Source organism: Diadema antillarum, unplaced genomic scaffold (assembly GCF_040938485.1).
Source record: "Diadema antillarum isolate AM-2024a unplaced genomic scaffold, OU_Dant_1.0 seq00001207_RagTag, whole genome shotgun sequence".
Lineage (NCBI taxonomy): Eukaryota > Metazoa > Echinodermata > Echinoidea > Diadematoida > Diadematidae > Diadema > Diadema antillarum.
This window is the reverse complement of record NW_027272000.1, coordinates 765868-871646: the sequence shown is the minus strand read 5'-3', so window position 1 is coordinate 871646 and position 105779 is coordinate 765868. Positions and strand designations below refer to the sequence as shown.

General features: G+C 39.1%; 3 protein-coding genes and 1 long non-coding RNA gene across 5 annotated transcripts; 2 read left to right on the top strand and 2 right to left on the bottom strand.

The window, feature by feature from the left end:
- The first annotated feature begins 4731 nt into the window (after positions 1-4731).
- LOC139744754 (E3 ubiquitin-protein ligase LRSAM1-like) lies at positions 4732-47714 on the top strand. The gene is made up of 20 exons (XM_071655176.1): positions 4732-4854; positions 10843-11085; positions 11871-11924; positions 13227-13271; positions 15801-15875; positions 16638-16791; positions 28972-29093; positions 30755-30845; positions 32103-32257; positions 33389-33511; positions 34074-34161; positions 36493-36544; positions 37235-37279; positions 38315-38485; positions 39517-39679; positions 42052-42228; positions 43569-43667; positions 45425-45556; positions 46189-46503; positions 47300-47714. The coding sequence occupies exons 1-20, from the start codon at positions 4825-4827 to the stop codon at positions 47429-47431; spliced, it is 2466 nt and encodes an 821-aa protein (XP_071511277.1). The 5' UTR covers positions 4732-4824; the 3' UTR covers positions 47432-47714.
- On the top strand, positions 18287-22706 carry LOC139744753 (uncharacterized). Of its 2 annotated transcripts, XR_011711841.1 has the most exons (5): positions 18287-18527; positions 20290-20433; positions 21031-21137; positions 21556-21699; positions 22645-22706. It is a non-coding gene; the product is annotated as an uncharacterized lncRNA (long non-coding RNA). The 2 variants fall into 2 exon arrangements; XR_011711840.1 differs by lacking the exon at positions 18287-18527 and having other exon boundaries at positions 20242-20433.
- A 15220-nt stretch (positions 47715-62934) lies between the features above and the next one.
- On the bottom strand, positions 62935-68544 carry LOC139744752 (probable oxidoreductase PXDNL). The gene is made up of 6 exons (XM_071655175.1): positions 68151-68544; positions 66975-67301; positions 65376-65791; positions 64582-64744; positions 63922-64065; positions 62935-63147 (listed from the first exon to the last, which is right to left on the bottom strand). The coding sequence occupies exons 1-6, from the start codon at positions 68239-68241 to the stop codon at positions 62999-63001; spliced, it is 1290 nt and encodes a 429-aa protein (XP_071511276.1). The 5' UTR covers positions 68242-68544; the 3' UTR covers positions 62935-62998.
- Positions 68545-95359: 26815 nt separating this feature from the next.
- On the bottom strand, positions 95360-101578 carry LOC139744751 (ubiquitin-ribosomal protein eL40 fusion protein). The gene is made up of 4 exons (XM_071655174.1): positions 101460-101578; positions 100586-100672; positions 99110-99212; positions 95360-95851 (listed from the first exon to the last, which is right to left on the bottom strand). Exons 1-4 carry the CDS (start codon positions 101560-101562, stop codon positions 95758-95760), a joined length of 387 nt encoding a protein of 128 aa, XP_071511275.1. The 5' UTR covers positions 101563-101578; the 3' UTR covers positions 95360-95757.
- Between the last annotated feature and the right edge of the window lie 4201 nt (positions 101579-105779).

Sequence of the window (105779 nt, the reverse complement as noted above, 5' to 3'; positions counted from 1 at the left end):
ATATATACTACTGAGTTAGTGTGTTCTGCCCAGTTGCACTGTAGCACATATCATAACAGACACATGCACACACCACACACACAATGTTATCATAGGGCATTATTTACTTTGAGTCATCCTCAATTATCAAGGTCTGTTTTTTTTATATATTGTCATATTTAAAAGCTTAGTTTGATATGCTTAACCTAATTTTCAATGTTGCTTACATCTGCAGAACTTAACGGTAAAAAAAGATGCTCAATGAATGATCAGTCTTAAGTTATTGAGTATTATGATATATGAAAGGTTTTTGGTTGCTATCAGGTCATTTATGTGACCAAATTGTACGTATTTTTTCTTTTGACAAGAATGTATAATAGTTGTAAACTTTCTCCTGTATGATCTTGACATAAAAAACCCACATTATTAATATTAGTGATGTGCTAACATAATACATTTTTTTTTCTTTGTCAATAGGAAATTAGATAATGTACATTGCCATATCACATTATGTGCCTATAGTCAGAATATTTCTGAAATTTTGCCATGTCTTGTAAACTTGCTGCTGCTTTTTATTATACATATCTCTGTACTCTTGGTTAATATGGAGACATATGTTTCCGTCCTCTAGTCATGCATGTGCTAATCTTCTCTTCCGTCCAAAATAACTACGCTCTATCGATCTGTAAAGAAATGGAAAATTACATCAAGCCATATTCTTTCTACTTTCTATGCATGAATTTTGTAATGTGCTTTCCAGAATGTGTATATGCAATTATTTAAATGATGTTCAAAGTGATGTGACATATAAATGATGGTAATTGAGCCAGTGGTTATCAAACTCATCCTGTCAGATTCAGACAGAATATATTCATTTCATCGTCAGTATCGAAGATCATGTCACTTATGTAAGGAAAAGAATTGTGGAAAATTATTCGCAATGGTTAATTTACAACGAAACATAGATAATATCCATGATTGCAGCTTACTTGTTCGCACAGTTAAATCAGGCGATTTAGATTTTATTGGCATATCGGTGTCAAGTCGAGTTATCCTGTATCATAGTAAGAAAGCATGTTGTACCAGATCCATCAATATTTACTTATCAATATTGAAATACTATCAATGATATATCAAGTGCTTTTTTTTTTTAATAGATATCGGTCACTTGTACAAATCTGAGGTTTCCTAGCTCACCATAATGTCTCGTTTCAAATTTTCACTACCACAACGAAATTGCAATACTTGTTCCTTATGTTTCTGTGCAGTGCATACTGGTGACAATAAATTCTATTGGTATGTAAAAACAAACAAACAAACCTCAAGCAAACTAAAGTGTATTTTGCATGTGTGCTATGACTGTAAGATGGTGTGAAAGGGTGAGAGTAATTTGGTGTGACTTGTTATCAACATGAAAATTAGTTTAATCATTTACAGTATGTGTTTGTGTGATATGTTTGTATGTATGTGTGCGTGACTCTGTGTGTGTGTGTGTGTGTCAGAGAAGGGGAGAGAGAGAGGGAGAGAGAGCTTGTAGGGAGTTGAAAGAGGGAAAATGGAGGAAAGAAAAGGGTTAGGGAGGAGAGAGAGAGAGAGTGAAGAAAGATTTAGATAATGACGGGAGTAATATTTTTTATTCGAATTAATGAAACTCTTTGATAATATTTTTCACTGAATTACCCATCTTAACATGAAGTGAAAAAAACCCCACAAAAAACACCAAAACGTGTCTGTCACATCAATTTCAAACTAGCAATGGCTAGAGGGGAAAGGATGCTATCGCTTCACTTTCACCAACCAAAAACAGGTTTTAATTTCTTTGTGGACAAAGCCTTTTGAAGATACGTAAAGTTGATGACACCATCACTGAAGAACGTATCATCGAAAGTGGTTGCGGCTAGTCACTGCTCAGTAAAAACATGCACACTAAGTTCAATTATTAGGTCGGATTTTGATGAAACTCTGATTGCTAGATTTTACTCCTTTTACACACTTGTCAAAGTACAACTGTACTCTGGGAGGCACAACACTTAAGTGCAGAGAGGGAGTATAAATAAGATAAAACCCGTCAATGTATGTAGTACAACGTTTGGAGCTACAGTTATAACAGAAAAATGGTAATGTATATTGGAATGTGCGATGTATTACATTGGTGTCAATCTAACGCTCAGCAAGAAATAATAATAAAATGAATAAAATAAAGTAAGTAAACGGCTTTTCAAGTTCATATTTCTCATAAATCATTTGGTTGATATGAATGTTTTATATACCGTGTTAAAAGGAAATTTGATTGGCTATCAGCCTGGTAGGTCAATAAAAAGGGAAACGGTACGCATGAGTAAACACATTCATTTTTCTCTTCCAAGGCACAAAAGTAAAAATTGCAAAAATGGACAAGTTGTCATTTCATGTGTAAGTGCTTTTCCATTTAACAATGAAAACTGAAGACAAATTTAACACGATAAGAAATGTAAATTGATATGTGCTAAAATCAAGATATGATCTTTATAATGTCTTTGTAGCCACGAAAATAAAGAAAGGTAAGAAATAGTGGAGGAAAATGAGGAATTGTCTGTCAAAATCAAATTCAAATGACAATAGAGAAGAAGTTATAGTAACATAAATGGTAGAAATCTGAAATGTTATTCCAAATTAGGAAAATTGAAAATAATTTTTCGTTCCTGAATTCAAGTCTCATGAATTCTTAAATTCCTATAAAATTAAATGAATAAAACAAAAATTTGTGTCCATTTTGCCATCTTTGCGATTTACTCCCTATGTCATTTAAAGTTTGCGTTGACAGAAAATTGTAATTTTCCCCCATTAGTTTTTCCGCTTTGTTTCAGTTTGAGGATATGAAGAGGTACAAGGAAAAACTCATTTCTACCTCCGCCAAGGGAGGAGGTTATGTTTTCGTCGGCTTTTGTTTGTTGGCAAAGTTGTCCGTGTGCAAAATAATTCATAAAATTGTGAACTGATTTGGCTGAAACTTACAGGGAAGGTTGAGAATTACACAAGTAAAACAGATAATAAAATTTTAGTAGTGATTCCGGCAATTTTTGTGGATTTTTTTTGAAACCATGTACAATTCTTGATGCGAATCAGTCTTTGTGACAAGAGTGCCTCAGTAAAATACACAATTCATTAATTTATCGTTAATGACCACACCCAAGTATAATCGATAAATAGCGCATTTCATAACGGTAGCAAATACATGTGCTGGAGAATTACTGCAACCGAAACAGTATCTTAGGGTATGGAAACACGTGCATGTCAAGCTTTCCCTTCATCAGATTCTGGAAAGCGAAAGACGTGCTGCAGGTAGGCCTAAACTCAACAAAATAAACTGTTAAAAAATCTATCGGTATCCAAGAAAGTGTTAAGTGGATAATCGAACCAATATTCACGGTGTACCATTCTATCTTCTGCTGTAAAATGCAGGTGATCGTCTAAAAGATCTTGCTGAAGATTGCAAAGTGAGTAATTGATATGCATTGTAGACCTATAAAACTTGCGTTGTTTAAATATGGAAAACGTAGACCCAGACAGTTTCAAGAATTAGTGTTGAACAAATATAAGGTAGAATCAGTTGCATCCTGCCCTGCACTCATGAAAACTTGAAATGATAATGATAATAATAATAACAATAATAATAATAATAATAATAATAATAATAATAACAATAATAATAATAATGATAATAATAATAACAATACTAATACTAATACTACTAGTAATAATAATAACAATGATAATAATAAGGAGAAGAAGAAGGAGGAGAAGGAGACAAAGAAGATTATGATGATTAAGAAGAAGATTAAGAAGAAAAACATGAAAATGTCAATGATCCATGTAGGCCTATGCTTTTCTTCCATTCATACGCACTCTCCGTCTAACTTACATAAGTACAATGTAGTAATTATTTATAGACCTACAAAAGTGATAAGAGACCGTGTCAATTCAATTCCATTGAGGCTGATCTAAAGTGAGGCTATCTTTCAGAAGGATTTCACTTTTATTTTGTTTCCAAGGGTAAACCAAATTTCGAATTCAGCAACCTCTGTAAACAGTCCAAAATATTTTTATACAGTATCCATGGGAATCTCAAATGCAAACGGGGAATCCGATCGTTTGACGATTCCGCCCTTCAAAAAAAAAAAAGAGAAAAAAAAAAAGAAGATCACACAAACGAGAAACACAAACAATTAAACAACGTGTACGAATTTGTTAACAATTTTCCTTGATGTAAGATCACAAGTGGTACGAGAAAGCAAAATACTAGTACAATATCAAAAACAATTTAGCGGATGCCAGAAGGATAAGAACATGATAATATACAGGTTGTTATACAGTGTGAAATTCGGTGTTTCGAATGAGAGTTATTTTCATCAACAACACTCATCTAGTATTACATAATGCCGTCTATGACATCATTGCCACTTTTAATCATTGCGCTATTCATGGACTCGCATCTGAGCAGAGCTGACGCCGTGGAAGGAAAACGTTCGCCTTTATTTTGTTGTTGTTCTTTTTCTTTTTACTACTGTTTTTACAGCCACTGACGATCTCAGCTCACGTAATGCTCGCGCGCCATCCGCGCGCCTCGGCTACCCTACACATAAACACTTGCACAGTGTGTGTGTACCAACGTCAAATTAGACTGTGTGTAGTGTATGGGCAAGGAGGTACTAGAACACACACACACACGGTGTGTGTGGTCGATATCATAGGATTTCGTAAACATACATTTGACATTGCTGAAGTCCAGGGAAATGAACTGAACGACGGTGGTGAAGTTTGCGCTTTACTTGTCAAACTGATTAAACATCAGAGTTGAGTATTTAGATGGCCGAGTGTCAAGTTATCAAGAATAAGGTGAGGACAGTTGATTGACGTAAAGTTGTAGAAGGTCTTGTGATTTTCATTTTACGTGACCATTTAGGTACCAAAGTAGCAATAGTCCCATACGCTTATATCTATGTTGGTCGTGATGGTAGTTCAGTTAATTGATGGCAATTTGGCAAATTTTATGCACTTCACAATTTCACATAGACTAGACTGAATTGAACAACTTTTTGATATTTATTTCAGATGAAGTAGATCAAAAGGAATTGCCATTATCAAGTTCTGACATATTATGCCTTTTATTGTCATTCAAGAAATATTTGAAACACTTTCAGTGACACTTTTGATGCATGTAATGTAGACACTATAAATTAATTGAAATTGTATGCGTTGGTGTTGCCTTTGCCTACTACTACAGTACTACTAGGCTTAGCCTTGGCTTTGCCTTTGGCATTGTTGTTTGTTGCCAGCATTGCTAATCATAAAAAAGCAGTGTATACAGCCACGCGCATGTGTCTTTGTCATCCAGCCACATGCATTTGATTGTAGCCATGGCCCAAGTCACTGGATGCACTACCGCCATCGCCACATGCGTACACGTAACCCTGGCGCGTGGGGTGCTGTAAGTGTAACTAGTAACACGGTACATGTTGGGGTCGCTGGTGCGGTTACAGCCACATATGTGTAACTACTGTACTGTGGCTGGCTATCCGCGTACAGTTTGCCACACATTAATACGCAACGCGATGTAAGAATTATACAATTGTAGGTGTGGATTTACCAGGTGTACAACTGAAATAACATTTTTTTTTCTTACATTCTAGCCAACTTCATTTTCTTTAAATGTTTTGAAATTAAATCAACTCTCGTTGTGTTTTCTCCTCGCGTCTTTTCTGTCTTGTCACAAACGTTCATCTGCAAGTTTTGTTTTGAAGAAGATCTTACTTCCTAACCAACAAATTGCATGATAAGCTACTGACAGCTCTTACTCAGAAAAAACACGTGGCACTGTGCACTCTCTTCGACAGTGATGATGTGCTCATGTTCACATTAACATGCTGTTTGTTGATGTGAAGGGTGCTAACCATCTAGTAGCCGGTATCCAAAGTCCCAATGCCACATCCGACGTAGTGTGGCGATCGATCCTTATCAATTGAAAGTCCTCCAATCAATTGAAATTTTGCCAATTGATTTTAGATTCATCTTCTAAAACAAATGCAAGTTTTATGTTGCTAATATGAGAATGGAGTGGGAAAAAAAAATGTTAGAAAATAAAGTTGTGTAGAAGGTCTGATGAATTAGTTATTTTCATCACTTGGTGAGGTGGTGGTGTGATGTACAGTAACTACATGGCATGTTGATGTGGCTAACAGCAATATCCAGCTTCTCCATGTGTATAGATATGCACAGTATACGGATGTGTGGCTGTATCCAGTGATTCAGGGTCACGGCTGTGGCTGGATGGTAAAGACACATGCTTGTGGTTGTATACATTGCCTTTTTAAAAAAAGTCATCATGGGAAGCATTGTCCCTTATACCTTACTTTTGCCATGCCACTCTACATACGTACTAGTGTACTACTCTATCCTTGCTACATTTTGTAGCTAACATGTATACACAGATGCACGCACTTCAACACATTGGGCATGTGGTGGGGTATGAGTAGCTAGAAGTAGTACTAGAGTCTACTACACCAGCACTAATTACAGCAGTGCAAGCAGGGGGACATAATAAGGAAGTCTTGCCATCATTTTATGTTACGGTACTTATTATGAATTAAAATGTTTGGACTCTTGAGACCCAGTGCTTCCTCTATACAGGAAAATCCAATCATGAGATTGATAATTTATGATTGTCGTTTTCACATGGTGACCCCTGATGGTTGTATTTTTTTATTATTATTCTTTTTTTGTTGTTGCAAAAAGTTCAGGGGCCTGCTTCATTGAGATGTTATCTAACTACATTTTAGCTATTATATGCAACATTATTTTGAGCTACATTAGTTTATTGCCATGACAGCATACAGCAGGAAACAACCAAACCAACTGTGTATTAAATCATTGCTGCTGTATACATCCGTGGGTATACTTGCATAGTACTGCATACCCCATTGTGAAATGGCCATAGAATTGATTGAAGACTGCAATAGTTTTATAGAAGATAGTAGGTGTGCATGTGGGAGGGAACTTACAAAGTGATCATTCCAAAGGATATGAAATGATATGTAGGGAGGTCATTAACATACATGTACAATGACTGTATGCCTATGTCCCAGAGATGAAGCCAAGGGCCACATGACCTCTCTGAAAATAAAATGGCAGTTCAAACCATATTAAAGGTGAGAATATTCAGTACATGCTCCTGACAACAAAGTCATCACCCATTAAATGGTTTTTCAAAGCACTACGAGAATAAATGTTCTGTGGTAGCTCATATTGTAGCATCACCAACGAGGCCACAGCTCCTGTAGCTAGCTACAATGTAGTTATCCAAATCTTTGCATCTTTCCTGTGTCTTTGCACTAATTGCGCGCAGAATGTACTCAAGACTGCCTACCCCAATTGTGTTATGCGCTACTTTTCCTTGTTTGCCTTTATATGTTTGTAAATACCCATTTTAGAACATCCCCAAGAGAGTTCTGCCCATGGAGGAGTATTGAAAATTGTCTGTTGTCCATACCTCCTTTGAAGAATCCTCAATTCTTATCGGTTTGAATTGGAGGCATAAATTCAACAATTGCCTATGTGCGCCCTCATTGTACCCAAGTTGCCCCATAGTTGTAAACCAACCCATGGTACTCAACTGCCATCTTTTTGAATGTAAGCTATCTGTACAAGGTGCACAGGTACAGTACAAGTACTGTAAGCGCTTCACTTGGACAGTGTGCTGCTTGCTAAAAGTGACCCTTGTCTGATGTGGTCGCAATACAATCGTCTACAGTATGGCAGTGCCTGATATGTGACTGGCAGTCTTGATCAACCAAGTGAAATTACATTTTCTGGTAATTCCTTTAAAAACACCATGAGCATTTCTAATGGATAGAAGTAAACACTATTATTATTATTATTATTATTATTATTGTTATATAGACTGCTTATATTGGGGGTGTTTTTTATTCATTGCTCCTCGGGATCTGAACTCCTTACTAAGACCCTCAGAGCATACCATGGAGTTAAAGTCCCTCGTGCAGCGGGGCAATGATATCAACAAAGCCCCCAAAAACAGTTCCTATCTGTATACTGTCATATGATCATTATACCAGTCACTGACTACACATTTAAGTATTTGACGAACCCATGTATGATATATGTTTGATGAAGTCAATGAAATATTTGCAATGGAATACTGTCTTTATGTTTGCATGTCTTCTTGCGTCCTAGACTCTGATTTGGGTCCTTTGATTTCATCGTCCGCTGGTCTTTCTGTTACCCTGCTTTGACCCCTGATATTGTAGCAAGGGTATTCTTTACCTGACCATTTTTGTAAGTACATCGTCTTGAATTTTTGGAAATTCGAATGATGCCTACACCAACCACCAGATCACATTGCCATGGCTTGAGTTTTAGTAAAATTAGACGATAATTTGATACACCACCAGATGATACCGTGAATGGAAACAAATACATGATATTAGTTGAAATAATCAAGTTAATTATTCTAATTCATACAGATTCCAGCCCATGGAACAGTCTTTGTAGTGGTCAAAGATTTGAGAACATCATGGCCAATCTCATTTTAAGCAATTATCATGAACAAGTAGAACATTTCAAGTCACTACTTGTATGACTGAAGGATACATAAGACTTCCACTCTCAATATAGTATGTAGATGTTTTCTTTCACTGCTTTATTGTTTTGCTCATTCCTGTGTTCAGATTCTAATCTATCAGTGATCCTAAGCCACTGACAGAATTGTCTATTAAATGCTTGAAAAAATTTTTATGATTCCTATTGCTGTTACATTTCTTTTCAACTGATATACATTGTATATTCATCACATGTAAGATCAAAAAGTGAAAATTTTTGCGGTGTAGAAATTTGTGCGCATTTCGTGCAACCAGAAGCTAGTATGAAAATAAAAGCAAGCAAATGTTTTTGCATACCGGTACCGTACTATATGTTTCAATTATTAATCCTCTGACTCCACAGAATTAAGAATATGTGAAATTCATCCTACTTCGCCAAGCACAAAAATACTTTACACAAAAATATTCACTTTTACAGTACCTGTGTGTATTATGAGTCATTATCTTTTCTGTCAAGTCATCAATGATTTGTACCTAGAGAGGAATTCCACACCATGTTCAACATGACTTTGATGTATATGTCAGAGTAAAATCAGATAGAATGACTACAGGTAGTAATTTTGTCAATATCTGACATACAGAAAAGAAAGTTACGGAGCACAACGTTTTATATGTTTTCACCAGTAGTGATGATGTCATAACCACACAACTCTCCCATTGTTTTGACACCTTCATGATAGATTTTGCCTTTTGTTTATAAATCAGTATGTACAATCCCTTTGCCCCAAAGTACATGTATGGTAAAGGAAGATTGTTTTGATTTTGTAACAAGACGTGTACAATTATTCAGTGTAAAGAAAAGCCACTAATTCCCATTGGTTTCACGTCATAAAAAAAGAAATTTGGTGAAGATGGGTGTGTAAGGTCAATGGGGATTAGTGATGTGATGACATCATCACCATCGCCAATTTGCACATCTGGGGCCTGTTTCATAAAACTCATTATCAGTGGGAAGTTGTTATAGATGTGACAAGCTACTGAATTCCTTGCATCTGATTGGCTGAGAGCAAATTTGTCATAGAAATGTGGCAGTTGTCACTGATAACGAGTTTTATGAAACGGGCACCCAGTTGCAAATGATATCATTGTTTCATGAAAACGTCCGAAATTTTTACTGTCAAAACTTGCTTGTGAGTCAGATGGTGATGACATTTATACCATTAGATGTTTATCTGATTTTACTGTGTTTATTCCAATCAACTTGAGCATGGTTTTAAAGTGCACTTCATTTTGATAATGTAGAGGTTTGATAGCCAACTGCTAAGAAAAGAAGTGTATGAAACTGGAATCTGACAATTGCCCTTGCCGTGTACTTTAATAGGTTTCCAAATACACTCAAACCATCAATTATTTGCTTGTAATGTCATCATTCAGACTTTTCACCTCCAGAAATAGTGCATTCCGATCACCCATCCATTATTATCTATCCATTTATTTATCTGCCCATTTATTTATCTATATTTATTAAATCATTCATTAATTCATTTGTTGTTGATACATTTCTTATTTCTTCATTCATTTATGGGCTTACAAATATCCATCTTCTAATTCATTAAGTCATGCAGCAGTTTTTAGCAAAGCAATGTCTAATCCTGAAAGAGTAAGACATTGCTCTTTAGGGTTTCCAAAAAATCAGTCATAACATTTCCTGCAATTGCGTACTGCAGATAGGATGGGCATGCCTAAAGAGTTTGAATACCAAAAGGAACTGAACCTAATGCTGGTTTAAACTAGGTTTTTTGTGCAAAAGTGTTCATCATTCTTGAAATCTATCAAAATGATGACATAAGAAGAGCAGCATTACATTTGTGTGTGTAGGCAGTGCGTTTTTGTGCTTTCAGTTTGCAATTCTGTATAAGCTGTAATTTTCATGAGGGTTAAATTTTCGTGAATCACTCTTGGACTGCGAATTTAACCACACTTGAAAATGCCACTAATTATATGCGCCAGGTTAATACAGGTGTAGTACACTTATGATAGCCAAGGTTTCTATTCGCGAAAACAACATCATGCAAAAATGTCTGATACCTCCTCATTCACGAAAATATATGTACACGAAAATAACAGCTTATACGGTAATGCATTTGTACAATGTGAATATTTAAATATTTGGGGAAATGTGCATTCATGAAGAATTGTTCCTATTTGGTTTTAGAGCCTCTGACCGGAGTCTTACATTCTCACAATTCCTTGTCACACTTTAATTGGCCAGAGCCCCAAGACTCGTAAGACAAAGAAGGAGAAGGCGGAGAAGGGAGGAGTGAGGGAGCCCGAAACAGAGAGGGAGGTCGAGACCGGCGGGGAGGTCGGGGACCATCCGACCAAGATGCCGTTCTTCAAGAAGAAGGACAAGGAGCAGGAGGCCAAGAGCAGCAAGGATGTGTGGGAGGTGGAGGTGATGATGCACAAGCAGAGCGATGCGGCCAAGAAGCGCATGGAGCACTGTCAGTTTATGGTACGTCCTCTGGGGGGTTGATGAAAGTCCTCTGAGGGCTTGGTGAGAGGTGCCGTCCCTCACCCCTGAACAGGCCACATCAAGATACTGTAAAACCGCACATTTTTACATGCATGAAATGTTTTCAAATTTTGCAAGGGTCACTTAGCTTTCGTAAAGAAAAATTGCATTTGTCAGCACTACAAGTATGACTTCATCTGTAGGTCTACGTATACAATGGGAATGTAATTATGTAAGGAGAGTTGAAATGAATTGAAAATCATGCATGTGAAATGACAGAGGTGAAAGGTCATAGTCATAGGTCAATGGCTTTTGTAAAAGAAAAAAAAAATTGTAATTTCCAGTCATAGCTCTTAAGTGATATAAGTTGGTGGATAAAAAAACTTTTCATCAAACAAACTTTGAATTCCTCTCAAAATTATATGGTTTCTTATATTTATAAGAGATATCTCATAATATATGTAAAAAAAAGTTGGAAACCTGAAGGCCCATCTCAACCGAAACTACTATCCCTTTAAATATGACACTATAATGCTGGCAAAACTTGAGAAACTTGAAAATTCATGAACTTGTGTATTGCAGTACAACAGATTAGCAAAATTGTGATGAAAACTACCTTATAGTTTGTCATGCTGACTTGATTTGCTTTAAATGCTTTGTCTGCTAAATCATGTAAATGAAGATTCCCCTCTTTCTGCAAGATGACAAGTAAATATGATGGGATAAGCATTGTATTTCACTATCATCACATAATGTGATTTTGTTGATTTTCTCCGTCTGAACAGGCCCAAGCATCACCAGAACCAACCTACGATCTCTCAAAGTGTGAACTTACCGAGGTATGTCACCAACACATTACACATGACACTTTTATTTGTCACTTGTTTGAAGATATTATATAGAAAGATAAATTTATTGCACTGAACATTTATCACACGTGAATTTCAAACATGGTTATGCATTGAAGCAGGAACATAATCTAGTCCATAATGTTGCAGAACAATGCGAAGTTCTATTTTTTTTTTCCAGTGAGGAAGTAGTGCCTTAAATTCAAGTACTGTAAAAGTGGTTATTTTTACAAGAGTAATTTTTCGTGCTTGGCTGTGTGAGATGAATTTCGCATGTTTTTACTTTCGCGGAATCAAGACATGTCATTAGTGGAATATATGATGTGCAAAAATATTTGCGTGTTTTAATTTCGCTCTGGTTTCTGGTCGAAAATTTCCACTTTAAAAGTATGTATTCCGGTTTTGTATATATATATTTATATAAATATATATATTTCTAAATTATATATTAAGAGAAAGTAGAAAGATAGATAGCATATGTATATATATAATATACTTATAAGATAGTGGAAGAAAGAGAGAGATGAAGGTATACACATTAGAGACTTCTATGTGTCCCTTTAATGCTGATCACTGGATGTCGTCACTTCCCAAACAAACCCACCCCATCATCCCGCGTGTGTCAAATTCCTTGGATTCTAGACAGAAGAGTACTCCAAAGGACCCCCAGGGAATGCCTGGCACCCCTCCCTCCCTGTGTGGCACATTCCATTCCCAGTTGTGGTTGTCAAGTGCAATTACGTCAAGGAGGGACCCAGTCTTGGCAATAAACCATGTCGCAAAGGATGCATTTAAAGCCTGCCTGTGAATGCATGCCTGTCTTAATTGAAACCCAAACTTCACCATGGTTACCCCCCATTTAATAGCAAATTCTGCTAGAGCAGGTAAAGAAAACCATGGCCTATTTTGTTTTATTAACTCCTCACAAATGCCCCTCATCCCGAAATGAAGCCCCCTACCCCACCTCACCCCTTCCCTCGAGACATTGACCGAGCCATGTTGACACTGTGATCGATAGGTCCAAGTGAGTACTTGGGTCGTGCGTCAATGAGAAGCTGCAGTGCAGATGTTACCAGTCTTGTGTCTCGTGTCTCAGTAGTGGAACCATTCAATCAGATAACGATGACATCACCGCCGGCGAGAAGTGGAGATTGCATCGGGTCAAGATTGGTGTGAAAACATCCTCGCTGAGAGCCGTCTGCAAGGTGCTCGATTTTGCACCTGTGAGCAATTGTGCCTCTCATCTTTTTCTCACTTTTTTTGATTCCCCCTTCTCACTTAATCTTCTATCAGGTACCTGCAGGAACGTTTTCACAGTGCAAAGTCTTCAGAAAAGAAGTGAGTACATGCTCCGCTCGAGCCAGATCTTTCTATCTCGTTCAAGTCAGCTTTTTTTTTTTTTTAAATGATGAATATTCCATTTAAAATTGAGTCATTTCAGCCTTCTGGAGATATGTACGTTTTGCTTTGGGCTTCTTAAAAGGAATAGTGTCCCAAAAATATATATTGGAACACTCAGTGAAAGTTGTTGAAAAATTTGACAGTCTGTACAAAGGTTTTTTTTAAATATTCTTTGTTAATTCCGTGTTTATGTACTACCCCCTCTAGGTTAGAAATCCACAACAATTGTGACATTTATGTAGTATGACCAAGTATAGAAATTATGAATAGAATTTCACTTCTTTTTTTTGGGGGGGGGGGGGGGGGAGGGGGGGATTTACCTGTGTCTCTGGAAAATGCTTGTTGTACCAAAATCAGCCTGTCCTCGACTGGTTAAATGCCAATTTTTCCTCAATGTTCAAATAATGTTACAGATAATAATCTCCATGTCCTCTGAAGAAACTTGGTTGAGTACGCTTTCATTTTGCTAAAGAAATTTGTTTATGTGTATTGTGTTTCTATTTTGATTGATTTCATTGTACCATTGTGACATCACAAATTGTTGTATACATGTGGTTCTTCTCTGGAAAGGGCAGCACATGACATTATCAAACAATTGAAATTTATTAACTTTGGAATGGATAAAGTGCCCTTTTTTGTGGGAATACATGTAGGCTGTTATGAAATGGAAACCATGCAAACAGCAGCATTTGCAAAGAAAACTTATTGAATTGACATGTAGTTTTGCTGGAACTGATTACAAAAAAAAATGTTTCTATTTAGACAGGAAATCCTCCATGGAGAGAATTGTGTATTCCAAATCAATCTAAATCTTACCTTTCATGCAAATTCTGTAGAAGAATTTTATGTTTGTATGATCGGTTTATGGGGTATTTAAACCTTCCAATTCTATTTCTAGCACTGAAGGCCTATTAATCTAAGTAACTGGGGAAAAAATTCACAGGGCTCTACAGTGTAACTTAAACTGAATTGCTATCAAATTAGCCATGAATAACAAGATTGAATTTAAATTCTCTCTTCCAAGACTTTGCTGTATTTTTCACCCCTGCCAGCATCAGGGACAAGGAATACCAATGAATTTTTGTGAATGTAGTTTGACGGGGTGTCATAGCTGGCAGCCCAGGTGTGAAATGTGAAAGAGAATTCAGCACCTCATTAAAGTTAACTTTATATGTGAAAGTTTAATCAGTGTAGGTGAGGATTTAGGAAAGGTTGTCATCTTAAAGTTTCACTCATTTTCAGGAAACAGTATTAGAGGGCAGTATCACATGTGCAAATTTGATGAGATGCTGATGTCATCACTGTCAAAACTTGCTGTATACCCTGAAATTTGTGCAGGCATGAAACTTTTGTAAATTTCCTCAGGAGCCAAGATTCCCGGAAGTTTATGTCTACAATGCATTGAATGCCAGTGACGATTCACAAAAGTTTTGTGTCACGAAAAAGAGAGCGGGCTCCAATTCGCGAATGTTTCTGGTTTTACAGTACTCACATCAAGTGCAAGACTGTCCCTTTAAGATGGAAGTGGTGGTCATGCCTCCTCTGACATCACTGGAAGTTCACTGAGATGTTCCACATATCATCTTTCATTCCGTGTGATCCCTACCCAAACAGTGCGCGGCAGTCTGTAAAATGAGTGAATGATAACAGGCTGAAGAGTGATAAGGGCTTTTGGCATTCCTTGCATTTCATTGTGCCATCCTCTTCATCCGGCATCAAGCTTAATCTGCTTAGCGTCTATTTGTCTGATAAGGAATTCATTATTCTTTTCTAATATCACCTGAAATTACATGATATTAATTATAAATGATTGTGTGCGCATGTGTGTATTTCATCATCTCCTTATGTTACACACTTTGAATGTCTAAGGCATTACATTCTGTGTGTTTTTCTTTTACCATGATGCCTGACTGTGTATTTGGAAATTTACATTGTTTTTCATGTGATAAAGGTCACAGGTCAAAGGTTAACATGATGCTCTGTACTGTCTGTGTGATATAGCTGCAGAGCTATGTTACAAAACAAAGATTCATTAATCACAGAGCAATTCTTTTATTACATTTTTGACAAAGTGGAATGATGGTCAAGGGACAATGGTCAAATGTCAGATAGTAAATTTCACTCTCTGACTTTTATCAAGGTGCATAACCTCAAGCAGACAGACAGACAGACAGACAGACAAAGAGACAGCAAGAAACAGAATGTGTCATAAGGTACCTTAAGGTGCCATAGATGTCAGTAATTTGATTTCAGTATGCACAGTGTAACATCTTGTTTTCTCTGAGAATGTCGCATTATGTGTGTACACACATGTGACTCTATGGTGTGGACATCAATTTAAGGGCACACACACAAACATTTTGTATAGTGATATTTGGTCTTGCTATAGATTTTTATTGCCTTTCCTGTCAGTATAAGCTGATGATGATGATACATGTATGAATCTTTTCCTTTCTCCATCCTCAGGTACTGATCATGAATGATAATCTGTTGTCATCGTTGAATGGAGGAGGACAGATCAAAGATTTATCCCTGCTGAGGGTAAGGATGAAGACTCGCCCACCTCTCATGCAGTATAAATTGCCCCCTCCCTCCCCCCCCCCCCCCCCCCCCGAAGAAAAAAATAGGAATACATGGAAAGATTCTCAATCTTCTGTGACTGATTATATTGCAGATATTTCATCTGTAAATCTGCCTTTTCATGCAAGGAGCCAGCATTTACAAGTATTTTCCAGTATTTTTTTTTCCACTCACTTTCAATCATTTTCATCCAATCCAAAAGCAGTCATTTTTTAATGGATAAATTCAGTTCTTGAATGCTATTCAATATAATTTTGTAGCTTCATGTAGTCTACTTTGTTTTTCCGTCACTTGTTTTTTTCAGTCACAATGTGCTGAGAATAGTGTTTATCAGCTAGATGGCATAGTGTACGTTTAGTGCATAGATTACAAGTATTATCTTTTTTTTTTTTTCATAATCTACTTCCTCTACATACCTTAAAGTCACAAAGTCTTCTGCCGTTACAGTACGGAGCATGAAAGGATTGAGATAAGAGGGATGAATGTGTCTAATCTTTTTATGATCAGCTGGAGCTTGAGAATTCGAATAGTGTCAATTTTGTAAAGAAGAAAATACAGGAGTTGTGATATGTTCAATCAAAGGTCCCCAGTGTCACTAGGCAACTAGGTTGGTGGTATGGCTCTGTCGGTAGCATGTCTGCCTTCAGCTCCAAGGGTACCGGGTTTTATTCCCGAGTTTCACTCCCTTAATCTTAATGCTTTTGTTTATGTCTCTGTTTTCAGGTAATTGATTTGAGGAACAATCGGTTCACACAGCTGCCCGATTCGCTGACAGATCTGGGCCAACTTCAGGTGCTAGATGTGCAGGATAACAAGCTCAAACAGCTACCCAAGAACATTGGGAAGTTACAAGCCTTACAGACACTCAATGTCAGAGGTACATGTATGGTCATTAACATGCACAAAGATGACAAGTCAATGTACAACGGAAGGGGAAGGGAGAAGTGTGGCCTGTATATCTTTTCCCTCCTAGGTTTTAGAAATTTGTTAATGAAGGCAGGGCTGTCGCTAAGCCATTTTTTGTCGAGCCCACCGGAGGTTCGGGGAGACTAAGGGATCGCCTGTGGCGTCTGTCCGTCCGTCGTCCTTCCGTCCATCATCCGTCCGTAACGCTACAAAAACTTGAATAACTCTCTACTGAGGACTTTAATTTCAATCAAAGTTAGAGGGAAGAGTGGTTATACAAAGTTACACATTTTACCAAACATGAAGGTCACCTCAAGGTCAAAGGTCGCAGGCAGGGGTCAATGAACTATAGGGCCCAACGTTACGTTTTTAAGGCACGTTTCGATTATGGCTCATAACTTTTGATGTATATGTCCGTTTGTGACCAAAATTGGATGGTAGATGTCCCTTGGGGAGTTGAAGGTCACCACAAGGTCAAAGTTCAAGGTCATTGGCGAAGTCAATGAACTTCCAGGATTTAGAAAAACATTAATTTCTTCTACGCGAATGGGCGAGACACAGTTTGGCACTTGCTTTGTTCTACTGTTCCTACCTGTCTGCCGGACCAGTAGTTGCCCAGTTTTTCCATTTTTTACTGGTCCTGGACCGTTGGGCCAGAGCCAGTGTGCAGCATTGATGAAGGCTTGATATAAAGCAAACAATCGCTCTAATGTTGTTGTTTTTTAAGGTTGAAAGAGAATAGTTATCATTCAATATTCTTTGATTGCTAATGTATTACTTGTGCTCACCATTGATATGTTATATGAACATTCTGTTGCTTCTTCAATCAATGCATGTCATTAAAAAAGATGCTCTTTGTGTGTAAGGCATTGGGGTTAGATTCTGCAATTGTACTGTTTTGTATTCTGAATCTGTTCACCCTGTGTCGGTGGAGCAGATAGCAAATGAGCATTTACTTGGTGAATGAATTCATGAAACACTTTAGTAGACCAGCCAAACCTCAAAAAAGGCTCTAGATAAGGATTCGACGGCATTTTTTGTTAATGCTCCGTTCTCATACTGAAAGTCTTGCAAAAATACTAAGGAATAGCGTACGGCCGGATGTCAAGCGCGTTTTTGCCGAAAAATGTCATTTTTGGCACAAAATTTAGAAGCATGTCAAAAATCACGATTTTTATTTTTTGCTTGCATTCAATTGATATTTGAAAGATCATGAGTTTCAATTGTCCCTTTTAATGAAATTGCAATTTAAATGTGTTTCCTGAGCAATTTAAAAAGTCATTTTGTACAGCCATATATGGGGCTCTCAAATGTTTGGGTGTTGTTTTCTCGAAATAATATTCACAGATTAATTAACGTTCTGCAAAGTTTGCTTTTCCAAGCTAAATAGATGATCTTCCAAAAGTAATTTAATGTTTTATAAAACTACAAGTGTTTCTTTAATTAAATGTGTCAATATTATTTCTAGTTTTCTTGAAGAAATCTTTACTTTTAATCAAAACTCTGAACTTGCAGGAACTCAGAAAATGCATTTTCGAGCATTTTCCAGTAGCCCCGCGCAGCTTGTGTGCGCGCGAATACTTAATACGTGTGCGTACGTCTACCCCTACGAGCTAGCTACAGGTAAAATCTCTCGCGCGAGAGCTGCATGTTTCGGTCGTTGAGTTGGAAACGTGGTGACTGGAAAAGGGACTATTTCCTTCGAATGTAAGTAACTTAGTAAATAAATACATAGTTCTTTATTGCACTGCATAACGGAACTTTAAAATCTGTTTTGATCTAACACTTAGATATACAACTTTGATCTGAGACTTGGTTAATATCAAGGTTCAAGCGCTAGTACTACGTTAGGCCGATGTCTTTAATTACTGATTTCGCACCGATCCCGTGGGCGCGGGCATGCCTACCAACCCCCGGGCCGCCACCCGACCGTGCCGGTGGTGCTTGTTAGTGGAACACCGATTATTCCGTAAAGCACGTCTTGACACGGTGCGAAAAGAGGCCTAACAAACATTAGGTCTACGTCTAGATTTAGGTGTCGTGTTCGTTCGATCTAGGTTTGTAATCTATGGCCTCATTACATGCAGTTGGACTGAATCCTCGTTTACTGTTAGGTCTAATCTATCTAACGGTTACACTCTCTCTAACTGTTAATACTAACGTTAGTGTTAGACATTCTAGCTAGTAGGGGTAGTGTTACTCTATTAAACGTTAGTGTAAGTGTTAGAATGTACGGCTACGCCTGTTATTATGCCAAAACAATTCAATCGGGCTAGGCCCTATGATAGTATAATCACAATGAACTTAACACCTAACGTTAGCACATTAGCAGTAGTATAACGTGGACAGTACAGGCCCACTACTACTAACGTTACTGCGCTGGTTAGATGTATTTGTAGGGCTAGAGCCAGGTCCAGGGCAAGGGGCTGTAGTCTATACAGAAGGTGTAGATGTAGATCTACCAACGTTTAGAGTCTAATATACTAGACCTACAATATAAAATCTAGGGCCGGGGTCTGAAGCATAAATAGCTGGCGTCTGGAATTAGGATCTAGGTCTAACCTTAGTCAAGATCTGGGCCACTGATTCTACCTAACGTTAGAGGTTTCTAGTAACCTACTACTCATATCTAGGCAGTTTTGTTGTAAAGACCCAGCTTACTAGGCCTAGCTAGACCTAAGTTTAGACATCTAGAGGTTCTAAAATCTATGCATAATAATTATACTATATATGTAGGCTAACTTTGATAAAAAAAGTTTATGTTAGATCTAACATTAGAAGATCCTAACATTAGCTCTAACGTGAATTAGCTAGACTAATATTAGTCTCTAGAGCAGAGGTCTAAGGTTGATTCCACTCTTTCTGGTATTTGTAGACCTGTGGGTTCAGAAAAAGAGTCTAGGATTTAGGCCTAGGTGTTTTATATAAAAGCTAGTCTACAACCAAGTGATCTTGCCATTCGAATATGCCCGAAAGAGAGAGAGAGAGAGAGAGAGAGAGAAAGTGTTCAGTCCTGACTGCCAACCTCTCCTAATCTGTGAATCATTTACATGTACTCTTCTAGCTTACAAATAGATCTAGTCAAAGAGGAACTATTTAGAAATGTCTTTACTCATAAGTACCAAGTTCTTATGTTAATGTCTCAAAAAATAAAGGTTCATTTGAAAAAAAATGTAAATATTAAATTTTTAATGGATCAGTTATACCGACTCACTGAAACCTAAATATCTTCCTTCTTCTTTTTTAACTTTTTAAAAAGCTAAAAAAAAATATCATCTGAATAAAAGAGATATATTTTTAGTTATAATTGATTTGCATGGGGAACAAAGAAAATTATGTCAATGTCAAGATGCCTTTTCAAAACAAATCAAATTTCAAATTGATTTTATTTTGTGTTCACTGTTAGCTTATAATGCTCTGCTTTAAAGATGAAAAAAATTATTTGAGTCATGTTGATTTCTGTTTTCAGCTAGATGTACCAACAAGTGGACAGACTGAGTCTTGTCTTCAAACTTCACCAAAGAGAGAGACATAGGCCTATCCTGACTTGCCAAAATCTAATTGTAAAGACTGAGCTCTTTCTACCTGCAACAAAGTGCAGAACAACCAGAAGGTAAGAAACGGTAAATGTCTTAAATAGCGGTCTAATTTGAAATATCTTTTAAATACTAACTTACTAAGTGTTTGATTATCAAATGTATCACTTCAGTGCCCAGCTGAAAATAATGCCAAATCTAAATACATTGAGTATCAAATATTCCTATTCCATTTGAATAAATTGTAACAAGCATGTTTTCACTTTGACAGTTGCATTACAATGCAGTGTACAAGTACTTTGCAAACAAAGAGAGGAGGATAATCTTATACACGTGTATCTCCATTTATATAAGAAGGGGAGCAAATCTATGATCAAATGTGTATTCTTGTTTTCTTGTAAATTCATTGCATGTTCTATTGTAGAGGATCATGAACGGTATTCTATCTACTGAAGATGAGATCATATAAAAATCAAACATAAATGTAATCAAGTAAGATATTATATGTAATGAAATATTTCTCAACCATGTCAATTGGCACAAGTGTTTAATGTGTGCACAGATGAAAATACATCTGTAGTCACAAATCAATTAACTTTCCATTGTTATTATGTTGCGTTAAGTATGACGTAAGGGTGATATACTGTGATGTATTGTTCTTTATTTTTATCAAGGTGTCAGCAACAAATGGACATGCTGAGTTTGAGATCACATCCACTAGAGTGAGGGGGAGATAGAAAGATGTCTTGACTGCGATGTGAATGCCCTTTCCAGCTCACAAGTAAGTGTCAACGATTTGAAATTAGGAATATCATCTCATGAATACAAACCGATTTATGCAAGGAAATCATATCCTAATCCACATACAAATGAGAGCATGATACAATCTAATATTTGTGTACAGGAATTACAGGTGTCAAGATGACTTCCATCCTACATAATTCATTTTCAGTAAGATATGGCTTTAGAGCATCAAAGATGATAATAACAATGACATGATTAATGTATTACATGTAAGACAAATTAATGTTGACAGTGACTTGAAGATCCAAAATCTCATACTAAGGGATTCATGAGATCGTGATGATTAATTCTAATTCATGATGAATGTGTTTGTTTTTTGTTGCAGTATGATTATCCTGTTTCACTCATGAAAATGATAACTTATTTAAGTTTTTGTTAATTGTATTTTCGACCAGAATTAGCACAAAGTGGACAAAATGGACCCTGCAAACCACAGCCAACTACGGACAAGAGAGAAAAAAAAAGAAAGAGACAGATGTCCTGACTACCAACTTCTAATCTGTGCATCCTGTACTCTATTTCGAAAGGAAATATGGGAGGTAAGCAATAATACATGTAAAATGTAAACCCCAAATATGTTGGAATATTTTGTCAAGCCTTTGACATCTTGACCAAATTTTTGACTGTCGATCGTTCATTGGGCAGAAAATTAACACATGTTTTGCTAAATGAATGCAGTACTGCATATGCATGTAGTCAATCACTCCAACAACGAAGATTTACATGAATTAACGCTGATTATTTCTTTTTTAGCCTCTGTCAAAGATGGTTGCAGGAGTTTTTATGTTGTTGCAGTCATCCATTCACACGCACATCTGTCCTATTCTCATCTTGCAATAACTTAACATTTACTCAGCAGATCATCTTTAACTTTGGTTTTATACAGAAGAGATGATTACCTGCTGAGCCTTGTACAAGTAGCATTTTAGTTATTGTTGTGATTTTGCTGCTGATTGTAAATTACAGGGAAATCCTGATTTTTATTGACTGTAGAGCATTGCTACCATGACATTATATTTACCTTCGGATGGCAAAGTTACCATAACCTCTAAGCAATTTGACTTTGATTAGTTATGAGGGTATTGATGTGAAAGGTCACGGGGACATTATATGCACGAAAGTGTTGAATGCATCCAGTTGCAGTATCAGGCAAGCACTACCTTGAACTTCTTCTGAATGGAATAAAAAGCTTAATGGAAAGAATTGGATATTTGGATCATGAAAGTTTCCTACATTTTATATTTCATTGTGTACTCACGGTTAAATTGCTACAATTAGGATCTACTGTATAAAATAATATACTTTACAGTTTCAAGGAAACACTACATATAGAGGAAATCAAGTAACCGTATGTCTTTATTAGCATATACTTGTATGTCACTGTGTATTCACCAAAGATTAAAATGCCCATGTCACTTTCCTCATCAAGTAAAGACAGATACACCATTCTTTCTCTCTCTCTCTCTCTCTCTGTCTCTCTCCAGAAACAACCCTGTCAGGCTATCCGGTCCGCATCCAGATTCCGTATGAAGGATGTCATCAGAACCTGAACTTACATGTGGAATGCATCCATCTAAACTTCTCAAATATAATCACAATGTGCTTTCAGGACTATTATAGAAGTTGAATATATAAAAGACATGTGTATATATTAGAAATTTCTACTAATCCAGATTAAATGCCTCTTTTCTAATCTTTTTTTTTTCTTTTTTTTCCTTAGTGATGAAGTAAAACAAGGCCTGATACAATGTACCAAAATGTGCACAACACTACTTGGCAAAGAGCATTTACAATATGATTTGATATAGATCTATTTCCAATTTTGATGGCAGCATTAAAGGGATGAGGGATGGTCTACTTTTGGTTGAGATGGGGGCTGAGATGGAGATTTTGTAAAATAATGAGAACCCTGTTATGAAATATTAAAGAGTAAACAATACCAAGAGGAATTCCAAATTTATTTGTTAAAAATTGGTTTTGAAAAGGCTGAGATGTACAAAAACAAAGAGGTCCTAATAAAGGTGGCACCCACTTCTAATTATCATCATTTTGTGTCACTTTTAAAAAAAAAATTCTCGGCCGTTTCAAAACCAAGAACTTTAATCAAACAAGCTTCAAATTACTCTAAGAATTTGATGCTCTTTCATATTTCATAAGTTGTTTTTATTTGCTTGCAAAAAGTTAAAGTCTGAATCTCCATCTCAACCAAAACTATACCATGCCTTTGAGACTCAGAGTTACAAGCCGCATACTAGTAGTTCATGGAAATTGATCCTGTTATTTCCTTTGAAGCCCAAACGCCAACATTTTAATCCTGTCAGATTGGAATGTCTTTTGTTTTTGTTTTTATGGGGGGGGGGCAACAAAAGGGAAGTGAACTTTGCCTTCTTCATCAGATGGAGGAAAATATGTGACATGTTAGTCAGAAAAAAAAAGAAAACTGCACGTTGAAGTGCTTAAAAAGAGAAAATTTCACAAAGTAACAGTTGGTGAATCTGAAGGGAAATAGCATAGAGCATGTTTTTTCTTTTCTATTAAGATATAAAAGAATAGTATGTAGCTTAAAGGAATGAACATAAGTAAAATGTTTCAATCCAAACGCCAAGTACAAGAAGTAGTGAAAAGAAAATGTACTGGTCAAGATGTATGTTTTGCCAGGTTTCTTTCACATGTGCCATAATTGTCATGATGTTGGTAATACTGTAATATATGCTAGCTATTCAGGGCCCCAGCAATGTATTCTGGTACTTGGAATATGGGAAAGTATTAGAGGGAAACATTACCCATGCATTTTGGAGAGGTGATTTTTTTTTCTTCACTGAGAGACGAGTATTCAGTACAGATATCTTATCACACTGGTCTGCAGAACACAAAAATAATATGGGCGATTCCATGGGAATGTGGACATGGCACTAAAATTTCAACTTTATCATATTGCAAAAGAATTACTCATTATGTATTACCCATATATTGAAGTTAAAGAAACTCAAAGAATTATATCAATCGGTCAAATATTTCCCGAGAAACAGCTACAAATGTTGAAGACAATTTTTCAGTCATCCAAATTGCTAAAATGCATGCTTAACTTGATATAATTTTTTTTAATAGAAAAATTCTGCTAGCACTTCAATTAATTTATTTTAAAGAAGCAAATTGGTTCTACTTCAGTCTCCCATGAGGAAATTTTTATGCCACCTTCAAAAAATTCTAATCACCACATGAAAGTTCAGCCCTTGAGCCATGTAACGCGAGTTACCGAAACAAGAAATATTTTTCATTCTGAAGGAAGCAGTGGAGGTAATTTGTTGGGAATCATAATTTTCTAAATTCATCACACCCTGATACTGTGCACAGGATGTTGACTTGAATAAACACTGTTATCACATTAAAAAATGTCAGTGAAAAGTGTAACGCGAGTTACCATGTAACGCGAGTTACCGGCATGTAACGCGAGTTACCAACTATAAACACAGGTTTCGCTCAACATAAGCAAATTTTAGCACTTAATTGAGCTAGATTGTGGTGAAAACAATCAAGTGCAGTGTTATACACATTATGCTGGACTGAAACAAAGGAGGGCAGCCTAATAAACTGATTAGCATCAAGGCCACTGATCACATGCCACATTGAAGAGTCTAGCCTGGCTAAATCACTGCATGTGTACATGTATCCAGCAGTGAATGAGACCATTAAATTTATCTTTTGAATTTCCTGCATCAGTATTACAGAAATTTTATTACAGAATGCTATAAAGCACAGCAAGTGTTTGTTCTAATTCTTGTTCGGTGGTCTACTGAAGATGACACCTGTCCTGAGATCAGGAGGTTGTGGGTTCGAATCCTGCTCGAGTATGTATGCCCATGATTTTTTATCGTGGCTACTAATAAAACACTGATCAATTCAGTGAGCTTATTAACGTTGATGTAGGGCAATTTGTCAATCAGTTGCAATGAAAACATCTCAACGGAAGAATTTCATGAATTTGAATAATTACGCAGTACCCACTGCATGCTATTAGCATTAGAACCAGCACATGTTGTCGGGTGAAAGCACAGTGGTCTAGTGGAGATGACACCTGTCCTGTGATCAGGAGGTCGTAAGTTTGAATACTGCTTGAGTACATTGTGTATGTACGCCCATGACTTTTTTATCATGGCTACTACTAAAACACTGATCAATTCAGTGGTTATTTACGTCGATGTAGGGTAATAAGCCAGTTCGTAATTACACTGTAGCTCATGTACACATTGGTACAAATGACCTTTCTTTTTTCTCAGTTGGTTCAGCACTTCACTTGTTTTCAAAGCAGCATAATGCATAAGCTTGCATGTCATAACAATTTATGGAACTTCAATTCAAAAAAAGAATGAACTTGCATTTAGATCAGGAGATCAGAATACTCCCATCAGTTTATAATTTAGCAGGCATCCATTTCATTGTTTTGTATTGAATGCAGTAACAGCTTATTTCATTTTATATTGCAAAATACCATTCTTGCTGTCAGGTGGATGTGCAGGCAAGCATCATTTAGATAAGGATCGCATGAATAATCATCGCATCACAGATGCTTATCTCAGTGAATTTACAAACCAAAATGCCTGTTGGTACAAATGACCTTTTTTTTTGTTCATGCACAAAGTGGAATTACGAACTGGTCTTTTTGTCAATCAGTTGCAAAGAAATTTACTAGTTTTCACTCCTCACAAAGATAGGATTTGAAATTTTGAAAGATTGTAAGCTGTTTTGTAAACTTAGAGTTTGATACTTTTATGTTTTGTTTTAAAAAGACTTTCAACATTTTTCATCTTTACACTCTGAAACTTACAATGCACTTAATACACCTAAATCATCTAGTATATATATATATTCAAACATATTCAAGGTCTCTACGAGGAGTGAAGCTCTTATTAGTCTTAAACGCACTCTTCTACTGGGTTTATTAGTGAAATATTTGTTTAACATTTATTCATTTTGCTATCTACACAAATAAGCATCTCTCAGAATATTCAACACAAGATTCAGTGCCATCAGAACAATTGTATGTTATCAATTTGTGTCACCCTGTGTTAGTGGACATAATGTAACGCGAGTTACCGTAACGCGAGTTACCGACATAAAGGCTCCCTACATTTTTCCAGGTCATTGTTACTCAACTTTGATATTGGTAATTTATGAGTCCTAACCCACTATCAAATCAAGGTAGGAAAACTTTTATCAAGATTGTCTAGTATGAGGAGACTTTCCAAAAAGAGGTCTTCATAGAATTGACCATGTCCTTTTTGTGTAACGCGAGTTACCGAAGTTAAATGATTCAAGAATCCCAACATGTTTGTCCTTTATTTTTCTTTTTGGATTCATTTAGTTGGTGTATGTCTACTTAACCCATGATGAAAAAAGTAACTTGTAGATCCCACCAATTACAAAGATATTGGCACATTATCCCCAAAATGTACCCATTATTTGTAACGCGAGTTACCGTGGAATTGCCCATATCAGACTAAAAGTAGATTTATAAAAATTTGGCAGTCACCATTCTAATTTAGTTGTACATTGACGAAAGTTCAATGCAACAGCGTACAGTCATAATTAGCTAGAATATGTAACCACAAATTGTTAAAAAGATAGAGATATTGAAATATTGCTTAAAGAGAACATTTTGTTTTTCTAACTGGTGTAACGTTTGTGATGCTGGACACATTATAGTATATGTCACATTAAAAAAAATATTGAGGCTATCAATGCAGTTAATGTAGTCAGCACAATTTGTATTGTTTTTCAAACTCTTTGGATGTATGTCACAGAGATTTGTTCATGAAAGACATTTTCACTGAGGACTCATTCTTTTCTAATGCTTTTAATCATTTAAGAAGATTGCTTTCAGATGGATTTTTTTTTTGTTTTTTTTTAGATGTCCACAAATAGAGACTGAGGTTCTTTACCTTTCAAAACGAAATATTGTTGAAGAGAAATAATTATATATATTTTGCAGGATTCAAGCATGTTCTTACTGTGTATGGTATTCTAATCAGCATTTTGGTAACCAGCAACATAGATGTCAAGTGCTGCTATTCTAGTAAATGTACGCTAATGGCAAATCATTGCTTTAAAAAAGAGAAATTGCCTCGTTTACTGTTTACTGTACTTCATTCGTGAACGCTGTTTGAGACGGTGGTTGCGGGCGTGTGCACATTGTGTAGTACGTTTTGTTGGTTGACTGGGAATTTAGAGTGTTGGTGATAACTGAAATGATTTTTTTTTCCACAAATTTGTGATAATATAGAAAAAAAAATCGAATTGCAAACAAACAAGTTGTTACATGTCTGCTCCAAGGACATAGAACTTGGCCAAGGATTAATATAATCTGCAATATAGACTCTATGATATAACCGACTTAATGATGGGAAGGGGAAATGAGGCTGTTATTGCATTGTACGCATTTCACTTCTACTTCCTTTTTACTTCTTGTTTTCTCTTTTGAGGGTGATATTTGCCTTACTTTTTCACACAAATCCGGGATACATAATAACATTTTTATGTCGCCGACTAAGTGTGCGTTCCAAACAACGTTCATGTAAACAATCAACCATCATAAAAGAAACATTTAGTATAAGTCTTCTGCGGGAGAATAAATCAAAATAAAATGCAAACACCTCGCCTTAGAACATTACAAAAGTAAAAGTGATTTCGTGCCTATCCCTTGTAGGGCTCCGTTTCAGGGCCTGAGAATGCAAACTATATAGCATTATGAATTCCAAAGCATTCTCGGGGGAAGGGGTGAGTATGCAGGATGGGAGATTTGGTATCGTATTTTTTCCCAGTAAAACGTGATTTGTTATCACGGTTTCCATGACAACCATTTCCGAACATAGTAAACAATTTATATATAACTCTTAGGTTTCATTGTTAAACATAGATTAGTTAGATTGATACATTTTTCACACACACACAAAATGTTTCAACACTTTCGTACGTTTTACAATTATGAATATTTGAAATTTTCAGGGAGTGACCTAATGATGATCAGTTGCCATGGTAACAACACTACTGATTTTATTTATTTATTATTTTTTTTAGGGGGGGGGGGGAGAAACACATTTCAGTCATATCAAGGTGCCACAAAGGGTTTTGCAGTCAGCTATCCAACCTGTCCATTGACTTTGCCAATTATGTAAGATAAATACCTACACGCACTATACCATGTACAATATATATGGGCTTACGCTATACATTCGATTTTTCATTCAAAATGCGCGTCCGGTAAAAATACATCGTCCCATTTAGGATAACATAAAACGAGTTATCTTTCGCCTTATCTTGTAATTTCTATGCTGCATAAGATATCAGAATATATATTATATTTCGGAAAAATAAAAACTTTTGAATAGATTGATTTAGGTAGTTTAAAAAAACTTTGAAATATTGGTAGATTTTACAAAGTACAATTTTGTGTAAATCAAGTTTTTATGTTTCATTGCGCCATATATGTGCGTGTAAAAATTCTACATTCAAATGCATATTAGTCAGGTTCTAAACTTGAAATGGAAGATAACACATTTCTAGTTTGAAAGGTACTTATCAACCATTACTTATTTCGGTAAAAAAATAAAAATCGTGATTTTTGACATTCTTTCAAATTTTGTGCTAAAAAGGGCATTTTTCGGCAAAAACGCGCTTGACATCCGGCCGTACGCTAAACTTGAGTATTTTTGCAAGACTTTCAGCTGGAAAACTTAGCATTAACAAATTTTGCCGTCCAAAGTAAAAAAAATCGTCTTGGCTGGCCTACTACTTGGTTTGTGTGTTTTCTGCAGGTAACGCTCTGAAGGAGCTCCCAGATAGTGTGTGCAAACTGAGGTCGCTGAGAACCCTGGATATCAGTAACAACCGCATCACTTCATTGCCGAGGAGGTTCTGTGATGTCAAAACGTTAGAGGTAAAGTCATATAGATACCTAAATCCTGTTAAAATCATATCTATTATAAAGGTTTGAAATGGCATATCAGAATTTATAAACATGATACAAACTTGGTTAAGACACTCAGTAGATATTGTGCATTCATGGACATGAAAGTTGATTTGCTGTGAAGAAATGTACAATGATATCTATGATATGTTGCAAAATTTTATGAGGACAGATGGTGCAGACCACCTGAAATGTTAACCCGTTGAAGACGATTTGATTTTGCTACAACAGGCATTTCCCATAGACACCTGCTTGAGTATACTCAGGACTTGTCCTCCTCAACGGGTTAAGGAATATACCACTCTCCTCTCCAGTTCTTTTCAGAACTTCTGCCAGAATACTCTGTCCCCACATCCACTGTATGAGTTCTGCTTGCAACTCCACTTTACTTTACAGCAAAAAGAAAACCCCTTTCTGTCCAACTTTCCACTAATGTGTCCTCTTTCATCTCAACTGTCCCTTTAAGGACTATACCAATTGATGCCACTGTAGCACTCTTTTCCTACTGTTCTCATGGTTGGGTATGTTGTATACATCACTTCCAGGATAGCTAGAGTGAAAAAAAAATAGTCCGTGCACAAGCATACAGTGTACAATCTTCGTAGTGAAACAAGTAACATGGCGTTGGCATTCAGAATCCTCGATCTACCATTCTTTATCATAATTTGTCAATAACGTTTCTTGTGGCTATATCAGGGGCCTGTCTTATAAAGACTTGTGATAGAAATCAATCACAAGTTTCTTGTGAGCTGCAATGCAAGTTGCGATTGATTTGGGGACGTGTGATTGATTTGAAGGCTTTATAAGACGGGGCCCAGATATGTTAAGATGGCCCATATCTGACAGTTACATGGAGTTTCAAAGCCAATTATGGAAGAAAAGTAGATGATTTCGTCTAAAAAATGAGCCGACCGTGGGTTTGTTTTCACTCCTGCTACCACTAATTGCCCAGATGTCCAATCATGAGAGTACATGCCATGGAAAGTTTTACAAATCATACCATGGCCCCACTTTTCCATGGACGCTTAAAGGGATAGTACAGTGTTGGTGGAGATGAGAATTTGGCTTTTAACTTTTTGGGAGATACCAAGAAAACACTGATGAAATAGTACAGAGCATACCATTTTAAGAGGAATTCAAACTTTATTTGATGAAAATCGGGTTTGGAATGACTGAAACATCCAAAAACAAAGTAAAACAAAGCGATCGTAATAAAATGTGGGTCCCACACTTTATTGAATCGCTCTGTTTTGGATATCTCAGCCATTTCAAAACCAATTTTCATAAAATAAATGTTGAATTCCTCATGGAATTACATGCTCTTTGATATTTCATAAGAGGTTTCTCATTATCTCACCAAAAAATGTTAGAAACCTGAAATTAAGTCTCAACCAAAACTATACGATCCCTTTAAGCAAATGTTGATACACAAGTGGCCCATCCTTCATTTGAAGAGCAAGGTATACTAATAGCAGTAAGATTGAGTTGCCTTTTATCATTTTGTTGAATGGTGTGGTATGTCTCTTTCACAAATAATGGACAGGTGCATGATGCTTAAATTTCTGGGCGTGTCCTGCTTTCTATGTAGATAATGAGACCCTTTCCTCTCTCTCTCTTTCTAACCCTCACAGAGCCTCAGCCTAGATTCAGACTCCATGGTCCACCCATCCTCAGACGTCTGCAGTGACGGGACAGAGGCCATCATGAAATTCATGTGTGCAGGTCAGTGCTGCAGCAGCCTTGTTACGACTCAATATCTAAAGACCTAATCTCGATGACAAAAGCTCATATAATGAACAAGTGGTTTTGAAAGTCTTTTACCTGGTTTGATATGGAAATTGTCAGATGTTGTATCATTTTGTTGGTTGCAAAATTGTAGTAAATATTTTATAATTACTAAAAACACACATACTAAGTTCAGGAAATGCTGCATAGTCATTGGTCAGTTGAACTCATATGATTATTTCATTGTTTATCAAAAAGGAAATGTTATGATATGTCAAAGGGGAGTGTCAATTTTCAAGGCTTTAGGAGCCATTTCCTCCCGTAAACCTCATGTCTACATATGTCATATATTGTGTGTGTTCTTTATGTCCTTTTGGACATGTAATGCAAAACGTGCCACCTTTTGTGCTAACGCTATCCCAAAACTGTACTCAGGTTTTATTCATTTGTTTGTTTGTTTTTCATTTTGAGGGGGTATTTTGGTATCATTTGAGACTTTGTATGTTATTTTGAAATTTTGCTGATGGAGTTTGGTTTCAAGGGTGCTCCATGGGCTTGTAATTAGAATGATATTGATTCCACAACATAAACATTTGTGTTCCATGAACATTATCCACACACACATACAACACCAGAGATTTGGATTGTATTCTGTTGTTGTCTCTCTCTGACCACACAAATTTTCCCATGACTGATTTGCAGCACGTATCGAGTGACATGTCACAGAAGCCAGCAAATGGTATTAGGCGACTGTTCATGATATCGATAGACTCTGTGGAAACATGAAACTGAATTCAAGACTCTGTGTGTGGCTGTTACTCATGTAGATGACATGCTGAAAAAAATACCACTGCTAATGCTGCATGTATGTGAAGTGATTAAGGGACTGTTCAGTGATATTAACCATAAATGTTATGAACATCAAATACTGTAAAACATGATATATTCGCGGCATGAAATTTTCGCGAATTGGAGCTGACAGCCTATTTTGTGGCATGAAAATTTCGCGAAGTGCCACTGGCGTTCAATGCATATAGTGTAAACAAGAACTTTCGTGTGCAATGTAATTTCGCGAATCTTGGCGCTCGCGAAATTAAAGTGCACGCGAAAATTCCTCGTTTTACAGTAATTCTTAAGGTGTGAGTTTCTCCACTTTGTCTCCCTCTACAAGTTAAATTTGTTAAGACAGCAACTGCTGATCTGTAAATTAACAAACATATGTCTTGCAATGTTGCTAACTCTCCTCATGGGCAGAGAATGGGGTGGAATACTCGTCCCCCTCCAAGCACCTGCTGCCAGTACTGAACACCTACACCAGCACCTCAGAGGCGACCAGTACAGCCCTGAAGGCCTTACAACATGAAGAAGAGCAGTTTCAGAGTTCGCTTCTCCAGTTTGAGACCAAAAAGGTAGCCTTTGACCCCATTACAATGCCAAAAAAAAAAAGAAAGAAGGAAAAATGCTTCTTCTTGTGTGTGATCTGATCAGTATTATCAAGAAAGGTGTGAATGTGGCAATTTAGAGCCGCACTATGGCTATTGGGGAAGGGGGGGGGGGAGGGGCAATGGAAGGGGGAGGCTTGTTAGATGTCTAGCCGCACACCAGATTGCTTGGCAATAAAACGATAGGCCAATCCAGTAGTGGTATATTGAGATCGAAAATGAGATAGGCTGAATTTTAATAGAAATTTGTAATTATAACATCTTTTTAAAAAAAGTAGAATTATTAGTCTACATTGTTATCTATTTTAGCAAATTATGTAATGATATAACACTTGTGCATTTGCACACACATGGTGTACAGAATCATTGTGTTGTTGCGTACCATTATAAGTATGGCGAACAGAAGTGTAGTGTTGCGTAGACCTGTGTTTAAACTGCATATTTTTTGCATCCTGTACTCTACGCAGAAAGTACGCAATAAAATTCAACACGTTTAATATTTGTGCGTCCATCTCGCGTACTCCCTTGCGTCTGTTGACATATTGCAACGTCGGCCAGTGTAGGTACAGTGAAGTGTGGCAGAAGCTTGATGTAGTCTGCATGGAACACCATGCAATGCTATGCAGGCGTAGTGTGAAGACCCTTTACGATGTCTTTGACACTCATCTTGTTTCCTTGATGGTTTATCTCTCTTGAGTGTTTTTCAAAATGTGTGTAAAATCTCAAGTGGGAGCCCAGCCCCAGAAAGGCCAATGACCCCTGCTGGCTTCTCCATCTATTGTCACTCAGAATTCCATAGTGTAGACAAGAACTGTTGTGGGCATTTCAATTTCATGAATCTTGGCCCTCGTAAAATTGCGACATTAGAATTCATGCAAAAATTACTGGTTTTACATTTTCTCTCTCTTTTTTTTTTTTGGTATATTTGTGACATCCCATGTGATGTTATGTTCCCCCTTTGTTGTTTCTTTGCATTTTAATGAGAACTTGGAAATAAAATTAAATGAAATTAAATGAAAGGGTGATGCTGCTCTGATTTTTGAATGTGAATTGGATCTTTAGCTTGGTACATCCTGTAACAATTATTGCTGTCAACAGAGTCAGAAACAGAGTGACTTTGCCCGGCTGGAACAGGAGCTGGCCCAGCTAGAGGCCCAGCAGGCCCAGATTGCAGAGAATTCCAACAAGCAGCGGGCCCATCTACTGGAGACGCTAGCCAAGGTCAGTCAGTATTCCATGTATAGTTGATTCCTGTCGGCCATCGTAGAGTGCTGAAGAGATCTCAGTTAAAATTGTGAGAGAAATCAAAGTTCAGTGCTAGATATTTAATTTTGATCGATGAAGGATTGAAATGTCAATAATGTCTATGTTGAGTTGATGTATTGAGATCCGGGTGTATCAACTGAGATGCTTTGCCATAATGTATGTGTTAAGTTGATTTATCATGATGTATGAACAAAACTGATGAGAAAGGGATTACAGCTACTAAGAGAAATGTCAACTGATAACAGAATACTGTTCCTGTCACATATCTCCCTTTTTTTTTTCAATCACAAAAAGGAATCAATGTCCCAGGGTGAGAGGAACTGTGTTATATATTCTGCTATATCTGTCACATCCTGCCCTGTTATCAATAAAGTCTGATGTAATCTTGTAATTAGGTTTAGCTTTATGCTTCAAGAAAATACACATATTTGTGGGTCCCCTTTCTTACTCTGTAATGACTCTCAAATGAAGTTTGTTTCCATGGTAACCCATCATGTCATGATGGTTTCTGTTGCAGGAGCAAGAGGCAATGGACAACGACATCAAGAACATCCAGGAGAAGTCAGAGAGCCAGAGGAGGAGGATGGTGTCCTCAATACAGGAAGGTGAGTGCGAGATTGATTGATGTTTTCAAATTGAACCGTAAAGCCATCCTCTTCAATTTACATTGACAGTTGTCTATGCATATACAGTCAAACCTGTCTATAGCAACCACCGTCTATAGTGACCACCTGCCGTATGCGACCACTAAACACACTTTCCTCCAAGAGAAAAGCCATGTTAACTACCCTGTCTATAGCGGCCACCTGTCTACAACGGCCACTTTTTTGTCTCCCTTGGGATGGCTGCTATAGACAGGTTTGACTGTATTTTGTTTGTTTGTTTGTTCTTCTGTTCTATTTCCTATGATACTATGTTGTAACACATCATATCCTATTCATTGTCTGTTTCCACAGCGCCATGAGTATTTTATTAGGCAAAATGAGCATTTTATAAAACTTCACTATTGTCATTATTATCATTATTATTAAGACTCTCGATGGAAGAGATTGGTGGGACCAGACGATCCTGGATGGAGAAAGTTGTTCAGTATACGAATAATTTATGAGTTGTGAGTGCATAGGGCACGAATATCGCATGAGGCGCGAGATGAGCCACTGGTCTATTCAACAAGGCGCGTAGCGCCGCGTTGAATAGACCAGTGGCGAATCTCGCGCCGAGTGCGGTATTACGTGCCCCAATGCACGAACAAAATCATAAATTATTCGTTTTATACAACACCTTGTCCACAATCACAATACGAAATTAGTGACCGCCAACTCAGGAAGGCCCAAAAATAAATGTAACAATTAGGCAGAGAATTGTAAACCACCCTGTGTACTGCTTTCAAACACTCGTCATGATTCGACCACACAGTCACAGGAATCACGAACTCCGCAGGGTCTATACCCATTCTACGCTAACGTTAGATCGAGTTAGGCCTGGCTGTTAGGTCGATCTGAGATGTCGGTAGATCTAGTAGTAGGTCTAGACTTTGTCTATTTCCGAAAATGATTTTGTATAAAAACACAGAAAAATAATCAAATTACGGTTTCTCAACTTGAAATGAAGTCTTGATGTTGGGATTACTGTGGTCCACGTAGCAGATCAGAGTCAAAAGTAAAAACACAGCAGTACCGCTAGGTGTATACAGGCCGCGATACATGCAACTAGCTAGGTAAAGTAACTGCGCGTACACGTTAACGTTGCAGTACTCCGCCGCGCCTGGTCTGTGAGACTTACCGGCAGCGCAGCGCAGCCGGCCAGCATGTACACTGTACAATGTAGTTTGCTGGCGCTTTCTACGGGTGTGAGCCACAGAACTCTGTGAGCGGCCATGCATTAGTAGCCCCCCGCGAAGCCGTGCTATAGTACCTTCGAGCCGTGCTATAGGCCCATGCCAGGGGCCTATTGTATGGCTGTCACTCTCAATGAGTTTGATAGGTATTTTCTATTGAATGTCATGTGACATGTTCTTGGCCAATCACAATCCGACATCATTCTGAGGTGTTGTATAATATTGCATATCATTGAGTCAGTAGAACCAGTGCCATATTAGACAACCCACTGTCGACCTCTGCCAAACTGAATTTAGGAGCTTTGTGCTGCTCACTGATCCCCTTCTGTGTCACCACCATTAAACCAGACCAGACTTAGCTCCACTGCATGTTTTTTGAGTGGCTGGACAGTATATGATGCAGTCAGGCATAGCGGTTCATAGTGGACAATTGGCTGGTCCTCCTCTTCAATAATGGAGCTGGTTTCTTGATCTGCACAGCGTCTTTGCATGATGTGTGGTCAGTGATCCGTATCATTGCAGGGTGGTCAGCTTGAATGGGCTTTTGTCGGTGTTTGACAGTTTGCAGTGAAGAGGTAGATGGCAGATATTCAGATGGCTGGAATATCAGCATCACTGTCTGTGCATTGGGTAGATGCTTTGTGCAGGCTGATTTATATGGCTTCTTAGATGCAGCAGAGCGTACTGTTGCTGCTCCCTGGATAGGGGGCCAACCTTATTCCAATATGGGTGGTGTTCTGATTCCTGTCTGCGCTCAAGTTGTTTTCATAGATTTTGCTCTTATTCAACAGAACCCCGGTTCAAAGCAGCTGTTTTACTGAGAAGCATGTCGCTGTAGCATGTGTATTATTTTGTTCAATTGGTCGATTAATCAATCAATCAATCAATCAATCAATCAATCAATCAATCAATCAATCAATCAATCAATCAATCAATCAATCAATCAATCAATCAATCAATCCCTCTATCTATCTATCTATTTGTCTATTTATCTATTTATCTATTTATCTATCAATCAATCAATAATTAATCAGTCAGTCAATGGTATTTAAATCAATCGCATATCTGAGCAAGGAACCTAAATTCTTTCTTTTCACAGTTGAGTCCAGGTCAGCTGATCTCATGAAGCAGTTACTGGAGATGAACGAAAAGTGAGTTGCCTCTTGTCACTCTTTGACCTGGACGATGGTTCACAAGACTTGAGATATAGAGATTTTTTTTTTTTTTTTTTTTGGGGGGGGGGGGGAGAGGCGTATGCAAATAAGTTCAGTCTGGCATGAGTTTGTGTATCTGGTGATAAATCTAATAGTGGGAGTCAATAAAAGAATATTAGTATCATGAAGTTTATGTTATTGAGAACTCCTCATCCGATCTCTGAGCTTCTTCTCTTTGTAAAAAGGGCTATTTCTAGTCACTTGATATTAAGTGTTTAGAAGTTTATTTGCAAATCATTATGACAGTTTTATTTCATTAGTCAATAGCAATATACTGAAAAAAAAAAAACTTGATAATTTTGTTTATGGCATTAGCTATGATACATGAAACATGTCTGGAGTGTTTTGGATCATGAGTAAGCGGTTTATCAAACAAAGAAAGTAGTACTCGAGAACTCAGTTATTTATTTTGCATACACTTTGAGCACTGTCTAATGCTAAAATGGATTTGTATAAATCAATGTCTTTCAAGTATTGTACAATTGGCCAGTTTTTGCTGTGAAACATGGGTGATTACAATGGATACTTGAATTTAGTTTTGTACAGAAGATTGCAGTGTGAAGTGACAGAGTGTACATGTATCAGCATTTACAGCAGCTGAGTTTAATTCTCATTCTTGTCTTTCAGAGCCAAAAGGAAGGAACTCGTCCTCGATGAAATGGAGAGAAAGATGTAAGTAGCCCAGGAGTCACTTGAGATGGCTTGTATGGTTGGATTCATTAAGTATGGTCACCAACAAAGCCATTGAATTCTATGAGCAAGCCAGTATGGAACTAACCGCTTGCATCCCCCTGAAAGACAAACCAATCAAAATGTGGTGCATTACCCATGGGCGTGAGAGCCGCTATACTTGGACTTGAACCAGGGGCCTCGTGATTGGTGAACTGATTATAAAATGGTTCTACTATTTTTCATTTACCTTTATGGGTAAATATCAGTCAACTACATGTAGAACTTTCTCAAAATGCAAGGTGTCCAAAGAAATGTTCCAATCACACTTAGCACAAACTTACAACTTGTTTACAGTAAATAAGTGATATTGAACACACACTTGTGACTAATTCAGTGTGCACTGCTAGAGAATGCAATCGTGATATCACTGAGCATGATTACGTCAAGCCCCAGTCACACACTTACCTCTGAGTGGTCATTAATTCTGGTCATGAATACGCGGCCTATTGTAAATACTTACGCATGCTGGGCGTGTTAGGCGAAATGAAGGGCTGGTCACGTGATTGCTCTCAGCCAATCATTTGATTAAGATCCATACCACCATTTCATATTTGTTTAATGGTAATTACATGTACTTGGCTATCTTTTTTTTTTTTTTTCATCTGCCCTGGCATTGAAAATGCAGCAATAATAATAATAATAATAGCTGGTTTTTTATATAGCGCATTTCACACACACTTCAGGGTTTCAATGCGCTTTACAGACTATTATTACCCCGGTCACTGGATACATTATTTCCAACCAGCACTAACAGTGCTCATTCTCCACTTTCTGGGGAGCATTCCAGCCAGTCGCAGCCATTTTACAGGCGCGCACATGCTGATCAACCAACATAAGCTTTCTCATCCTACCGGGTACCCTATCTATCTAAGAATCTAAGAATAATGTAGCACACAGGCTGTTTACGCCATGGCATGCAAAGAGAAGAGAAAAAGTAAGTTTTGTATGTTTTTCTTTCTCCCACAATGCACTCAGGATGGAAGACGAGGAGATGTTCCGGGTGAAGTCTGAGGAGAGGGCGCTGGTGAGAGAGAAGGACGTGATGCACTCCATGGAACACATCCTGCGAGAGAGACACGCCCTAGACATGCAGAGGATGAAGTACGAGGCTTACAAGGAGGAGACGTTCAAGAAGGCCATGGAACTGTGAGTCCCAGCGTCATCCGCTTCTTATAATAGTAATAACAATATTAAAGTCTTCTTTATCCAGGGTAGCCTCTTTAGTGTTGCCACTGCTCAACCAGAGGGCCCTGCCAATATTATTACCCTAGCATTGCCAGGTACCCATTTATACACCTGGGTCGAGAGGGGCATTGTGGGTAAAAACGTCTTGTCCAAGGACGTAAGCACCAGGCGGGAATCGAACTCGGGTCCTCCACTTGGGAGGTGGGAATCTTATCCACTATGCCACAGTGCCCCATTCATACCTTCTCAATTTGTGGACTAATGTACAGATATGAACTGCTTTTTAGGGCTTTGTTAAGATCCTGAAAGGCAATGACACCAATAGTGCCCCAAATGAAAGCAGTCCATATCTGTTTTATATACCAAATACAATCAATGGCAATCAAGCTAGTCAATTCACTCATCAGGTGCTGCCATAGATGTTTGCATTGCAATCACATTGGACAAGGGCTCCCTCTTGGCGTATGGTTATGTGATGATTGAATTGTGTCCGAGTAGCAGTATTGAATTGCATGCAGAGCAAGCTGTAGGCAATTCACTCTCATGTGCAATGGATACCGCTCTGACTAGATATATTTTAATCGATGTAATCGAATATAAAACATCATGTAGCAAAAGCAATCAGGGAAGCTCTAAGATTGTAGTACTTCCATTGAAGCTTTTTGGCTAATATTTTGCATTTTCATCGTTACCCAACTGAATTTGTGTTATTACAGCATTATTTCACACATTTCTTATGCATTTGTGTACATGTTAGAGCAAATATCAACAGTTCTGCTGGCATATGGGAACTACCATTTCCATTAAAGGTTAAAAATAGTCTAATATCAACAGGGAAGGCCAAGATATTATTGTATGCTTGCATTACCCAAATGTCTGTCTCTGAAATGAGTGATTTTCAATGTGAGCTTGACTTGGATCTAAACGCAGTAAGGAGTTTTTTTTAAAGAAAATGTCTGACTGTGCATCTATGCTTTCCTCCTGGCTCACAGGGATGTCTCCGAGATGGACAAACTTGGCACCCAGCTCCAGTCTATCCAGCACAACCGAGAGGAGATGTTCCTCAAGCTGATGCAGGAGGAAGAGTTCCAGCGGCAGGCCTTTGAGACCCTCCTCATCAACAAGGACACCCAGCACAAGAGGCTGACGGACACGGTGAGCACACCCAGCTTGCTCTCACTCTCTCTCTCTCTCGTTCTCCCTCTGTATCTTTTTGTGTGTTTGTGTGTGTGTGTGTGTGTCTGTCTGTCTGTCTGTGTCTCTGTCTCTCTCACTGTCTCTCTCTGTATCTGTGTCTGTCTCTCTGTCTGTCTCTCTCTGTATGTCTGTCTGTATATCTGTTTATATCTCTGTCTGTCTCTCTGGCTGTATGTTTCTATGGTTCATAATGTGTATCTCTGTCTCTCTATCTGTCTCTATCTCTGTCTGTCTGCCTCTCAGTCTGTATTTCTATTTGTCTGTCTGTCTGTCTGTCTATTTTTTTCCTGTCTCTCTATCCATCTGCCACTGTCTGGCTGTCTGTATCTCTCTCTTTCTCTCTGTCTGTACTTGTCTCTGCTTATCTCAGTCTGTCTTTGTTTTCTCTCTCTGCTCTCAGTTTGCTTGACACAAATATCACTAAAGCATTTTTCTTTTCTGTTTTTAGCGTAATCAGCGTCGCTCTATTTTGTAGCAGCACAGGATGCTCTTGCTTTATGAGGCTCTTAACCCTAACCAGGCCGGGCTTTTTTGGGTGTTCTGTGTCTGTGGCCGGGAAGGGGTTGATTCAACGCCCCCCCCCCCCCCCCCCCCCCCCGAGATCTCGTCCGTTGCTCGCGCAATCGCCATGAAAATTGGCACATACATTACCTGTGGCGTAATCTAACAAACTATACAAAAAGAAATGGAAATTTTTGTCATAATGATTAATTATGCTAATGTATGCATAAAATCATACTTTTTGCTCTAAATCAGAAATTAAAGCTCCTAGAATCCTATTTTTTAGTGATAACATTCTTTGTAGCATTCCTAACGATGTGCTTAAAAAAGAATCTGGTATCAAAATCAATTTCTTATATATTTTATTGTTTTATGAATTTCTTATGTATTTCTCTGTTTTTTCGACCTTTTGTTTTATCATTTTTTTTCGCAAAATTTATGACAGAACCTATTTCAAGCATAATTATGCTAAAATTAATTAGTTTCAGCCTATGAAAGTGAAAATAATCATATCTTTATGAATAAGAAGAGAAAACTCCATTTGTGTATAGACTTTATACACAAAATCACGTTTTTGAGCCATTTTTGGTCTGACAGGCATGTATAAAAGGTCATGCAGCGTCGTAACGGTATGCGCGATTTTCGCGAAAATGGTGTCAACAGATGCGTGAGACTTGAAAGTAAAAAGTCAGCGACTGGCGCGGTCAAAAAATTTCGCACGGCGGAGTAGTCGCGAAAAATGTCGAGGGGGGGTTGATTCAACCCCCCCGGCCTTTTTAGGGTTAAACCTATAGTAATCAGTGGTGCAGTCATTGTAGTGTTGTCAGGTTGTCTGTCAGTTTTACTGATGCCCCAATGCACACAAACACACACACACAAACACACACACACACACAGAGGCATAAACCCTCCCCCATCTCTAAGGTATTCTAGAAATGTTCAGTGATAGTGTATGTGTCTAAACACAGACATGACGCACGCGCGCACGCGCGCACACACACACACACACACACACACACAAACACGCACTGAGAGGCAGATCCTCCCTCTAACCTTGAGGATATTCTGTACATGTTTTAGGAGGCAAAGGGGCTCAGGATTTGGGGTGAGGGTGTTGGGGAGTATGCTAACAGAGAATTGTTGTAGCTTTTTGTAACATGCACACATAGAGACACCCATGTGATCTCATCCCTACCCCACCCATACACCCAGGGTAATCTTACTCATGTGTCAGATTATATAGAGTCTCATTTTAACGCGTATCAGCCATTCTTGCAGAGGGCTAGTTTTACGTCAGGTGTGTACAAGTATGCACACAGGTACTTCCAAGCCAAGCTATTTGAAATATGGTGTTTATCTGCACATGCAAATGTCGGAGGTCATTGTCAGCTGAATTAAATGGATGATATAGTTTTGGTTTGGATGGGGATTCAGGTTTTACTTATTTGCGAGATATTAGAAACCACTCATATGAAATATTAAAGAGCATACAATTCTAGGAGGCATTAATTATTTCATGAAAATTGGTTTTGAAATGGCTGAGATATCCCCACACAAAGAGGTTCTGTAATAGAAGATGGGACCCACATTTTATTAGAATCATTTTGTCTTACTTTGTTTTTGGCAGCAGAACTTGTGAGTTGTTTGACAATTTGAATCTTACTCAAATACTGCACATGACTAGAGAGCCTGCCTAGCTTTTCACTGAATTCACCGATAAATATTTTATTGGCTATCAGAAAACAATGTCAAATAAATAAGATTTATTTTTTTTACTGGCATATTGGCTAATCAATGCATGTCTTTCTTGTGTGGTTGTGATCGGACAGATCTACCTGATCCAGCAGCAACTGGCCGAGGTGACTCTGGCGGAGATCGAGAAGCGGAACATGAAGGCGGACGCTGCCACCGTGGCCCTGGAGCAGAAGAGGGCCGACCTGGCCGCCCTGCTCAAACAACTCATGATGCAGCGGGAGGATCGAGAGGAGGCGCTCAAACAGAGGATGGTGAGTCCGTTTGCCAGGATGACTGTCTTTCTTGCGTCTAGGGCAATTACCCTGGACCCTTTCCCTGACCCTAACCATAATCCTAATGCTGAACATAATCCTAGCCCTAACCCAAACTCTAGCCCTAATCTTTACCCTAACCTTATCACTAATCAGTATTTAGCTGAAGGGTAATTGCCCTGATACAGTCTTTCTTACATAATGTTCCTGGTAATATTCCATTTGTATCATCTTTGCATAGTCATCTGTATCCAACAGTCTAGGGTAATTGTTGGTGTCATAAATGACAATGATGTGGCTCATTTCATAATGTGTCTGCCTTGCAATTAAATGGCTCAGGCTTGAGTCTATGTTTTGTGTAATTTTGCCGTCCCCTCTAAGAGACAAAAAACTCTGTCCCTCGGATAGGACATTGAATGGAGGACCCATATTTAAAGGAGTCACAACCCACACACTTAAATGATCCCACTTCATTCATTTCTTGCAAAGAGTAGGATGCTAACCAGCTGAAGTGGTCCACTCACAGGCCAACACCAGAAAAAAGGCATGTGGGACCTATCCCTCGTGTTTCCTCCCAAGTGACTAGCAATAGTCTAGAAACAGTATCAACCAGGCACATTGTGCCGTATGAAGAAGAGATTTGCCGTCATTGTCAACATTTTGACTGTCACTGTACTCATCCTCAGTTTGACCAGTAGTCATTGTTATCGATTCCCATCTATTGTTGCCATCATCATCAAAGCCATCATCACGGTTGCCATCGTCGCCATGCTCACATCATCATTTTCACCACTACCATGAAGAGTGTATGTGGTATATTTTCAAACTGTTGATAGTGGTTCTCACCACTTTGCCTCAGATTGATTTTCAGTCAGATATGATGATAGTGTAACCTTTGCTGTCAAGATTTTGCTGATGCTGATTGGGGAAGTTTGACATTCTCCATTGATCATAGTAACAAAAATGTTAATAACAGTAGTAACATCACTGTGTTGCTCGCATAACCCAAGATATACTTATCAAAATGGGATGTGCTCTATTTATTCAAGCACCAGGAGCGGATCATATGAAACTGAATATTGAGTTAGTCCATAGGTATGTATACAGGGGCAGATCCAGGAATTCTGTAAAGGAGAGGCGCCTTTACAAAATTAATGGGGGGGGGGGGAGGGGGCACGCACCCCCTACTTTTTTCTTTTTATTTCTTGTGTTTTAACAAAAAATAAAGAGGGGCGCACGCCTGGTGCGCCCCCCTCTGGATCCGCCACTTTTCTGCCATCTCACTGGTCGTACATGATAAAATGTAACTCTTTCTCTGAAAATTCATCCCGTGTTTATAGCTGGAGATGGAGGAGAGAAGACTGCAGACGGAACAGGACTACTGGCTGGTCCAGTATCAACGGCTCCTGGACCGCAAACCGCAATCTCTCATCGACCAGGTCAGCCTCTCTTTTTGATATCCTTCATAGATTCTTTCCCAGCTCCAGGACTGTCCACCAGTTTCTAAAGTGTAAAGTTTCCATGTCCGTCCCGTCATCAGAATATGTCCCGAGAACTAATTAGGCAATGATTTTTAAATTCTTTTTGAAAGGAGGACAATGCTTCGGGAAGAAGTGAAATCAAAGCATTTTGGAACAACCCTAGACATTTGACATAAGTTAAGGAAGGAGAAGTATAAATCGTGTTGTCATGTGGCTTTGAGATTTACCCATACGAGTGTTTCAAGCGGTAGGAAGTTATTACAAGTTGTTGATTTTGATCTGCTGAAACATGTTCATGTTGCGAAGCTACGTTATCAGTTTGTGCACATTTGAGCAAGTTTGCTTTAAAAAAAGAAAAGAATGCTTCATTTGCTACTCCTCTACTGAAATATATTGTTGCTGGGGTGACAAGACCTTGTGTCTGACATTTTGGTGAAAATGACTTTGTGCATTAACCCTATTTTAACTGGGCTATTTGAGACCAAGTTTTTACTGGGGGGGGGGGGTCAATTTGACCTTCCCTTCAGATCTCAGCCGCCGATCGCGCGATCGCTGCAAAATTTTGCCTGAATATAGAGCTGGATGTCAACTACAAGATTATATGGTCATACAATAGAAAAATTTGATTTTATATTTTTTAATAGATTAATTATGCAAATTTATGCATGAAATTATATTTTCACCTATAACTCCATTAAAAAGATTGAAGGATTGCTAAATTCTTGTGTCAGAGTTCCTCAAGACACATCAAACAATTTTCTTGTAAAAAAATAGCGCAATCAAAATCAGTTTCTTTTGTTTTTTATTGTTTTGTTAATTTCTTATATATTTTTGTTGTTTTTTCAACCTTTTGTTTTTGTTTTTTTTTTGCCAAAATTTGTTGCAGGCCCTTTTTCAAGCTTATCTACATTAGAATTGATTAATTTCAATGGTTTAAAGTTGAAATAATCTAATTTATATCAATTAAACCAAAAAAAAAACCACAATTTGCATTGGATTTGCACCCAAAATCATGTTTTTGAGCTGTTTTGGGGTTGACATTCATATGCAAAACATTGCGTAACTTCAGAATGGTGTACCCAGACGTCGCAAATTTGGTCTCAAAATATGCGGGAGACTTCAATGAAAAAAGTAATGAAACGACGCAGCAAAATCTTTGCGCGTTGCGGAATCGTGGCGCGAAACATCAAGGGGGGGGGGGGGGTCAATTTGACCCCCCAGTTAAAATAGGGTTAATGGTCAATTAATGGGTTAAGTGATGTCCTTTCAAAATCTCAACTGTCTTACCCCAAAAATAAAGCCCCCACGGCATGTCAAAGGAAAGGCTTTCCCATTCGCTATAGTGCTTTGGCCGCCATGTTTTTTGGCTCTCCTGAACATTTGACATTTTGTAGATACGAGGTCTTGTCGCCCCAGCGACGTATGTGACCGATGATAGTCCTCTTGACACTAAGAAGACAGAAGAATCAGAAGAATGAACCAACTCACACACGCACACACACACACACACACACACACACAAATACCTAGTGGTGAAACCTACCCAACCTCACCTGCATGCTACCAGAATATAATACACAGTTCCCCAGGGTCATAATTGTGCACCTGTGTGTTTGTGTGTGTCTGGTAGTATTTGAATAAACATTTGATCTTTTATACCTGATACAATTAAAATATGCTTGACTACCATCTTGCCGCCTTCATCCCAATTCCAGGAGCATCAACTAGAGTTTGCCGTGGTAGACATCCTCCAAGAGGCTGGCGCTGATGACCAAATCCCCAAGTTTGCCAGGCATCGCGTCTCCATAGAAACCATGATGCAGATGGGCATGGAGGATCTGAGAGAGGTGAGTGCCTCACGCTGGAGGAATTTTTTAATAACTTGGCTCCTGTGCATTGTGCTTGCGAGTCAAAGAGAAGAAATAAACAGTGGCACTGTTCGAAATATAATATAGGATCATTCACAGTTGATATGAAAACACATATTGTATGCTTTAAGTGGCAATAATGGTAACATTTTTTTTATTTTAGGGGGAGGGGTTTTCTACGAGCATCCTCATACAAAGCTTTCTTCTAGACATGTTGCTCTCATAGTTTCTCATCATATTTTCCATATTTTTGTGCAATATTTCAAAATCAGTGTGCAAAAGGTTTTGTATTAATCTTGAAGCAAGGTACGTGTCCTACATCAGTACAATTTGTACTGTGCAGTGGAACCGTGTTATAGAGAGATTGGATATAATGAGGTCATTTTGCGGGCCCCATTCCCTTTATATTCATCTGTTTTTCATCCCTGATATGAAAAGATACCCGATATAACCCGGAATTTCCAGTGGTCCCAAGCAGCTTGTTACAATGAGTTTTCCATGTATTTAGAGAGTAATGGTACTCCAAGGATTGTGATGCAATAATGGTTTTGTGGAGTCTACTGAAAGGAAGTGGAAAAGACATGGAAATAAACTGTCGTAATTTGTTATAGATTGGTGTTCTGGAGGTCGGTCTCCGGAAGTCCATTCTCCAGGCCGTGGAGAGATACCGCGACGTCCAGACCCGGGCCATGGAGAAAGCCGCCCTCCTGGAGGGGCGCAGTCCCACTGCCACGCCCTCAGCCCCTCCGGAAGACGGCGACAAGAAGATGGAGAAGTTCTGGAAGGAGCAGGAGGAGGAGGAAGCGGCCGGAGCGGCTGCCGCAGCAGTGGCCAGACCGCCCGAGGCCGTCCAGGCCCCAGAAGGCTACAAGCCTGATGTTACAGTGCACCTGAACACCGAGTGTGTGATTTGCATGGAAACAGATGTAAGTTTTTTGTGTGTCATCGTCATCAATTTTCAGTATAAGTATTTCTTGTTTTCATCACTCTTAATGATGTTACATATCCTCCAATATGTTGTACGTCCTCCAAAGGATTGCCATTTGTAATTCAGCTTACCTCTCTAACATTATCGAATAGACATACCCAATCTAGGAGCATTTCTGAAAAAAAAAGCTTTTAATTTGGCAGCCTGTTTTACATGAAGACACCTCTCCCCAAATGTCTTAGAAATCCTATCAACATATATTATAGATAAGGAACCTTCAAGTGTCTACTATCAAACCTTATACCCACAAAAGCAATGTAGTATATTATGTAATCAGGCTAGACTCGGACCAGACATAGTGTCTGAGCTCTGTCAGCCAGAGGGCTTAATATCATATCATTCGTATATCGGAGGGATTAAAGAGACAGGTGTCCCCACATCATGGGGGACCACCATAGTGGTAGTAGAAATGTACCGATGTATTTATGACCAGGCAGTCTCAATGTTATGAGCAGTCTGTCTCGAGCTCTGGCTGAACGCAGTTGTCTAGTAAAGTCAATCTCTCTCTTAACTCCGAGTGTGTCGATCGTTCCTATTTGATTGTGCTCATAGCAGGTCACTTCAAGCAAAGAATTAGATTTAAAAACATATTATTAACCCTTTGTGTGCATTGAGTATCTCTTGGCACAGAAACCCTATAGCATTGTACGCACTGTCCAAAGTGCATGGCATAGAAAGCGTTGACACAATATGATGTGACCAATCCTCGGCATGCTCTCTCTCTCTCTCCCCAGTCAAACATGCTGTTCCTGAACTGTGGCCACGTCTGCTGCTGTACCAAGTGCTCCCAGCCCCTCTTCAAGTGCCCTCTGTGCCGAGGAGACATCACATCCAAGATCATCATCGGCAACTCCTGGGCTGGCTGACAGCACCCCTTGCAAAAGCCGTGACTGGTTGCTGGCACCATCAGCAGCTCCACCACTGTGGAAAAGCACCATCAGCATATCAATTTCTGATGGCACCATCAGCAGCATTACTCCATGGCTGGCTGGTGGCACCATTGATACCGCCATGGTTTGCTGGTGGCACCATTAGTAACATTCATTGCTGGCTAGTGGTACCATCAGACACTCCATCGCTGACTGATGGCACCATCAGGAACATTAATCCATGGCTGGATGGTAGCACCATTGGTAACACCATGACTTGCTTGTGGCACCATTAGCAACACTCATTGCTGGCTAGTGGTACCATAAGCCACTCAATCGCTGACTGATGGCACCATCAGGAACATTAATCCATGGCTGGATGGTAGCACCATTGGTAACACCATGACTTGCTTGTGGCACCATTAGCAACACTCATTGCTGGCTAGTGGTACCATTTGTCACTCCATTAATGACTGATGACACCATCAGCAACTGCATGGCTGTCTGACGGCACCATTGGGCTCTCAGTAGGTTGCTGCTGACAACATGGTGTAGGCCAGTGGTTGTTTGTTTGTCTGCTTACTTGCTTTTTTATCATTTTATGTTATTCATGCAGTACAATATCAGAATTTCTGTCATTACACCCTGTTAATGTCATGGTTGTAGCAGGGTTTATGCTTCAAAGTCAGTCACTGTGGCATCATCGGTGTCATATAAATGGCAGTGAACAGGACATCATTTTGCTCCAATTAGATTACTGATCGTGAAGCAAGTGTATGCTGCTTGTGAACATTATTTTTTGTCGATCTTCAAAACTCATTTCTCTGGACACTTTGTGCTCTTGTGTTCTGCTTCTGGTATGAGATTGAGATAAGAATTGAGAACAAAAACATTGCTTTAAATAGTAGATGTGGCATTTTCTAAATTATTCTTACAACAGGGAAACCCATGCAATAGTATTCTCTGTCATTTACAGCATTGGAGATGAATGACAGTCCTGGATAGTATGATTGAACAGTATCAAATGAATCATATTCATCTTAAAGTCCAGTGTAATTTTTTTAAATCTCTTGGGAAAAATGTACATTTTTGAAATATTTCTGACACATTGATTTGAAACAAACATTTTGGAAGTGTGCAATTAATGTTTTGACAAAAAAGTGATTTTAAAACAGAATTTGAAGTAAATTTCAAACATATTTTCTACAAAAACATAGATGTGAATAACCTGGTTTATTCCATCGTTCAAATTATACAGTTTATATTTTTTGAAGCTTGTATGGTCATATTCAACATTTTCCTATGGTTTTGCTCGTCCACAAACTGTCACATATGTATTCAGCCATTTCGATCAAAGATAAGCCAGAATCGCTTGAAATAAGCATTCATTACCAAAAGTCCTAATTGGGCATTGTAGACTTCCCTCAAAGCACTTTGTTTGTGTGGTGCAATGACCATTGCTTCTGTCTTGATGAAGTTGTTTGAATGTTTTTTAAATGGAACATGTGAACTTGTTACCTTTCATGAGTGCTTTGACTGCAGAGTTGGTGAAATACAGTATACTGCTAAGGGTCTTATTGATTTCATTTTTACGAGTACCGTTGATATGAACATTATGTAGACCTAAGGCCTTCTCATAAACCCCATAGTCTTGTGCCGCCAGTTTAACTGAATGTATCAAATTTGAAGCCGAACTACACAAATGTATTTTGTGTTTGTGTGTGGAATTTGACGAAAGTAGAGTACTGGCCTATGATTTGGTATTCCAGTACAGAGCAGGTAATGGTGTGTCAATTGTATGATAGACATACAATCGTGTAGATTGTTGTAGATACAAATGTGCATTATTCAGAGGTTTTACAATTGTATTTGGATAGATAAGTATCTAATGTCATGGCCATCTCTCTTTTGGTAAACAAAGTGAGATGGCCACTGTTCGTTTCATTCATTATATTCACCTAAAATATTACGTGCATTAATTCTGTGATTGTGATTGCACCCAGTTACACGGATTGGTGATAATTCTTATTTTGTAAACCTCAAAACTTTGTGCCTTTTTATATACCACAACTGTCGTTGTTATGCTGTTATGCTCCCTAACACCAAGTGGACATATACAAGTGGGAGTATAGGGCAAAAAGCGAGAGAGAGAGAGATATCAGAGAAGGGTTTTAACATCTGCAGCTTTGCAGTTGTGGTATATATTTGATTGATTTGGATTTTTCACTTCAAATTTTGTAATCATACGTTTGAGCTTCTGTTTGATGTATTTTCCATCAAAATTAATGAAAATAGCTGCAGTTACTATTCTGATGACAGATGTATGAGTAGTGTGAAATTCAGTAACTTTTATGGATTTCTATCAAGAAACATGTTTTCTTGTGGTTTTTTTTTTTTCTTCCATAAAACCAGAGTTCTGGTCCTTCATTTATCATTGTCCTTATTGAAACAGGTAGTTATTAGCTGGTCTGTGATTTTAAAAAGATAATGTGTAATGATGTACAGAAGTTGGTGGAATGAGTTTTTCATTGTTGCCTCATATTATGCAACTTCAGTATCTTCTTCTATCAGTGCTCTTGTATGTATATATTTGTGTTTCTTACTCTCAAGTTTTCAAACTTTTGTAATGATGAAAACAAAAGTTGTTGTGTACAGTGAAGTTAGATGCAGACGTGAGAGTACTCTTATATCTCATGAATACATTAGAAGTCTCAAAACTGAGTTAACAGTATCATCTAGTGTACTACTTTCCTGTTTGATATAAATCATATACAATGTGTGTAAGTGGTTATGCCTATAAACTCGGTAGGACCTCTTTGCAGCAGATATATTGCATTATGATGACTGTCTGTCTGTCTGTCTGTCTGTCTTTCCATCCCTCCATACATATCATCCTGTCTGTTTGTCTGTCTGTCTCTCTCTCTCTCGTACTCATGTACAGCTCATTCCATGGATGCCAGTCACACATTTTTTAACTCCTTTTTTTTTTTAAATAAATATCCCACCTCACACATAAGAGTTTGAGAGCACAGAGGGCAAAATACATAGCACCTGACTTTTATCCATATTACTTTTTTTTTTCTGAAGTAATGGAGCTGAAATTACAGAATAATGTGATTATATCAAGTGAACTTTATTCTTTGGTTTTTACTTTTCTTGTTCTTTTTTTCCTTTGTCTCATGCTGCATGGAGTAGATAAAAGATAATTTGTCTTTCAAGTAGGACTGTTTTTAATCGTTAATGTAATTTTGATTATTATACACCTAGTTGATGATTGCAGGTGTATTTCATGTCTCTTGTTTTCTTTTTTTAAGGGATAAAGAAATGTGGTAGGCTGTGAATAGTCATTCTAAGTGTAAGTGCATTTTGTTACTGGAACAAATTGTTGGATTTTTTTCTGTCTTGTCGACAGGTTTATATGAATATGTATCTTGTGAATGTGCAAATCCTGTAGAAGGTTCTTTCTCCAAGAATTAGCAATGAGTTGTTTTGTTGTTGTTTGTTTGTTTATTTATTTGTTTGTTTGGTTGTTTGATTGTTTGTTTGTTTGTATGTGGGGGTATTTTAGGGGGGTGGGGAGGATGGGGTCATGGTTAGAGAGAGAGGAAGATTGTATTTTGGGTAGTAGACTGATGGAAGGTGAAGCTATAGAACAGAGGAAGCATAATGTTGATTGTTTGCCACATATTTTACTGTTAACCCATCACCTACCAAAGATGGTATGTGCAGGTGATTTATTATGCTGGTCATACCCAGTCCCCATAAGCAGGAGGTTAAACTTTCTAAATGCCAAACAAGTCTGTGAAAGTGTAGATTTATCATATGAGGAGAAGGTGTGTGACCAGGTTTACGCACATAGAGCATGTGAACAGCATTACAGTATTTGTAAATAATTCTGATATATAAAAACCATGTAATTCTCATTTTTATTCCTTCTCAAGCATTTTCCAGTTATTGTAAATTAAAAGAGTGAATGCATTGTATAGAATTATCAAGTTTAAATATTTATATGACTTAAATCATTGAGGATGACACTTTTTTTTCAACTTTCCCTTTAAGATGTTGCAGTTTGAGGCAATGGTAGGCCAGCCTATTTGGGATTTGAACCAGAGTAAATAAAAGAAGAAAGGTAGAAAAAGGTCATTTCATATATCTTTGTGTGAGAGAAAGGTGTGATGGAAAAGGAGATTTCATTCCATACTCTGTGTAACTGTTTATACATGATATATGGTACTGTTCAAAACAAAAAATACATAAATGTAGGTTATTATGTATGATACACATATATTGAAAAATATATCTATATAGTGATTATGAATGATATGCTGTGTACCTTTATTGAACACATTACCTATCATTTTGCCAGGTATGTAAGAAGTGTGCACTGTTACCAAGTGTGTACTGTGATGTATTTATCTGTGATGTTTATTCAAGTGAAGCAACAGTGTATGTAGAGATTTGTTGTAGAAAAACAAACTTAACTTTTCCTGTGTTGACATATTATTTATAAATACGCATGCTGCTGCAAAGACTAATTCCTGTCCAGCATCACTTAGCATCAATCTACAAGGAAGCACTCTTAATACCAAAAGAAGTTCGGTTGCGTCGGGTCAGGAAAGTATGGCGCCTGGTTGCCGTGATTCTCAGTTATTTTCATTAAATGGTATTCAGGTTCCAGTGCATTGCATATTACATTGAATCATTTCAAGAAGATTTGCTTCTTTTTTGAGTGTACAGTATGTGTGTGTGATATTATCCCAAATGTTCAGTTGTGTATTTTTGGGCAATTTGGACAGGGTAGACTAATGCTTAAAGGGGAAGGCTAGTAACTGATCAGTAGGAATCAGTGGAAATGCTGGGAGATGATTGTTCCAATCCTTATGGGATTCATTCAAGAGTTCATTGTACATCTATTGTTGTGTGAAAATGATTTGCTTCAGAACGGTCTCATATTCAAGTAATGTGCAGATTAATGCTCCGTCACTGACCAGGGACGCTAACCTGGAAGCATTAATCTGCACATTACTTGAATATGAGACCATTCTGAAGCAAGTCATTTTCACACAACAATAGATATACAATGAACTCTTGAATGAATCCCATAAGGATTGGAACAATCATCTCCCAGCATTTCCACTGATTCCCACTGATCAGTAACTAGCCTTCCCCTTTAATTGTCAAATATTGACCTGTGTTAATGCTCTACCTGGCAATGTTACTTAACCCACTGAAGACTTGTCCAGAGCAAGTCCGTTCAGGTGTCTATGGGAAACATGTTTTAGCAAAACCAGCTTGTCCTCACTGGGTTAAAAGAGAAAGGCAGTTGCCTTATAAATGAAGTAAAGACATGTGGAGGCATCAGATTTGTGGAAATTTCAAGTGAAATGTGAGAACTAAGTGCTGAGAAAGCTGTTGCGCTGTGATAAGCAGTATTAACATCATCATATTTGGTATATCGAGAATGGCAGCTGAGAATTAATGTCCTGGTCAGCGTGCTGTGATGTCATGCTTGCTCAGCTTATAAATTGTCATGCAACTTTGTGTTTGGTGAAATATTGCTGTCTTTATTAATCTGCCCAATCTCATTTATCATTAAAAAAAATAGGTTTATTTCTTTCTCTCATTTTTTTTAAAGTTCTGTATGGCAGAAGAAATTTGTTCCTCTTGATGAGTCAGCAGAATTGAAAAAAAAAAATGTATCATTGTTCATTCTGAGTGGGCATGCAGGCATACAGGATATGTATCATTGCTGGGGCGGCAAGATCTCATGTCTACAAAATATCAAATGTTTAGGAGAGCAAAAAAAAGATAAAAAATAACAACAACATGGCAGCCAAAGCACTATATCGAACGGGATAGCCTTACCTCTGGCATGCCGTAGTGGCTCCATTTTTTGGGTAAGACAGCTAGGATTTGGACACATTTGATTGTCACACCACTAATCCAAAAAAGTCATTTTCACCAAAATTTGAGATATAATGTCTTGTCATCCAAAGCGATGACTTGGACGGATCTTCTCAGGCTCCGGAGAAATCATCTGCCAGACTTGGATGATATTTGTAACAAAACTAACAGAATTTCTCCTCCCTGTTGATATGTTTGACTCTAGGCAATCTTGTTCATCCATGTGCATTATATCATTATATAATCAGCAATTTTCAAAAATGTGCGTTTTTGTGTCCAGTGGTTTGTCTCCTTGTGTCTGTTTGTCTGTCTGTGTCTGTGTGTGTATATTACCACCAGCAAGCATAACCAGTGATGGTAAGACAAAGGACAGATGCATCATCAGTGACGTATATTAATATCTACATGGTGATGTACGGCATTAGTGAAGTGTATGATGGCTACTGTTTTGTCCGTTTAGGACATTTTCATTTTTGCATCAAATCTCACCCTACATTGATTCACCAGGAAAATCTTTGTCTGTCATTAATAGACACATTATGGAATTGATATTATTACTATGTTTTGAATGAATGAGAGTATCTAGTGAAGTGAGGCAGACATATTAACTTTAGGCAGCAATGTTTATTTGTTTTTACTCCACATATGACTTCAGTTTGTATGTCATCAGTTTTTAAGCAGTCTATGCAATGGTTTGTTGTTAATGCCCTTTTGCCACTCGCCCTCATTTATCTTGTGCTTCTATTAGCAAGACAGTGTTCACCAAGTAAAAGTTTTCAACCTGCATCATGTATGACATTTTTTATTAGATAAAACGTCTTTTACACATGCATCACTATGAAAGGTTACACCACAAAATGTCTGCAAGGGTAACCTACTGTACATTTTGTTTAGCTTTCATGTTTTGTGAATTAATTTTGTGTATAAGTGTTTTCATACTATGTACACATCATCATTCACTTCAAGGTACATGTATTTGATACTATAATGACCGTGTTCTGTATACTGTATTTATCCATGAAACACATTGTCATGATTAATGTGTATGATATCAATTTATTGTGAATTTGCAATTAAATAAAATTCTTTATCAAAACATCATGAAAGAATTGTAGTTGCCGTGAAAATTGATTGCCTGTATTGAAGAAAGCTGACAGGACATAATGTTTATGTGTGATGGTGAAAATCATGTGGTTATATTTCTCTCCACTTACCACCTGTTTCAAGAAGCTGACATTTATTTATTCATTTGTTTATTTATTTATTTATTTATTTATTTATTTATTTATTTATTTATTTATTTATTTATTCATTCATTTATTTATTTCAATATTCTTTCAGTTGGTTAACTATTCTACCAAGTGGCCCTGCTCACATTATGTACAGATAAAACTGTCATGAACATCATAACAAAATACAAACAATGAAATAACCTACACTACAAATCAACCTCAAATACAGTACAAAAATACAAACAAACTCAAACATCATTACGATTACATCTTGGTAGGGCAATCAGGAAAATATTGCCACTCTACCTCCCCCCCCCCCCTTACATTAGTTGTTATTCAACGGACTTCATTTATTCAATCATAGCGATAAAGAAACAAATGTTTGAAAAAAATGTAAGTGTATCACTGATCTCATACTTCTCCGGACAAACTGATTTTCACGGTGTAGTTGTGATCATAATGTTTGTCATTAAATTTCTCAGCAGTGTCATAGGTGACTCTAGTCGCATTCATCTTGTAACTTAATCATGAATAGGTATGGTATATCGATTACACAGTAAAGTTTAGTTTGCTTCCTTATTTCAGGTAGGAATTCATTTGTGCATTTTCAGTAAATAATGATTGATATTTTACATTTTACAACATAGAATTCATTAACAGCAGAAGGAGACAAATGTAATAAAGTGCAGAAATGACAAAACGATAACCCAAAAGAAAAATATATGAATATAATTTTGGGTTGAACTTGCGTTATGAGCCAACATAGATATGTGTGATATTATAGCTCGAGAGTGCATACAGGCGCCGTCTCAGTGCTATGTAAGTATAATAGGTGCAGTAATGCGGTAACAATTTTTATCAGGCAGGGTGTTGCATTGTTGCTAAGATTTTCAACCAAATCATCTTAAAAAAAAAAAAAAATTATCATGATTTTGTTTTAGTGAACCTACTGGAAAGTTGTGAGGCGATAATTGGCTCTCTCATTAATTCTTTATACTTTTGTGTGGATGCGATGAAGAAAGAAAAAAAATCACTTTACCGAAAAAAAAAATGTGAATTTTAGTACTACATAACTTTTTCATTCCAGTTCGGACGCAAAGTAAACTTGCATCATTTTGTTTTGTGTGACATTATTCTCCATCCTGTAGAGTCAACTTGAACAACACGGGAGTTTTCGGTGACCCTTTAAAGAAAAGAGCAGACTGTGTTGTTCTGTGTTTGGTTTTCTTCTTTATCGATGGAAGGGAGAGGGGTTGATTTCCCAGTGACTTGATATACTGCAAGTCGAGTTATTATGTAAGCAGATTTCCGTGTGGATTCCAATCATTCATTCCCACTCTATCTGTGACTCCTTCCACCACCACACACACGCGAAAGTACACGCGAACATGTATACATCATGCACGTGCATGCGTACACACGTACACACACACACACACACACACACACGCGCGACACTTTCCTGACCCATGCACTTTGATAAGAAAATCACATTAAAAAACACAATAACTTTGCCCTATAAGTATGTAAAAGCACTGAAAGGAAGGCAAGATTCTGCCAGAAAGTTTAGTTGAACGTTAACTTTACAGTGTTTAATTAATGAATAACAAATAGAAATAGTGACCTATGAACATTTTGGCAATTGATATTGCAGACCAATTCGTGGCTTGTGAAGTTACAAATACTTGGAGGAAACTTTACCACTGAAAACTCGAAGATCCTTTTTGCATGCTCCTCGTTAAAAACAAAACAAAACAAAACAAAACAAAACAAATGAAAAAACAAAAACTCTTGATATACAGAAATATCAGGAATTCAAAATGCTATCATTGATAAGAGTTGGTAAGTTGTAAAGGCTGAAATTAGAAAAAAAAAGTTGTATATCATTGGGGGGAAAAAACAGATGCGAAGGACAAAAGCAGTATCACCAATGGCCTTATCCTCTTCCACGGCAATCTACATCACCGTCAGGTCCCCAGACATCCCTTGGACCCCGGTGACTGGGCTAACTTCCGGCAGAAGAATGTGTTCACCTATACACAGCCAGTGCTGCTGGTGATAATATTATGAAGTCATGAGATTTATGGGAAGAGGTAAAATCTAGTCTCCACCACACAGCAAACGTCGAGGCCTGAAGAATGATGCAAAATTGTCTGGAAACAGGTCTCTTAAATTAATCATGTGTGATGTTTATTTCAACCTCCTTCGGGAAAACGACTTAAGGATCAGAACCAAAGAGTATGTGGGAGAATAGAGCGGTTCAACGTGTGTGAAAACTATGATAGTTTTCTTAACTGAGGCAAAGTTAAAACGCTATTAACGACCAGTGTTGTTTGGCGTACTTCCGTTAAGAGCGGAGGTAGGGGTCGTTCCAACACTCGAAGTATAAAACAAATCATGGCAAAACAAAACAAAAACGTTTTCAAGGCGCAAGAGATAGACACAAACTTGCCTTCGGACAAACACTATATCGTTTAGTATATTGATCTTCGTTGTATTTCACCCACCACGACACTACAATGAAGGTGATTGAGGAAGAATTCGTTTTGACATTGTTTGGTCTCGCCTTGTTGATTTCTGGGCATATTTCTGGAGCTGCTGCTGCAACAATTGTAAGTATACTAATTATCACTGTACATAATATTCCCCTTTTCAGTCCTGAGGTGTTGATAACATGAAGATTTGAAGAGAAGGTTATATATTCTTTACCATATTACCGCCAAGTTCCTTACATAATTTCAACGTTTTCTCTCATGGGACAACTTAAAATTGTTAATCAAGAACCTCTTCTATGGTCTTATCCAAACTCTATGGAAGAGCAGCGTGGAACATGGACTATCAAATCCGGAGAAATGCTAAGCATTCAATCGTATTACTGTCATAATTTAGAGCCTACTCATAATTTTGCACAAATTGAGAAGATATTCCACTCCTCTGTATACCTCCTTGTTCAATGTATAGGCTATGTCCTGTCCGTTCCGTAATAATAAAGGAAAGATATGGACTGAGCTTTGCCTTTGTTTTGTTCTCTTCTATCTTATCGTTCAGTTGTTGTTGTCATTGTCGTTGTTGTTGTTGTTGTGGTTGTGGTTTTTGTTTGTTTGTGTGGTGTTGTTTTGGTTTGTTTGTTTTTGTTTGTTTTTTGTTGTTGTTGGGGTTTTTTTGGGAGGGGGGGGGGGGGGAGGGGGACAGATTCTTGGTCTGAAGGATGTTTGGGAATAATGATGTAGATTTCCGAAATCCAACTTGATTACATTTTCTGGCGTCAACCAAAAATGAGTGACTCATAATATCCGCTTTTAGTCCTGGGAAAAAAGATAAACAGAACCGCAGTAAAAGAGAGTAATAATTGGTCTTAATGATGCTAAAAGTCGTGTATCCAGGTTCTGATGACATTATCCTCTTGCATAACAGCAGCTGCGTAGGAATTAAAAGATAAATTTCAATTATTTTCATTTCTATGTATAGCGTTGTTTGTATAAAAAAAAATCATACGATCTTAATAGCTTTCTTACCAGCCTGCTGTTGCGATGAAACATTGACATCTTTTTTTTTTATGTCTATGAATTTTGTACCATAATATTTTCTCTCTTTATCCTCTTTTTTTTTAGAGAGATGCAGCTCAAGTGATGTAAACAACAATCAAAACTTTGAAGTGTACAATGCGCAGTAAAAACGATTTTATATCTACATAGATAATAACATATATAGCATTTAATATCTTTTCTATAAGAGGTTAGGTATCATCTGAAATTTTAAAAAGGAATGCACAAATAAAACAGGACTTATTCTGACTGAAAATTATTTCATGGTTGTATTTCCTCAGCCTTGGCGGAATGACTGTGGCAACCATCAGACTGTGACGTCACCACCCACAGAAGTTATCAACAAATCTACTACGTGTGTTGATACTCACGACGCTACTGCCACCCAAACTGTTACCATGGTTGCAAATATTACAGTGGATTGTGTTAATGATACTCACAAGGATACAACCGTCACTCAAAATTTTACCAAGTTTGCAATTAAAGAGGATAATCAACAGAGCGCTTCATACCCTCCAAGTCCACCGATAACTGAGACCTTTGACCCCAAGTGTTGCCAAAGCAGCGATGATGGTATGGTCACTTTCCGTCGTCTGCTTGATGCTGTTCTCAAGTTAAACATCGGAAAACGTCCCGTCCGATTCGAACTCGACAGTTCAGCATCGCCTTCGACAGTTACTACCGACGAATGGCGGGAGACAGCTCACGGGCACACGACTGGGTCGGTGATGACGACGTCGACAACGAATGACAGCGCCTCGGAACCCTCGACATCTAATCCGTCATCGAATTCGCCCCTGCTCTGGCACAAAGAGTCTGCGCTAAATTTCACTTACATGCGATCTTTGATTAAACTATTTCACCGACGGCTCACTACTGTAGAGGCGGTAACTGCAGCGGCAGACACCGTGAACGGTACCACGCTGGCGCCTGCAACGTGAGTGGAAGTGCAACAATATTATGGGGTTCCCATGATCCTGCGTGGCGGTGCAGCTTCTCATCTGCTTCTATTACCGCATAATTATTTTAATACAAATTTGTAATACGTATTGTGCCCCTTGAAAAAAAAGACAAGAAGAAAAAGAAGCTTCTTAACCAAAAACTGCCGAAAGGTGGCATAGTCATCGAAGTAGCAGGGTTAAAGTGTTGCTGAAGCTTCAAGCCGTTTGTCAGCAAAGGTTTGAAGGTGTTTTTTTTTGTGTGTGTAAAATGTACTGTAGGTTTTTCGTTTTGTTTTGTATGATTGGTATCAATATTCCGACTGATATATCACTCCAAGCGGGCTAGTATTTGGTAGTATAGCCCAACCCCTCTTCTTCTCATACTTTGAGTTGGTTAAATCGCCATGTTGGATGCACGTTCTTCTGGATGACTTTCCCGGTTTTAGCGTCAGATAGCGTAAACAAGTTATGTAGCATCCTTATTTGTCGCATAAAGAGTGATTGGTATTATAAAAATCATTGGAAAATCGTTGACAGTTTTAAAAGTTCCATAGCAGTTTTTGGTGTGGTGGCAGACACCGGTAGAAGATGTTTATGCCTATTGATATATATTCAAGGTGTTTGATGAGTTGCAGTTAAGTTAAACATAAGTGGTATAAGCTCGCTCGGGGACCGAGCTTAGTGGGTCGGGGGTCGTGTAGCGAAATCGGTCAATTCCGCCATTATGGTACAGTAAGCCAAGGATCGATTTTTTTCTTTTTTTTTTAATGATATGAAAATATGATAGACAGTACGTTGTAATAGTTATGTCCAAAATAGCAATTTTGGTCAGTTTACTGGACATTGTGTAAGATAGGGACATTGTGATGGCAAATAAAGTCTAAATTCAAATAGAATTTACGTACGGCAATTATGTTGACTCTCCATTGTAGGATTTGGGCTGGAATTATTCCATATATTTGTACTTTGATAACCAACATTGTAATATGTATAACTGTACACCAACAATTGAAAATAGCGTAATATAATTTGATAACATTCTCATATGTTATGATCGGAATAACCATTCTTAGTCTCGTGGTGGGACCGACGAACAAGTATTGTGTATTCCTTAAGAATAATGAGGATCGAATGCTGAGCCAACGTTCCCACCTATCGCAAAGAGCCAGCTTGAGCGAACTGGCCATTTTCCAAATATCGGGCTTACAAACACTGCCAGTTACTGACCAAAGAGTATAAGCGACTACCGTAAATCTCCCTGGATCTTCACCCCCAGAGCAGACACTGTGTGAGTCTGGAGCCACTGTGCAAGATAATCAATGCATGGTCAATGCTAATAGCCCGACCAGACGGTGCGAGCGACAGGCCTGTGTATAGTTAGGTCAATGCAACCAAATCTACGTAATGGATTACAGGTATAGCCATTTTTTTTAATTGACATTACAATCATTTTAGCAACAAATTCTCAGCAGCGTTGGTATGACTATACAGATCTTGTCGCTTAAACCAGACACATTAAACTTTAATTCCATCATCATTCTGTCCAGTGATATGTACGCTCTTGAACAGAAGTAAAAAGGAAAACAAACAAACAAACAACAACAACCAAAAAAACCCCGAAAATTAACAACTTACACATCACTTTGAAATAATTTGTGTAAAAAATGCCAAATTATAAATAATTTGATTAGTCATCACCTTCCTTCTTGTGAAAGATTCAGAAAATTCGCACCGTTTGCTAATTTCTAACATTCATGCTGTCTGTTTTTCTGACTGTACTGCTGTAGTTACATTATACACATGCTTTATCGCATTTTTCTTGATATCTGCATGTGTTGTAGCTCCATGATGTATCTGTCTGTTTTTCTCTATTACGAATCTTGGCTAATTCCTATTTAGAGTCTCGCGGATGATAAAGGGGAATTAACCCCAAAAATACATGGGGATTGAGTGAATGCAGCAATATTAGTAGAACACATCAGTGAAAAATCGGACAATCCGTTCAAAAGTCATGAATTTGTAAAATTTGGTGACGAAAGCGCTGGATCAGAAGACTACTACAGATCATGACATCACAATAGGACATGTTATCATGTACTACGATATAAAGAAAATATAAAGAAAATTCCACAAGTTATCATTTCATATGAAAAGTGCACATTCCCTGGACTATAGTGTTACTGACATGTCAAGGGCAGTATATTGCCCCTGCTTTTTGAAAGAGGTGTATAGTCTAGTTCTCTTTATTATGCTAGGAAAGTAATATATATATATATATATATATATATATATATATATATATATATATATATAATATATATTCTATATTTAATTTTCGTTATCATGATCGTGCACATGCGATGTAATGATTTATAGTAATCCTCTGATCCAGCGGTCTCATCACCAAAACGTCAACAATTTATAACTTTTGAACGGTTTGTCCGATTTTCCTCAAAATTTCACTGATTGCTCCATTCACTCAATCAACAAATTTCGTCAGCTCTATAGCCTCATGACACGTTTGTGAGTAAATCGAACATCGCGGCAAGTTACAGTGAATACATGCTGATATAATATATGGCATGTAAAAATCTCTCATTCAGTGTCTGTAGAAAAATGAGTTGACGGTGCAGCAATGGCTTTCATGACTTCGTCTGCCAGATAATCATCATCCTCACATCCTGTCTCGGGCATGGATTACTGCTATCAACGTCGAACATTTTTTATAGACTCTTGTGTGCTTCCTTAGTTGTTTTAACTCTTCGATCATTTAGTACTCACATTGATTTACGCTAATCTGGTTTTAGCTCACTGTCACAACATGATTATAATACTGAATTATTCATGTTTTCCTTTTCAATGCATTCCCACGCAGTGATAGTAAATAGTATAGTACACTGTATCAATACATGCAGTATACCAGCAATAGTGGCTGTGATAGAATGCGTAGCTAAGGTTAAAGGCATAACAATTTACCATTTGCAGATGAAACAAAAACTCAGCATTCGTGCTTCAAAATAGTTCTGAAATGTGAGTTAGGGATAAAAACAACCAACGTAAAAATTTAATTCAGTATAATCGATGTGAAGTATTGTTATATACAAAATGTAAACAATAGTTATAATAAAAGTGTTTCCAGACTAAACCGTCTTCAGTATGATTTAATGAGAAGAAAAAATGTGATCTATTATCTCCTTATATTTTAGGCTTTATTGCAAAAATTTTATATGGCAGGATATTTTGTGATACAACAGACCTATTATGCATCAATAATGTAATATCTTGAGCATTTCTGAAATCACTGCTCCCAAAGGTAAACGGGATCTTTAGGATAGTGAAGCAGGCCCGCAAATTTCTCATAGGAAGATCTAGCCGAGGCGGATCTGCTCCTCAACAGGACCTGGGCCCCATTTCATAAAAGATGTTAGGATGACAACTCTTGCTGGAATGACAACTTCCCACAGCAAACAGCCAATCAGGAAGCTGTATTCTTGTCGTTACCATGACAATTGTCATTCCAGCAAAGAGTTGTCATCAAATCAACTCTTTATGAAATGGGGCCCTGGTGTGCAATGGGCGTGTCGGGTGGATGTGGGTCGGTGTAGTTTGCACTCGATATGCACGGGGTCATCCCACAAGACCTATACCCATGAGTCATACAGCCCACAAGTCATAGAGCCCATGAGTTCGACACTATAGGCAAATAAAGCCCATGAGTTCGACACTAGGTAAAAAAAGCCCGCGAGTTCGACAGTACAACTCGGGGTTTAATGTGCCAATCTCGTGAGCCTTGTTTGCTTAGTGTCGAACTCATGGGCTGTATGACTTGTGGGCTGTATAACTTGTAGGCTGTATGACTCGTGGGTGTCGGTCTCGTGACGGGCACCCATATGCATATCTTTATATACACGCCGTAGTTCACAATGGTCTTGAAAGTCTTGTCTACTTGAGGAATGTGAGGAGCATGAAGCAGTTCATGTCACCGTCCGTGACGCAGCAGAAGATGCCCTGGTCGTCGGCCGATACTTCCTTGGCGGTCAGCTCGGAGGACGACGCCGACGAGTTGAGCACGTAGAACCGCTTCGACCGGTCTGCGACGCACGCGGGCATTGGGGAGGATACATGAGTGAGAGTGAGATGATGAAAGTAGGCTTTAACGCTTTTGAATGTTTGATAATGATAATGAAATTGTAACATTTTGATTACCTGTATTAACATCATCACCATTAGCGTTCTCGTCATTTTCATTCTTGCTCTCATACATTACGAGACAATATAAAGAAACATGGAAGGAATTTCAATTCATCTTTATCCAAATATTCTGTTCACTTGACGTGTTTTAAAAATGTCATTGCCCATGTTTTCTAGAGGCGCATATACGGCAAAGTGTTCCTGCGATGTCCTAAAACGGAATTTCGTGAAATGCCTTCTGCGTTTTCTTGCTATCTTTCCCCTATAATGAGAGGGCGGTTTAACATGCCTGGAATTAGCCACACCTTTGGATAATTAGAGCATTTAGATATCAGGTCGTCCGTTTTACCTTAATGTCAGTGAGTGTTTCTTTAATCTTTCTGCATCCGCTAAATTTCCGTATATATTTCTGGACCCTCAACACGAACAAACGGGGACAATGAACTTAATAATCCATCACAATACCTTGACTACAACCCTAATCTATACAGCTTTTAACGCCCCTCGTTTAATAGCGTTAAAACGCTAACAAAGATTATATCCTCGCATTTCGTATCATCAATTATTTTCAGTAAGAGTATTTCGCATAGTTTCTTCAAGTGTTTTATTACCACTTTGGACGTTGCAAAGTCGCCATTTCTCGTGTCGACTTCATGGTAACCATAGCAACTCACCTTCGCCGACGACCACGCCATGCCTGGTGTCATACCAGCTCGGTTGCCCGCCTCCAGGCCGAATGTTCTGGCATGACATCGAGAGCTTCTCACCTACACGAGCCGTGACGAGCTGGGTGCTGGGCTGCAACACGATTGGTCGCACTAGAATAATGTGGTATCAAGGACGACAGACATTACAAAGTGACGTAATACTGATACTGGTGTAAATAAAAGCAAAGTCATCGTAATGAATACAATACTCTTAATTGCAGTATATAGTCTACACGTAGTATTGTGTAGGATTTCCCTACCAATCTATTGCCAATCAACTTAGTAAATATGTCACTCAAACTCAACCATACGTCGCGTGTAACGCCTATTGGTCATTCAAAATCAACACAAACAGCAAGCAATACCAAGGGCCTAATTTTTAGAACAAACAATAACGTTGTCGAGTGATCAAAAGGGTAAATAGGAAAACAATATGATTTTTTTTTTGTAATCAACCAAAAGTAATCGCTGATGGGTGTTTCGAGCATTGAAATCGGTTTTAAGCCGTTGAGGACGGGCTGATATTGCTGTACAACACGCACTTCTCATTTAGACAGTCCTGTCCGAGTATACTCGGGACTCGTTTTCATCGGGTTAAGGTTATTAGGGTTAAATATAGGATCTCACCTTTAATAGTCAGATGGTGTTCTTGAGTTGTCACGGTGTCTGGACCCTTTCTGCCGTAGGCGGCGCACGTCCACACCCCTTCGTCTCCCTTCTGTATCTTGCTAATGGTTAGATGGAGGTTGCCCGTGTCTGGATGGCTTTCGACAAGGATTCGCTGGCCGTCCTGACGTCATCGAAGTCGAAACAGCATTAATAAAAATTTAATCGCAGATGACTATGTTGTTAACAAAAACAAAAACAAAAAACAAAAACAAACAAACATCGATTTGAGAGAGAAATGATTCCTATCACTTAGGGATTTGTAATATTTGCGATTTATAGATATTTTGATAAGTCCGCGACTGCAGAAACAAGTAGTGATGATACAAGATTAAAATAATGGGGCTCAAAATAACGTAAAAAATTGTTTATCTATCTAATGAATTCTTGTATAGGAATCATAATGATGAACATTATCTCTGATAAAGAGATACAGCATAAAACAAAGGAATGAGGTTTCTTCTACTGTATGGAATGTACAGGCCATACGGATTTTGTATCAGATATTGGAACTTGAATGGTTACGGCAGTGCTGGGCGCTTTAAAAGGGAAGCGGATCCAAACTTTCTTTGGTCGATGGCCTCTTCAGTACACATTTCTACGAACTTGATGAGACAATAAGACCCGCGGATCGGACATCGGATCAGTGTGGGTTGTGCAATGTGCAAACATGCAATTACGAAAAGGCCAATGAATACTATGGACACAATGACAGTATAGAAGGGCTAGCTTCTCTCTGTGGACACAACATTTACCGAATGTCCTTCTTCGACCAGTCTGTCCTTCCGCCACCACGAGGGGCGCCCTTCTCCCCGCACGACCTCGCACACGAACGTCACGTCTTGCCCGTGTTCTCTCGTCTCGGTTCGTCCCGAGTTCAGTCTCGGCGGAACGATGACGGATAACTTCGCTCCCGCTTCGATGCGCCCCGCATCGTTGACGGCCAGGCAGCGGTAGCTACCGGCATCCTGCTCGACCAGCTCGTAGATGGTCAGGTACTCGCCGCCGGGCGAAACGCCGTACTTCGAGTTGGCGGGGTCGATGATGATGTCGTTGGTGTCGAACCAGGTGTAGAGAGGTTTGGGATGACCATCGGCAACGCAGCGGAACATCGCCACCTGACCCTCTATACCCTCGAAGTCTTGTGGCTTTACAGCAAATGTTGGCGGTACTGCAAAGAAAGATGATGATGGTGATGACGACGACGAAGACAATGATGATGACGACCATACAGTGCACTCCGGTTATAATGAAGTCCTCGGGACAGGTGGTTTTCTCTTGTTATGTCGAGATTTCGATATAGCGGGACAGTTAAGTACACAAAGGTCTGCGACCTGGTTTTTACTTTGTTATAACCGTGTTCGTTGTAATGGGAGTGCAGTGTACTAGATCTCGTTATAGCCGAACATAACTATGAGTATATGAGAAACAGATGATAATTTTGCGACCTGGGGCATTTCATGAAGCGTTTTGGTCTGATTTTTTTTTCTGACAATTCAATGTGCTCTCAGCCAATCAGACGCAAGGAAAACAGATATCCGGAAAAAAAAAAAATGCTTCCAGATTTCTACTTCGATGTAACGAGAATTTCCTTATAACCGCGTTCGTTATAACGGGAGTGCGCTGTAATAATAATACTGATGATACTAATGATAACAATAAAAATTTGATATCAAATATCAGGATCTGATGAAGAGAAGAGAAGAAGAAGGGAAAGTAAAAGAAATAGAAGGAGGAGGAGGAGGAGAAGAAGAAGCCTGTGAATTATCAAAAATCATCAGCAGACAGTGTCAGTTGCTTTTGCGTATTCCAATTCTTTATGCCATGCATATAATTATGGAGCTACCATGCAGTAGTATAGCTCTAATGCTAGCATCTCGTTCAGCCCTGAACATCGTTTAAATGCAGGTGTGATTCGTGAACGTCTTTGTCGATCGCACATAACTGAATCGAAATCCTATGAAGGTGCTATGGACACTTATAGTCATCTTGACATCAAAATAGCGCAAAGATGAAAAGTAACCTCTCTGTTACAGCTTCAGCCAGAAGCGTCTGGCACAATATCATCATGGAATACAAAAGGTACATATAGAATTCTATTCTTGCATAAGTAAACACTTATTCAAATAGAATGATTAATTTCTAACCGCTGCCGTTTATCTGGAGAGAAAGCGGTGACCTCGTCTAGGGTCTGTCTGGCAATCAGCGTTCGAATCCCACCCGAGTAGATTATTATGCTCATGATTTTTACCACGGCTATTACTCAAAATCACTTAAAAATCGGTGTTTATTTACCGCAATGACAGGCAATAATTTCAGTCAGCTGAAAAAAAATATCGGCCGATTATAGTTACCGATAACACTCATCTGGGCAGGCTCAGAAGCGATGTGTTCAGACGGCAGATTGGCCGCCAGTTCGCAGTGGTAACGCCCCGCATCTGCCTGTTGCACTTCCGAGATGTGTAGCTCGTACGATCCGCTGGTCTCGTTCACACTCACCGATACTCTCGATTGTTCGGGCGCGACCACGAATCGATCGATGGCCAGCGCGTAGACATAATCTTTGACCCAGGTCAGCGTGACGGGTTTTATAGTCGCGAAGCAGGCGAACGTCGCTGTTTGACCCGCGACGACCGTCACGTCACGGGGTTCAACGTATAAATGCTGTTTGGCGGCATTTTCTATGGTAAATACATCATAAAACCATATAATACACCATAAAACCAGTGAATAAAATGACCAATGTGCGACATAATATTGTAAAAACATTATAGGTTTCGATTAGTCCAGTTATGCAGGTTATTCATAATGGTGAATATTGTTGCCGACAATCGGGGAATTTTTCATGTTATGATAATAAATTGTCTTCTAGAGATCATTACAGAGTTTGGAAGAGAATGATAACAATCATGAAGTATACATTCTCTGCTTGCCGAATTCGATAAATTATTGTCCCACCATTGATGATGATAAAAACGATGATGATGATGATGATGATGAGGATGATGATGATGATGATGATGATGATTATCATTATTATTATTGCTTGTCTATTATTACAATTATTTTCACTATCGTCGTCATCATAATCAATATCATTATCAACGTTATGTTCATTACTATTTTCTACGTTGGTAAATAGGAACGACACTTTAGAATTCAAATGATAACCAATGCACAACGGTGAAAATAAACTATTAATGGTGCAGCGTAGCTCAATGTAGAGACATGACGACATTACGATGCTTTCAAAATGAACCCTATAACCGTGAAGTGGTTTGATACGTTCATTTTAGGGATGAAGTTTTCACTCTATATGAATCCCGGTCTAATCCCAGGACAAAAACATTATTAATTATCATGTATAGGCCTAGAGAACAAACTTTGACATTTGCAACAAAAAAAAAAGGTTTGGTAATGAGAGAATCATAGCGTGCGTGACCAGTGATCATGGGAATGTTATACCCACTGAAAGAGCGAGTAATTCGAATGAAAATTAACAACATTATAAGGGAACAAAGTGTTCTCACCAGTGTGGTGTTCGTCCTGTGCACATAGCAGAGGTAAGCTGCAAATCACGAGTAAAATTAAAAGCTGCGTAAAAAGTAATTGATGCTCCATCTCTCTTGGACGATACAAATCACATGAACGCGAAAGTGTCGACTTGACGAATGTGCTCCACGTGAATTCACAATAATCTGAAAACTATCAGCATTCGTTAATGCAGTGGTATATAATGTTGAGAAAATCCCACTGCAACGCCAGATGAACAAGAAAGAGCACATCCATGGACAACCATCGCCTGATTTACTCTATCGCAATATTTTTCTCTCAAATTTCACTCTGTATGATACGCCACAGCTGTCGAGTTTCCACGATGCCCCTTTGTTTTAGCAGAAATGCAGCCACACCGTGCAGCCACGCAGTACGGCACACGTAGTTGGTGATTGCACAGTACTGATTTATAAATACCAGGGACTTTTTTTTCATCAAATATTGTGTTAACCTTTTCAGTGTGTTTGATTTCAAAGCTGCGACTACTGCCTATTTATGGCTGCGAGTATAACATCAAGTGCTAAGCTAACATGCTGCAACGCTGGGATGCACAGGACATGACTTTTTTTCTCATGTTTTCATACACCTCGCCTGGTATGATTGAATGCTAAGATATTTTACATTACAGAATTTGTATGTTTTACATGATCAACCGACACGCTGGATCATCAATAACATTCAGTAAAGGGGGAGTCTATTTGCCAGCATGCTAAGCAGAGATTGTGTTTTCCAACATTATTGACACTAAAGTTAAAATGCATATTAAGGAAACACGGTCATGATATTGTAATAACAACGACCCTATACCAATACCAATGATGTGGCTTTGATAAACAATGTGTATATTCGCGCATTTTCAAATAAAGCATTAATATAATAACGAAATCATTACGATATTATGTTCTCAATAAAGAATTAATCAGTAATTTCTGCCAAAAAGTTATGATGATTTTGCTGGAGTGCCAAAGAATGAGAGAAAAGAAAAGATGCAGGGATTGGGGAAGGCCCCATGTCACAGTGGAAATTGACAAAAGTTGCCAAAAATTGACAAAATTGACCAAAGTTGCACAAAATTGTACAAAATTGCATAAACTTTTCACAAAGTTGCTCAAAATTGCGCAAAGTTGTACAAAGTTGCATAAACTTTTCACAAAGTTGCACAAAATTGCGCAAAATTGTACAAAGTTGCACAAACTTTTCTCAAAGTTGCACTAAATTGCGCAAAATTGTACTAAGTTGCACAAACTTTTCTCAAAGTTGCACTAAATTGCGCAAAATTGTACAAAGTTGCACAAACTTTTCTCAAAGTTGCACTAAATTGCGCAAAATTGTACAAAGTTGCACTAAATTGCGCAAAATTGTACAAAGTTGCACTAAATTGCGCAAAATTGTACAAAGTTGCACTAAAAATTGCGCAAAATTGTACAAAGTTGCACTAAATTGCGCAAAATTGTACAAAGTTGCACTAAATTGCATAAACTTCTCACGAAGTTGCACAAAAATGTGCAAAGTTGTACAAAGTTGCATGACCTTCTCACAAAGTTGCAAAAAATTGCGCAAAGTTGTACAAAGTTACATTAACTTTTCACAAAGTTATGCAAAATTGCGCAAAGGTTCACAAAGTCACATAAAATTGTAGGGGCAAGCATGGTGTCACCGGACACCATGGTATTACCGGACACGCACATTTTTGCGTACTAATGACATTCTGTACGCGCGAGACTTCGTAGATTAGCCTCACAGAACTTTGTGTGGACCGAAATCGCAAAAAACGCCACATAAAAATGTAAAAAAAAAACGAAAAAATTCACATTTTACCTCAAATTTATAGTTGAGTGACCCGTACCTTGTTTATAGTTAATATTTATGCATGTTTGAATCACATTTCGCGACTGAAATTCTATGAAATCCCACTCACATACAGGAAAAATGCTGAAGATTCTATTAGAACCAAAAGTTCACTGATCAATATCGGAAAAATTGTAGCTATCGTCCTCAAACGCGAACGATGCGGAATAGTTGTGCGCTAAGGGGCACGCAACTCATCACCCGCGCGTGCAGCTCCCATAGACAAAGCACGTATACTCTAACCAGTTGTCGATTTCTCACAAGGTTTTATTGCGTGAACTGTTCGAAATGGTCAAGACAGACATTTTACTGTAAAATACGAAATTTGAGCTTCATTTGCAGATTTTTTTGTGTGTCATCCGCTCGGTGAGAATGTGTATGGTGATTTGTGGGATGAATTGTGATTCTGGTGCAAGGATTAGGTGCGAAAGACCTCGATTATTCGATTACGAAAATAGCGTCCGGTAATACAATGCGATTTTGCACCGCGCAAAAAACCACTATTTTTAGAGGGGTATGTTTGAAGCATATTTTCTAAAAACTGGAACGAAGAAATGACGTAAGTTGGCTGAATTCGTAATTTCCATGAGTCTGTGAATAAGTGGTGTTGTTTTTAGCCGAAATTTCACTCTATGAGTACGGAATTCAAAGCCACAAAGAAAAGCGTCCGGTAATAGGATGTTCCACCCTACTAAGTTCCATTAACCCGTTGAAGACGAGCTGATTTTGCTATTACACGCAATTCTTATGACCCCAGCCCGATTATACCCGGGACTCGTCTTCAACGGGTTAACTTCTCACAAAATTCCACTTTAATTCTTCTCCCTTCCCCAAATGAGGTCCAAATGTGCTTGCTCCGTACATTCTGTGCGTTTTCCTATCTTGTTAACTCTAATATCTTTGGTACTATCAAAGAGTTAACAAGATAGGAAAGCGTGCAGTATGCATGGAGCAAGCACATTTGGACCGCAATCGGCAGTCAGGCACAAGATCGAAATACCGTTCTTCCCCAAAAGAACGGTTTATGGTTGTTTTGGGGCCTGATGAATAATACATAAACCTTAGTCCCGTCATGCTTTGCGATGCGTTGCGTGTTATACCTATGGCCAACAAATGTTTGGTTTGCAGTACCGTTTTTCAAAAAATATTTACGGAAAATGTCATGGCTCAATATTTTTTACAAAGCGCATGAATCATGAAGAATACATAATGATACTTCTCTGTTAATATAAAAGAAAATGAGCCATGACATTTTTGAGAATTTCCACTGGAATACGTAATTAGGCTCGATATTTTTGAAGATTTGAACGAACCGTTCCTTATAGACGTGTTCGAACAGGCGCTTTGTCAAATAACGCAATCTGGTAAGGGTATTGTTTGTTATCAGTTGGGTTGCAACTCGCTAATGTTTATCAATGTAACATCTTATCGTGAAGCTCAGAGACATAGAGTAGAAGGGGGGGGGGGGTGGAGCAGAATAGATGATTTGGTAATGTAGACAAACTATGTATTCACCTGTCAAATACAACCACATCACAATAGTCAGAAGGCGAACTGCATACATTAGTATTGCCAAGTCGGACAAACATTGTAGCTTGTCAAACCTATAGCAACATTCACAGCGGGTGACGATCATTCCATCCATTACAATGTTATTGTTTGTTATCAGGTGAACAAATGTTTGCTTATCGAAATTTAACAAAGGTGTGTGCATAAAATTTGACATTACGAAACCCCTCTATTGAACCGGGGGGTAAGATTATGTAATTGTTCTTGTTTTGATTTCTTATATACCAAGATATGCAATTGAATTATGACAAACGAGCAGGGGAAAACATTCTAAAACGGTACTAAAAACATCTCCCGCTCTGCGTATGGGTCAACACCCTGTTTGGTTTTCAAATTATGGGGTTTGCTTCTCCTGCTTGACCCCCCCCCCCCCCCCCCCCCCACCAAGCATGCACATCAGGCCAGGTAGTTTTTGGACCATAGTAATCGCGAAATGGAACTGCATTGTCTTAGAATAAAAGCGCTACATATTGAGACACTAAAAATATGTGTTTGTGTGTATGTATGTATGTATGTATGTGTGTGTGTGTGCGTGTGTGTATACTACTAATAACGTAACAAAACTGCAATACCTTCAAAAAGAAACTATACTGAGAAATATTCTGTGCATGTGTGTGTGTTTGTGTGTGTGTGTGTGTGTGTGTGTGAGAATGAAGTTACCATGTCACCCGTTCACGTATACGCAACTCCTATCATTCTTGCGTGCAGATCGATTAATAATTTTGATGTTTTTGGTTGTTTTGAATAAACGACTGCGTAGAGTCTATGTAGCACGATCTCTACGCCATCACGCGGCGGGTGATTGAAAACAGCCAAAAACCATTCTTTTCCATAAGATCGGTAAATCGATCTTGCGCCTGACTGATCGGGCAGAACTATAATCACAGAGCTAAGAACACAACTCAGTCCGCCCGCAAGCATTGATTATTTATAAGATAAATGGTGTTAATATTATCTTTAAAAGATTTTAAAATTATACACGATTTTTGTGATATAAAGTGCTTGAATCGTAACAAAATATTTTAGAAAAATAAGGATTAATTCGTGTACATGAAAAATAGGCAATGCCACAATACGCCAAAACACAATCAGTGACAAAAGAAATAAGCGCATCAATCACCAATCAGTTGCGTCGAATTTATTGATCACGCGCCTTGCCATGATTAAGTTTCACTGCGCAATATATGGGTGATTGCGCACGCGTCCATTTGTATTGTACATTAATTGGATTTATAAAATGGGTTCAAGAATGTAGCCAATTGGAAGCGCTGAAATGAGTCACGTGTGCGTGCATTATTTTCTTCAGGTAAGCACTAAGAAGAGTCTCTCTTCCACCTCCCTGGCCTGACGTACGTCACAATAGCCGGGTTCACACGTACACCAATTAGCGGGATACAAATCTCGAGATTTGCATCGCGATCGTCATCCCGAGTTTTTTGCACGTGTGGACAGAAAAAACCCGAAAATTAGCGGGATAAGCATCGCGATGCTAATCCCAAGAAATCTTGCGCTGGTTCGTCAATTAGCGGGATAATTGGCCGCGCGCTGGTACGTGTGAACGGTCGGGATTACAATCTCGAGTTTTTATATCCCATCATGCAATGCGCACATCACAACAGCGAGGCCTCTGCGAAGAGGTCCTTCACCTCTTTGGAGCACAACAACAACAGCGCGCGAACCACACCACTGACGCGTAAAAGACAATGGACAAAGGTAAGTGCGCGCAAGCAGTGACAGAAGCCGGGTTCACACGTACACCAATTAGCGGGATACAAATCTCGAGATTTGCATCGCGATCGTCATCCCTAGTTTTTTGCACGTGTGGACAGAAAAAACCCGAAAATTAGCGGGATAAGCATCGCGATGCTAATCCCAAGAAATCTTGCGCTGGTTCGTCAATTAGCGGGATAATTGGCCGCGCGCTGGTACGTGTGAACGGTCGGGATTACAATCTCGAGTTTTTACATCCCATCATGCAATGCGCACATCACAACAGCGAGGCCTCTGCGAAGAGGTCCTTCACCTCTTTGGAGAACAATAACAACAGCGCGCGAACCACACCACTGACGCGTAAAAGACAATGGACAAAGGTAAGTGCGCGCAAGCAGTGATAGAGAAGGGCGCTGCGTGACCCAGTTTGCAGGCTTTGTTGTTGTCTCTATCGGCACTTAGCGGGATAATTCGGTACGTGTGGACGCTCGCCAAATTAGCGGGATACCGATCGCGATCGCCATCCCGCTAATTTGGTACGTGTGGACGCTCGCCAAAAAACTCGGGATGAGCATCGCGATCGTCATCCCGCTAATTTGTACGTGTGAACCCGGCTAGAGAAGGGCGCTGTGTGACCCAGTTTGCAGGCTTTGTTGTTGTCTCTATCGGCAATTAGCGGGATAATTCGGTACGTGTGGACGCTCGCCAAATTAGCGGGATAGGCCTACCGATCGCGATCGCCATCCCGCTAATTTGGTACGTGTGGACGCTCGCCAAAAAACTCGGGATGAGCATCGCGATCGTCATCCCGCTAATTTGTACGTGTGAACCCGGCTATTGTTTTACACTAGCAGTGCGCACTCAGTTGTTACAAGTGCGTCACGCGCTACTATACGCGCTGTCAATCCTGTAAACAACTTCTAGTTCGGGCCGCGGACTGCCACAACAGCCGGTGTAGCGGCAGATAGCGTTCCGCGGCGTTTTTTTTGTTCTAAAACAGTATCCGCCGGCAGATCGTGTCCTAACACTGGCGGATACTGTTCTGAAGCGCAGGTATCGTTACTATCGTTGCTTCTCACTGTGGTTTCTTCTTTTCGCTGATTCTGCCAATGCGCCCCTGCTTGTTCGCTGCTTCCATTTCGAGTTTCACGTACAATAACTCTATATTTGCTGCTTCCGCCCCTCGCTGCTGCTGTTTCGCTGCCTCCACTTACACTCCAGACCGGTATTCCGAGGTTACAACAGCTAGCTCTGGTCCGCACGTATCTTTTTTTTTCGTAGCCATGCGAGAAATTATCTTATAGATATATGCTTTTGAATAGCATTATGATCCCTCCCCCTCCCTCCCCCACCCCCTCCCCTCGGCTCCCCCTCAAACGAGAAAATGAAAGGGAGGCAGAATTCACTCCAGTGCACATGGTGCAGGTATCATGCCTAGGTGAATGCAGCACTTTGCCTACTAAAATGTCCGCAGATTATAAAAATATCAACAGATTATAAAAATGTCAACCGTGAGTCCCTGTAACGTATTCAAAGAGAGGAATAAGTCCGCCCTGTTGTGTATTCATAGGGAGGCAGAATTCACTCCATCTCGTGACGATTCATGCAGCATTTTGCTTACTAAAATGGCTGCAGTAGCCACTTGGAACCTAATCCGCGCAGCGCGGAACTCTTTCGACACAGTCCCTGACGAAGATCACGTGCACGCGGCAGGTTAAGCAACGCTATTACAACGTAGTAGCCTGTACGTACAAAATCCGCCGCTGTACAGTATCTGCCGTCACTAATCGCGGCAGATTTCAGCCCATGTCGGAACGATAACTGCCGATTGAAACGATAACTGCCGGCGGATACTGTTCTAGAACAAAAAACGCCGCGGAACGCTATCTGCCGCTACACCGGCGGCCTTTCTTGTGCATAACAGTACGTGGCGTACGTATACTCTTATACGTACGTACAGTACTTACAGTGTGCGGGATTTCCGAGTGCGACGTGCGTAAATGTTTGGGACGAACATCTTCGGACATCTTGACTTTTGAGCGAGTGCTACATGTAGCTGACTGGTATTGACCCACAAAGGTACGTGAATAATGCTGTTAGTTTTCGACCCATTTTATAAAACTAATGATGCACAGGATTATTTCGTGGCGTTAGTGAAGGTGCGGCTCACTCTCGAGTATTGACAACGGTTGCAAACATGCACTCGGCTGCGCCTCGTGCATGTCGCACCATTGTCAATACTCTCGAGCGCGCCGCACCTTCACTAACACACTCTATCCTGTGCATCATTAGTATATTATAAAATGGGTTCAAGAATGTAGCCAAGTGGAAGCGCTGAAATGAGTCACGTGTGCGTGCATTATTTTCTTCAGGTAAGCACTAAGAAGAGTCTCTCTTCCACCTCCCTGGCCTGACGTACGTCACAATGTTTTACACTAGCAGTGCGCACTCAATCAGTTGTTACAAGTGCGTCACGCGCTACTATACGCGCTGTCAATCCTGTAAACAACTTCTAGTTCGGGCCGCGGGCTGCCACAACAGCCGGCGGCCTTTCTTGTGCATAACAGTACGTGGCGTACGTATACTCTTATACGAACGTACAGTACTTATAGTGTGCGGGATTTCCGAGTGCGACGTGCGTAAATGTTTGGGACGAACATCTTCGGACACCGTTTGAGCGAGTGCTACATGTAGCTGACTGGTATTGACCCACAAAGGTACGTGAATAATGCTGTTAGTTTTCGACCCATTTTATAAAACTAATGATGCACAGGATTATTTCGTGGCGTTAGTGAAGGTGCGGCTCACTCTCGAGTATTGACAACGGTTGCAAACATGCACTCGGCTGCGCCTCGTGCATGTCGCACCATTGTCAACACTCTCGAGCGCGCCGCACCTTCACTAACACACTCTATCCTGTGCATCATTAGTATATTATAAAATGGGTTCAAGAATGTAGCCAAGTGGAAGCGCTGAAATGAGTCACGTGTGCGTGCATTATTTTCTTCAGGTAAGCACTAAGAAGAGTCTCTCTTCCACCTCCCTGGCCTGATGTACGTCACAATGTTTTACACTAGCAGTGCGCACTCAATCAGTTGTTACAAGTGCGTCACGCGCTACTATACGCGCTGTCAATCCTGTAAACAACTTCTAGTTCGGGCCGCGGGCTGCCACAACAGCCGGCGGCCTTTCTTGTGCATAACAGTACGTGGCGTACGTATACTCTTATACGTACGTACAGTACTTATAGTGTGCGGGATTTCCGAGTGCGACGTGCGTAAATGTTTGGGACGAACATCTTCGGACACCTTGACTTTTGAGCGAGTGCTACATGTAGCTGACTGGTATTGACCCACAAAGGTACGTGAATAATGCTGTTAGTTTTCGACCCATTTTATAAATCTAATGATGCACAGGATTATTTCGTGGCGTTAGTGAAGGTGCGGCTCACTCTCGAGTATTGACAACGGTTGCAAACATGCACTCGGCTGCGCCTCGTGCATGTCGCACCATTGTCAATACTCTCGAGCGCGCCACACCTTCACTAACACACTCTATCCTGTGCATCATTAGTATAATTGCGTACCACTATAACTGAGAAACTACCCACCAAGTGCGACTGAGTATACCCGCGTATGAATTAATTAGCACGCTTGATGACCGCGCGCTGTCCATTTGTTTTGTACATGAAAATCGCGCAGTTCCCAGTCTTTTCAATTAAGCGTCTTTGGTACTATGCTATATCCAGTGGTTAGAGATCGAAGGATAAAACCCAAACAAACTAAGAGATGACGTCATTTCGATTCATGGTGCGCCGGACGTGTCAAAACTTGAACTACTTGAAAAACGATTCTTTGCAAATTTGCGGCTGTTTCATTGGTTGAAAGTTAAAATGAGGTCTGTATCGATATTCACAAGAGATATCGATACGCCATCTTCATTCTTTTTCTCAAGTCGAATACTGTATAGTCGAGTCGAGTCAAGATACAAAAATATGTCGTCAAAAGCGAGCCCACTGCTGAAGAAACTCATGGAGTCTCATTTAGATATTAGACCAAGTGACTTGATCATTATTAATGATAAACACATAAAACAAATTATTTCTGATTTACGCGATTTCTTTAATTTTAAAGTGTTTATAATTCCATTTGATCAATTTTTTTTTTTTTAAATCATGATGATTATAATTTCATAACCCACATGTTACCGGAACAAGATAACACAGGAAGCCATGTACATGGCATCTGATATAAAGGTAAGCCCTAAGATTTATATTACTATTAGTCTATTCGAATTTGGAACAATTTAAAAAAATATATATTTATTTATTGTTTTGTGTTTGTTTTTATTTACATTTTTTTGTGTGTTGTGGTTGTAATAGAACGTGGCTCTAAAGGCAGTTTGGATTATTTAGGAATGGGGTGGGGGTTTTTCATTGCATTAGGCAGCTTTCTAACGCCAGACCGAACGTCAAGCTTAGTACGAGGTGACGTCTCAAATTCTTACCCTCGGGTCGTCTTCTAAATCTGAGGACGGGAGTCGGTGGAGATTTCCCCGATTCCACGTCGTCGCGACTTGTAACGACGTGAGTGACACTGTATTTCTTTGTAAGGCCTAGATCTATATGATTATGGATAATAATCTAATTCTGCTAGGTTTAATCTTCACGGGCCTAAAAGATAGATTGAAGTGTTAAAATTCACATAAGTTAAAGAGAGAGAGAGAGTGAGAGGGTGGGGGGGGGGGGGGGGGTTATGAGGCATTTCCCCCATCAGAAATGTTCCCCCCCCCCCCCCCCCAGTTAACCCAAACACTAAAAATGACCTCTAACATGTTGTTAGAGACTTTAGAGGTCACAGTCGCCAATTCCCCCGAAAATGTCAATCCAACTTAACACCCCAGGTTCTTCCTTCCCCTTGGCCTTCTTCTTCTTTCCTCTTTTTTTCTCTTTTCCTTTCCCCTTTCTCTTCTTCCATACCTAAAGAAAATTTGTGACAAATTTTAGACAAGTTGTCTGATTTTACCAACATCAGCAAAGAATAAGGGGAAAGCACGAATGACAATAAATCAGAGCGAAGAGATTGTGTTACATGCAGTCTCTTCGGCTCGATAAGAAACTTGACACCCCACCTCTCTCCCCTTGTGGAAATTTCCACAAAAGCAGGTGCCACACCCAGGTGCGTGCCAGACGAAAGAATGCGCGCGCTGGAATAAACAGCGTGTAAATATCCTGGAAATATCGATCGAAGAACCAGCTCATTAGTTGAATTAAAGGAATCATTGCAAAAATATCGTGATTCTATAGCCTTTCTTTTGGCGCATAGTAGGAAACATCAAACAGTCGAATATAGTGTACTTGATCGAATATCTTATGTTCCCTGAACACTAAAAAAAAAAAAGATCGATTAATCAGTCAATTAAAAATGCAATCACAGAAATAAAAAGGTCTCGTATGCCCAGAGAAATTCACTACGAGTAGGTTCAATGAGATGCAGTCATCACCTGGTTAGACAGCAAAATCGTGACAATTAATTTCAGTTCACGCTCATCATAACTGCTTATTACTTATCAAAGTTTTGGCCAGGGAGGTCTTTCTTCCACCTCCCTGGTTTTGGCTATCAACATTCGTTCGTACGTGTTTTTTGTTTGTTTGTTTGTTTTGTATGTTTTTCCTCAAGTGAAAGACGTAATGATTTCTTCGTATCGAACGTAGACTATGTTTACCGTTTATCCAAACAGTAGGCGCCTAGGCGTACTTTCTGAATATATTCAGAAATTTCTATCAACATTTTAAATATATTACAAGACTCCCAAATACCAGTTGAAAAAAAAATAAGAAATCGAATTTTTGAGATATGAACAACAACAAAAAATAACTAGATCTGTCGTCTTTGGGACACGATACATACATGGTATAAGTATGAACTTGATAGGCATATCACTTTCTGAGCTAACCTCTGCACAACTTTTGGGGAGAAATAAAGAAAGAAAGAAAGAAGAAGAAGAAGAAGAAGAAGAAAGAAAGAAAGAAAGAATCCGTACAGATACAGAAGGTGATTCGAGAGGATACTCGGATCACCTAAAAATGCATAGGAAAAGACCACTTCAACTTCGAATGACTTCGAATTTCTCAAAACCGTTCCCTAGTTCATGGACATCCCATAGAAACGCGTGTTTTGATATATAGGCCTACACGTTGCTATGGCATGTCCTCGAACTATTATATCTAGTTTCGCGAAACTACGGCCTGGCATGGCCACAGTAATTTTTTTCCGTAACCTCCCGCCTCCCCTTCCCCGATTCGAAAACAGCTTGATTGAAGCCCCTGCCTATATTTAAACACGAACCTTATTAAACCCTAAGTTAGGTACATGGTTTATATGGCTAGTGTTTGAATAGAATTTACTATTTTAAGTTAATAATAGACTGTCAGTATTGCAACTGATTAACAAATTGCCCTACATCGACGTAAATATTTTGTTCATAAATATGAATAAGACTCTCAGTAGTTCCATAATCGTTTGTGTGTCGATCGGCAGGTTAGGGTTACGGAAAAAATAATCGCGGCCTGGCCTCTGCTCTGCCATGCCTCGTCTTCTGTACACGTGTATGTACGCCTGTACTGTACGCCTGTACTGTATACATGTACAACACGGTCCACATCACGCACATGGTTTTGCAGCAGATTTCACGGTCGACGGTCGGTCGATGCTACACTACAGCAGTGAATGCGATTGAAGGATAGCGAGCTTCGCGATGCCGCGGGCTGTATGTGATGATTTTAATCACAAATCGTGTTTGGTAGTGTGGTTTTTTGAGCAAATTTGTGCTCAAACCTTCTGAAAAGACCTTTAGTCTGACATCAGATAGAAAAAGAAGACATACGAGAATGAAGTGAGTATCAGTATGTTATAATAAAACTGAATGAAAATTGTGTCAGTTTCGCGTTTTCAGGAGCCGGTGAATTTGCCCGGCTCGCGATCGCGAGTTTGTTTTATTCTGTTACGGAGGGATACCATGCAAGAAGCCTCGCAAAATTACATGACGGTCCTATTATAAAATGGGTTCAAGAATGTAGCCAATAGGAAGCGCTGAAATGAGACACACCTCCTTCCTTTACTTCAGTACAACTGCACTGCCTGTAATCCTATGGTAGATTGCCGATCGTCTGTGCGCGCGGCGGCTCCTTTGATGAATTGCGTGCATACGCGTACGCGCCGTCAATCCTGTAAACAACTTCTAGTTCGGGCTGCCGGCCGGCCGGCCTGTCTTCCCTTGTGCATAACATATGTGGCGTACGTACGTATACTGTACTATACGTACACTTTGTACAGTACAGTAGACCAAGCGTTATGGGACCGGACACGTACATGGAGTCACTTTGAAGAGCAAATCCAACGATTTAGCAGGTTAATTCTCACGCCGTTTTCAGAGTATGTTGTCTAGTAGGCCTATATGAGAAGTCTATATCAAGTCTTTAAGGTAAAGGGTGCATATTCTATGTAAAATAAGTAAGTTTTCATGCGGGTGTCCGGAAACCCAACCCCCCATTATACTTATACTGTATGTGCGGGACTTCCGCGAGTGCGACGTGCGTAAAAGTTTGGGACGAACATCTTCGGACGTCTTGATCCACAAAGGTACGTGAAAAACGCTGAAAAATGATGTTAGTTTTCGAATTTTCGACCCATTTTATAAAACAAATGATGCACAGGATTATTTCGTGGCGTTAGTGTAGGCGTAGCTCACTCTCGGGTATTTACAATGTAGTGCATGTTTCCCAATTGTAAATACCCTCGAGTGCACTACGCCTACACTAACGCACTCTATCCTGTGCATCATTAGTATATTAACGAACCTTTTGACACACTCTGGTTAAATGACCGACTATGACGCACATAATGGGTCAGTATGTGACGGACATTTTGCTCCCGTGACGGTACCACGCATCATCAAATTGGTGGTACTTGACGCGACCATGACGCACTTTTCCCGGGGGTCAAGAGGTGCGTCATACAAATGACAGCTGCATAAACATATACACTCGTGGCTATCTGGTTCAATGCTCAGACACTTCTGCTTGGAGAACAGTTGCTCTAGTTTGCGTTCCTAACAAGAAATATTATCCGTAGTGTTGCTCCACATAACAAGTCATGATGTACAATTTTATTATAACTAGCGGGTACCCGTGCTTCGCAGTGGCCATGGCCACTGTGCACAGTGAACGCGTCGCCGCAGTTACCGTGCATTCGCGTCTGACGCGAGCATCACCGTCATCGCGCGTATAACATGACCCTGATGTTGCAACGCGTAATCCATGTGTAGGACCGCATAGCAACCGGCTTGTGCCGAAAGGGTGGGTTGGGTGGTGGCGCGTCGCGTTAATGGGAACACCACCCTTCGTCCAAAGCCCCCCCCCCCCCCCCCCCCGGTTTTGCCGAAAGGGTGCGTTGGGAGCGTTGGATCGCGTCGCGTTGACTGGAACCCCACCCTTCGTCCAAACCCCCCCCCCCCCCGGTTTTGCCGAAAGGGTGCGTTGGTACTTTTTCTCTTTTTCTCATGTAACCCTATAAAGCCCAAGCTATCTTGATGTTATTGTTTGATGTTTCATCGTCACATTCGGCACATGGGTAGAGCAACTCATAGTCTACATGACCGCATACTTGATTTTTTTTTTTCATGGTGACACATAGAGGGCGCTATTCACCAAAATATAAAGAAATACATAGGAAATATGCTAAAAACATGATTTTTCTGTATAATTTCTTTATCCCCACTATGTGTTATCATAGACCAATATTTTTCATATTTGCCACAAATGATTTGCAAGTCAAAGCTCATTATTTTTTATGGTCGAAATTTCTCAAGGTCACTACATGGGGGCGCTATTCATAACAAAATAAAGAAATACATTATGAGACCTGTGATGTATTGTTAGGAATAGGTACATGCATATAGTTATCATATTTCATATACCAATAATATCGGAATTTTAAGTTTGCAGATTGATAATGTGATAAACAAATGATATTAGAGGTATAACTTGGGTGGAGGAATCAAAATGACACAAAATAGAATGGCAATCTTTGGAAAATACTGTTATTTTCAAGTACCTCTATTATATCTACTGTTTTATGGCATTGTCACAGAAAAACAAAGGAAATAATAGGAAGAACATTTCAGGGCCATAATTACTTCACATTTTGCTCCTTCAGCAAATTTCAGCCAAGAAACGCCCATTTTATACATTATAATATGGGTAATTGGAATTGGAACAGAAAAATATGCAAAATCTGACTGACATGGTTGTCAGTTTTATTGTTGCCATGGCAACCAGCAATATCAAATATAGCTTAATCATATGTCAAAATGTTTGGAATAAGATTTTTAGAAAAGTCACCAAATTTGGTTAAAACTGAATTAAGGGCGAAGGAGTGGCGAATGAAAATCGGGTAGGGGGCACAATGTGCCCCCCCCCCCCTTGGGCTTTATAGGGTTAAAAGACGAGTTTTGAATTCATATCTAACCAACTGATATTAAACAACAAATAGCAATTAGACCAAACAGTAATTGGACGAAATGATGACTAGACCAACTGGTATATATTAGACCAACTGATATTAAACAGTCTATTAGACCAACTGGCTGTAGACCAAGTTGTAATAGAGTGTAAACCGATCCGGACGATAGCCTCTTTGAAATGGTTGTTTGAAGGTTAAATATAAATTCAATTCTTTTGATATTACGTAAGAAAAAGTACCAACGCACCCTTTCGGCAAAACCGGGGGGGGGGGGGGGGGGGGGGGGGCTTTGGACGAAGGGTGGGGTTCCAGTCAACGCGACGCGACCCAACGCTCCCAACGCACCCTTTCGGCAAAACCGGGGGGGCTTTGGACGAAGGGTGGTGTTCCCATTAACGCGACGCGCCACCACCCAACCCACCCTTTCGGCACAAGCCATAGCAACCAAGCTGTTTATTATTCATTTTTTTTTTTGTTATTTGCATAGTAAACGATTGACCCCCTACTCTAACCTACCCATTGCACATCTTAGATACCTGTTCTATCATTGTACGGGGTCAGTTCAGTATGAAAGTACATCGTTTAGGAGCCTATTCGTGAACAGACAAAGAGAGAGTCTCTGATTTTATTAGTTTAGATTTCAAACGGGTTAAGTTTGCATCATGTTTGCTCTAAATAGTAGGTGCCAAAAGAGGTGTTGCTAATGAGTAATGACATCCAAATAGTAGGCCTAATAATGTTACTTCTGAAAAACTGTTGCTGCTTATTGTCAATTAGAGAATGAAGGTATTGTTTTTAGTTGCTGACGTGCATCTGTCGTCTCATATAACACAGGCGATATCAAGAACTGTGAGGCGTAGCCGAACGGTTCTATCAGAGACTCCAACCCAAGCGCCTTCTGATCTGGAGATTCTCCCGCCTGAAACCCCTAGCAAACGGGAGACTCCAAGTTGATGTGTGAGAAGCGCGAAGTTCCTAGGATTCTAGATGTTCTCTGGTGCTATCAAAGGCTTGTTTTTTCAACATACGATAGAAATAAGTAAGAAATCCTTTCCACCGGGAGACACAGAGCCAGGGCGGGAGAAATCAAATCTCAAACGGGAGAACGGGAGATTGTGCAAAAATGGGCTTTCGGCGGGAGATCTCCCGTCGAAAACGGGAGAGTTGGAGTCTCTGTTCTATGCTAAAAATAATGGAATCCGATCGCTTGTTATATGATATATAGATGCAAGTCAGCAGCTAAAAACAATACCTTTATTCTCATTCTTAAACACTTCAATTCAAGATTGGTTTTAATTTTAAAAATAGACTAACTTTTAGACTAGGCAATTTTTACATTTTTTACACAAAATATTACCTGGGCTTTAGAATCGATCAGTCCCGTTATTACTATGCGGCTCCAATTGGTTCGAGCAGCGCGTGTGCGCATTGCGTAGACGTGCACATGCTGCAGCCATGTGTATGTAACACGGCCAGGAACCAATGAAATTTCAAGAACTGACTAAAGTGTTTAAGAATGGTTGATAAAGTTTAGTGATAATGTTTGTGAGACAAATATTTCACCTTTATAAAACATTGTTAGAATTACACGCTTCATATAAACTGTGAAAAGTGTTAGTCATGATGAGAAGTACATAGGCTTAGGACATGATGATTTTGATTGGTGGGGGGGGGGGGGGGGGGGTTGGGACTGAGATGCAATGAAATTTCTGTCCAATGTTATGCATTCCAGGAGGCAAAGCTACTTGGCAGGGGTTCCAGGGGGAAAGCCCCTTATTGAGGATCATGGCAAAAATGTGACCGTCCACAACGAATCACTCGTTAAGTTGGTACCAAGGTGAGTCTGGTTTCTGGGTTCTGTTCGTTTCCAGTGGAAGAATTGAACAGGTGTTCTCTACGATAATGTGATCCATGGGCGTTTGTTTGCATTGATTGAATGAAGTATGTTATACATGACCGACCCAGTTACCACCCATTGCCTTTTATCGTTCTTCGTAATCAACAATGCCCAGGGATTGCACTATGGTACAGAACACCTAATCAATTCTTCTACTGAAAACAAACAGAAACTAGTCTCAAGTCGGTGCCGACTTTACAAGCGATTTGTGGTGGATGGTCACAAATATGCTGATGCCTTAATGAGATAACGAAGGTCTAGTAGATTTGTTCATAGGGTCTTCCTTTGCATATGAAGTGATGGCTTGAGAAAACTACTGGTAACCACAGTATTTCATGTGTTTTTACTACTATGTAAAGTGTGCTTGTGCATGTCAACCAAAATCAGTATCAGGTAGCCATTGCACATAGATATACCACTATTGTTATTTATATTAGGCCATATGAGCCGACCCATTCATTTTTAACAGAATTTTTATTGGACTTTTTTTATGGGAGTATCCGCTACAGACCCTATATGCATTCCACCATGCGGAACAGCATTACAATTGAAATTGCCGCCATCGTGGAGGACATGGCTTGTCATGTACACCATTTCGCTGGTTTGCATCAGAGTTGACAACCCATTGATACCGGGAATCGGTTGACCAGGCAACATTTCAATATAACCATTGTTTTCTGGCATCTTGTAGGGGCAGAAATTCTATGCATAGGGTCTATTGCATTTGCAAATGAAAGTGAGTCAGAATTCCCAGTTACACCAGCCCAAATCAAATTATTGTCCCCTGGATTTACATTTGGAAAACTGTTTATAAACAATGTCCCTGCTGTACATGTATCACAAGCAGTGGTGTGTGTATTGTGTAAAAGTATATTTCTTATATTTAAGAATCCCTATATTCCTTAGTTTCTTTTTGTTTGTTTGTTTGTTTTGTTTATTTTTTAAAGATATCGAAATGACAAAACTGGCTCAAAGCCTGTTCACTTACTCCTTTATCTAATTTTTATTTTCTTGTGACAGCTTCTAAAATCCACCAAGAACTAGTAAGAGAACTTAAGTCTGATGGAAAATGGTCAGAAAATTGTAACAAGCTCCTCTGCAGCACAGATGCTTCGTTTCTCCTTTATGAGTTTGACCGATTCAGGAGCATGACTGGCAAAGTTTATGGCGATAAGACCTATGAAGTACTGACAATAAATCCAGTTATGTTCTGGTGTCCAGTGATGGACTGTAAATCAAAGAAAGGTATGATACAATTATCTATAATGGAGCTCTAGGGTCATTCCATGCCAATTCACCCAATGAAAGTGCAATTTTGCACCCTTCCGTCTCAGAATTTGCTCAAATTTGGTACACATAAAGTTTAACATTACCTTCCCATGAAACAAAAAAAAAGCCATTCCGAGCTATGGCCCGCCCTATTTGATTCGTTTTGGCAAAAATGGTTGTGACCTTCCATTTCAACGGCACAATGCGTCTGAACTGGTTGACCAATTTTTGTGAAACTGGTACCATTCAAAATGAAATTCAAAGAGGAATTCAAAAATGGTATCAAACATATTATTGGAGAAAGTTAAAGTGCTATGACCTTTGACCTTTCCTTTAACCTTGCTTTTGCCCCCCAGACGAATAATATTTTTACTTGATTTTTATGTATGTTAATTGTCAGTATAGTATTAACATAACATGTAAATATCTAGGATGATATTTTATTTCTTCACCTTTAAAAAACTCTTTTTAATGCAATTTACAAAGTTACTGTTACCCCCACATACTGATATTTTGTTGGTAATGTGTGTACAAGACTCCATTATAAATGAATACTTTCAAACTAAAGTAACATTACAATCAAATGCAATAATGTATTCCATATCTGTTGCTGATGCTTCAAAGATCTCAAGGATGTATCCAGTTTGGGACAGTAGAGCTGACTACATGTAGGAAGCATGTATACATTATCATTGTGTTTAATGTTTCCTTTATTACCTGAAATGTTTAGTTTTCTGTTTTAATTGAATGTAATTTAACTTCAGTTTGGAAGTATTCAAGTAAGCCTGAAGACACGTGAAAAGAACGTCGCTGCATTATTTTTTTCGCAAAAGTTCTTAATTTTTTTAATTATTATAATTTATGCAAATGAGGTGCATCAAATTTCATAAAATTCACAAATATATCAATATTTCCTTCAAAAATTATAATTGGATTCTAATTCTTTGCAGAAAGTATCCCAGAAGCATTGTCAACAAGATTATATGGTAATATTTTCAAATTTCAAAACATTTTCTTTGTATTGTATTGTTTTCCGAATTTCTTATGTATTCTATTGTTTTTATTTCTTATGTATTTCCTTGTTTTTAAGATTTTTTTTTGTTTTCTAATCTAAAATTAGTTGATGTGAAGTCACATAACATCTTTTAAATGGCCTAGAAGATTGAAAAAGCTGTGTTTTAGAGCAATTTATGAAATATGCTGCTTTGCACACAAACGTATGGGAAAAGCAGGTTTTTGCCAAATTTTGGGCAGACATGCACTTACGAAATGTCACGTGACCTCGCGACCGGTGGTCGGATTTTCGCAAAATTTATTTCAAAAGAAAAAAAAAGTCACCAAAAATTATCACGCGATCAGCGGCGGTCGCGCGGCAGCAGAAAATTTTTGTACGGGGGGGGGGGGGGGTCAATTTGACCCCCCCAGTGGACATACAGTCAGGCACAGGCGCAGAAAACTGCGCCTGTCGAAAAGCGCCGATTTCTGCTATCATGAATATTATAATGACAATACCCATCATGCCACGCGATGCTCGTAGTGTAAAAGGCATGGAGAAAATTTAGGTGATGAAGACACCTAATCGATATTAATTTCGTACGAAAATTCTAACCTTGACACTTTTCTGATATTTCCTCTGTAGTAAGCCAAATACCTAATCTTGCATAATAATCATTTCTAGGGGAATAAAACCTTGACATCTGGCGTAATTCTGGTCGGAATACATAATTAGGTAAATGTTTTTTGAATGACCACCGGTTTGCCCTCTTTTTAGCCTTGTGCAACAGGTGTTGGCTAGTGTAACAGAAATGTACTCCTTCCTATCAGACCTTCCTCTCTCCCTTCTCCTCTCTCATCTCCTCTCGTGGCTTCTTTCCCTTTCTCTCCCCCAGCACAGCCACCTTCCATCTCTCAACGCATCATCTCTTTCCCCCTCTCTCTTCTCTGTGGTACTCCCCCCGGCAGGTTGGGTTCTTATCTCTGTTGAGTAAACATAGGGCAGCAGTTTAAAACAAGGAAAGTGTTGTGAAAGTGCGGCCAGGCTCTCTGTGGGGCCTACCTCGTACCTCCCTGGTCTTGAACTGACCATGGGCAAAGCACAGAGGCAGGGGCTATGCGATAGGTATTGCAGTTTTAGATTAGATTCCAGAGAGACAGAGTTATACAAGAGAGCACATATAGTTAAACATGAGTTATCAGAGTTAATTGCAGATGATTCTGCAAAGGAAGCAGAACAGCGTAACATCGTAACAGCAAGGTAATCCCAATGACTCCTACTTCATTCTCAATCTCACTAGCCTATTTCTTGATTTATAAATGAGCTATGGTCAGTGTGGAGAGACCTATATAGCGCATGGTGTTTGTTGGTGAGAGCGTGTGGCTCTGGATGTGCCTGATGCATGCTGTATTTCGATATAATTATGGTGATACAGTGCAGTATACACATACATACTATCGTGTTTTGGCAATTTGTCTTGCATACAGTACTTAGTGCACTGCAAATCAGTAAAAAGCAGTAACGGGCGCCTGGTACACAGACGATATCAATGGAACCGACTGTTCGCGGAAACTACGAGAATCGATTGTAGCGGGCACACTTGCTCGGCGCTCGGGCGGATAACCCCAAAGTAGCAGTTTTCTGCGCCTGGCGGGAGGCGCAGTTTTCTGCGCCTGTGCCTGACTGACATAGGGTTAAGGGAATCTCTTAACCATGATTAAGTTAAAGGAAGCACATAGTTTAAGGGACTCATGGCGAGTGTTTTATTACACAAGTGTTAATGGTGAAAATGGCCACAGGACAAAAGTTCCTTCTAAGTCAGCAATATTTAATTCTCCATTTTCAGTGCCACAAAAATCTTCTTAATGTGTGTAATTATGGAAGTTATATCTCACTATAATAAATGCTTTTTCCTGACCCCCCCCCCCCCTACTATACTTCATGATCAATTTTGCCAAAACTGGTTTATGTCATTAAGAGACAATGCCGACGAACTGTTCAATACAGTTAGAGGAAGGGTGGTAAACAAAATCCAGCAGTCATATCACATGTATCACATTTTTAAGTATAATAAATTGTTTCTTCCATTACAAAATATTTTTGCAAGCAGGTCTTTTTATTTTGTTCACTAGTACCACATAAAATACTCCAGGCATTGCATGTCATCGTTAGATTTGCGATAGTATATTTAATTAGTTAATGCTAGAGTTCCATGTAATTATCTCCCAAAGAATTTAAAAGGTGGGTGATCCGTTCCACAGCATCATCCCCCACTTTACCGTATTGCATATATGGAGATTTTGGAACCACATGAATGTTAATATTTTCTCCATGATCCCTTTAGATATGAACAAAATATTATAGAGGGCTAGAGGATTAAAAAATTAATAAAGAAATCTTTTATATACATGCACATCTGACATTGCACCATTCTTGGTGTCCTCATACTCTGTGACTGAAGTACATGTATGAATACAGAGTTTCAAAGATGATGTTCAACTATGTGATTGTTTGGCAGAAGTGCATGACCACAGGAAAGATGCAATAGTATTATTATAAAGTCCTGATATTTGAAATCATATACAAGATAAGATTTTGAGACGAATGAAAGAGAGCAGGCACCAAAAGTCAATATATTTTGAAAACCTGCTCAAAGTGGCATTGTATTGTGTGCAGGTGCTAAAAATTGCTAAAAAATGTTTGATATTGTGCAAAGTTCCCTTAAATTGTGCAAACTTTTCCAAAGTTTCCTGAAAATGTGCTAAGTTGCACAAAATTGCTGGAAATGGCGCAAAGTTGGGCAAAATTGCCTAAAATGGCGCAAAGTTGTACAAAATTGCCTGAAATGGTGCAAAGTTGCGCAAAATTGCCCGAAATGGCGCAAAATTGCACAGAAATGCCGGAAAATGGCACGAAGTTGCGTAAAATTGCTGGACATGGCGCAAAGTTGCGCAAAATTGCCGGAAGTTGCGGAAAATTGTCAGAAATGGGCACAAAATTGCCGGAAGTTGCGGAAAATTGCCAGAAATGGGCGCAAAATTGCCGGAAATGGCGCAAGGTTGCGCAAAATTGCCGGAAATGGCGCAAGGTTGCGCAAAATTGCCGGAAATGGCGCAAGGTTGCGCAAAATTGCCGGAAATGGTGCAAGGTTGCGCAAAATTGCCGGAAGTTGCGGAAAATTGCCAGAAATGGGCGCAAAATTGCCGGAAATGGCGCAAAGTTGCGCAAGCAAATGCAAAGTTGCCTAAACTTGCATGTCAACTTTGCATAATGTTGCGCAATCTTTGTCAATTTTGTCAATTTTTGGCAACTTTTGTCAATTTCCATTGTGACATGGGGCCTATCAATATGTCAGATTTCTTCCCGGATAATTGTGCTCAGTTCAGCAAGTCGTATTTTTCACCTCACCAATGTTTGCGCGATTTCTATCAACGCATCTCCGTGTCTTTTATAAAACTATCATGTAGAGCTCATAGTCGGGATGGCAAAAAGTAATTGCCATCATAAAGATGCGTCATCTTTACTTGAGGCCCCATTCCTTCTCACTGGAGGAGATTTCGCTACGACTGTGGCGACTCGTGCGACTCTTTAGAGACCAAAAAATGGTTCGCGCTCTCATCAAGAAGGCGACTCCATGCAGGGCGACTACCGAGGCGTCTCCAAACAAGATGGCAACTTATTCGCCCGGGAGTCGCGGAGAGGACAAAATTAGTCCCCGCGACTTAAACCGCGACTGAGGAGACGTCGCGGAGACGTCTCCGATACCATGCAGCTGGAGACTGAAAAAAAAAAAAATCTTTAAAAAATGCGTGTAAAATATCGAACATGCTTCTCTCGCAACTCCCCGGACACTATATAGGCTATATCAGTCCAAATATAAGTTACTCTGATAAGAAAGAGTAAAATTTTACGAGTTCAATGGTAAAAATTCGACTGAAATCGGAGGAAAAATAAGGAAGTTATGACATTTTGAAGTTTCGCATTTTTTTTTCAGGAAACAGTTCTTGAACGGTCAATATGAATATGCAAATGGCATAGTGAGCATGACGATCCCCTCACAACTTGCCATATAGTTTGTACATAAAATTTTGAAATGTCCAGGTTTTTCATTCAAACGCAATTATGCCCGAGGCTTAAATCCTGGTATATCTAACTGATCACTATTCTGAAGTCATTCAACCAGGAATAACATCATGTTTCAGACTTCAATGACAGAAACATAGATTTTTACACGATCAATGGAAAATTGTGAGGGTATGACATGTTAGCTCACTCATTTGCATATTCATATCCACTGTACAAGAAATATTTTGCAGAAATTAGCAAAACTTCTAAATGTCATAACTTTCTTATTTTCCTCCGATTTCAGTCAAATTTTTACCGTTGAACTCTTTAAGATTTTACTCTTTTTTATATCAGACTAACTTATATTTGGACTAGATTTCCCCTTTAACGGTGTAGCCGCGACCAGCGAGACTCGCGTCGCTACCGTGCAGGTTGCCGCCTTTGTACAGTGGACTCCCGTTCAAACGAAGTCCTCGATACCAGCAGTTTTCTTTCGGTATATCAAAATTTCGTTATAACCAAACAAATAAACAATAAAAAATACATAGAGCCGATAATGTTGCGGCCTGAATTTTCATTTCGCTGCAACAGGAATTTCGTTATAGGGTAACCGTGTTCGTTATAACAGGAGTGCACTGTATGAGAGATATCCACTTCGAGGTGTCTAGACGTTGTGCAATGTGACATGGTTTTCCTATCCGTGAGGAAGATCCAGTTTGGCATATACATGTACGTGTCGCCTTTGAGTGGCAGCATCGAACATGGGTTCAATAACACATCTCTTAACAATGAACATCTCTACAATACATGGATGTCATTGTAAGAACGTGGTATTGTCAAATGATCATTATCTGTGCTGATTTGTTTGTTTGTTTGTTTGTTTGTTTTGTTTGCTCAGGTTTGCCAAATCACCTCTGCCACAAGCAGAGTGCTATATAAATCCATGCATGAAATTGACAGGGGCACCTGAAGATTCACTGTTGGGCGATTCAATTGGTTTGAGGTGAGGACTCAGGTTTATAACATTCCTAGATAAGATAATGAGAAACCTCTTATGAAATATGAAAGAGCATGTAATTTTAAGAAGGATTCGACGTTTATTCGATGAAATTGGTTTTCAAATGGCTGAGATATCCAAAAAAAGTGATAATAATAAAAGGCGACAGGCCACATCTTTTATTAGGATCTCTTTGTTTCACCTTATTTGTGGATAGCTCAGCCATTTCAAAATCGATTTTCATCAAATAAACTTTTGATTCCCCTTGGAATTGCATGCTCTTTGACATCTCATGGAGTGATTTCGAAATATCTTTCAAAACGTTAAAAGCTAAATCTTCCCCTCAACCAGAACTAAGCAGTCCCTTTGAATCTGCTGGATATTTGGCCACAGGCCAAATTGGGTCAGAGGGTTTTTTGTTTGTTTGTTTGTTTTTGTTTTTGTTTTCTTCTTGATAATATCCTGGAACAGGTGGGGTACTGGTTAACACCCTGCTGTGCGCAAGGTCATGCATGTACAGTGCAGTAAAGGGTAGGTCCACATCATGAACTTATGTTGGCTTTGATGAATAGACAAATACTAGATGGATAGAACAAATGTAATGAAACTTTCATCAAACCAGAATGACGGAAGTTCCATCAAAATCAGACAATGAAATACTTTTAAAGTTGATGAATCTTAAAGTTTGGTGTGTATTCACGAAGTGGTGGTCACAGTCATACCTACATGTATATACCCAGTACTGAATAGGCGAGGGAGGTGACGTTGTTAATATGTGTACTTATCAAAGTTTCCAATTCAACTGTGCACAATTTTAATCTTTGTATCTTCTTCTAACATGAAAACATGCAAGATACACGAGTGACGCCCATCACGCCAAATTATTGTAATATTGTACAGTGAATAAGTTGTAACCACAAAATCAAAATTCAGGTCCCAAAATTATAATCTCTAAATCTTCATACACTATGCTGTCCAGTTATAATGAAATTCCGTTATGACGAGGAAAAAAAAAATCGGCAGTCCCAAGGACTTCAATGTAACCGGAGCACACTGTATGTAATAGCCTATGTAGTCAATTGGACTTTTATGTAGGATGAGGTTGCAATTGTTAAATCAATCTACCTAAAGCATGATTTTGTGATATTCCTGCATACAAACCAATATGGTCATGACACCATTTCCTTTTCCACTTAGTGGGTTTAGGGTAAGAACATCTGAAAGGGCAAATTCTGTAACTTCATTGTCCACTGTTTTGTTGTTTTTTTTTTATGCAACTGCTGTCATTTTGTTTGTCTCATGGCTTCCTCTATAAAAGCTAACTTGGAACACAGTGCCAAGCTGCACTTTAATTCCAACAGGATCTGGCTTTTCCGTTTTGGAAATGATTTACCACTTTCATCTGTCTAGCTTTCCATTTTGGAAATTGATTAAAAAACAAACAAAGACTTTCACCCCTGCTTTATTATACAGGTATCACCAAATGAAAGTAAATACAGTTGAACCTCTCGTATCCGGACAAGTCGGGACCGGGGCTCATCCGGATAAGGGATTTGGCCAGATAAGGGAGACTCAATGCTTTATACATGTACATATACATACACATGTACTGATGTAGCCCATTGTAGTACCACATGTAGTAATGTGTATACTGCAACCTTTTCATTGTTACATTTGGGGATGTTTGGGGATGTTAAAATGTCTGAAGGTAAGCAATTTGGAAGGAAATTTGATGTAATATGTATGTCAATCATGTTGGAAGTACAGTGGAAACTCGATATAACGAGATGGTCGGGACCGAGTCATTTTCCTCGTTATAGCCGATATCTCGTTATATCAGTAGGCATAAAAAGGGCATAAAATAAAGACATTAATTTGCACATGTGGGACTACCCATCATATTTCAATCAATACTGATAACTTGATATTGTGTGTGAGGGAATTACTCACCTTTATGGGTAAGAAGATGTTTTTCGGCAAGGAAATCGAATATCAAGAATGTGTTTCTTATTAATTGTAGATGTTTGAATTTGTAAATTTATATACATGTAGTTTGCGATTGTATCAAGATCGTCTGTGGATTGGTATGTGGTTATCGAATGGGTGTGTGTTGTGTGGAAAGCTTGAATATGGTCTGCACAATGCTGTGTGTGTATGTGACACATTCTGTATGTACATTATGACTGCGTGTGTGTGTGTGTGTGTGTGTGTGTGTGAAGACGGGGGAATTCCCTAAGTGGAAGGCCAATCACAGCATCAGATTGCCTCACACCTGCTGAACGTCATGATGATGTCATGTATACATATGGCCGTCCCACCACATTTTCTGCATGTATCAGTGTGCGTGCACACACACACTTCACACGTACAACATGCAATGCTAGCTGGAGTGCACTGAAGAAAATGATTTTGTGTGTACAAGACAGTTTTTGGCGCATCAAGCTTTACAATCTCGGAAGATGATAGCACAGGCGAAGTAAAGCTTTACCGAAGGCATTTTGCTTTACCTCGCTATAGCAGGTTTGATTTACTATGTTTTTCTTTGTTTGGAAGTCACAAAATTTATCTCGTTATAGCAGTTATTTCGTTATAGCCGATCTCGCTATAAGAGTAGCATTTTACATAGACTTGTGTGGAAGGAAATTTGGGACCGAGAAAATTTCCTCGTTATAACCGATATCTCGTTATAGCAGTGTTCGTTATACCGAGTTTCCCCTGTAATATGTAATTCATGTGTGTTTGTGTAGGAGTTCTCAAGGAGTTGGGAATCCCCCTTTCCTCCCGTATGGCTTTATTTATTTAAAAAAAATTCACGGCGAGATTGCGTCCGTATAATAGAGAGATCCGGATAAAGGGAGGCCGGATAATAGAGGCTCAACTGTACAGTGTACATGAACAAACTGACATCCATACACACACACACACACACACACACACACACACACTCACAGCAAACAAAAAAATTTCCAATGTAGCAACAACACGCTTGCTCCACTTCTACTGCTCAAAAATAATTTCATATTTGAATAGCTCTTCAGTTGATTAACGACTGACAATGGGGTCAATTTCACTCTATAATTCAATAACATCTATATTTGGCACTGGTAGTACCACAGAAGTGGAGGAACAGTGTAGTGTGTGCAGAGGAGACTTAAAAATATCCAACCATGTGATAGTAGATTGTTAAGATAGATAAGGTGGTAGGAAGTGCTTAATTTTCTCCACCATCTCAAATATGTGCTGTTATTCCCAAAATATGTGCATACAAGGTTCTCATACACAAAAACAAATTGAAAGAGAGACACACACGAATGTTCACTTTTTCTTGCTCATACCATTTAATCCATGATATCCAAAACTGAACGATGGGAGGCGCGGTAACACAACCTCTACATAAAGAATGTACAATTTTCCTGCTATTTTGGGATAAATATGAACTCCACAAATTATCTACACGCAAGTATCCTGTAAAGTACTTTTCGTATTCAGAGGACTGGTCCAACTCCAAGCAATTGACCCAGAAAGTCTCTGTGTCCGCGGATGGTAATGCTCATTAACTCGGAGAAGGCAAGAGATTACTGAGTGTGCACAAAGATTAAACAGGTACGACAGGATGCCATGGTTGAAATGGTAGTAAGCTGTTGTTGCTGTTGCTGCTGGCTGTTGCTGCTGGTTGCTGCTGCTGCTGCCGTCGCGAGTTCGGAGGAGCGGCTTACTTCAGCTTCTTCTTGGGGCGCAGGTCGTTGGAGTGGCCACACTTCTTCTTGCGGCAGTTGGTGGCACGGGGGTGGAGACGAGCATAGCATCTGGGGAGGGGTAGGGAAGAGGGTGGGGAGAGAGATACAATGTAATAGTATGCTGGCAGGTAATATAGACAGATGGGCGACGCAAGAAAAGGCTAATCTTTGACACTAATGTCAAAAATTTCTTTCACTACAAAATGATCAAGATGCAGCTGGCATGCCACGGTGAAGTGATCTTGATGGGCAAACTTTCTATTTGACCAAGTGTCAAATATTCAAATCTTTTCTGAAGTATGCATTCATTTGCAAATATCTTTCCCCCATGCACTGATTTTAATTCACACCAAATACTTAATTTCCCCCTTTCAATATCGGTGGAATCTTTGGATGAAGATATTGGGAAATGTGATGATTACTGTAAAAGTGGAAATTTTTGCAGTATGGAAATTTTTGTGCATTTCGCGCAACCTGAAGATGGCACGAAAGTAAAAGCACGCAAATATTTTTGCATGCCATATGCTCCAGTACATAGTGACCTGATTCCTCAGAATTAAAAAACATGCCAAATTCATCTTGCCCACCAGAGCGCTAAAACTTACTCACACAAAAATATCCACTTTTACAATACTCTCTTTGTATGCAATATCTTTACGCCCTGCACAAATGCCAATACCTAACTTTGTGAGAAGAGAGACCAGATAGCACAAGTTTATCAACCATTCATACCTGGGTTAAGATAAATCCTCTTTTACTCTCATACAACACAGGCAGACAGATGTCTACTAAGAAATACTATCAAAACATGCCCCATAATGAATATGAATGTAAAGGGGAACACAATAAAACCTAAACATATTTACATATCATGCAGGGTTGCCAGCATTCCAACATTAAAATCATTGAAGTGCAAAAGAGCAATCATGGGCAATATTTGATTGTTTTCATACATCTTACAATTCCAAATGTAGGAAGACTTTGGGTGTGTTCAAGTGGCCTCCTCGAGAGTACCCTACCAAACCCATGTCAGAGGAGCGCTTCACTCCCAGAGTGTACCGTACCATACCATACCATGCCTAAAGAGGACCACTTCCCCATGTGCTCTAAAAAACGTACTATAACGTACGTACTGCAGCAAGCCACAGAATGATTGAACGAAAAAGTGGACTGTAACAGAAAAAGTGGACTGTAACTGTAACAAAAGCCGGTTTTGGCATAGCGAAAAACGCCCGGCCTGATTAGTATTAAATGCAGAATTTATTCTCTTGGTAAAGGACACCTGATACCTGCCTGTATGTAGCATAGACAGGGCAGGTAAATGTGTTGGTGGTTACAAAACATGTGACCCCTCTAACTAGAGTCCCAAAATAGCTCATGAGGTATGCTATCTAAACAGAACACTCAAACACTCCCATTCTGGTATGGTATGGCATGGCACGTTATGGTATGGTTCAGTTCGCTTTTGAGCACTCAAATGCAGCCATACATATCGTCGGATGAGAATGACAAGGGCGTCAAGCTGCCACTAAACCCAGTGTTCAAGGCAACTTCACGCTTTTCTCATTATCAGCCGACATTATTATACGAAAAGATATTGGTATTTTCTGGAGCCCCCTGCAGAGATTTATGAAGACATGGGAGCTCTGTAAGGATATCACACCAATGAAGGATACATGAGAAGTTCTACTTGACTCTCATCCATGTTTCTATTAAAGCAAGTGTCTAAAGCAAGAAGGGCAGTGGGTGTGTGTCACAGGGAGATAGCTCACACTTATCCCTGCACTGATCAACCCTTTGTGCTAATCATGCCCCCATTCCACACAGATGTTTTTCTCGTCGGTCACTCATTGGAAACAAAGTTTGTTGCTTCCAACCACCCACCTAAGTGTATCAGATGGCAGTCTGATGAATCCGACTTGTGTTGGTCAACCATGAAGGTCAGTGTCAGAAACGCCGGGTGTGATTTGATGAGGCAAGATCGTCCGGTGAGAATCACGCGCGATATGTTTAAGACTGACCCGATAGTCGACCAATACAGTATGTCCCAAAAAAAAATTACAATGCGGCCTTCCACAATGATATCTTTAAAAATAGTGAATGAATCTTAATAAAAATTCAGGGTATGAGACTATAACTCATTGCCCACATTTTACAGAAAACCCCATTCGATTTGCTTCAGTGGTCAAAGAGAAATACAGAATTTTGTAGAGGATATCGGGAATCTCTTCTGTCCAAGTTCTGTCTATTGTTCACACACAAGATCATCGAAATGCTAAACTCGGAAGAATCCGATTCATGACATGCTTTACAACAGTCTACATTTCTCTGTGACTGCTGAACCAAATTGAATGGGGTTTTCTGCAAAATAGAGCTAAGATGTTATACCTTAAGACTCTGAAGTAGCAGTACACAGGTTGATCATAATAGGTGTTATCAATTCGAAAATCTGATTGTAATTTTTGTGGCGACTTACTGCAGTATGTCCCCAAAAAAATTACAATAAGATTTTTGCATTGATAATGCCCAATATGATTAAATTTTTCAAATGCTACTTCAGGGTCTTGAAATATAACATTTTAGCTCTATTTTGCAGAAATCCCCATTCGATTTGGTTAAGCGGTCACAGAGAAATGTGGATTGTTGTAAAGCATGTCATGAATCAGATTCTTCCGAGTTTAGCATTTCAATGATCTTGTGTGTGAACAATTGGCAGAACTTGGACAGAAGAGATTCCCGACATCCTCTACAAAATTCCGTATTTCTCCTTGACCACTGAAGCAAATCGAATGGGGTTTTTTGTAAGATGTGGGCAATGAGTTATAGTTTCATACCCGGAATTTGTATTTAGATTGATTCACTATTTTTAAAGATATCATTGCAGAGGGCCCCGTTGTAATTTATTTTGGGACATACTGTACAAGTCAGATTCATCAGACTGCCATCCGATATACTTCGATGGGTGGCCGGAAGCAACAGAGTTTGCTTCCAATGAGTGACCAATTGGAAGAAATCTCTGTGGAATACTGTAAAACACGATATTATTGCGGCATGAAATTTTTGCGAATTGGAGCTGACGGCCTTCGTGGCATGAAATTTTCACGAGTTGCCTCTAACATTCAATGCCTATAGTGTAGACAAGAACTTTCACGTGCATTTTAATTTCACGAATCTTGGCTCTTGCGAAATTAAATTAAAATGCACGCGAACATTCCTCGTTTTACATTAGGGACATTAGCACAGAAAACCCTATAGCCTTGGGTGCACTCTCCAAAGTCCCTGGCACAGAAAGGGTTAGGAGAATGAAAGAGAAAGAAAGAAACTCACTTCCGACAGATCTGCTTGTCACAGTTGTACTTCTGGGCCAGGATACGCAGGGAGGGCTCGATCACACCACCGCGGAGACGCAGCACCAGGTGGAGTGTGGACTCTGCAATGCGAAGTGACCAATAACACTCATCAACAATGCTAACTATGAGAAGGCTGTCAACAATACATGATTACTGTAAAAATTGTACTAATACATAGTATGTTTTATGAAAATTATTTAAACAATTATGGAGTCTGTAAAACCTGATATTCACGAAAACACTAAATTGTAAACTTCACATCTTTCAACCTGATATGATGTATACATTCGGCAACTATGACGAAAATAATGAGGACAAATGATATTGGTCAAAAATATTCAAATTTATGCGTGACATCTCAAAAAGAACACAGAGTACAATGTTATACCCACACAAGTATGAACTCATACAATTGACATTATTTAAAACAGAACTATATGACACCCTGCTATCAGAATCAAAGAAAGAAGATAAGTTTTGAAAGCAAAGTCATTCTTAATACTGAAAGTACAACTGTATCAGTCATCAAACACAAGGTGGGTGTACCATGAACACTATGCATCGACTTCAAGGCAAATTGAGCATGAGAATTTGCAAGTCCCTATATCAAATATTCTTGACTTCTACTGAAATTTGTGAATCACTGCAGAAATCTAAGAATCAATTGGTATCATAGTGATTTCCTTGGGGGGGGGGGGGGGGGGGGGGGGGGGGGGGGGGACTCGGCTAACAGTCTGGATGCCCAGGAAAGCATAGTCCAAGCACCTCGGGACATTTTCACTTTGAACTGACTACCTATGACTCTCCTAAGCCAATCCCCTACAAATTCTCGGGAGAGGTACTCAAGATCTTTGTAAATTCCAAGCACTGGACAATGATTATAGGTTGAAATGACCACCTTTGAGTTAACACATCTCTTGATGTCAACGTGCAGTCATAATCCAAATAGTTTGTCCTCCAGAAGTAAAATGACTGCTGTATTACCAAACGGTGCTACACAGGGGTTCCAGATTGTATACAATGCCCTACAGTAACATTATTTATGTCCCCTCTGTATCAGTATTAGTTGCGTAGGCTGAATTTTGCCCGACTTCAACTAAACAAATTCTCTGACCAAACTGTGATCTGTCCCAAAACAGTGTGTTAATGACTTCAAATTAAGCAACATATTCCCAGCCAGAATCTCAGCATATTATATACATGCAGTGCACTCCAGTTATAACAAACACCGTTCTAATGAAGTCCTGGTTACAATGAAATAAAAATTCAGGCCGCAACATTATTCACTCCAGGCTTTTTATTGTGTATTTGTTCAGATTAAGTAACTAAATCTTAATATTAATGAAAGAAAACTGCCGGTCTTGACGATTTTATTATAACGGGAGTCTACTGTATTTCCTACTCCAGATTAACTCGACTCTGTAGCTGTCAAAGCACAGTTTGTCTGTCTCACCCTTTTGGATGTTGTAGTCGGACAGTGTGCGGCCATCTTCAAGCTGCTTTCCGGCAAAGATCAAACGTTGCTGATCAGGAGGAATACCTGGAGGACAAACAAAGAAGGAGAAAAACAAACCATGACCCTGTACAACAGACCATTTCTGTAATATTACAATCTATAGAGGTTTGTCTTCCTACAGCCTTATAACCAAGAATTTCATTCACCCGTTTCCTCGCATCAAGTTCCTTAGACAAGAATTCAGTTTGTTGTTGCTACACAGGTACTGCAGGTAGTACAAGCTTTCCCCAAGCTTTGTGATTGTTAGGGCATGTTTTGTGAACAAAACATGCACAGAATTAGAGTACACTACAAAATGGTCTACTCATACACTATTTTCTTCAGTGTGTGTGTGGGTGAGTGTACATGTGAGGGAGACACAATTCAAGCATAAAAAGGTGTTTGATTTGATCGAGAGTGACAAATGTCAAATGGTAAACAAGCTCAAAATGTTTCTAATTATGATCATGACTCAACTCATTTTACAACAAAAACAAAAAATTGCCTCAACTGTAAATAAACAAAAATTGTGAAGGTGTCGTGGCCGAGTGGATACAAACACTTGTTCCTGAATGACATAAGTGTGGTATGGTTTGTGGGTCAAGCCCACGCGAGCCCGACACATTTGCCCTTCATCAAGGTACTTTGTCCACATTGCTGCTCTCCACCCACAAGTATAAATGGTTATCCGGTAGGATAAGAAAGTTTATGTTGGTTGATCAGCACCTGGTTGACCATTCACCTCATTGTAATTGCACTCATAATAACAGGACTTCCCTGTAGTATGTCTTTAATTACTTAACAACCTAGGGTTCTTGAGGTTAGAGCTTACCTTCCTTATCCTGGATCTTGGCTTTCACGTTCTCGATGGTGTCAGAGGGCTCCACCTCAAGGGTGATGGTCTTCCCCGTTAACGTCTTCACAAAGATCTGCATGACTGGCTTGGTAGCTGGGTAGGAGGTCAAAGGTTACAGAGAGAACTCATTGAGAAGATGTGCTACGACATTGTGACTTGCTTTTTGTCAAGGTAGAGAGGTTTACGTCAATGAAGGGCAATTTGTCAATCAGTTGCAATAAACACAACAATGCAAGAATTCATTAATTTGGACAATATGGCCGATTCTTCTCTTGGATATTTTCTTTCTAAATTCTACTCCACATTTAGTGACATCACTGGGGTGGGGCAGTTTCTGAAAATCATATTTCACAAACTGACAGGAAGAATCAAGATATGAAATTGAACAGCACAGCATGAATACCTGTATGGAATAGACAGATCATCCTGTTTATTTACATGGTGTACGTCTTCGTATATCAACCACTACCTGTCCTTTGAATATGATATGGAAAATAGATACATTGTAAGGGGAATAGTAGATCGATTGTGTAGAACGAAATACGATCACGATTGGTGGAGATCGATGTAGGAGGGAGAGAGAGAACGACGATGTAACGACGAAGAGGTAAAGCTTGTGTGCCGTGTCGGCAAAAGTTAAAGAGAACAGATTACATATTCCTGGTGTCGATATCAGTCATTGCTGTGTTGTCTAACGAACCCTTACATTTGGCGCTGCGAGCAGGGTCGACACCAGGAATACGCAATCTGTTCTCTTTTACTTTTGCCAACACGGCACACAAGCTTTAACGCGTTACATCTTCGTCGTTACATCGTCGTTCTCTCTCTCCCTCCTACATTGATCTCCACCAATCGTGATCGTAATCGTTCTACACAATCGATCTACTATTCCCCTTACAAGGTAAAATGTAAGCTTGTCACATCTCCTTCACTCACTTCCTTCCTCTACCCCCCCCCCCCCCCCCGATACTTGGCAAGCTTGATGAGCTTAACATTGAATGTCATAATTTTAAGGCAAATGTACAATAATACTATATGAGGCGCAATACTAACATAAAGTTAGAGTTACCAACGCTTGTACACAGAAAAGGTTTCCAAAAATGTCAAATCTTTTTGAAATTCTAGCCAAAGTAGACTAAAAAAGACATCCGCGAAACAACTAACAACCCTTCCGAAGCCCCGCATTCGTTGGGCGATATTTTGCAGACTGAAATACAAATGCTGAGTTTTGCCATTCCCATCCTTCCCAAATCGTTTCGCGTGCTCCGTGAAATCCGCCCTGATGAGGCTTCTTTCGTCTGTCTCACAGTTAGAGAACACTCAATGACAAAAACGAAAAAAAAAAAAAAAAAAAATAGCACGGATTTTTCTGTCGAGAAGAACTAATCTACACCACCATGACCACTCTGGTTGTACCAGTGTAGCTAGCTACTGATTAGTCTAACGTTAGTCACTTCAAAATCTAGTACGCCCATAAATATGCCCTTAAAAGTTCAGGTGCAATGTGGATCGTGGATGTATTGGCTAGAGTGGTAGTATACTTGGGTTACCCGCACCTCGTCATAGTTAATGTTTGGGCATATTTGAATCACATTTCGCCACTGAAATTCTTCGAAATCCAACTCACATACAGGAGAAATGCTGAAAATTCCAATGGAATCACAAGTTCACTGATCAATATCGAAAACTTGCAGCTATCGTCGTCAAACACTAACGATGCGGAATAGTTGTGCGCTAAGGAAGGGGCCCGCAACTCGTCACCAGCACTCCCATAGACTTAGCACGTAAAAGACGTGTGCGGGTGACCGTGATGCTCCCATGGCCATAGACATGGTAAACACGTTATACACTTAATAAAACACGTAGAACCCTATTCCGATATAAATTTCAGATTTTTGCGAAAAATTGTTCGGTTTTCACCACAATTTGCTTGGTTGTGGTAGCCCTGCCAATTTCAAGCGTACAGAACACAGTCACGGTCATAAATTTTTGTTTAGTGCGCTTAAAACAATTTTAAGCGGGGTGACGGTATTCGGGCCCCTGACGAGGTACGGGCACCTCACTATACTACGTAGTGGAGTGTGCATGTGATGTGGATGAACGCGCTCTGTTCACTACATGCATGCATTATGCCGGCATGCATGCCAAGTTTCTGTGCACGACACGAGACATTTCACGCGTACTAATCTAACCACTGGAAAATGTGTATTTGTGCAACTTCTGCAAATGATTTCTCGTGAAAAACCCATGATCTGAAAGATGTACAACATACAGAATCACCATGTGCATATTTACAATCACAAAAATTATGTCTATACAAATGCGAAAGTTTAATTCGTGGCACATTCTCAACTTGTGTCCCTTACTTTAGCACCACACCAAGGAAAGAGACCGATGGAGGAATATTTACAAGTGAACGCAGATGGCAGTAGACACATTGCAACCAGAGCGGGTTGATAGATATTGCAACCACCACCTGCTCATATGACAGCGGCTCTATTAAACTTCCACTGGCCATAGGTTTTTGCCCACTACCTGCAGTAGTATGCTAAAACATCTTTTCTGTCAACGAACTTTTCACAGGGTGAAAAGAACCCTGTATTACATATCAGAGCAAAAAAATAATGTGAAAATGATACGAGATTAAGGTATAAATAGGTGATTTAAGTCTCAAGAATATTAATGTAGGTCCCTATACTAGGGCCTATAGTCATGTATGATTGGCGCTGCATCTTTTTATCATAAATAATTTTCTATTCTTTGTGAGTGTATCATATATTATAAAGTACAATTTTCTTTAATGTAAACAGTTTGTTGTTGTACATAATTGTTATCGTTACAGAATTTTCAAGTCTCTAATTAATGCTCGGTGAATAGGTGAGTTTTGATTTTGGCAACGCATTTTTAGAAGTTCTTCTTTTTCTCACAAATGGGCATTTTTAAGGGCTTTCCCCCTAATTTAGTACAGATTTAATGAATCTAAACAGTTCATGTCTTCTTTTTCACATACGAATAATGTAAACATAACCCTAACCCCCCCCCCCCCCCCGGAAGTCCGTATATATCATAAGTGGCACTAGAAAGAAATAGGTAGAAACCTTGAAGTGTGAGCGCGGTATATAAGGCTTTGGTTTTTGCGCAGTTCAAAAGACCTTTTTTTTTAAATTTTTGCTTGATAGCTCATGGAACCCGGGAGTGGGTCCCCACTTTAAAAATCGTGGCGCTGGCGGTGGTAAAGATAACAATTAATGGTAATTTCTGCAACGAAATTCCTCCAAGAGTTCATCACAGGAAACAATGAGACTATACGCGTACTGGTAAAACGGAAATACTGCCCTCTGGCAAGAACACCAAGATAAATAATGGTACAGTATGATCGTAGGCCTATTATGCATACTACCACTTTGTACAATATTTCTTTGCGCCTTGTAAAGTTGAGGAGGAGACACTGTTAAACAGCATGACAACATCAATACATTCCTCTCTCTTTGATATATTTCTCGTCTGTCTAAATCTCTCTCTCTCTCTCCCCCCATTTCGTGCATTGCATGATATTGTTCAGTATCTCGCCTTGATAACTTCAGTATATTCATACAATGTACCGTTACTATAAGACCTCAATATTGTTGTATACTTTGTTCAATTCACATTGTCTTTTTACATTATTCTCTGTCACGGATAAAGTGCAAAAATGTTATCAAGTTTAGTAAGTTTTTATCAAAAATTGAATTAGATTTGAATCGAATTAGATATATCATTATACTATGTGAGCCCTTTAATCACCCAAAATTACCCTTTAAATTTTACTTATCTTTTACCTCGGTTATGTTGCAATGTCACAGTGTTCTCTCTTTCTACTACGATATATTGCATCTTTTCATCATAAGTGATTCTCTCTTCTTCTTTTTTCATTGCCTGATCAACTGTGTGTTTGCATGTATTGATATTTTGTCACTATAAAATCCTGGTATAATATACACACGGCTCATCAATGGTGTCTAGACCTGTGCCTTATCATTCATCTCATAATAAGGGCTTTTTACACTTGTGTTTCTTAACCCCGGACTTTCTCTGACCCAGGACTATCGTTAGTCCCGTACCAATTTTTTCAGCTTTTTACACTCGCCAATTAGTCCCGTACTATCTCTTGTCCGGGGCTAAGGAGAAAACTGACCTTTTTACACTCGTATTTCTTAGCCCCGGACTTTCCAAACCACATGGATATTCATAATTACGCTGTGTACTATACACGTACACGCACGCACCGGCAGCACTTGATTACCTCGTTTCTGATTG

Bases quoted from the DNA above. Each gene is read 5' to 3' on its own strand.
- LOC139744752 (XM_071655175.1), bottom strand. From the start codon at position 68,241: ATGGAGCATCAATTACTTTTTACGCAGCTTTTAATTTTACTCGTGATT. The intron at 65,792-66,974 runs GTAACTATAATC...CTTTCTTTGCAG, and splicing joins TGCCCAGATGAGTGTTATCG to TACCGCCAACATTTGCTGTA. The intron at 63,148-63,921 runs GTGAGTTGCTAT...CGTGCGTCGCAG, and splicing joins TGGCGTGGTCGTCGGCGAAG to ACCGGTCGAAGCGGTTCTAC.
- LOC139744751 (XM_071655174.1), bottom strand. From the start codon at position 101,562: ATGCAGATCTTTGTGAAGACGTTAACGGGGAAGACCATCACCCTTGAG. The intron at 100,673-101,459 runs GTAAGCTCTAAC...TTTGTCCTCCAG, and splicing joins CAAGATCCAGGATAAGGAAG to GTATTCCTCCTGATCAGCAA. The intron at 99,213-100,585 runs GTGAGACAGACA...TTCGCATTGCAG, and splicing joins CGACTACAACATCCAAAAGG to AGTCCACACTCCACCTGGTG.
- LOC139744754 (XM_071655176.1), top strand. From the start codon at position 4,825: ATGGCCGAGTGTCAAGTTATCAAGAATAAG. The intron at 13,272-15,800 runs GTGAGTACATGC...CTCCATCCTCAG, and splicing joins GCAAAGTCTTCAGAAAAGAA to GTACTGATCATGAATGATAA. The intron at 16,792-28,971 runs GTACATGTATGG...TGTTTTCTGCAG, and splicing joins ACAGACACTCAATGTCAGAG to GTAACGCTCTGAAGGAGCTC.